Genomic DNA, 144,179 nt, shown 5'->3' with positions numbered 1-144,179 from the left:
CAACTGTACATTTTCAGATCTCCAGAGGAAGTTGGCTCTTCATGTGCGTGAAGTAGACAGAGGCAGCTGTTGAAATGGAAACCATTGCATCAAACAACTTAGGAACTGATTGAATTTCAAATTGGACTTTCTTATCCCTTGATTTTTTGCTTCAGAATACATTGAGGGGATGTGTGTGGCTGATAAACAGAAATGTATCACTCAGGCAAGAGGCTAAAAACCCCTTCCAAACAAGCAAGAAGTTTGTCTTTTGGAAGGGAAAAAAAAAGGTCAACAAATTCAACAATGAGATATAGAACTAGGCTCTTATTATGTGTAAATTAGTGAAGCTACTTTCATTTACACCATCATTAGTAAACTAAGCCTAGATTTCTCAGTTAAGCTAGTGTAAACTTAATAGAATAATATAATAACTTTGAATATAATTATATAAAAATCATATCCCAATATTATTTCAAGCCTAGGATTACATCTGGACTTGAAATATGTGCATATATGTCATATATATATATATATATGTAGCTGTGTGTATATTGCCTAATAGGAAGAATAAATAGTAATTTTTTAAACCTGCTCATAAACACGATAGAAAGCATGTTAACATTTCCAAGTCTGACACTGCCCGGGCAGAATCCATAGAATTAGAGCTATTCCCGTATTATGAAGAAAGTGCTGGGCCACACCCTATGTTTTCCCCCCCCACAGGATTTCAGATAATATTGATGTGGGGTCCTCAGGTGGCATGGTTTCTTTTAGCATCAGTGGGAACTGCATTCTATTTACACCAGTGAAGAATTTAGTTTAGCATGTTCATTCAACTGTGTGTAAGATATAAATGCACTGTCACCACTGCTGGTCTCAGTGCCTGCTCCTAGTTCCTATATAGGAAAGAGAAAACACATATTTTGTGTGACAATTTTTCAATTGAAACACATTCAAAAAAATACAGACAGACAGAATAAAGAAAATCTTTAATACTCAAAAAACAGGTAAACTCACATTGTAATAAAACTTACTATGACTTTTCCTTGTGTACTAGTCATTCATGGTAATGTACAAAGTTAATAGTTGCTCAGCCTTCATCTTAACTGGAAGTAGGATATTAGAGTGAGCTTACTCTCATATGGTGTCATCATCAACAGTTACAGTAAAAGCACACATAACATCATATAAAACTATGTATAGAAAATAAATCCTATTTCACTAATCTCAAGTCTACAGATACTATTTTCAAGTTTACAGATAAAGGTATGTTTCCCAAGAACCCTTTTCATAGTGAGACCTCATCTGAATTTGCCATCACTGATGGTGAAGTGCTGTAAACCAAACTGGTGATACAAGGTCTTTAATGATTTTTCACTGGTACCATAATAAAATACTACCTGATATAAACCACAAGCTGAAATCCACTTCCTTTTCTTTTTTCCTTGAAATGTCTTTTTCAGTGAGCTTTGAAACACAAATGGAGGGAACACACAGGTTAAAATCTAGCCTTTCTTTACAAAACCAAATATACTGTAGCTGCATAGCTCTAGCGACAGCAACTCAGCAGGACCATGCAACATATTCTCTTTTCCTGACCATTTACAAGATGGAGGTAGAAAAATAAAGAAAGAGTTCTTAGCCATCATGGCATTATTTTGTAAAGTATCACAGACTGTCTTTCTCTAAATCAAAGAGAAAAGGCTCAGGAAAATACGTTTGTCTTGGTACTCTTTGGCTCTGTGTTACCACATTACAATACCAGGAGTTTCACAGACATAAGCCGAAAAGGGAGGTAGAGAGGGAAGAAGAAAGGAATAGAATAAAAGCCACATTTTTCTTAAATGACTACATGCTTTTACAACTTGGATATATAAATTCTCTGGGACATCTGAGACATAGAAAGATGAGATACCTAAGCACTGCCTACTAACTAATGACTTGCTTAGAAGGCTCTGGTTTACATGCCAGCAGGGAGTCATTCCCCCAGTGCCCAAAGTAAGGATGAGACAAGGTTGGTGTTGGCAGCTGTGTTTCCTTCAGGAGAGACTGTTGTACAGGAGACAGACACTGAGAAGTGAGGAACCTCCTCCGTTCTTAGTGGGATTGGTCACAACTCAGTCAGGCTTCTCAGTGTCAAACACACACCAGATTTCTTTCGCAGGAAGTACATTTAGCCTGGAGATACACTGCTCTTTTAAGTAGGCTATACTTACTTATGTGAACATGTCTCATCCACTAAGGGTAGTATTATTATCACAGTAAGTGTGAGATTTTAACTTTTTTATTATGAGGGAAGTAAACAGCTGCATATTGATGAGTCCTTCCCCCAGCCTATAAGCTTTGCCATAGAATATCTAATACAAGTGGAAAATGTGATTATGGAGTGAAGCATAAAGAGTTCCTGACTTGCAAAAGATTAAAATAATAAGATTTAAAATATAAGAATTGTCATTTTAAAATACCAATGGCCTTTTCTCTTGTGCCAAGTGCATCTCATGTCTCTGTATTAATTGGGAGACAAAAATATCTGGTAAAGTGTTAATTTTATACATAATGACCTCACTGTTTAAAAAAGAAGTAAGTTTTATCAGGTCAGTCTCATTCATAATGTACCTGTCTTTCACAGTCCAGGTAGGTAAATTCAGCCTAAGCTAGATCAAAAATAATGGCACCAGTAAAGAAAAAAATAAATTAGAATAAGTGACCTTGTATAACTTAACGACCTGTTTGACTTTCAGGTAAAATCAAAAAACTTCTCCAGAGTGAGAACTCATTTTTATATTAAGCTTATTTTTAGCCTCAGTTGAACAGTGATATACTGTTCTCTGAGGAATAAGAAACAACCATCATGGTTAACTTAATAGGGAATTTGACTTTGAATTTATTTCCTATTTAAGCTTCAAGAATTTTTCACAAAGACTGGAGTGTTTTGGGCTATTTTTAAAGAACAAACATGTTCATACCCTGTCTACAAACCAAAAAGCACTCTGTGACAGTTGAATTAAATCCTCTTTGAGGTGGCAAAATGGAACCTCAAGTACAATACTGCCCTGGCATAATATCATTGAACAGTTCTAAGCCCTTTGTACTTTCTAAGCCTACTTCGAAAAAGGAAGAAAGAAAAGATGTGCATGTGATATAATGGGGATTTTTCTTTGGTTGTAGTTTTTCTTTCTTCCTTTCTTTGTGATTTATATGAGTGCATAGGAAAATATACAGTGGTCAGAGACCAGAAAGCTTCTCTACAGTAATTCTCTCTTTTTTTTTCCTTTCACTTTTTTCCCCTAACAGATATATCTTTTTTTTTCTTCTCCTGATGTCTTTCAAACCCCTATTGAAACTACTGTGTTTTGGGGTTTGTTGTTTGGGATTTTTTTTCAGTGCCTTCATAATACTTTAAACATTTCAGTCTCCATAGATGCAAAGAAATAACTTAAGAATGCAAGGTGACCTGTTTCATAATCAAAAGAAAACTCAGAAACTCATTGCTCTTGAAACAGAGATATGTAATTTCCAAACCTCAACAATACAGGTAGGTGATATTTCAAAAAGAAATACTTCACATGTGTCATCAAGACCACCTGACACACAATTATGACATTATCTAATTTGAAATGTATTTAATTTGCAGTTTACAACCTTTATCTCTCATTATAATAAAGTGGACACGTAATCAGCAAATCTTAAAAGGGCATACATAGTGCAGACTAATCTTACCTCTTTCAAGACAAATTCAATTAAATTTTGGTCCTAAGATGTCAACAGAAATGTTGGTACTTTGCAAAATAGGTCTAACCAGGATCATTTATAGTAAATATTCTTATTGCTGTATTCCTAAATGTCCTAGTTCATTACCTTACACAATAGTTTGGAGACATCTTGTATTTTAAAGTGGTGATTTTTTACCTTGTAATGTTACTGCTATTAATTTTATGCACCATTCCACATTGTAAGATAAAGTATTGTGGAAGCTTTTCTTAAGCTATGGTTTTATCAGAGGCCCATCATTTAGGATATAGTGCTGTAAATGAAAAAGATTAAATTGGTGTTTTACAGCTATAAGTTACTAGAGAACAATTTTCACTTTACAGTGATGTGTTTTCATTGGCATTTTAATAAAAGGTGATTATCTAAAGACAGAATACTAAATAGGGTTTACAGACTAGGTATTTTTTCTGCTCTTCACTCAATAATTTATCACAAGACATCACTTGTTGAAGTACAAGTAATATGTGCAACTTGGAAACTTAATCATTTGCATTGGATCTGAACTGAAGAGCACTAAACCCAGTGATTTATTTACCATACTGGTAATCATACAGCAAATAATAAAAATACCCTGAGTAAAATTTGAACTGTAATGGAAAGGTTTAAGTCTGAATTTGGTAGGTAGGTTTATCCAAAGTAAGATATATGCAAATAAACTAGCATACTGGCTTTCACAAAAGACTCTGTGATGGAATAAAATCAGGTCCTTGGAGTATTGGGCCAAACCTTTAATTCAAAAATCTCCTTTTTATTTTTCCTTAACAGTTATTTTAATAAAATCCACTACTCTTTGTTTGCATTTAAAAATTTTACTTGGTGTTTTCACTTGCTGTAGATGCCATCTCATACTAATTGAAATTCTAGCTTAGTGGGCAGTAGACATTGCAAAACCTACAAGAACAAAATGTCCCTTTGGGTCATGAGCAATTTATGGTAAAGTGACACAAAATGGTGAGTTTCTGAGAGAGAATTAGTTTGTACCCTACCAATAACTGTTTCAAACCAGATGCCTGTGCTGCAATAAATCATACTCAAAGTATCTATAGGAGGTACTATCTCTGAATTTCAAAATTTACTGCAGTTCTGTGGGGGATGGTTACTTATAGATTATCCCCTGTTACGTGACCCTTTTTCAGTACCATGGAGAGTAGGAGGTCCTGACTTCTCTGAGTGCCTTCCAGATCAGTTTCTTTTCATTCTGGTCCAAGCCATGATAGTATTTAAAATACATATGTAATAACTAGTAGCTATTAGATGTACTGAAGAGAATACAGGGAAAAGCAACAAGATTGATAGAATTTTAGAAGGCATAATCTACAAGGATGTTTTGAACCAACTGAATTTAAGGTTGAAAATGAAATACAACATGATTAGTCTTTGAAAAAAAACCAAATCTGTACAGAGGAGAGCTATATACAGTTTACCACGTCTATCAGGTGTAGGACAAGAAGAATCAGTTTAATTTCCAGTGTGTACAATTTAGATCAAATATTATCAGAAATAGTCTAACTACAAGAGAAGTTATATTGCTTGTCAGAGGTAGCAGAATGATAACTATTATGGGTTTTTAAGAAAGTGTTGGTCAGGAAATGCATATGGTCTGTTACATTTTACCTAATGGTAGGAAGGTAGGCGTCTCACATCCCTTTAATTCTAAACTGTTAACTGTGAAAGTCGACTTTTTTTGAAGCCCAGAATTACGCATTTCAAAATGCTTTGATTCCTAAAGTATGTTGAGCGCCTAGCCTATTATAATCATATTCACAGTTATTCAAGTCACCTATCCAAAATGGAAACACTCAGACTCATCTGTCACTGTCTTGACTTTATAATGAAGGAAAACAAAATCAGATAATAACAACTAAAAAAAAAAAAAAAAAAAAGATCACTGATACATGCAGATGAACCTTGCAAAAACCAGGAGGCCACAATGCCAGGATATGGCCACATTTAGGTTCTGAAACCTAGATGTTTACTGAAACTCATCCAAACACATGGAGATCGCATTTGTTAATATAAATTTCCAATGTTTCCCTTGAAGTTCTAAATAAAGGATATTTAACATAGAAGAAAACATTTATTAAACTTAAAATATACCATTTAACTGCAGGATCATACATCTTCAAGCAATTTCTACTACTTAGAATAACTTGTATACAGCACAACCTATCTGGAACTATGTAGAGGTGACCTAGTAAGAGTGAAAACCGGTAACTACAAACTCTAATCCCAGTGAGATAAGAGTTAAGGGTGAACTTAAATCAAAAGTTAAGAACCAAGATAGTTCTAATGAGTGATTTACATGTTAATTGACTAGCTTTATAGCAGTATCAAATGGAAAGAAGTATTACTGTTTCCAAATATTCCTAAAAAAATTAATGATCCAAAAAAGAAACATATAAAACACGTAATCACTTGTTAATTGATCTTTTACCAGTATTGTACGAAACATAGAGCAATACATCTGCTACAGAACCTTGAGAGTATATTTGTTGGTTAAGCTGTACCTTGGGACAAGCTGCAAAGATGAACATCCAAATATTTATTACAGGAATGGAAAGTGTTGACAGCTCATTAGTGAGATAAATATACATTCTATGTGAACTTGGAGATACCTGCACACACTTCAAGATCTGTGAACATGACTAAGACCCCACCAGATAATCCACCACAGTTTCTGCTCTGGAAAGCTTTGTTCTTCCTAAGAGAAAAACAGTACATAGCCTGAACTATAATTTCCTTCAACTGAAAAATAAAAAAAATAAAAAGCTTTGATGAGGACAGGCATGAATGTGCTCTGAGACTGTAAATCATCACTTTCAGAGGGTTCGCTGAGTAGATGTTTTTGCCCTTTGTTTTCCTGAACTCATTAAAAATCATTAAAATCCATTTTGCACACTGGCATGCATAAGCTTTACTTTTCACCTCTCAAGGCTCAGACCACCTTGATTTCTGTAAATGGTAGAAAAAGCGTAAAGGGTATCCTAGGAAGTAACATGCAAATGTTCATGCTGTATGTTTCAACATCAGTTTCTGGCATGCTTTTAAAGCTCAATGCTTCACAAATGTAACAGGATCTGAACATGGAGTGGTAAAAAGGGAAGAAAAGAGGAAAGAAATACTGAGTGGTTTGAGTGCACATCCAACGGGATATTTTTCCCATGTCTGGCAAACAGAAACTGCAGAAGGCTTTAATGACTTTTAGCGTCTGTATTACACCTTTATTGCATGACTGTGCAGAAGATGTTTTGTGCAGGGAATGGTTTTTGAACAAACAAAAGACATGCAGCTCTGGAATTTCAAAAAGGTTGAAGAAATTAAAAAGGCAAAGACCCTATATGATCAACCAACTCAGCCATTCTACCTCTCTTAAACATACCAAACTAGAGCACAGCAATCAACCAGAGAACAGGTGAAAATGATACCCTGGATAAATTTCTAGCCAGAATTGATGGCTGTGGAGGAATCTAGTTTTATGGCCTGTATTAGCAATAATAAATGATTTCAGCATTCAGGAAAACATGATAGAATTTAGTGATCTATCATTAACTTCATTTTCAATTAGATAAATTCTATCCCTGTTGAGTCTGATTTGGAATACAGAAAAAGGCTGCCGGATGCTGAACCTAGTTTAAAGTAGATACTTTACAGAAGCAGCATACACAGGGAAAATATTTTTCATATCAGTCTTCAGATGTAACTGATCAGAAGGAGAGGAAATGACACAGAAATTATTGTTTTCACCCAAAATACTGTGAGGAACAACAAACTATCTTGAGTTGCACTAGTGTAAATGGTGTGTGAAAAAAGAACCATATTGTCATTACATAGCTGATAACAGTTACCTGATCTTGGCATCACATATCACAGCAGAAATCAGCAAGAGCAGAAATCAGCAACATAAAAAGGGACATGGAAAAAAAAGGAGAAGTTCAGGTTAGATACAAGGAAGAAGTTCTTTACTGTGAGGGTGGTGAGGCACTGGAACAGGTTGCCCAAAGAAGTTGTGCATGCTCCATCCCCGGCAGTGTTCAAAGCCAGGCTGGACAATCTTGGGTGGCGACATGGTCTAGTGTGAGGTGTCCCCACCAGTGGCAGGGGGTTGGAAATGGATGATCTTGAGGTCCTTCCCAACTCAAACCATTCTATGATTCTATGATTTAAAAAAAAAAGTTAAGGTTTTCATAGCATATATATAAATATATTCTTCCTTTTACCTTTGTGAGGCCCAAGGACAGGAAACAAACATTCAGAGTGAAGAATATTAATTAAGAACGTAGTTTTTAAGTTCTCAGATTTGGACTAATCCATTGAAGCCCTTAGCCATTATCTAAAGGTACAGTAGGGAAGAAATCCATTTGATCTGAGGACATTCTTTGTAGTTTGCCTTTGCTTTTGGAAGCAGAAGTTACCAGACTCTTGGGGAGGCTTCAGTTCAAAACATGCGGCATAGCTGTAGTCTCAGTTACACAGGGAATGGGATGAGGAAAGGTGTCACAACAAGAGCCTGAAAATTATTTCAGTGAAACTTCAATGCATATTTAACTGCATTTCTATTAAAGAGCAATTTCAGAGATTGAGGCTAGATTTTTATCTCTTCATTGACAGAAACTTCTCCTTTCCCAGTTACCTCTGTATTAAAGTTTCACTTTTACTCCTACCTTCAATGACACTGGTGAATGTGAATGAGCTATATATACCCCTGATAGCCACAGCTATCTCTGCCATCAGCTGTAGGCTGTTTTTCAATTTTTTCTCTCCTGTTTTATATTCTTTTGGTCTTTTTTCATTAGGTTGAGTAATGCATAGGCCAGAAAGATGTGTGTGGTATGATGATACTTGTACCCTGTATTTGGTAGTTGTTTATTAATACTTTTAGGTTATTATATGATCTTCTTTTCTTCCTTTTCAGAGACACAAAGCCCCCAAAATTGCTTGTTGCTACTAAAGCTCAGCTTACTTTGGAAATAAGAGTAAAATCTATACAGCCTTTGACAAAACACATACTTTGCTGGCATGTGCTGACACACATATTTTTCACTCCACAATTTAGAGAAAATAAGTTATCCATAATCTTGCATACAATTAGCTGTTGTTTAGGATGTACCATAACTACACTGTAGAAAACAATGAGCTAAAGTTTTTTCTCACTACACCTTTCAGAGCCTTTAATTGATGAATGAAAAATGTTTCCAGTTCTTCTTTTATTTCCTTTATAACATTAATTGGGAAATGGCCAATTAAATCTGCCTCTCTAACTGTCTGTGGGAAAATATTTTCATCTTATCCACCTTGAGAGATGGAGTACACCAAATGAATACCTGAGTCTTTTCAAAACTCTACCAAAGGAAAATGTAAACTCCTTCTACCGTGAGAAACTGAAACCAGAAGAAAGCAAGCTGAAGATGGATCAGAACTTTTTATTTTTTACTATATTCTTTATTAATACTCCTTGAGGGGAAACATTTTACTAAAGATCGAGCCATATAGAAGACAGGATGATACAAAGAGATAGTAAGGAAATTATTTTGCTTCTGTGTGCTCAGAAGAGTTGAAGGCATCTGGATGAAAGTATTGCTGTATTAATGTAAGCATAAGGAATCAAAACCGAATGAATATATCAACTGCATTTTCTCTTAACTCAGTGAAATTACCAAAGATTCAATATGGCATGCCTTAAAAACTTTTTTGGTTTTATGTAATTCTTGATATTTTTTTAACCAATCACCACTTATGAGAAGGAAAATAAAGAAGCAAAATAAATTTGCATGAAGAAATCCTTTTCCTTTTCAGAAACTTTCTCTAACTGGTCTTACCATGTAATAGCTGCTTAATATCCGCACTGGGACAGGTCCATCTGTGCTCAAGGTCTCCAGAGTACCTGCCTACCCCTAACACTAGAGTACTTCCACAGTGACTTAAAGGCACAGATATTTGGTTGTACCAGCTCTCATTCCTATAAGTACTTTAAGCCAAATTATGCACAGAAAAAGCAATCAAACCACAACTAAAATGAACAGCAAATGCCTGCATAGTATATGACAAACTCATAAGCTGAAGTTTCTTCAAATATGATCTTTTATCATCACAACCAGCTATCACATCTGCAAAAATTAATGATTCCTGGAAATAAACCACTAACATTTAAAAGGTCAACATTCTTTAAATGCACAGTTCAACTTGTTATAACTATTACGTAAGCCACAGTGAAAATTAATTTTATGATAGAAGTGCTAGGAAAAGTAAGGAGTAGAGCAGTTCTTCATTTGCTATAAGATATTAGAGAACATGTCTGGCTTTTCTAGAAGCAACAGGCTTAGATTACCTCCAAATGTAGCATTGTGGACTAGGCAGTCTGTTTCAATTTGGTAATTTTCTATGATCTTTTGTTTAGAGTGGATAAGATGTCTGTTATTCTGTTAAGAATTAACTTTGTAATTGCTTAAAAAATTACTTAGCATACCAAGGCCACATGTGTGCCACAGGTGCATTTTAACTGCTTTTTGTAAATGCCTATGATTAATGACTAAGATTCTGGATGTTTAGCCTACTCTATTAAAAAGAAGAAGGGGTGGGGAATATTAACAACTATGTTTGCTAAAGTATCAGACCAATGCTTTATGCATTGTAACCTAAGATTTGTATACATATAAAAGTCTCATGCTTATTTAAGTGTGTGTAGTTTTTGTAGGAGGTGCTCACACTCACATGGCAGTGGTTTATACTTTTTTTTTTTAAATTAGAAAAATATCAAAACCAATAGTTAGAAAAAGGCAGGACAAGTATTAGAAAATTGACTCAACTTTCCAATTCAGATTGTTGTAGTCAACCCATGTAAAAAGATATACAAACCAACTGCTTACTGTAAACCAAAAATGATTCAATATTTCTTTCCCTTTCACATATTTTCTATAGATTTTCTCTGTTTAAATACACACAGGGGATGCATTAACAAGCATTTAAGCTCTGTCACACAACAGGTCTATGAGAGTATTCTACTGGATATAGACACTGAGAAAAGCTTCTCTGCTTCCAATGTGGAGTCTTACCTTTCCCCCCAAAACGGATCTAGGAGAAATAGCCTTGAACTGTCCAATAATGTATTGTAGGTATACATAAATATTATTCATTAAATGTCACAAAAGAGGTAATCTGCTTCTCTGGAAGAGTGAGGAAGGTGAAAATTCCTGTTGAAGGGCAGGCATGAAGAAGAAGAAAAATACTAAGCCGAACAGTCACTTCTCCATCAGACACAGTTCTCCAACAGCAGAGAACACCTTTAACTCTCCCATGTTTGTCCTACCTCATTTTTTTTTACCTGTAGTGCTGTTCACTTCTATATTCAGGGAAAAAGCTATAATTTGAGCTGACATAGGAAAAGATATTTAAGATTAGATGTTCCTTTTGATGCCCTGAGCTCAATTTTCATCTGATGGGCTTCCTTTACTGTCTTTTTGTCTGAAGGACTGAACCTAAAAAAAATAAATTCATACACAAAATTCAGAAACAAAATCTATTTTTTTTCCCAAATATATTATAAACTCTCTTCTTCCAGGCTTCAGTTTTTAATAACTTATCTTTACAAAACAAAGAAAAAAGCTTGCATATACAACCTAATTTGGGAGTTTCCCTGACTTCTGGATATTTTCCTTTGCTACTCACTCTAGTGTCTCCTAAATTACATCTAATATCCCCAAAGAGTGAAAATTTCTATTACCTGTTTAAACACATATTTGATCCTTTGGATCTACTGAACCTATCCTTTTTGGCCTTGAGAATGATGCATGTACAAGTGAATGACAACGCCAGTTTCACAGGAACAAAACCCAAAAGCCATCAGAATCTATGAAAAGGCTTTTATCAGCTTCAGAATACTAAATCAGATATCAGGCAAGGAACAAAACCAAGAATTACACAACTCAGGCAAAGAAAAAAAACAAGCAGAAATACAATCACAAACTGAGATTCAATTATGGTATTGCCTTAGATGGAGGAGTATGTATGAGGAAGAGTGACAATCTCCTATATCTCTCAACCTCATTAATCTTTTCTTTGCAAAGAGATAGGTAGGTTTATAATAAGATGAGTATAGAATACTGCTTTTCTGATTGAACAGTTGCTCTTTTATGCATGATTACCAAAGGTGGAAATGATTAAGAATCAGGCCATATTTCCTGGGGGACTTATTTTGGGATGGATTTTTTATTTAACATATTATTAATTGTAATATTACTTACCTTCAAATATTGTGTAATATAAAAATACATATTCTGATACCAGAAAACATTTTTGTGGTTTCAAGAAATTTACAGGTCATCATTCGGAAGAAGCTACGCATTGGTTCACCTTTCTGAGTTTCACTTTCATCTTAAACTGAAGATCAGAAATTCAAGGTATGTGGCCAGATATAATTATTGCCTTAAGGAGTTCATGTGGCTTATAAGGGTCAATGCAAGATTAAAAAATGACCAAGGGTACCACAACAGAATGCAGTACAGTTACATATATGTACGGCTCTTTTTCATTCTTAAAAACTTCTGGGGAAAATACAGAGTTATATGTAAGTTTGCTCAAATATATCTGATATATTGTTTGTCCTTCTTTCCAAATTCTGTAAGATCCCTTTCATCAGGTTCTGTATTAATTCTGTTTGTTATTACAATAGAAGTTACTTACTTAGCAAAACAATATATTATGACAACAGGAATATCACTGTAGCTCTGTGATTTGTTGCCCAGTGGTGGCTAAAACTTCCTTAACTGGCATATCTGTTTTGAGAAATAAATATACTATTGTGGTAGCAGAAGGAAACACAAGTTGAACAGCAGAAATACTGAACGACTCATTCTAAAAGTAAAGCTCTATCATGAATCAATACCTTTTAACTCATCAGCGATCTTATATCTTTAGTAAATTATTGTTTTTATATACTGACTGGCTTTTGTTGTTACAAGTTTTTAAATTTATGCTACTCAAAGCGTGTACTTATCACAATAGAATTAGGTTCATGCTTGACATTTTAAATGCCAGGCATGAAAACAGAAATAATATGGATTAATATGTACCTTACGATAATTTGAACTTCAAACACAGACAGTCCTGTCAAAAGCATATACCATGGAACTCCCTATCGGTCGCAACACAGTGTAATTTACTCTTCCAGTTCACTTTGAACATCATGAGCTTTTGTTTGTAAAATATGATCTCAAAACCACATTGCCACAAAAAGTGAACAGTAGTTTTGTATGAGTTCTTCAACACACAGTAGTATACACAAAGCAGTGATACTTTCTCATATTGAATATATACTTTGAGGGTTAAAGGAATAATAGGCAAGCTTTACCTTCTTGATAAATATGACAATCACATTTTACATCACTAATCCAGAATGAGGTATATGAACAGTAAGACCACTCTCTTCATCACTCCAAAATATTGAAATGAAACCAGACTGGAAAGAACTCTGTAAATCGATTCTTCCCCTTTCCCTCTCTTGGGATTACATCAAAATTAGAATAAACTTTTACCTCAAAATGAAAAGAGCAGAATGCTTTTTTCTAGTGCTGATGCTTTTCAGCAATCCCTAGGTTTTGATTCTCTGCCTAGAAAAACTTTTCCCTTCTGGTCTTAATGATGAAGAGGACTTCATGTTTCCAGTAAGTTGAATCTAAAACAGGGAATGGAAATGCCACATGGGCTCCTATCATTCTTCCTGAAAAATGTTTAACAAGTAGCCGACTGGAAATACCCTTGCTGCTTTATCTACTTTATATCTTATTTAGTTCCAAAACAGGAAACCATGTCTAATTTTTAGGAGGAAGATTACACTAGTTAATTCCATTGGTGGAGCTGTCTGAAGGTTTTTGGTTTTACAAATATAAATCTTTATGTTTTTCTGTACATACTAGATGAAGCATTGGCTTGCAGGTGGATTTTTAGGTTCTTACTTTAAACAAACATTTCTGCATAAACATGGCTTTTTTTTTTGCCCACTTGGACAACAGCTGAAGTCATTCACAAAAATGTCAGTTCTTTAAACTGTGAAGTGTATTAGAGTATCCAAACAACATTCAGACTATCTGTATATTAAGAAATCTTCTAAAAGTTTAAAACTATGTTGAGGGTTAAGTTAGATGCAGCAGAGAAAAGAAGCAGTTAAACTTATTAACTGTCTCAATTGTTTTTTCTGTTTGTCACCCCCTTAACTACTAGTGGAGCCTAATACACAGCGTACAAGACTGAGCAGGTAGCACTGGCTCATTCTTACCGCTGCTTTCAGCTGAAAAATCCTAACATTTTTTAGAGTTATCAGAAAATCTTAGAAAGAAAGCCTAGAGGAGCTGGAGGATCATGTCCTTGAATTAAGGGCTTTGATTTGCACAGATACTTGTGCCACCAGTACAAGAGCTTTCAGATTTTGAAACCTGTTAAACCCTTAATGATTAAAGATTACATGAGCTGCCAGTCCCACTTTGTCATTTTTCTGTTCTAGAAAACTCTACAAAAGGGGCTGGTTTGGCTTCTCCTTAGCTTATAGCATCTTTATAATTCTGTGCTCTTCCTTTCATCCTTATTACCTAAGCAAAATACTGCAAAAAAATAAAATACAAATCATTTTGATTTTCCATTCATCTGGATGCTCAAGTCTCATGTCTGTATCTTTCTAAATTCATAAAGGACCAGAAAGGGTGTCCGATAAAGCATTAAAATAGTCAGGGACTAAAGAAGGAAACCTACCTATACCATTTCCACCAAGCAGTCACTTTATTTCAGTATGAAAATAGGGCTGCTTGATACGTATTTTACAGAGGATAAAGCTAAAAATCTCACCAGGAAGAAATTGCTTCAAGTGTTTCTGAGTAGTAACATATTCAGAAATCAGGAACTATATGTGAAAAAGCAATACACACTTTCTGCAGGTCCCCTTTTCTGTGGTTACTGTTAGGAAGGGTCCTCTGAGAATAACTTTTTTTAATTAGAAGGATGAATGTTCACTTATTAGTAAAACTATGGATTTTTTTATAATTATCATTACCATTATTATCAATAGTAGTAGCAGTAGTATTAAGGCGATATGTCCGCCCTGCTACAGATATGCATACATGTGTCAGGGCTTTATTAGCCATTTTTTAAAGGATTTAAATTTAAGATGTGCGTGATTAAACTAAAGAAAAAGTGCTTTGTGACAGACTATGTTCTAAAAGCTTCTAGCAGAATACTCACTGTTTTGATTCCAATTGAGAAAAATAAGATATGTATTTATACTGAAGAATAAAGAAGAAGCCATAGCTGAGTGGTTTCTTTTTCCCTCTTTCTGCCATCTTCAGATTTTTACATATCTAAACAACATCACTATTAACCTGATAACTCCAGTATGAAAAAGGTTCAGAGTACTAAGCAAGTATGTTAAACACTAGTTTGCATGTACTGACTATAGCTGGCAAGACTGAACTATTAAAATTTATGAAGGAAGTGGCTATAATTTGTACACACACCTCTAAATCCCTAATAAGTGGTCATGAACAGGGATTTAGCTGTTTAAATTACTGCAAAGTGCAAATCAAATTTTAATCCATGATTAATTGCATCTTAAATATTACATCTGCAAGCCCATAGTTATAACTTAAATTGAAAATGAATGTTTTCAGCAGTTTGGACCACAGAGTAAGACTTGATACTCAGTGCTCTAAGCATTTAGTCTAGCCAGGTCCTGTAGAGAGTAACCATTTAAAATCACCTTAAATAATTAGGGAAGCAGTTGTATGCATGCCATACCATGGAAAGACTTCTAGTGAAAACAGTGGAGTTTTTAAGATGGTTAAAGCATTAATATGTACAGAAAAGTATACACTTAGATAATAGTTTATCCGTTCATCAGCCAAACAAAGGCAAAAGTACCTCATGATTTAATCTTAATTTTCAAAGGTTCAAACAATGACAAATGATCAGCTGAGCATCAGGTTTCCTAAAAATGGTAAGATTATAGTAGGATTATGCCATGAATTTGAACACCTCAGGTTCTGGGTTGCAGTGCAACACAGTCTCTGCTGATTTATACTCCACATAATTAAGACCAATAACGACTACAGGATTTTGGATGGAACTCAATCTTTTTACTTTCAGAACTATTTATAGTTCTTAAGAACTTCCATATGAAGAGCACAAGAAAGTTCTGAGGTTCACTGACTGGGCGAATCAGTAAGACACATGCCAGATATCTGGAGATCAATAACACTGTATTGGACAAGTAGCACTATATATCATTAATGAATCTCAGTATACACACTTGTACAGTGTATGTATATATCAATATACTATATGTGCTACAGATGTATATGCTAACATGTATTGTGTATACGTTGTGCCACTATATTTCATATACATATATACATAGACATTATACACATATGTGCACAGTGCCTCCCCTTGAACACTTTGTGCATTACATGTACACAGAACATATTGATTATCAGTTCAGCATGATTCAGTAACATCTACTTGAACAAGGAAATGCAGCAGACTGTGCTACAAACAAAGCCATGAAGCCATGACTTTCAAAGAAAAAGACTTTGACAACACACTCAGAAGGGTCCTAAGAGAGATAATTATAAGAAAGATCTTGCAAGTATAGCCTGGCAGACACAGGCTTGTAGTTCAAGAAAGGAATATGGATTAGAACATTCAGTAGATGCTCAGATTCAAGAGGAATAGAGAGCAGCTACAGAACTGGGAAGGAAATGCTCCTAGAGATTTTGTGTTGGATTAGCCCTGATACTGGAGTGGTAGGTCACCAAACAAGAAAGTTATGTGAGCATGGGAGAGCAAAACTAGCATTAAGTATGAAGATGCCCTAGGAGTCCATGTAGCCCAAGACTGGGAAGCCTATTTTTGTTTAGAAATTAGCTTTAGGACACGAATAATAAGGCAGCACCATTTTTAGAATAAGAAAATGCCTTTGGTCAGTTTAGACAGATAATCTGTCTATTTAATGCTTTATTAAAAGCTTTATCTTCTTAAAGTCTTTACTGCCAATTAGTGTCAATTAACATGAATTTAATCAGCCTTCTTCTGCTCGCAGTACGATGCCGTAAAAGCAATGTAATTCTAGTAATTTCAATGTGATTTATACTAGCATAAATGAAACAAGAATGAGCCTTAATAGGTGCACATTTAAATGTATGTTCTTAAACCAGAGTTTATAATGTGCCCCAACATAGGTAACAAAATTCCTGTGGGGCACATTTGTGATCATAAGCTAGTCTTTTACTCTAAGTTAGTCCAAATGATTAGCTTTTCCTGAAAAGCCTTGCAGGCAACTGTAAAAAGGATAATATTTTATCCTTTAATTATGAGCAGCTTTAATTATGAGTAAACTAAATATAGAACTGAATTAGTAATTCTGAAAATAATTTGGTTAAAGTATCCAATAATGTATCATAAAATAAAAGAAAATATAGATCAGTAGGCATATTATAATAGTGCTGGTAGCATGGCAAGGGTCACCCCTGAGACCCTCTCTCAAAATAAACTGCGCATTCTCTAGTGGGTAGTAACCTATGTTCATTAGTTCTGGAATATGTAGAAGATTTATTGGAATTATAATGTATATGTATGAGATGAATGCTTAAAGGCAAGAGACCTGTAAGAATCGGCATACATGTTAGGAGGAGCTATCCGCCGTGCATCTGGCACCGTAATAAATAATGCCTACTTTTTAATGCTACATTGGTGTTACGGAGTTTTATTCTCATGACTTCCAGTGGCAACCTGACTGGAGATTTTGCAAGATGAGGTGCTTACAAAGTAGATAACCTAGAAATCTAAAATTTTCATACTGGGGTGTTTAAACAAATAGATTAAAAAGTCATTAGAAAACCTCGGGAAATGTCAATAATCTGTTTTCAACACAAGTATGTTTACTTCAAAAGTTTAAAAGTGGGTATAAAGAGAAAAACTTTTTAATTAAAAAAAAATTAATTTAAAAAACTCTAATTAAATAATTCTTTTATCAAATCTTGGTTCAGCTCTAATTCTTCCTTTTATTTTTTATGTAGTCCTCAGCATATCACAATATCTGAGTAAATCTGGGGGTTCAGTCTATCAAAAAGAGAAAATGTGACACGAATGATAGAAACTATTGGAGAAAATAATAAATTTGGAACAGAGAAAGGTTATATAAAGAAATTAAAGGAAAGGGAAAAGTTATGACAAGAGAACAAACTCTGCAAATGTTGCAGTCCTGGATGAAATGTATTACAATTTCAGTTGTTTGGGGTTTATTTTTCCACAATGAGAACAATCAGCTGTTGGAATAATCTCCGCAGGGAAGTGATGGATTACCCAACATTGGACAATTTTAAGATGTGGCTGGCCAAGGTGCTGAGCCATCTTGTCTAGACCAGGCTTTTGCCAGGAAAGGTTGAATGGGAGGATGCTTGAGGTCCCTTCTAACCTGGTACTCTATGACTCTGAAATTACAAACTCTAGGTGCCCCATATAATTGGCAGCTCCTTAAATAGACTGTGCAACAGTTCCCTGTGTATCTCAAAGGTGCTAAGTGCAGGTGCAGTCATTAAAATATTTGAAGCAACTGTGTGTTTTATAAGACTTGTTAGAGAAGTGACACAAGAAAAATAAGATTATTTTATGTAGACTTCATACACAGGACTACATAGAATGAGACTGAATACTAAATGAAAATGGTATATGAAGAAGAGTGAATGTTACACCTCCTACTGTGTGCATATAACCAAAGCAAAGATGCAAGAATGTGTCATGCTTCTATCTTGAACTTGACATTCCAGCTTTGGCACTTCTTTATGTAATTATGAAATTATTAACCTCCTAATAAATTAGATCTGATTAAAACAGAGAAATTCTAAAAGGAAAAACTTATTGACTTCCTCTCTATTTTGTGTTAGCAATTTGAAGGCTCAGAGCCTTTCAACCAGGAGACTAGACTGTTATTACATTGGTAAATGGTAACAACAGTCAGGTACACACCAAGTGTTGGTAGAAAGGAGAGAGACACATTTTCCTACTGAAATTAAGGGTTATTTGTTGCTCAATAAAGAACAGTCAAGATTTACTAATTCTTGGATTAATCCTAGGCTACAAAGTGAGTTTTAAGTGAGCTTTAAGGCCCCCATCTTTATTTCCTCACAGGAAAGATAAATGGAGAGCTGGGAAAGTGAGAAGTCTTAGAAAAAAAACCAAACCCTGGTCTCTTTTCATCAGTCTCCCTTAATAAAATACATAATAAATTGAAGAAAATGTGATGGAAAGAATCTTGTTTCGACGGCACTACATTTCAGTGGAAAGCAGAAATACTTCAAACAGGGTTTCAGTGAAGTTGCAGATCAGGAACTTAACACTCCTATTCTTCTTCAGGGAACAGGCTGTCCCTGAAAGATTTCTCTCCAACAGTTAAAGCAGAAAAGTTCCAAAGATAAGTGTATCTTATCCACTGGTGGTACAAATAATCCTACCTATGATCACCAAATTTTACTAAGAGCTCAACTCCCATTTTACAAGCATAAATGAAATAACCAGATGCCCAGAATTACTTAGTATTCATGATCATTTTTTTGGCTGCCATACTCAAAAGTTTGACAGCATCTCAGGGTGATGAATTCTATTCTAGGCTGCATAAATGTATGAAGAAAGTAAATTCATTTAAATTTACACAGCTGTAACAGAGTAAACAGAAACAAGATTACAGCCTTTCAAAGAAACAATGAAATTAAATACAGTCTGAGACAGGCATCCGAAGAGTGCATCAAAGAAAAGGGTTGTTTAGCAACACTACTGGGGAATGTATTAGATGGTTAAAAAAAGACCAGACTCTCTAAAGAACTGGCAAAGTTACAAAAACAGTGCAGACATTCCAACGAATGTTCAGGGTCTAGCCTCTCATCGTTAGGTGTTGCTAAGTGATTTTCTTTTTGTTCAACTGTGAATTGAAAAGGACAAAATATTTAAAGTGCTCATTGATTTACTGATAGTTTAATATTAATGAAGCTGCCCCACATGCAATAAATGAAACGACCTCCCGCTGCTTCAGCAACAGAATAAATAAATAAATAAATATTAAAAATAGTGAAAGCTAGAGAAGGAATGTTCAAGTGGGGTTAACAGAAAGAAAGAAACATCAAAGTGCCACTCAGATCAACTCACTATATAAAACCTACCTGGTATTTACTCTGTTCAGAAAGTGACACAGTTCTCAGGGATGCTTCCTTGAAGATTACCAAATAACTTCTTGCTTCATTGTCACCATAACTGACATCAGTCCCCTAATTTTTTAAAAAATATAGTATTTGTACAGCCTGAAGCTTCAGTCTATTCTGCCATGTGCTGTTGCAATCTATCTCTTTTCCAGAGAAGTACTCTTTAATGGTACTTGACTTGTTGTTAAGGCCATTTTATTGAGATATTTGTTTTGTAATGGTCTCTAATACCTTAAGGGATCATAAAAACAACTACTTCAAGTCCTGCTGCTTTATTACTTTTCTTCATTTCTCTTTACTAAACTCATTACTAAATACAAAACTCCACTAAGTTTTAAGCTCATTAAAACATAATGGTCCTTTCGAAATATTTCTTGATCAATGCACTGTTAAAACTGGCCACCCCAGTGTTTTCAGTGCAGCAGTACAAGCATTCAATCCTTTAACCTCCGATTTAAAACATATACACAGAAATGTTAAATATAAGATCAAGTATCAGGGATTTTTGTTTCTTTTGTTCTAAGTCTGGACATCAAGCATTTTTTTTTTAGTAACTTATATAACTCACCCCCAAAATCCCACTGCATGCTTCAAAATAAATGTTTGGAATATCAGGAAAACACAAAAACCTGGCAGCCTTTGAATTTTGAACAGCCATCAGCTCAACAGTAAAATTTCCAAGCGGAAACTCTTATTTATTACTTTCATTCCGTTTGGCCTTGACCACTGCATAGCTTAGGAAGATTACATAAGGCAGAGCAATCAGAGTATTTTTGGAATACAGCTGATAGCGTTATTAGTAGGCTTGCAAGATCTGTTTTCTGTGCCCACTGCCAAATCAATTCGTAGTAGAGTCATGACTGTAACCAATTTCTTACAGTTAACAACTAATCCTGAATAAATCAGAACAACACAGCCCATTAAATTCCTAATTATAAATATGTACACATATTTAAATAGACCTAGATGTAGCCTGTATTTTGACTGCATTAAAGTGTGGGAAGACACTGAGTGCTGAATGATGCTAAGAGAGTATGCGAGCCCTGTTCCACAGGTTACTATGGTTGGTTTAGAAAGCCTGAAAGTGTTTCTTCTTTTATGGCCTCTGATTCTCATATCCTTTTTTTATTAGATATGCAGCTCTGTCAAGCTGGTGACAAGTAACTCAGGTAGACACATTATAGAAACCACAAGCTGAAATCAGGACTTCTTGGTTACCTGAATATAACAAAATGGGAATTGACTGTTCTAGCTGATGTACATGTTACTCTGCCTTAGAGAATGTAACTGAATTGGATAAACACCACCAATGCATGCCGTAGAATATCATGGTTTACTACCAAAGCAGAAAATAATTATGTTCCTAATGGAAAAAATACCCTAAGTTCTACCATTCTGACACAACAGCCTTACAAGCATGTCCTTTAGATTACAGCTATATTAAAAAAATGCAAAAGGAAGAAATCCAAGTTCACTCTCTTCCTGAACCCATCTTATGAAAGTGTTTACTTTTTTGTATTTACATATATCCCATTCTCCTTGTTTCTATGATAAAAAATTTATAGCCTATAAATTATAAATGGAATTTATGTATAATTTATAATTTTAAATACATATTTTATCTTTTAGCTTTTTAAACAGGAAACTATTTTACCTTTGTTCCTTTAAGGTCTCAGTAGTTTGAAAAATTCATGCATAAAGCATGCTTCAAGCGGCATTTACATTTTTGTAGTGTGTGCTGCAACAGTATAGATTTTACTTTCTAGATGTACACTTTCAGGTCAACAGGACTGTCTAAAGAATAAAACTTACAGAGATCTCCGGGATTTGATAGGCATACATTTTCATTATTCCCCAGCACCTTGGGCACCTCCAAACATACTTGCCCTCCTTTAGTCAGAAAATTATAATGCTTTCTTAATGCACATGCCCATCTATGCCCGTACCAGCTAAATAGCTCCTGTACTGATTTCCATATTAAAGACAGGTAGGATTTAACTATTTATGACACGGAAGTCTTAATTGTACTACAGAATAATTCAGAATGGATTAAGTTTATCAAGTAGGTTTATTTCATTCCTGCAGTTAAGAGGTCACATTACAAAATGAAAGCTACATCTATTTCAGAATTATCTGGACCTACACAGGTGAATTTTAGATTAGAATTTGATTATATTATCTTACGTTTTCCAAACATCTCTCAGAGCAAAATGCAAGTGGTCTATCGGAATTAATCTGCCCTGGGGGAAATAAAATATAACCTTTCTTCCAAAAAACGACAAAACCAAACAACAAAACCCTACAAGCCCTAGTTGGCTCCAAATTCCTTTCAACTTTCCTCAAAGCATAGTGTTGTCCAGGTTACCCTGGAAATCAGCTGTGGCTTTTTCTCAGGACTGATTTGAAAGTGTACACAGGATAGAAAATGTATTCTGCAGACAATTACAAGTTTATGGAAAACTCTGCAAGTAATGTGGAGAGACAGAAAAAAGATGAAAAAGATGAAGCAATAATTTACTACTAATTACAAGAAATAACCAGCCATTATAGTGATATGTTTGCCAATACTCTACAAAGAAGCAAGTACTCTATTGTCTGACAACAAATTGTACCTAAATAACAAATGCAAGAAGTTTTGAGGTAATAAAGAAGGCATGAAGAATGAACAGATCATATTGCAAGTATAGAATAATTTTTAGAGAAAGTGTCAAATATTTTTGCGCTTATCCCACATAATCAGGGATCTCTCTATTGACAAAATGTTTTACCCTGTCTTTGAAAAAGGAAAACAAAAACATATTTTAAGAACTTTTTTTTCCCCTACAGAAAAACTTACACATACTCATTTAACGGTTGTTAAAATAATGCACATTTTCTCCTGTTTGTTAGCTGAAGCATCAAATGACTAACACAACCATCCATTCTGATGAGTCACTGCACAATGCGTGAGCTGGCACATGTGAAAACTTTCCCAGATCTAAAATTACAATTTGCATTCTCAGGGCCAAGTGTTTTGCAGCTAATTAGTAATGTGGGTACTGAAAAAACCCCACACCAAACTCCTTATAGCTCACGCAAACTCTATTCACTCACACCTTTGAAACACTTTCCAATCAGCCAAAAGTATCTGGCACACATTTGCAGCCTGTATGCACAAAAAGGATTCAAAACAATCTCTGACTGAAATCCCACAGCTAAGTAACTGAGTTCATTTGTTGCAAGCTCTCTGAAAAGGGGGCAATGACTAATAGCAAAGCTGTGCTGGTGTGTCACTGCATGAAGCAAAGAGGCAAATATACTCGACCATTTCTATGATTCAGAGCTGGGCAAAAAAGGTTTTGGCACTAGGTTCTGTACCTAGCTCTAGCTCAGGAATCAACCACTTCAACCACTTTTGGAATTTACTGCAGTATTTATATATTTATACATATATATATATATCTCCTTCTCTTCCCTTTTATGGTAAGAGTATTGTGGACTGGGCACAGAACTCTCAGGGAGATCCTCTGTATTCTCCAACTCACTCTTCTTCACTGACTTTCCCATGCAGTCAGAACTGAGGTTTGTCTCTCCTTTTTTCTCCCTCCTTTTCTTTCCTTCTCAATTTGCTTCACAGCTAGTGAAAAGAAAGCAGAAAAATTCAGTGAGGATGCAGCTTTTGAAAAGGAAAGTAGGTTGGAGTAGGATTTGCCCGTTATTAAACTATCCAGAGGACCTAAATATTCCTAAACTCAAAAGGCCATTGCAGTTGTAGGGAAAAAACAAGAAAAAAGGTGCAGCTTGCACATCAAGCTATGAAAGCAACTGTTGAGGTTTTCTTTTCAATCTTGTCACCCAGAAGAGAAAATTATTCCCTTTATTTTGCCAAACAGACAGGAGGCAAACAGCACATGCTATTGCTGACTGAACTTCAAAATCAAAATTGACAAATCCTGGAGGAGGAAGCTACTATTATAAAGCCAAGCACGACTGATAATGCTACCTTGACTTCCTCAGCTTATGCCTGCTCTGCTGCTCAACAGCCCCTAAGGCCCAAATGACATTACTCCGGATTCTAAGACAAGCCAAGAAAGGGAATGATAATTTTGCCATAAAAAAAAAAAAGAAAAGAAGAAGGAAAAAGAGGCTGATACAGAAGACCAGCCACCATTATGGTTTTTGTGCTGTGATAAGCAGAGGAAGGGGACTGTGTTAAAACTCAGAATGCTTCTTGAAAATAGCAACAGTGCTATTCATGACATTTAAATGAAGGAAGAAAGATGACAGAGTGTTAAGGTCAGGGCTGAAAAAATCCAGAAGTTAATATAACTGTGGTCCCTGATATTTTTCCCTTTTAAATTTGTGATTAAAATAATGATGATTATTATTGAAAGAAGTTGTCTTGCTCTCTGCATAGAAATAAAAATGATGCCATTAATTGCAAAGGGCGCTTTGTGGGCTTATTCTCCCTCTCTTTCTCTGTACACATATGTACACATCCATATCCATCCACACATACATATATATGAGGGCATGGGGTGTAAAGTAAAATAAAAGAATCGATTGATTACATCAGTGACCGTTTTAGAATGGAAAGATTGCTTCAAGAAATCTGAACATCTCAAGAAAAAGAAAAAGAATTGGTATGTCATAATTCATGCCTTTAATATTTATCCTACATTATCATGGAATGGTTTGATTTGGGGAAAAGCAAACACTTCCCCAAAGTTTAAGAGTAAGCTTGTACGAGCATCTTAAATTTCTTGTGTTCTACATGGGTTGGTTTCAGATTAAAAATGCAAGCTGGCCTTCTAACTGCAACTTGTGATACATCACTGTGAAATAGAAGCATGAAAAGTACAGCCATGCAAGTTAAGATTCGCATGTTTAGACTTCCTTTTGCTCTCGAGGGTTTGAATAACAGACCTGAAGCATTAATATTCTGTCTGTGAATGTGCAAAGCTTATTTTTTTGCTGAATTCACAAAATTAACCCAGTAACTTTAAAGCAGACTCCAAGGCTGAAAGATTTCATATAGCTTCAAGTCCTTGTAGTGCTGTCAGTTTTCACTGGTAGAGGGAGTAATGCTCAGTTCACAGAAACTCAAATTGAACTTCTGGGTTTTTTTTTATTTGTAAATTGAAAAGAGAAGCTAAAGCTTTAAAAAATGTGTTATTCAAACTCTCCAAATACAGCACTTGGAAAAGAAATGCTAAAGTTGGCATAGAATCAAACTATTAGAGCAAAACAAAGCAGAAATCATCTGCCATTTCAAAGAAGGAGTTGACCCTAGGTGCAAAATTAAGTATCTACTTCAGGCCTATTGCCATCTCACTATTAATGCTGAGGTGAGTATTTCATATGCTTTGGCAAAAGAAAAATGTATTTCCTAAGTCTTGTGAGACATGTAACAAAGAGGACACCAAAGTGAAATCATACATTAACTGTATAACGGAGAAGAGGCCCATGGTACAGGCTGTAGCTAGGGAATGCAACTTTCATCGGTTTGTGTCTTTCCAGTGCAAAGCTCTTCAAACATCACCAAGCCGATTGATGTGGATTTGTATTTCACCTTCCAAATTCAAGAGAACTTAGTAAGCACACAGTAATTTTATTGTTTAAAGGAATGGCTCATGTGCCTGTGTCTTTTACATAAAATTTAACTGAGGTACATTTATTTATTCTCTTTCCTAGGCTTATCATAATGAAATAGAGAACTATTTTATAACTAGAATGTCCCTTTTAGACTGTCTCTGTCTATTGTCTATTTGGATAAATGAAGAAATTATGAACAACATCCAAAAAATCCCCTCTGCCTTTAAAATACTGCAAAAGAACTAGGACCTCATTTTTATGCAGATATTCCTGGCTTGCAAAAAGTAAAAAGATAAAGAAATGGATCTGTGACATGAAAATTGGTTGCTGTAAGTGAATGGTGAGAAAGCTATTTTGAGTTCTTAGTTATCTCCAATCTCTACACTTTAAGTACTAGAACTTCATTTGGTAACAGAAAGTGTATTTTTGGACTTTTTTGTTTGCTTTTCCTGTTTTGGTTGAAGCTGTACAGATGGGTAACTACAGGTCTCTCTGGACTTTCATTTTTTAGGTGTGCTTTGAAACAGGGAGCCAGAGGGTTTTTACGCTTTCTGGATTTGGGTAGCTTTAAGAGGAGGAAACTGGCTGCTTTCCAACGTCAGCCTGGCTCAGTATTACTACTATCAAATAGAAATTTGATGAATTCTAGAAATTGAAAGTATTAATAAGACAGCAGTTTGGATCTTGGAGGGTTGAACACATGTAGGGATGAAGAAGAAGAAAGTATACTGGAGTCCTTTCTATGATCCTTCTTTTGCTTGACTGTCAATTTTGGAACAGGAAAAAAAGACTGAAAGGTGAGAATGCAGATTTTTTTTATGCCTGGAAAACAGGATATGTAATTTTTATACATTTTTTTCTGTGATTAGCATATGTGGGGTTACAGCTGTTATTCCTATTACCAATTTATTCACCTAGAAGTTAGGATGGAAAATACTGCGTATCACTGTTTACCATAGTTCTCTAGTTCTCTAGTTCTCTTCATGATATTTTATATACATTACTTTTGGGTTTTTTAAATTAATATTCATTTTTGCCGTAATGATGTGTTACTATATTAAAAAGCAAAACCAGACTCGCAAAGGCAAATAAGAAGGCTCTCTTGATCATCATAATTAAACGAGTTAATTTCTTCCAGAATTCACTCAGACTGTCTCTGACGTTCACTAATACCTGATTGCCATCTTTATTTACTGCAAAAAAAAAAGTGCCCAATATTTCCTGTGAAGTAAACTTACTCATTCCCACTAGGAAAATTATTGCTTGGCTATACTCAAAGGAAATCATCTTTCCAACAGCCAGCCCCACAATCTACAGAAGCGTGTTAGTCCTCATAAAAAGTCATTAACATTTATAGATAAACTCTAAAGAGAGAAACTAACATGCACATATAGAACAAGAAAAAGAATGAATCCTTGTATCCTTACATAAAAATCCTTTTCATGCCAATGGGAGTTTGCAGAAGAGAAGAAGAATATCCAACAAATGAGTGACACAGACTAAACTGTTCAGAAAAGTACATGATTTCAGTAGGACTGAGAGATTAATTTCTGCCTTGGGTTATAACCGATTTTGTAAAACAGGAGGCATTATTTATTGCCAGATTCTCAAAGATATATACACACCAATTCCCAAATCAATATGCATGCTTCTAAATCAAAGACAAGCAGGCTCCACTGAACCAGGTACCACCTTGACCCCATCCCAGGGACTGCTTTCCCAGATGGCCAGGCTGTGGCTGACTGCAGCTGCTGCCCCCAGCCCAGCATGGCTCTCCTTGCCTGCGGCTTTGGGACAAGTCTGGTCGGGCAGGGAGGGCACTGTCCTACCCCATGGCCCTCGAGATCTCACCAGGCCAGCCCCAGACAGGTTGCTCCCTGGAAGGTGGGTCTGAAGGAGAGCTCTAATGTCAGGCCCTTCTCACACAGGTTCAGACCTGAACAAAAGCCAGTACTTAGACTATACTGAACAGGATTTGCCATTATCTGTGCTGACAGTCAGCTGTGGTCAGGGCCACAGTTCACAACACAACATGGCTAGCAACATTTTGATTTGGAAGGAAGCCCAGCAGAGCTAAGACCAATGTAATAGCAGTCAATAGCGCTAAGCATGGCAGAGAGGTCTATCTGAAGAATCATGCATGTGATTGACTCCCTTGTCTAAGAACAGAAGAAAGTAGTTCAGCAAAACAACAAGTTTTGCTTCAGTATTGTGCTCTAGCCTGCGAGGGCTGAAGGATACCAGTAAATGATGGCCAGTCCTGGTGGCTGCGTCAATAGCTTCTAACCATAAAATACAATGAGAAAACTAAGGCAGCAGTGAGGAAAAAAACCCCACACTGAGGCACTTGCCTTCCCAAGGAATCAATTGAAAATAAAGAAAGGAAAGAGTTATATTCCAGTTTATATTTTCAGTCAAGTGTTTTGTTTATCTTGAATAAACCCTTTTTCTGCTAGATTTGAGTGCCCAGGGAAGTGCAGTCATACAATGTAGGAAACTGAAGTCTTTTATATACGCACCCCGGGATACAAAATTATCACTGGGTGGGTGAAAGGCTGCAACACGAGCCCATTAAGGAGAAGATTATAAATCCAAAATCAAAGAGACTCTTTCATGGTCCTGTATGTGTTTCATATTACTTTTTCATAGTTATTAGTGCTTTAAAAAGATGAGAGCAAGTTTAATACCATTTTTTCCTGGCATATGGCTACCAGCAGAGCAGTTATTTTTAAATTAACCCTAATGTCTGTGCCAGCTTTTTTTCAGTGCTGGCATGCTATGATACCTATGCTATGTCACTACTGGGACTCTAAAAGAACTGTCATGGTTTAAGCCCACCTGGTAACTCAGAACCATGCAGCTGATCACTCGCTCCCTGCTTTCTTTACCTCCGACTCCTGGAGGAATGGGGAGGAGAATGGAAAGAATGTACCTCCCATAGGTTAAGATAAGAACAGTCCAGTAACTAAGGTATAACACAAAACCACTACTGCCACTGCCAATAATAATAATGATAGGGGGAAAAACAAGGGGAGAGAATACAATTGCTCGCCACCTGCAGACCGATACCCAGCCCGACCCTAGCAGCGATCTGGGCCTTCTGGGTAACTCCCCCCAGTTTCTGTCCTGGGCATGACGTTCTGTGGTATGGAACACCCCTTTGGCTAGTTTGGGTCAGGTGTCCTGTCTCCGCTTCCTTCCCATGCTCCTCTTCACCAGCAGAGCATGAGACTGAAAAGTCCTTGACTGGGGTAAACATTACTGAGCAACAACTAAAAACATCGGCATGCTATCAGCACTGTTCTCAGGCTAAAGTCAAAAACACAGCACTGCACCAGACACTAAGAAGGAGTAAAATGACTGCTACTGCTGAACCCAGGATGGGTGGTGAGGCTGCCAGCTACACCCAATTAATGTCTAATTCTGGACCAGGAGGGGGCTGCGCTCTGGATAAGAATGCATAGGGAATGGAGTCATGCCAACAAAATTCACTGTACCTGGAACATAAACAGATTCAAAACCAGCACTTTAAGTAATCTTCAGAGAATTGATTCCTTCCTGGTACAATTTAGATGCTATATAACAAATTGTATTCTTTTGTGGTTCAAGGCAGCTTGAAACTCTATGTTTTAGTTATATAACATATTTGAACTCTGCTATGCGTGGGATTAAATTTACTTGAAGCCTGTGGCTAATGTAAACCATCACCTTTTAGAAATGACAAGTGACATCCTAATCTATAGACAGTTAATCACCATTTTGCAAAATACAAATTGCCCTTCTCAAGTTGCTTTTATTTATTTCTTTTTCTCCTTTTCTACTCAGCATATCAATGCTTACTACAATAATTCATTTGTAGGAGCACTAGGTATTGCTTTAGGTGAACAACTCAATTCACCTAGGCTAGACTTAGAGTAGGCCATCCATGACAACACTAATAAATTATGCATGAAATTGATTTAATCTACCTTTGAGATATAATTTGTCCTGCAAAAAGTTGAGTGTGCAGTTCACTCATGTTTTTATTTCATTTTCTATTCTGTGGCCTGCTTTGCTTTATATTTATTACAATCATTTCAGTTTTCTAATCAGAAAAAAACTTCACCGCATTCTCTTCTGAGATTGTTTTTCTGTTCACTTTGATTTTTACTGAGGACAACACAAATATCTTAACTTAGATGTCCTTTATGATCCTTTCCACCTCAGCCACTCTCAGCCCTGAATCTATTTACAATATTGCTCCATTCATAGAATGTACCCAGTAAGGCACTCTGTTAGTCTCAAATAAAATTCATCATTGTTAACAAGATCCCTATCGACTTTAGTTGCCACTAGTTCTGGACTTCTCTGCCTTTGTAAATTTGGTAAAGAACTAAGTCCTCACCCAAATAACATGAGATTCTACATTATCATGTGGAAAGAACACCGCATTTTGAGGATTCATATGTTCCAATAACACGGACTGATAAAACATGAAACTTGTGTTTCCCTCCTTGACAATGGTTCTCGTGCTCCAACACAAACTAAATGCATTCTGTCCACTGTAATAATTCATATATTTAATTCTTAGATACGCGAATCACATATTTAAGAATTATCATCAAAATCCACATTCATCCCATGTATGTTATAAATTTTGCTCACATCAAAAAAAGCATTCTGCACACCAAAATCTAAACAACATCATGACACTGAACAAAAGTGGAGAATTTACACAGAATCCACCCCTTGTACCTTCATCACAATTATAACCATGTAAAATCCCCACAATCATTCCGCTCCTCGCTCTTTAGCTGTATTCAGTCTACAGTTTGCTTGCTACCTCTCCCAGTTACTATTCTTGAATTCCTCATGCCCCATGTTAGGTGCAAGGACTGTGGTAGGTTGACCTTGGCTGGATGCACTACTTGGCTGGTGCCTACCAAGCTGCTTTATTACTCCCTTCCTCATCAGGACAGAATAGGAGAAAATAAGATGGGGAAAATACCTCGTGGCTCAAGAAAAAGGCAGTTGAATAAAACAAAAGCAAAGGCCATGTGCAGAAACAGTAAAGGGAAACAGAATATTTATTCTCTACTTCGTAGGTGATGTCCAGCCACTTCTTAAGAAATGAGGTTTCAGTACATGTAGCAGTTGCTCCAGAAGACAAACATCATAATAATAAATGCCAATCAACCCCCCCTTCCTTTCCCTGAGCTTTTACTGCTGAACATGTCATGTTATGGAATATTCCTTTGGTCAGTTGGGATCAGCTATCCTTGCTAGGTCTCCTCCCAAGGTCTTTCCCACCTCCAGCCTACTGGTAAAGGACAAATGTTGGAGAGATGGCCTTCATGCAGTACGAGCACTGCTCAGCAGCAGCCAAACCACTGGTGTGTTATCTGCACCTTTGTAGGTACCAATGCAAAGCACAGCACTATGAGGACAGCTATAGCAAACTTATCTCTATCTCATCCAGACCCAATGCAACAAATGTGCTTTCTCCTCTGAAATATCTGGTTGACATGGTTGGCTTCAGTGCTTTCAGTGTGAGGCAGAAAGCTTCACTAAGCTTTCATAAAGCTGCTAGCAGAGCTGAGTTGGAAAATTCTGCTTGCTTACTTGTTTTGGCACCTGTCTGCAGCTGAAACATGGAACATGATAAATCCCTGAATCAGTAACAGAAAGAAAAAAAAAGAAAAGAAAAATAAAAAAATAGAAGGGGAAAGTGAGGAGGTAGAATGACTCCTAGAGCAAGGGACTTCAGAAAGCATGCATTGAATATTATCTGATCTATATTTGCAAATGATTCTCATAAGTTCATCCATGTGGCAAATTCTGATGTACTGACTTTAAAGTTCCCCATGAATGCATTTTTTAATCTAAAGTGAAATCTCACATGAAAAAAAGCTCTTTTATTTAGACTGAGAGAAAGTTTCTCTTTGTTCTAAAATAAAATTCTTAGCCTTTCCTTATTCTCTTTACCTCCCAACCTCAAGAAATATTAATTTCTAAAAGGCAGCTCAGGAGCCTCTACGAAGCTTTCTGGCAGTGTTTCGACAATGTGACAGTGTTCAGATGTTGCAACGGTCTGCACTGTATTTCAATAAATGAATATGTTACTTACTATACACGAAAGGGAGGGTTCTTATTCAAGCTGTAATGTCACCATCTTCTGCTGACATAACTAAATAAATCTTACAGTAGTTGTCTATTTTTTCTAGCTTACCTGCAGGCTATTCCTATTCAAAACAAAATGAGGCAGATTTCAAGCAATGGAGGTGATAGTGCTGTTTCAGGTCATGAGAAGCATATGTATCTCTCAGACCCACTGTCATTACAGTACATACTCCTTTGGATCCTGGTGCTTGATGCTCTTTTTTTCAGTGTTGAAATACCTACCTTCTGGTAAGCTTACAATTCTGAAAGTTTTTTCCTTTCATCTGAATTATTCTTCTGTCTTGACATTTATTTTTCAGCCCTTTCATCCACCATTAATAGTACCCATTCTGTTTTCCTCCATTTCCATGTCTGTATACTTTTTGTGCAGAACTTATTCTTCCCCTTCCATTCTTTCTAATTCAATGCGAGTGCTTCTCACTTCCCACTCACTCCCAATTTTTACTGATTTTGTTCTCCATTTGTCACCCACATTTACACTACCCAATAAATTTTTGCCCCTGTATTACTACTCGTCAATAAAGTAAAACCCACTAGCTTTCTGACCAAATTAATGAACACACTGACTATATGAATTTTTCTGCAAGCAGGGATAATTTCAATTCTAGGAAGGCTGAAACAACTAAAATTTCTATCTTCTTCCTCCGTAAAACAAACTGCCCCAGACATTCCACAGTTCATCAACATCTTCCTAGAAGGCATCTCTAAATACGGAAAGCTTTTCCCTAAATTTTCTGCTGAGCAGGTGGGCTGTAGGATGGTTTTTGGTTTGTAGATACATTTTGGGTTGTTTATGAAAGCTGTTTGTTATCATGCCATCTGATGGACAAGTTCTCAACGTGCCATCACGAGTAGAGCATTTGCTCTCACCACAATGTTTCTTCTAATGTGAATAGGCCTAGGAGAAATTAATTGCTGCAGTGTATTACTCATCTTGATAAAAAGTTTTGCAAAGTATTTCAAAAGGCAAAATGGTGATATTGCCTGCTTAAGGGCCCTTTTACATTTTTTGTATCAGTGTTTATCCCACTACAAATATATATATATATATGCAAACTGATATATTTGTTTCCTGATATATCCTTTCCTCTAGAGAAATTAGCATGTGCTGGTCTTCCAGACCTCAGATTAAAACACTGAAAAGAAATTATTTCTGTCCCCTATAACACCATGTTCTGATGAAGATTCTTTAAGACTTGTTCTCCTTCATTTGGTGTAGTAAGAGGGCTTAAGTATGGTAAGCTTGCCTGTTTAAAGCACAGAAATACTGCTATATTACCAGTCATTGCTAAAAACTGTACTGCATGTGCTTACTGCTGTTAAGAGCAAACAACACCATGCAAATACTGCATTTCTTAATTTCTCACTCCTGTTGCAATAATATCCTTTTTGGGTGGGTGGGTGGGGTCATTAGAGGAGTTTATTCACATAACTGATGTTATGTGAATAATTTAATATCTGCATAACTGATGTTATGCAGATAATTTAATATCTGCCATTCTTCTAAAATTTTACCTGGGACAGAGAGGAGTAATTTACAGAATTGCAAATTAGTTTAGGTCAGAAGGGACCTCTTGAGATCCTCTAGTATGCAACACTTTGCCCAAGCAGGGTCACCTAGATCAGGATGCTCAGGACAGCATGCAGCTGGGTTTTGAATATCTCCACAGATGGAGACTCTACAACCTCTCTAGGCAATCTGTTCCACTGTTTGACCAACTTCACAGTAAGAGTGTGCTTTCTTGTTTCTTTTCTATCTGAAATTTTCAGATAGAATTTCACCTGGTTTGGGTCCATTGCCTTTTGTCCTGTCACGGTATCTAACGAAAAAAGCTTAGCTTTCTCATGTGATTTCTCTCATATCAGGTATATAATCAGATCCCCCCCTGAACCTTCTCCAGATTAATGAGTCTCTTCTCTCTGCTTTTCCTTACACAAAAGACTCTCTACTCCTTTAGTCGTCTAGATAGCACTGTGTTGGAATTTCTCCAGTAAGTTCCATACTTAATTTCCCATAGCTGTAGATCACACTGGTCTGAAGCCAAACTATTGGTGTTTACAAAACCATTACATTAGGAACTTGATCATAGAATGATTAGGATTGGAAGGGACCTTAAAGATCATCTAGTTTCAAGCCACCTGCCATAGGCAGGGACATCTTCCACTAGAGCAGATTGCTCAAGCCCCATCCAGCCTGGCAGGGATGGGGCAGGCACAGCATCTCTGGGCGAAATGTTCCAGTGCCTCACCACCTTCATACTGAAGAATTCTTCCTAATATCTGACCTAAATCTACCCTCTTTCAGCTTAGAGCCATTAACCCTCTTGTCCTGGAAAACTGCCCCAACTGCTCTTTCCTCTGCTATTAAAAAACTTTGCAGTTCAATGATTTGAAAGCATTCAAACTCAAATCTTCTGACTGCATATACAAGCTTATAAAGATATTCAGTTAATAACATTTCTTTCAATACTATTAGATAAATAGCAAAGTACTGTTACTGAAAGTTATGGAAAATAAGTGAAAGGAATACTGAATGTTTTTTGTTGTTGTTCTTTGTCAATGAATTTTTATTTGGTATTCTTAATTTGACAGTGCTTTTACAATTAGCTTTGAATTCATTTTAGATCCTAAATTCTCTACTGACTTCCTGTAAGCAACTTTCTGTGCTCAGAAAGTGTTTATGCAGCCTTCTGAAGCTGCTTTTGAAACCAGATCCACTGTCCTTAAGAGACTGGTACCCATAAATGCAAGCTCAGGTGCAACCGGAGAGCGCTTTAGAAAGCATGTGGTGTCCTGTGCACCCTAACAGACCTTTGTGCCGCAAGGCAACTTAACATGTTGTGGGACACTCCCAGACAAACAATATGCATGCTGCCTCCAGGCTGTCTACAGGCTATAAGTGCAGAAGGCAGATGGGTCTTTGAGGTAGAGTGCCATACTCATATCTACTCTTTCAGAGTGAAACCACTTGTTGTATTCTGTACAGGTACAGAGTCTGCCAGAACCACAACTCATAGAAAGTTAAAAATATAAATAGCTACATTAGACATGATACAATAGGGATCTTTTCAGACTCCATAAGAGGAAAAGACTCAGTGTTCTCACACCTAAAGAAACAAAACACTCTTTTCAACTATCAAGATTTTATCATGAGTCACATGGTATCTGTAGATTTCCTTTGAAGCCTCAAGTCCCCAAGACAGATCTTTTATAAACTTAATGACAAATATTTAAAAGCCTCTTTTGAGGTTTCTTACTTAAGGGCAAAAGACAAAGATCTGCCATGGAAGAAATGGCAGAAATATACAGAAAACAATATGGCAACAAGCTAAAATGCATTCCTTTGTCAGCAAATACTGTTGGAAGATGCATAGAAAATGTTGCTGCGGATTTGAAGAAACAAGTATTAGAACAAATTACGCAGTGTGGGTGGCTTGCTATACAGTTGGCTGAAAGCGCGAATTTCTAACACGTTGCAGTTTATGGCATTTGCTAGATTCTGTTTCAGTAATGAAATACACTAGGAATCACCACTCTCTAAGCCATTAATGTAAAGATGTACTCTAGAAGATATATTGCCAACAGTAAATGACTTCTTTAATAAAAAAAGTGTTTTATGGAAAAACTGTGCAAGTGTAACCACTGATGGAGTTGCTGCTTTGACTGGAATAAAAAAAGGATTCTAGGGTAAGGTTACAGAGATAGTACCACACATTAAATTAATTCACTGCATCATTCATAGGCAAACTGTTGCAGCAAAGAAATATCAGCCAGAAGTGCACCGAGTTCTACAGGATGACATTGACGTGGTTAACTTTATAAAGACATTTAAATGGGAGAATCTTAACAGTACTCTGTAATGAAGTCAGGAGTGACTGTGAAAATCTTCTGTACCACAGAGTAGTTTTCTGGTTATCTCAGAGCAAAGTGCTTTAAAGAGTTTTCAAAATTAAAGATGAGTTACGTATTTTTCTTTTACAGAAAGTGTTTCATATTTTCTGACCTTTTCTGTGTTGACAAGTGACTATCAGCAGTATGCTATGTAATAGATATTAAAATAAAGAAATATTAACAAGACTTACTGTGTCTTTTCAAGGTAACATGATGTCTTAACAATGAGTGAGAAAATAACTGGTTTTCAAAAGGATTTAAAAGGTTTGGAGACCACTGCTGTAGTCCTACAGCAGTAAACCTCAACCCTGTGTTATCTTACTGTTGACTTAGCTTTTACTGTACATGGTGGTTGTTTTTTTCAGTTATTTTCTTCCTGGTAGTTCCTTGGAAATTGAACATTGCCAAAAAAAACCCACAACACCACTCCCCAAAAAAACCCAAACCAATCATCCTCCTCTCCCACAAAAATCCTTCGGAAGCTCTTGAGGAAATGTCTCAGTGATTTTCTGCTTTTGTATTTTCAGGTCATCGCTGGCACAGAGGCAGAGATTTCAATGCACCATAGGGAAAATTATTCTCTTGCGGTTTATAGTTCTACTCACCATTCAGATGTTTTCCTGTTTAATGTGAAATCCTCAGCAACAGATAACTTGAGTAGGTACCTGTGTTTAAGTTCTTCTTCCAACTGAAAAGATATTTCAGGGTTTCTGAAATACACCAACACCTCAACAGAAGATCCTTCTAAAACAATCTATTAAACTGGTGAGCATACTAAATAAGGAGCAACAAACCAAAACAGAGAATGAGGCTGTGAAATGTTTCTAGATAAGTAAAAATTATGATGGAATCATCTTGCTAAAAGAAGCAGTGGTGCAAAAAAAGACAAAATATAATGAGAAGCTGAGTTGTAAAAAGAAGAATTTATTAAGGGAATATTTTAAACTCAAAAACTCTGTATATTACTTAGTAAATAGGCCAAGTGCTTTTCAGAAATTCTGTGTTGCACAGTACTATCAGTTTACATATTTAAAAGATTTCTGCTGTAACTCACACATTTATAAGCTGCCACATAACAGAACAATTCAGGCAAAAACACAGAGATTCATTTGCCAGCCAAGAGATGATAAAAACAAACAAACCAACCAGATAAACAGAAAGAGAAAGGGGAAAAAAGAGAGTTGGGCATCTAATCACTGTTTTCTGTTCCTCAGGGTGCTCCCTATAAAAAAAGTAGTTTATTTTCTCTCTTAGGTAAGTTAGTATAAACTAGCCATGACCCTCTACCTCTTCTTTTTTTTTCCCTACTGCACTGTTTGTGTCAGAAGTGAAACCATTTCCACTTTTTACACTGCACTGTAAACCAGCCTGCATAGCATGAGTAAACGCAGGAGAGCAGTCAATGAAATCAGGCAAGTTAATCAGCTTTTTTTTCACTTGCTTACTTGCTTGTATGTGGTTTTAAACAAACATGCAATAATATTTTATTATAAAGCTAGGAAACTATTTAGGTAAACACTATTTGAAAAAAATGTATTCTTTTCTGTTTGTGTTGTAAGAGAAAAAGCCAATCTACTTTTCCATGTTTAAGAATCCACTTTGTCAAGTTCAGGGTGTAAAAGATGTTAAAAGGCCAATAAAAACCTCATTAGATGTTTTGGAGATAATTTTGGGGTGCAAACCCTGCTGGGCATTACCAAGAAAAGGAAATACTAGAACCAGGGAAACAATATGGAGCATAGCCCCAGACAGTAAAGTTACAGTTGGCCATCTGCTATTCAATCTGACTCCTGGGAAGAAATAATACCACTCCTGAGAAAGAATCCTTAATAAGAAACTGAAAAGCTTGCAGTTGGGAAGAGCAAGTCAGATATCTAATGGCCCAGAAGTATTCTTACAGAACATAGAATTGTCTCTGGGAGAAGACAATGGTTCCTCCTAACAAGTTTACATTTGGAAGGAAGAAAACCCCACTTTACACCACAAAACCCAAACTAGTAGATTCTTGTATTACTTCAGACTGCAGATGGATCATAAGCTAAAGATACATACTGTAAATAATATATAGATCTCCAAAAGAAAAGGGAAGTAGTATTACATGCAACATGTGTTATCCCTTGGAATATTTTCATTTCTGTTATAATCTCAAATTACATCTAGCATTATAAAGATAGATGAATGTCTACTGAAAGAAAAGCATAAAGCAGAATGAAATGGCACTAGTAAAAGAAAATGTGGTTGTGGTGATGAGAAAATGCAAACTACTATAAATGGGAACTCAACCATTTAAAAAACAGTTAGTACCTGAAATACACCCAATGCACAAGAGCATTAAGGTTCTCTGATTCACAGTATGAGTGTCTGATGGTAAATAGGAATGAGCTAGCAGTATGAAAGTAAGTATGCCTTTATTTCTAGTCTAGCTGGTTGCATCACCCTGCTTACAAAAGTGTCCCTGAACATTAACTGTGGTTTTGCCTACTATATAATTTGCTCTTCTTGGTTTTTCAATTGAAGAATTGCTATATTGGATCCCACCCATCACTGCCGTGTTTGTGCTACTATCTACAATTTAGCAGGGAAGCTCTGCAGCAACAGGAGGTTGTACTGCAGAATTCAAACATTTTGAATCAAAGGCCTTTTTGGCACTTGGTAATTGAATTACCATTCTTTCCTGCTTCCCAAAGGCTCTGTGACCAAGATCACATCACTCAGTCTTTGCACAGCTTCCCTACCTCCTTTTACCTTCCAGATCAGGATTGGCCCCTAGTTACCAAACTCTCAACAGATTGTACTGTTCATATACCATTCTTTCTTTTATTCCAGACTTCTGTCCTCCTTCTGTGCATTTTTACCACTATTGATTGTATTTTCTTCCCCAGCTTTGCTTGTTTCTAATAGTTCCCCCGCAATTCATCACACAAACCTTCTTTTAAGGTCTCATTTCTAGATTTATTTTTAAGTCAATATTTCAATTTGTTTGTTTGGACAATATTGGAATCAAACATGAAAAAAAATCAAATCTCTTTTTTGTATAAAATGAAAAAATGTTTCAAGAAATCTTTTCTTTTAATGAGATTAATATAAGTCTAGCCACACTAAAAGAAGTCCTTATGACCCATTCTGCTTTTTATTATTTTTAAGGTATTTGACAGGAAAAAAAATAACAATAACATTAGATCAGATGAGTACTTGCTTAACTCACAACATACACAGAAAACCAACTCAAGATAAAATATTTCTGCACCTTTTCTAATAACTTTTCTCAGTTTTCAAGAAAAGTCAGCCTAACAGTCTAGACTTAACTATGTGATTTTTGAAAATAAGCTTATAAAATTAAGTGTATTCTGCAAATACCAAAATTTGTACAGGGGATAGGAGATCTCTTAAGACACCAATGTCTTAGGTCAGTCTGAAAATCAGCTCACTAGAATATGAAATGCAACCTAAGCTCTAGGCTGTGACATTAGAAACTGACTTTGTTGTGCACAGTTATCAAAGGAGAAAAGAGAGACCTCACAATATAAATTATATTAATCCAGAGGCTTAAATACATCCCTTCCTACCCACTGCCTTTTTCTCTTAACTTCTTGAGCTCTAAACAGACAATAATACAAAGAATACTAGTTTTTACATTTTTGTCTATTTATCTTTTGGAGAAAGCTAACATATTTTTTCTTTTAAATAAAGAATTTGAATAAATAAAGTCAGAATTTTGTAACATGGTGTCCATTTCGAGAAATCAAATTCAGTGTATTTTAGATCGTAATTTGGCAGGTGATGAATACTTTGCTGCCACATCCAGTTTTGTCAGCTTCTCTCAAAAGCTCTCAAAAACCAGGAAATTATTGGCTTGGCGTTGCACTTAGTACTCCTTCCTCAGAGAGGTATACAATCTGAAGAAAATCCCAGAGGATTTTGGTTTATTTTTTAAAATTAAATAATGGGTTAATTTATGCCATCTAGTTCTGAATATCTGTGAGGGAACAGACAATATAAAAACAAGCTGAGCAAGTGTCAAGTAACATTGCAGGAAAAACTGCTGTGCTATCTAGATCACAGTACTTTACATGCAATCCATTAAGCCCAAATATAATTTCATGTCTAAGACCAAACTTGTAACCCATTAGAACCCCACTGTGAACTACAACATATTCAGCAGAAACTAATCTAAAAATGAGAAATGGAATACCACTTTGATAAAATAAAAGGAGAGAAGCGAATGGGGACTAGATTTGTACCATTACTCAGGATCAGCTGCAGCTGCTATAGAATTGAGGAATAAAATATAACAGAACTCATGTCCAGGTAGCAGAATAAGGCAGCATACACAATACTACTGCCCATCTGTCAACAAAACATGAAGCTGAAGGCTAAAAATCCTCAATGCAGACATCAGGCAGCAGCAGAACAATGCATACCTTCTATGAAATATCGGATAGTGCAATGTAGCACCTAAACCACAAGGATACTATTTACTCAATGTAAAATAAGCTGGCATATTTATGCTTCGAGGCTGAATTGGATAGGGCAAAGAGAAAAGGTGCTAGAAATGGACTAGATAAAGATAAAAGCTGGAACTTATATAACAACTACCAATTACACAGGTAGAAACATCAGAGCTTTAAGCAAGCACTAGAAAAATCCAGAAGACAGGAGCATCAATTATTCAGCCATTTGAAATACAAGTCACATCAATTCAAGGCTGCTATTTTATACATGTACACTTATACAAAAAGAAAGTTTGCATTTGTCTCATTCTTTGCATTTATATGAACTGTTTCACTATCTCCTGTGTGGTATATATTCTCAGTAGTGTTTTCAGCAACACTGTCACAGGGGCAACAGTGATTATTTTTTTTTTCCCCTCCCCCAAAGTATGCAGCAAGGATAGACTCATTAATTTAGAATGTTTTGCATTTACTGCTGTCGTGGAAAACTACAGAATACTTCTCTGGAGTACATGGGAAAAACAGTGAGCTTTTGAGGAATGAACTTCACTTGAGGCAAGATCATTTTATATAGATATTTGTGGATAAATAGGGCTGAAACAGCTTTAATTAGGCCTATCCCTCCCTTACAATAACTCATGAATAAAAATGAACATTTTTTTTTGTCTCCATGGTAACCTTCTCTTACGAGACTTTTCAAAGACTTTTTGTAGTAAGAATTCGTTACTCAAATATGTACAGAATGGAAATTCTCAACTTTCACGCTCAAAATCCAGTTCTCAGTGTCAAGCTCCATGATTCTCACAGACATGTTTGACAAATAACACAATAAATATTTTTAACATTAAACAAACAACATTCAAACTGTATTTTCCATGTCAGAAAATGTTCACTTCATGCCAGAAGTGAACATTAATTGGAGGTAATGGCTAAACCTTCCTATACCTGGAGAGTCACTTGTAGACTAGAGTGCTTTCTTATAGAAGAGTACCTGCTTCAAGCAGCCATCTAATTTTTAAGTCTCCTACTTACTGGGTTTCTAAGGTCATAACCCTGATTCTGTGACAAGTGCCTTTGCTGATGATAATTCTTAACTCAAGAGCAGAAAATATTGTTCAACTCACAATAATGTTTTCCAACTTCTCTTTTTCCAGACATTTAAGAAGAATAATTAAGCTTGAACTGCAGAGAAAGGATAGGCGAGGGAAACAGGAGACAATGTTTATACAGAATTCAGTTTTTCAGAACCTTGGTGTACAGCAGCCTCTCTATTTCCTTTAACAACTGGATTCCTCAGGCCTCCCTGCCTCATGCTCTAAGCCACTCTTCTTTCATGGACTCGAGCTATCCTTTTAATTAAATGGAAAAAAAATTAGTCTGTTACAAGGAGAAATGTAAAACAATGTCTAACAACTTGTTCCACATGTCAGTTGGTAATCCACCTATCTGACAGTAGCACAAAGATGGTGGGGAAGAGGAGGAAGGAAAATTAATATAGCATCATATATTCTCTCATGACAGAGTTGTAGAACATGCACACAAACATCTAACTCTACTAGGAAAGGGGAGACAGAAGGACAAACCCCCCCCGTCTTTCACATCAAATCCCTCAGTGTTTGAATATGCTGATATTTGCATACAGCTAAAAAGTAATGTGAAGCAAATACTATATAGTAGCTACAAAAGAGATCAAAGTGAACCACTTTGGAAATGCTACAATAAAAAGAGGCATCATTCCTTTCAACAGAGGGATTTTGAAGATGTCTCTGTTGTTTGATTCTGCCAAAAGCTAAAGAGATTCCAAAGGAACAGAGGAATGGATTTCAAGGGACTTTTTTCAGACAAAATCTACTCCAGCCCCAAAGCAGTTCTACCTGTAACATGCCAGGCAGGATTTTTACTCATGCTTCAATGTAATCTCATGTTGTTCAGGTGGACAGTCCAAATTTCAACAGTTGTTGCTTTAAAAGACCAAAGTTCATCTGAAGAGTGTTCATATGTGCTGTTACATACCTTAAGTTTTTCTCTGGAGCTCCTGCCATGTGAACCTTGTATGACAATGTGGATTTAGGGGTTTTCCTCTCGTTCCAGTTGATACTCTGGCCGTAAGTAATATCATCTCTGAACACTCCACCTTAAGTGACATGATGTTCTTTGGTTAGTGGAGGGACTATACCATTAGCTTTATTGTTATGCTCTTAAATATGACAATGATTGAACTATATATATAAAGTGATTGGTTTGCTGTACTGAGACATACAACACCTGTAATTCCCACTGAACTTCAACAGATGTGGCACTTCAACAATTCTGAAAGTAAGACTTTTATAATATTTTTTTTTCCACTGTTCCTATTGCCTCCTGAGAAGCTTGAAAGAGAAATCTGTTTGAGCTCTGGAGTGTTTTCTTTCATAACCTGCATGTTCCGTTTTGTTATTGTTAGTAGCCTCATGAGCCCTTCTGTGCTGATAATGGTTCATATAATGATCTGGGGAAAAATGAAGCATTTTTAATAAAGGATTACACTAGGGTTATATAGAGATATAAGAAAAAAAAGGAATTCAAATGGGACCCTAGCAAACTTGACAATGCCTCTTTAATTTACCCAGCTTTTAGAGATAAGCCAGTTGCTGGGTGCATTTATGGGAAAAGCAAAGGATGAAATACTTAAGCTGTATTACTTCTTCTCTGAAGACATTTTGTTTGACCTTGAATAAGTCACCTCAGTTCTCCATGCACTCGGTCTATTTTAGCAGTTCTGTCTATTTAGGCTATAAAATACTGAAAATTAATCTATTACTACACATTAAAAAAAAAAACCAAACACCAGCCTCCTTTTAACTGTGCACTTGATCACTGTTGTAACACACATGGTCTTATTCAGACACTGAATAAGGTAGAAACTAAGGATAGCATTCATCTGAGAAACCAGTATATTTATTGTCATTTTAATAGTGGCAGCACATCATCATGGCCTCTTTCTATCCTAGCACAGCTGCTACACTTATAAGGCAAGCAAGCTGTAATCAGTCACTTAAAATTGTTGGTACATCACAGTTGTGCTCAATTTGTCTATTTAAGTTCATTTCTAACTGTGCTGGCTTCTTTTTCTCTTCCCTAAAACATTAAGATGAGGGCTACAGACACATCAAACAGGCAACATTACACATAATGAATTCAGTGATGAGATCAATGTTTTCTATTTTGGTTTTCTTTTAAAAGGGAAAACTGGATGCTAAGAGATCTCCAATTACAGTTCCCAAGATCTTTCCCACTTTCCCTTCTCCGGCTCTTTCCTTCTCTCCCAGCTTTCCCAAGTTGAAACAGAACTGGCACATGTATCTGGCCCACTTTAAAATATTTTCCATTTTCTTTGCTTTCATAGTAGCTAGAAACTTACATGGTCACAGGTTCTCTTTCCCATCATACACCACTTGTGATTGCTAATAGTGTTTGCAGATATTGAGAGGTAAATGTCATTGCACTATTAATTCTTTGTATATGGGAACCTGGAGTTACAGTAAGCATGCAAAAGGAAACCTCAGTGTCAAGTGGTCAGGTCATGGCCTTGCAGGTTTTCCCCTACACAATACTAACAGTAGCAATCATACAGAAAATAAAGAATAAAAGAAGAAAAACAGAAGCCCACTTATCACACAAAGGCCAGTACCTCCCAGGATTTTTGTGCAGTAAAATAACTACTGTTACCAGTCCTTCCATGATAGATTTGAACAGTGTGCAGTCCTGAATAGAAAGTCTACAAATAATTAAGCATCTGTTACTTTTCAGCAAAAGGAGTTTTACACTATATCTGGCTCAAAGGTTAAGCATTTCAGTAAGTATTCCAGCAAGGTTTATTTACATCTACCAGGACTGGAGGAGGGTGGGTGTTTGGTTTTTAACTTCAGCCCTGATTCTGTGCAGGTACACACTTTAACTATTCTAGTGCTTCTATTCTAGAGGATTTTCTCTCCTGTAAACCATAGCAAGGACTAGTAAATCTTAATAAACATAGTAACACTAGGCAGGGGACCTAATCAAGAATTCATATTAAAAAAAAACAACTTAGATTGAAAAGTTTGACATATACAACCAATAAACTGATTTTAACATGAAAACAAACTATGTATCTGCTGAAATACACTTATTTACCTTTGGGACATTGAGCCTTTTCCATTATTAAGGATAATAAAAATCACAAGAAAAATAATAATATTGCCCACAGTTTGTGGGAAGCGGAATTCTTTTCAGGAAGGATAATCCAGGAGAGTTATTTCTGAATCTGGTAGGGCATTATCATTTTATTACCCATTTTTGACGCACATTTTATCCCCAGTCTAGTTATCAAGTCATGTTTTTCGTTTCCTAATATTTTTTCAGTAGTTTTGGGTTGGGTTTTTTAAGCCTACTTTGGTTGCTTTGGGAGCAGGTCAAAAATAAGAAAGAATGTGAATGAGAAAATAAATATTGTCCTGAAATATTATTGTTCAATTCTGTTTATTAATTTATCTTGGTGGTAGTTTGGTGGGTTTTTTTTGTTGCTTATGGTGTTGGTTTTGGTATGGGTTTTTTTTTGTTTCATTTTTGTTGTTTTGTTTTGTTTGGTTTGGTTTGAGGTATTTTTGTTAAATTTGGAAAATGTTGCCTTACTGGATCATTCCAAGGGTTCATGTTACCTGCTGTTCCATCTCCAAAGTTGTTGACTACTGACAATCAAGGAATGTGCAGCATTATCATCTTTCCCTTGAATATTCTTCCAGCCTCCAGTGGTTTGAGGCTTAGATTTTTGCTTGAAATATACTCTGAACATACTTCAAGTCTTCAAATTTGTAAGCAAATAAAAATGATATGAATGAGAGTTCTTTTAAATAGATGAATAGTAAGTTTAAGTCTCTATATTCTGTGCCCGTGACATGCTTTCTGATTATTGAGAATGAGCCAAAATATTCAAACAGAACATAACCACTTTTTTCATTCTCTAGACAAAATCCACAAGAAATAAAAGAAGCCTCTCAAGGCCCATATTTCTGTTTTTTTTTAGGCAGTCCTGGGCAACCAGGACCAGGTTGTATGAGATGCCCTTCAGACATCCTTCTAACCTGAACCAGACTGTGATTCTGTGAAAGTTTCTCAGCCAGAGGTCATAATCACACTTTGAAACTCCAGCTCTTCAGCAAAGTTCTTGTGCCTCCATAAGAACACAACCAGCCACACTGAGCAAAGATAATAACCCTGCTCAACTCTGACACCTCAACATTATGACAAACAAGCAGCAAATCTTATTTCACAGATAAATCCCATACAATTCCAGTTGTTGATTCAGTGACATTATGAAGGCGTATATGTTCACATCAAGCCAGTATCTAGAAATACTAAGCCTGTTGTAACTTTGTTCAGTATTCCTGGGACTGAGTACTGCATGCCAGATCTGTTAGGCTCATAACGAGCTAAATCTTAACAGTTCTGAAATATGCCAAAGTAAGCTAGTGAAGAAATTTCATTTTAGTGATACTAACCAAGTTTGCCTAGAAGTCTCTCAGATAATGCTGCTATCAGTCCGGGAAGCTGAGAGGAATAGCTCCCACTGAACCTTTTCCTGAATGAAACACAAAACCAAAACTGACCAAGAAGACTGGGAAAGAAAAAGCCAAAAAAATCACCCATAAACTATATGGAATATTGTGTGACAAAAATTGATACTTTTGGGTTGAGGGCAATCAGTTTCAGCTTTCCAACAACAAACCCAAAACTACATCTGTAGGATAAATTTATTCTGGTTTTGGTTTTGCTCAGAACAATTCATTTCCACATCATTATCTTCAACCTAGATAGGTGATCCATCACCCTCAGCACAGCTTCTCCTATGTTATGAAATAACTTCCTGGGTACAAGCATTTTTCATGCTTTTACGATAGCCAAATATTTCTGCAGATTAAAAATTGACACATTCTGTTTCTTCATTTATATTTTTGAATTCTATTTAAAGATATAGGGTTTTTTTGTTTGTTTTTTGTTTGTTTTTTTTTCCTGAGGATAGCAATAACAAAAAAGACAGAAATGGCAGAAGGGAAATATATGATTATTTATGTTCTGTCTATGACTGAAATTAGTGAACATGCCGGACAATAAAAAACAGCCAGTGAGGGAGAAGACATGTCTATTCACATGCAGTTTTGAGGGTAATGTACTAAAACAAGGAAAATAAAATAGGGAAAAAATTAATTAAAACCCTGCAAACTTTGTTTATTTTTGTTTGTTTTCTAGATCCTAATGCAGTAAATATTGGTAATGCATTTGAAAAGAAACAAAAAGGAATAGAAGGATAACCCCTAGAAAAGCTAGGCACAAGTGAATGATTGTCCAGCAAATGATCTAAATTTGAACAGTGTTATTCCAACACATGCCTGGGAGATCACTTTCAATCTATAAGAAGAGTTTATAGCTGGCCAAAAAAGTGAAGAATTTCCAGTGAATTTGACACTGTTGCATAATTCTTGGTGTTTTTTTATGCTATTTCTTTAAAAAGCAGGAGGTCAGAGATTCCAGTGAGAAACTAGCATTTCCAGACTGGTGAAGATGAGGGAGCATACTGAAATATGATAAACTGCAATAATATCAAATTAACATTATATCACTGAAATAAAAAAAAGTAGGAAATTGTTTTTTTTCTCATTTGTATATGAGACAGTGAGGGGCTACATATCTCTAGGCATGGCATTTAATAGATTTCAACAAATAGATCAGGCTTTGTTTTGTTTTGTCAATGTCAAATTCCTGCCCTACTTGCACATTAGAAAACGTGTGGGAAGGGAGCAGAGAAGATGTGTTAGTATAGTACTGACACACAGCATCTCCATTTGAGTGACTGCTTCAGGATATGCCTCCAGCAACTTTCATACATTAAATACTTGCATGAGGGAAAAAGTAAGTTTTCCAGCCTGAAAGCTTTATTGGATTCACAGCTATGGTTGCTCCAAAGACTGACTCAGCAAATTAATCTGTTTTCAGGAGCAGATTAATTATTTCTTAGTCTTAGGGAAAGCCGGGAAAGCCAGAAAAGCCAGGATGTCCTGGTTTACAGTATACAGACTGCCACACGCCAAAAGCGTGTGATTCCAGAAAACACATAATGCCTGAGTATGTAGCGACAGAGAAAGTGAACTTGATTTGTTTCCTGGATGTAGATAATTTCATAAAAAAAGCTTCTGAAAAGGCAGCAAATTTAGAATTTCCAGAAGCTAAAATATATGTTAAATTAGATACAAGAACATCATGTGAAATTTGATACCAAGTATGATAAATGTAACCAAAGGTTCCCTGAAGAAATGAAAGCAAATCATTTTTCTACAGAAAGAAGAAAGTTGTCCTGAAGGATAAAACCACATAAGAATGCTAATGGGTTATCAAATTAACACAGTCCAATCCTTTTAATTGGAGTAACTCCATAGGTACCTTATTGTCTCCATTGCCTTATTCTAGAAAAGCAATTTAAAAGAAAAAAAAAAGAAAAAAAAAAAGTGTTTATCAAAAGCTTAATTTCAGACTTCTACATTTCTACATCCTGTTCCTGAGAATTGCTGTGTCTTATTGTTTCAGCCCATGGTGAAATATACAGACCCTCTTTTCCTTTAAGATGCAGCTAATTACATTAACATACTGAAGAACATTTAGGTTATGCTGCTCAGAATGAAAAATAGAACCTTATGTTGCCATTTTCTTCAATTGAACTGGTTACTCTTACCTCAAACTTCATTTTACAGTATCTAAAAACAACTTAGCATGACTCAATAAAGCACCTATGTTGATTTAGCCGATTGAGTAAACCATGTGTACTCCAAGTTAAAACCTAACAAAAATATTTACTGCATATTTTCCTCTCAAAGAACTGCATAAATTTGCAAAGTCCTCTATGCACACAGATTATTTTAGCCCTCATTAAAATGCATCTTCTTTCAAGAATGAACAGTCATTGAACAGCATATGGTTAGATGGAGATTTACTGTATTTGTTATATTGGTAAATAAATGAAATACAATGAAATTACTTTATTATATAGTCTTCTGAGTAAGCATATTTAGCGTGAATCAGGTATCATACATATGCTTTCCATGCAGTCTTCAGAATAACCTGCAGATAAGTAAAAGTGCTGAACCTTCTGTTCTGACAGGGTTTTCTGGGCATACAAAGCATTACAGCAACGATAATATATATTCAAAAGGGAGTTAGGTAAGCAGATTGTAAATAAAAGATAACCCTACTACTCTGGGAAAAGAACCCAGAGTAATAATGAATACCACTATTTGCAACATGACTTCTAACCCTATCTGAAGGTCAAGGCTTTCAGAAGCATTCTACCCCACCAAATCCCACTGGAAAAGCAGTGGTTAGATAGAAACTCAAAATAAATATCAATCTGTACCAAACATCAGTGCCAAAGTTGTCTTTGCATGTTTCTCTCTCCCTTCCACACATTAATGTATGAAATCCTTGAGGAGTTTGCAAGATCTCACTTGATTATTTCCTTGAGCATTACAACTGTAGGGTATACAGCAATATGTACTTATGAATGACAATTATCAGAGAACATACTCCGCAGAAGGGACTACTCAATAAAAAAAAAAAGAAAAAGAAAAAAGAAAGGCAATGTAAGTGACACACCATATACACAAAGAAAAGATCGTTTTTTAATTATTTTCTTTTCAGTGTGTCTGGTTTATTTTGAAATGGTCCCAAAACACAGAAGATGGTTTTAATAAAACCCCAACTAAAAACAGCCAGGAGCACCTTGGGCTGCATTAGCAAAAGTCTATGAAAGTGATCCTTCCCTTCTCTTGAGCATTTGTGAGGCTACATCTGAAGTACTGTGACCAATGTACAGTAATGGCTGTCCAGTGCTGGAGTCCAGTGGTGGGCCACCAAGATGTCAGGGCCTGGAGAGCATTATACGTAAGGAGTGGTTGAGAAATCCAGGTTAGTTCAGCATAATGAAGAGAAGGCTCAGGAAAGATAATCTTCTCATCTCCCTCTTCTCTACACTGTCCCATGAGGTAGCTGAATCCAAAACTCTTATCAGGGATACATTGGAGCAGAATGAGAAATAATGAACCAGGTCACAAACTGGGTAAGTGTAATTGGCTACTTGGTAAATGCTTTTCCCAATAAAGGAGGTCAAATGCTGGAATAGGTACACAGAGAGCCTGGGGAATTACTACCTTTAGAAATATTCAGAATTTGACTAGATGAGGCCTGAGCACTGATCCTTTGATCAAATAATTTCTAGTGATTTTTATGTAACAGATTAATTCCCCTTTGATCCAGCCTTCATGAAGATACAGTCTGTAATAGGATCTGCATTTAAATAACATAATGAAAGCTCTACTCAAGGCAGAAAAAATTCTTAATTCCCCAAATGTTCTTTTACAATCAAATTTTTATTGTTTCAAATGACAAAGATAAAAAATGCTCATAGAAAATGTCTGATTTAACTATATTCTCCTTGTTAACACAGACTATATAGTACTTGTGTTTTGAAGGAGAACTGTGTTCTATTAGGTTTTGATGTGATTTAGAAATCCACATTACCTAAAAACCTGGGTGCCAGTGCAAGAGATAAGTAGTAAATATTAGTAAATGCTTGATTTCTGTTGCAGCTTCATGCAGTGAATTAATTTAGCAATCATAGTTCCTATTTAAAATCTACTCTATTGGGATGAAAAAATATTTTTAAGCCACCTGCTCTTTGGGTATCCTACAAATTAAATCCAGTAGATACACAATATTCATATGTCTGAGTGCACATCCAAGGTTTTCTATCAGAAAGAAAGAAAACATGAGCACATACAGGCAATGCAGGTGTTTTAGAAGACAGAAACTTTAGTATTTTACTAATACTAAAAAACAAATCTGTATGCAAACCATCTTTTAAAAGCAAACCGATAGGAACTTGTAGACTCAAATTTAGAGGTAGCTTAACTATTCTATTATTATAGAAAAAGACTACTTCTCCCTAAACTAAAATAGAAGATCACACCCTTAGCTAGTACCCTTTCAAGGTTAATTAACGTTCATTGGCATTATACTGCTCCATGAATGATCTCTATGTTTCCAAATGCATTAAAAGAAGCACTTGCTATCTCCCTCTCTCCACCCATACCTTATGTGAATAACAAGGGCTTGGATGCACTTTTGAGGTAGATGCAATAGGTGGCACCACCATGAGGCTCTCCTCAGGTGGTGGGGAATGGATGTACAACCAGGCACAACTAACTGAAGTATCATCTTGTGCTGGGTACACAATATATGTCAAAAGAGATAGCTGGCGAAACCGTAGTTATTTTGCTAATAAAACAAACCATCTTTCGGCACATTTTTCTTCCTGCTGCTGTTTCCTCCAGGAGGAATGACACCAGCTGTGTCTGCTCTGCAGGCAGCTCCTCTATACCTCTACATCACTTCCTGAGCTTCCAACCCAAGTGCTGGTTACCACAGCTGGGGCAACACATCCCTAGGAGTTATGTGATTTGGGTATCCTACCTTATCAGTAAATCTGCCTTTATAGTTTTGGCCAGATAGCTTACTTTTTGTAAGGGCAACTATAAACTTTACACACTCAATAACAAACTTTAAAATATTTCACATAGGCAGAATCAAAATCCCACAGGATATAGGACTTTCACTGATTTGATAATCCAAGGACATTGATTTAGATTTTTCTAACAGTGAATATTTTTCCCACAGTAGGTTTTACGTATTGCACAAGTGTTATGCAATCCCAGAAGTTTTAGCATGACACTTAGAGTAATTCATTTTGCATCTATATAGATTTCAGAATTGTATTAATATCTCAAAAAGAATAGGAAAGGATCTCACTTATTTCAACTACATATCATAGAATCATAGAATCATAGAATAGTTAGGGTTGGAAAGGACCTTAAGATCATCAAGTTCCAACCCCCCTGCCATGGGCAGGGACACTTCACACTAAACTATATCACCCAAGGCCTTGCGCAACCTAGTCTTGAACACTGCCAGGGATGGAGCATTGTCCTGGGTTCAGCAGTAGCAGTCATTTTTCTCCTTCTTGGTAGCTGGTGCAGTGCAGTGTTTTGACTTTCAGCTCGGGAACAGAGCTGATAACAGTGATGGTTTGGTCTGGCCAAGGACTTTGTGAGCCTCATGCTCTGCCAGGGAGGAGGGGAAGCCGAGAGGAAGCAGAGACAGGACACCTGACCCAAACTGACCAAAGAGCTATTCCATACCACAGCACGTCATGCCCAGGAGGTAACTGGGAGTTACCCAGAAGGGTTGGGAGACTGCGGGGCTGGGGGAGGTATAGGTCAGTACTTGGTCGGGCTGGGGGGAGGGGGGGAGTTATTGGTTGGCTGGTGGTGAGATATTCTCTTCCCTTGCTATTTCCTTTATCATTATTATCATTGGTGGTAGCAGCAGTGATTTGTGTTATACCTTAGTTACTAAACTGTTCTTATCTCAACCTGTGGGAGTTGCATTCTTTTCGATTCTCCTCTCTGTCCCTCTGGGAGTAGGGGGAGGGAAAGAAGCGGGGGAGTGAGTGAACGAGTTGCCTGACTGGGTTTAAACCACGACAAGCATTCACAGCATCCCTGGGCAACCTATTCCAGTGCCTCACCACCCTAACAGGAAAGAATTTCCTCCTTCTATCCAATCTAAACTTCCCCTGTTTAAGTTTTAACCTGTTACCCCTTCTACTATCACTACAGTCCCTAATGAAGAAACCCTCCCCACATCCTTATAGGCCCCCTTCTGATACTGGAAGGCTGCTATGAGGTCTCCACGCAGCCTTCTCTTCTCCAGGCTGAACAGCCCCAACTTTCTCAGCCTATATTCATTCTTCTGATCATCCTTGTGACCCTTCTCTGGACTTGTTCCAACAGTTCCATGACCTTGTTATGTTGAGGACACCAGAACTGCACACAATACTCCAGGTGAGGTCTCACAAGAGCAAAGGGGCAGGATCATCTCCTTCGACCTGCTGGTCACACTCCTTTTGATGCAGCCCAGGTTACGGTTGGCTTTCTGGGTTGCGAGGGCACACTGAAGCCTGCTCATGTTCATTTTCTCATCAACCAGCACCCCCAAGTCCTTCTCTGCAGGGCTGCTCTGAATCTCTTCTCTGCCCAACCTGTAGCTGTGCCTGGGGTTGCTCCAACCCAGGTGTAGGACCTTCCACTTGTTATGGTTAAACTTCATGAGGTTGGCATCACAAGTGTGTCAAGGTCCCTCTGGATGGCATTCCTTCCCTCCAGCGTATCAACCGAACCACACAGCTTGGTGTCATCGGCAAACTTGCTGAGGGCGCACTCAATCCCACTGTCCATGTCAGCGATGAAGTTCTGCTGACATGTTCTGCTCACAATACGGTTTTCATAGATGTGCCACTCCCTAATCATTAACATACCACGTTTGATACTTTTAAGTGTGAGATAGCACTATACTTATGCCGCATGTAGGAATAAAAAAATCAAATATCTATCTAGCAAATTATGCAAGAATTTGACGCATTGATACATAATTAAAGACTGAGGTAGTTTAACTATTGCATGAACAACTGAAACTTTCAGGTTTTGAAATTTTCTATTATTTGAACCAAGCTAAAAGGAAAACACCCTATAACGCACCTTTCCTTTGATCTGGAAAAAAACCCTACCCCAAACATGAAGCCAGTGGTGTATAGCAGCTCTACTGCCATATGAATATTCTTTCTGTAGCAATCCAACTGAGTTCTTTCGAATATTTAGGAAAAAAAACAAAAATGTTGAATATATGCTGTTACAAGTTATTAAAAGAAATCCCTATAGAAGCAATATTTTTCCTAAAGAAAAAGTTAAACTATACCAAAAATACAGTTTAAACATAAAAATGTTTTTGAGAGACGAAATCAATTTAAACAAGTCAGTTCACAAATAAGTTTTTGTTGAACATTATACCTTGTTTATTAGATTGTTTGGCATCTTATGTATTTTGATCAGAGAGAAAGACATCCTTATTGCAAGATGAAGAATCTATATATTGTGTAATTGAGCATGTGTAAATTGTTATCACTTTGAATGATGTGTTGCACCTTCCTTGCATCCAAAGAGTTACAGACTATCGGCATACCACCTTTGAATTTTCTCATTACCAACGGCATACCCATTTCTTCTCACATTTCATTGTAGCCTGCAAGTCTAGTAAATATAATATTATTACTGTCAGCAATGGGATTCAGGGACTGAATTAACTTTGTAAGGTCTCAGAACTTGTCAGGCTTCACTTGGCTTGACTTGCTGGTGGCTTTTGTTTTAAGTTGTTTAGCTGTGATGGCAATTGCTTAATGACCAGGTGAATGTTACCTAATTAGTTTCAGGTCTTATTTTAGCTTTCAGCAATTGTGATGTATAAAGCCTATGGTTATAGTAATTTTGATACTTATATGTAATTAAGAAATGGTAACAGTAAGTAGCCTTCTTGTGCAGAGTGAACTATGACCCTAGAATGAAAATGAAGGACAGAGAAGTCCATTATTAGATAATTGTAAAGGCCCTGAAAGTACCTGAAAGAAACCCTCAGCTAGATAGGTTCTTCGTTGGTCAGCTATTGGCCATTAAAATAAAGCTGCCTTGGGAGCTGAGATATTAAAGAAGATACATCCAACATGTGTAAAATATATCAGGTAGGGCAAATTTTGTGTATTTGTGGAATTGCAGACCAACAAAGAAAAAGCAAAGTATACAGCTCTGGATAAAATATGAAATAGCTCCCAGCAGACCCTAGAATGAGTAATAAGTAGTTTTCATCCTCAACATCATAATCCTCCTGGTGAAAGACTCAGGATGGTGATGATTTGCCATAATCCTCTCAACATATTTTGAGGGATACTAACAGCAATGATCTTAAGATACAAAAGGAGCATAGCGTGGGTAAGTACATGGAAAAACAGTTCATTCCCAATAATGCTACAGGTATTAAAAGTGTATCATTGTAATTGGCCTAATAATAGCCATTTGATGAGTTTACAAAGCTTTTCAATTAGACTAACTATATATATATACACATTTGATGCATATTTTATGCTGTCTTTTTTTTTTCACAGAAATTTCACAGTTAGGTAGACGTTTGCTACCACCCCTCTTGAAGCTTTATTGTGAAAAACCAAACCTTTATCCAGAATTACTGCAAACCTTCTGCCACCGACTTCTTCAGTATACTCTGAAATACACCAATTTCTTCAGTATACTCTGTAATTCAGATCTATGGATATTTCTGATTTAGTCCTCCTCACTGGACATACTTAAACTCATTAATAATTTGAACCCAATTGTTTGAATAAGACTAGATTTATCTCATGTACCATAATAAACCAGGCAATAAATATGCAAAAAGGCCTTTTCCAAGGCATGACTGAGGAAAAATAAACCAAAAAAACTTAATGAGAATGTCACACAAGAGCCACCAAAGCAGATTCCAGTCTTTCATTTCACATTACCAGCTATTCAAAGCGATAACAATAAAATCTATGTTCTTCCTTCCAATTTCCCACTGTGAAGCAAAATGTAAATAGTTTTTGCATAACCGTTAAAGAAAATGCATTGAGGCATACAAAAAGTCTGCAAAATAATGATGACAAAGAAACATTAAGTCAAGTGTCATGAACTCATAGGAGTAAACATTCATTTCAACTACTAAATGTAAATGTATTGCAGTAAGAGAAGTTCCCTCCCAGAGGGCCCCCACCTGAAGGAAAAAGAAGACCTGGTCACCTAGGACATGGAGAAATCCAAGGTAGTCAACAATGTTTTCCATTCATTGCATCAGCTAGAGCTCCAGCCACACTGCCCAAGTCACAGAAAGCAAAGGCAGGGACAGAGAGAATGAAGAACTGTGCTGTAGGAGATCAGGTTCAAGATCATCTAAGGAACCTGAAGGTGCGCAAGTCCATAGGACCTGATGGGATGCATCTGAGGGTCCTGAGGGAACATTAAGCTGCTGAGCCATTACCTACCGTGTTTGAGAAGCCATGGCACCAGTGAAGTTCCTGTTGACTGGAAAAGGGGAAATATAACCCCATTTTTGAAAAGGAAGACTGAAGGAACCATAGGCCACTCAGTCTCACCTCAGTGCCTGGCAAGATTATGAAAACTATGCTAAGACATATAGACAATAAGGGGGTGATTGCTTATAGCCAACATGATTTCACTAATGGTAAATCATTCTTGACAAATACGGTGTCTTTCTATGATGGGACCATGGTAAGGGAAGAACGACTGACATCATCTACCTGGACTTGTGCAAGGCATTTGAAACTGTTCCGCACAGCATCCTTGTCTCTAAATTGAAAAGGCATGGATTTGAAAGATGAACCACTCAGTGGATAAGGTTGGACTAGGCTTTGAGCAACCTGGTCTGGTGGAAGGTGTCTCTGTCCATGGCAGGGAGTTGGAACTGAATGAGCTTTAAAGTTCCCTCTAACCCAAACCATTTTATGATTATATGATAAAAACTTTACTAAACAGGGAGGGGATTATCTATTTCAATGTATTTACATACAACTATAATCAAACCATGTTGCATCCAAAGAATCCTTAACTTCTGTTAAGAATTTTTAAACTTATTCTTGAAACCAGAAACTGAGAAGAGCAATCTGAAAATTATTATTGCATGTTACATTTGTGCCTAATACACTGCAGATACTTTAATGAGCTAATTTCCTGATATATGCAGCTCAACTGTAATCATGAGATACATTTAAAAGCTCCTCCCTGATTTTAGATTTTTAGAATAAAAGTAAAATTCTCAATGCTCAAAAAGTCCAGCAGAAAAGAAAACCACATTTATTTCAATAGCAACAAATAACTACTAAGTAGATTCATTAAGACAAAGGGAACTCCAAAAATCTGCTTATACTTTATAAAGTATGTAATATAATTTGGTTTATAATTTTGGAGACAAAATTTAAAAATTGGAAATAATTTTGAGTTATTTATATAACCCCTATGCTGAGAGAATTCATTGCGTTTTTCTTTTTTCTGTTATTACTCTTTATCACAGAGCTCTATATTTAAGAAACGGGTAAAGCCAAGAGGGTACATGCACCCTGTTATCACCTTCCAGCAACAAATACTGTTTATAATTTACAATCCTGCTAGCAGTGTGATGGATCCATGACATATTTTTTCAGATAAAATGTGAAAGTTCTTATACCTCTGCATGCCAGGCAATACATTTTTGCCTTCATGGCCTTCCTCTATGGATGAACTCTGTCTCCTGCTTCAAAGATGCCTTTCTCTCTAACATTTATCAGTAAGAAAGGAGCATATGGTGTCAGTCCAACAGGTGCTGAGCTTTTCTCTGATATCTGAATCAATTTATCATCAGTTAGAAAAAGAGATACCTACACCAGATACAATTTGAAGTTAAGGCAGTGGTAGAGAATATGTATAAAACAAGCGTAGGTGAAAACAAAGCCAGTTTGTTGCTGCTTTCTTCTGGTCTGAATTTATTACTGAATTTATTTACTTTTTTTTTCCTTTAATGATAAAAAATTTCACCTTTCTCCTACTTGGAAGAAAACACAGAAGGCCCAAAACAAAGAGAGGTTAGGAATCTCCTTGAACACTGATGACAGTTTCCTATAAAGGCTGTAACATTTCAATGTAGAAATAGGGTAAGCATAGCCTGCAAACAGTTTGAGAGCTACCTCAGTAATGCTGGTTCCGACACATTTTAGAAACACAAGTGAAAGAGGCCAAGACCACTGAAGCAGAACCTGTGCTTGCTAAAAACAGAGACAAGAAAATATCTGAACAATACACTGCCATGCTAGATGTGAATTTGAACACTCCAGTAGGAGAAAGGTACAGAAAGTTTATAAGGTCATTGCTACACGATTGCTGTAAACTACAAGAGGCTGAATACCACTGATGCAAGACAGAAAGGTTACAAACAGCTGGCCCAAGGCTAAAAATGAAAAAGTAATAGCTCAAAGGCTAACCTGGCGCAGGACAGAGGTTACTACAGTAAATCAAAAGCAGGTCTCTATAGAAAAGGAAAGGGGAGTGCTAATGAAAGAAACGTGAAGCCTGAGCACTAAGTATGAAATACAGACTGATTCAGATTTTTTTAAGGTATTGGTGGAATAACATCATTTTGCTGAACATGCTTCTGTTTAAAACTGATGTAAATGATTCCAGAATAAAGCCCTGAGGGCAATCGGATATCACATTTTGAAAGAGCTGGTGGGCTACAAAATATGCAAGTCTTGTCTCAAAAAGGATGGGTAAAAATAAGCTTTTTGCCCCAAGGGGGAGTTTCATATTTTTTTCCAGCAACCTCACATATCGATAACAATAAGTTGAACAGTACCAGAGAAATGGTGAAGTTATTCTTTACAATGTTTTATCTTCATTAAAATGATGACTTGGTTAACTTTAGAAATTAAAATGATGTCTTAAGAATTCTCCATCCTGGAAAGCTCCTTTGGAAGCAGAGGTCAAAGAGCTGGTCAAGAGGCACATACAGGATGAAGTTGTCTTAACTGGAAGCATCAACAAGCATTATCTGGGGAGGTGGGGGGCCCTATCAAGGCTGTTCTGGGTTTAGCCTCCCAAATCAAATCATATATTGTGGTCACATAGATTTTGAGAATAAAAATTTGAACAAGGAGAATAGATGATGAATTACTTTCTACACATAATTTGTTACATTGTTGTGGTTTAAGCCTAGCTGGCAACCCAGAACCATGCCGCTGCTCGCTCACTCCCCCCACTTTGTCCCCCGCTCTCAGAAGGATAGGGAGGAGAATTGAAAGAATGTAACTCCCACGGGTTGAGATAAGATCAGTCCAGTAACTAAGGTATAACACAAATCACTGCTGCTACCACCAATAATAATAATGATAAGGGGAATAACAAGGAAAGAGAATACAACCGCTCACCACCCTCTGACCAATATCCAGGCCAACCTGAGCAGCGATCTGGCCCTTCCGGGTAACTGCCCCCAGTTTATACACTGGGCATGAAGTGCTGTGGTATGCAATACCTCTTTGGTTAGTTTGGGTCAGGTGTCCTGTGTCTGCTCCCTCCTGGCTTCCCCTCCTCCCTGGCAGAGCATGAGACTGAGAAAGTCCTTGGTCAAAGTAAACATTACTGAGCAGCAACTAAAAACATTGGTGTTATCAGTGCTGTTCCCAGGCTGAAAGTCAAAAACACAGCACTGCAGCAGCTACTAAGAAGGAGAAAAATGACTGCTACTGCTGAACCCAGGATATACATATAACACAGTTTGAGGTATTTTATGAGCTTGTCCTAAGTAAAATTATAATTCTCTTCTACAGTAGGGCCTACAATAAAATATATAGGAAACATCCATTGCTGAAAGAGACTGCATGACTACATTTGACATATGCATTCTTTTTGTGCACTTAAATTAAGCTCTTTTCCAAGTCACTGGGTGTGTTACAATATTCTCAGCAGCCTTAGATCATCATGTAAATGAGATTCTGAATGTATACAAATGTTTAGATACAAAATGACTTTATCACTAACTCTAGAAGTCATTGTTTTTTAGAGGCTTTGATATATCTCATGGCATGGCAGATTGCAGGGAACCTTGACATCAGCTGAACTGTAGAAGCTGCACATGATGTCTTAGACTCAGGCAAGCACAAGGTATTGCATATTAGCTAATCTTCTTTCATCAAAAGCTGTACCAAGTCATGCAGAAATATCTATAAGATTATCAACAGTTATTCATTAAATATAACAGTCCATTGTGGGAAAACATGCAAAAGAACAGTGTGTGTCAACCACATTAGGCTACTGCATACTGAAGATCTTTAGGTTGGCAAAAGTAAAACCATGTTGTTGTGTAGTCTATATGCCATCAGACAGCCTGTCAAAACCAGGAAAATGAAGCTGTAACCTTATGCTCATAGCAGGGTGATGCTACGAGTCTACAGCTGTTGGCTGTTCCAACCACATCTTGACCAAGTTTTTTCAGTTCTGCCTCCTTTGACTGTCCTTGACAGTCCACCCAGTATAACATTTTTCATGTCAACTCCTTTCACATCTTTGCAGACATTAGTGAGCAGAGGGGGCAGTGGCTGTGGTGACAAAGTCTTAGGCACCAGAATGGGTGGCAGTGGAGCTGGTGGGGCAGCATGGTGCCCTCACTCCCTGACCAGACCTCATACTGCAGTTCCCGAGGAAGGCAAACCCGGCTGAACTCCGGTTGGTAACTAGGGCTGGCCGCAACCCACCATTGCCATTCCTGGCCCCTTGCCTACCCCAGAAGTCAAATCAGCAAGGGACAATGAAAACCAGGAAAAATGGATACAGGCATAACTGCAGCATAGCTCAGGCTCTTGCCTGTGGTCCATAAATGTAGTTCTCAAGACAATACATGAAGGCCCCAAGACAAGGCTTCTCACAGTTTAGCTGTTTTTCACAAAAGTTTGATCCAAGGTTACACACCATCACAAGAGAGCTGACCTTGAACATAGCCAGCTTAATCCATAGGAACAGTGAGAAGCAGCAGAATCAAGTACTGACTCAAGACCTTGATGCAAACTATCGCCATTAGACTGCCTGCTACTTGTTAGCTGGGCAGCTGGCATGGAGCTCCTGACCAATGGTACATCACAGCTTGGAAGGCTTGTATCTTAAACACCCTGATTCTTATGCAAATTTACATTGCTGTAGGTGATATCCTCCACCTCTACATAATCTCTACATCAGTTTTTAACATGGAAGGTTTGGAAAGGAATCCAAAAGAAATTTCTGCCTCCCAGGGAAAAATAATGTGCCATCTGTAAAGATTTCTTCTACCATTCTTTATTGTTGGTTCACATGGACAGCTGGGATTTCTTTCCTTATTTTGAAAACGTAACTGAATTTTGGGATTGCAGAAAAATGGACTGCAAAACCAGACTATTTTTGGTCTTGGAACAGAATTGCAAGTGCCAGAGACATGCATAGTATGATATGAAAACTGCATAAATAGTTCAAGAAATTTTCACGTGTCAGCTGTGAACTAGTAACTCAGCTTGTAAATTCTGAGTCAGTTTCAAAACACAAAACAGATCAGAAGTCAGCACTGAAAAAAACGAACAAAACTTCCCAGTTCCTAGAATGCAGTGCAGTTGTGTATCTTCATGTTGGAACTTGACCGTTATCTTAACTACATTATTCATATGCATTTCCCCAGGACACACACCTTTTCTATGCGGAAAGTTGTAAATGTATTAGACGCTCAATACCATGAAGCTTCTCCTTTTTATTCTTCCACCTAACATCTGTGTAATTATAGGTTCTCAGCTCACAAACGTATCCTAGCAGTATGCAATTGGAAAGTACTGAAGCATCCTAGCTAGCCTATTAGTATTGTTATACAACATGGGTTGTGGCGTCAAGTTGCAGAATCGTCCAGATTCATGAGCCCCCTCCAGTTGCTTTCCATTGCTTTGGTAATGTAAAGCAGACGTAAACCCACTTTAACTGAACATTTAATCTAGGTCTATGGTTATTTTGCACTGACAGAGAAGCACAAAGCAGCTGGAGTCTACTAACAAATCTGGCTTTCTATTTATGTAGGCTGGTAGTGAGGGATTACTTTTCAGACCATATGTAATTGCTTACTGGTGAGAAAGGTTTTTATACTTTCCACATAGATATTATGCAATATAACATTTTAAGAGGGCATATTAGTACAAGCTGAGAGCAATTCAAATCAGACACATGCAGTGTTATAAAGTCAAACACTTTCCATTTCTAATTTTAAATTGTATTCTCATAGAATAAATAATATTTTACCCTTGAATGGTTTTCTTCCTATGATTTGTGGAAAGACCAGATGGGTCTCACAGGTCATTCACAGTTATGAGAGAAACAAAAACAAAACAAATCTCTTTTCAGAGGTGAGATCTTGTATTCTTTACTGGAAAAGAAATTATTTACTTGGATAAAAACCTTCTGTATTCCAGTGTAATTTCTAATATCTGTGGGGTGTCCTGGAAAATGAGATGCTTTGCATCAAAGAGTTGTAACTTATCCCTGTGCATAAAATCTAAATAAATAAATTGGAGCAGACCTTAAGTATCATGCAGGAAGGCTATACAGGAATACAGCTGTGAAAACAGTGGAAAACCTCAAGTGATAACAAGTGGACAAGATAAAATTAGCTCACAGTGGGACTGATGTGGCTAGATTTTGGGGTTTTGTTATTGCTAAAAGACACAAGGGGAGAGAGGTTGTCTCTGGACATTATATTTTATAAAGAATCTTAAACTACTTCCTGCTGTCACAGTATAAAAAGCTGCTATTGGAAGAGTTAATCAGTGATGGGTTATTTGTATCAGGCTTTAAAGATTCTCTTGATTAGTTTTCTGAAATTAAAAATTTTGTTATTTTACATACATCAGAAGACTGTATGACCAAAAATATTAATCTCATCAAGAACATTAAATGTTTCATTTAGGATGAAGGGGTGAATTCTTCCTCCCACCTGCAAAAGTCTCAGTAAGCCACTTATGGCCATAGTGAAAACATGACTGAAAGAAGTACATTTACACGTACATATTAACAAAACTCAGCAAGACTTGTCTGAGTACTAGCTTACACTTTCTTCCAACAGAATATGTAATACATGTGATTGATCAAGCTACCGGAATTCACAAATATTACTGAAAAATAGGTTTGGAGGATGGACCTCTGCTGTCACTGACTTTGGTGCTTTCACCTATGCAAAACTCATTTTCTTCAGAGAATGAAGGTGCATAGGAACATTGTCACTAGCATAAGACATGGGAACCACTGCTAGTGTTACAAGACTGATTTCATCAGCCTTGGCATGGGCTTGCGCAATACAAACTTCTGCAGATCAGAGAACAAGAACTCAGAGCAAGCAAAACCTTATGCTCAGGATCACACTTCCCAAACCGTGCATCTACTTTGGAACTACATGAATAATGCCACAGAAGTATTTACTTCAGCCTATCACCTGCTATAAATTAAATCTACCTTCTTACATGTGTCTACATTCCAGATAATGCATTGATCAGATGAAACCCACACATGGTGGGATTCTCAGAGATGCAGAGTAAGAAAATGTAAGAAAGAAGGGTAAAAAAATTACTTTCTCAAAAAATGATCAGTGAATAAAAGGAGACATGAGGACATAGGCTGAGCTTCGAGACCATCACCTACTGCAAAAATAGATGAAAATTTTAATGCGACAGATGTAGGACAGATGAGCAAGAAGCAAGAAATTATCTTTTGAATGTAGAAAAGAGAAACAAATCCCGCAGGAATTTTGACCCAACTTTTGACAAAATTGAGAAGGCAGAAAAAAGAGGTGATTTAGCTTCAAATACGTACATAGAGCAATGCATACGATTCTTCAGGGATTCAAAAGTTCATGGTGTTCTGCAGGGATTTTGTCTTTTATTTCCACTTACTTTCACATAGTTACTAGTGATTAGTACAAGTTAAGCTCAGGCTAGTGATGCCGAACAGGAATTACTATCTCCTCATTTCAGTAAGTTTATTGAAATTCACTACTATTCTTACCAGAGCCACAAAATTTCAATTTTTGGCTTGGGAGGTAAAAACTTATATTTGGTAATACTGTGGTCAGGAACTTCACAGCACTTTACAAAGTGCTTTTCACACTTGATGCCACTGTACACATTTCAAAATAGTCTAGATGTTCACATGACTGATACTTAACATTTTCTTTTCCTTTTTTTTCCTGCATAAGTATCTTCTATTTTTTTCAAGCCTGTAAAATAAGTCCTAACTTGGATATAACAGTTATGTTGACCTTCACTGATAGAGTTCATCAGTTAGATATTCAAAATAGCCAATGTGACTGGGTAAAGCAAACACTGTGGTGAATCCAGTGAAGGTCCAGTAGTCAGGAGGCAAACATGTATTTGTTACTCTGCAGCATATTAAAGAGATGACTTTTAATATTTAGAAACATGAACTACCCTTCATGCTGCATCTGAGAGATTACAGGATAGGATAAAGACGATTTTATTCATTTCCTCCAATACACATTTTGTTCCTTTAATTCTCTCATTTTCAAAATGCCACTGCTATAAATATACTTTGGTTGCTGCAATAATACTTGTATAAAACTTTTCACTTACAGTTCACCTAAAGTTTTCCAAAAGAAGCTAACTGTCTATGGATTAGATCCGAAGCCCATTGATGTCAAAGTCTTCTGTGGGTTTTGCCTCAGGACTTAAGTGCATGGAAAAGCTCATGACAGTATCTGTCAAGAATAATTTGAAAGAAAGATTAATATTTGTAGGCTAGAAGCAACAACTGAGAACCAGTAGTTTGACCTCCTTCTATTGAACCTCACTCAGACATTGCCTGCATCAAACCCATAACCTTGTGGGTAAAATTATAAAATATCTTTTGGAAGCTATCCAATCATCATGTAAAGTTTGTACAGTATGAAAAGTGCATGACCTCACTTGATATATTACTTTAATCATCAATTGTCCTTGGTGTTAATTGCTTCAAATTAAAAAAAAAAAGGTACAAGTTGCCCCTTATTTTCCATTTCTATTTGTCTAGCTGCAGTACAGAAAAGTAATCTAGCAGAAAAAAGTATTTAGTAAAGAGCCCTCTACTGTCAAAACCATCCTTCCCCTGTAGGTATTTGGAGGACATGATTGAATTACCTTTTACCTTTCTCTACAATAGGTTAAATGGATTGCAGAGCTAAGAGGATGTCCTTGTTAGAGAAGGAGGAGTGAAAGCATTTTGCACAAATAATTTGCACCAGAACACTCAGGAGGCTTATCAGCTTACCCTTACCTCTCAAGACAGCACACAAGCTCCTCTGAAACAACCCAGGATCACATGCAGCCACACAAAAGGGAATACTAGGAGCAATTGTGATAAATTTTTTTCAAGTGGCTACAAACCACAAGGAGTAAAGGAGTAAACCCACAGAAACTAAACGTATTGAGGCCTTCCACTTCGACAACATTTGAGATGGAAAATAGCAATAAAATATCCATTTACACATATATATGTATACATGCCTAGATATGTATGTGTATCCTCAGATATATAAAAATCAGTTTTCATTAAAAAGTAGAGCAGGTAGTTTTCATTAACTGAGTAGAGCAGGTGGAAAAATTCTCTGTGTGAACATTTCAACACTAAAGTTATTTTTAAACATGAAGGAAAGCAAAAGTTAGTTTTGATATAATAACCTGCATCACAAATATCTTTCTTGGTTCTATAATAATACTAACACACATTGAAGTAACAATTGCAATATAATATGTCATAGTGTTTATCATCTTATAAACAGATTATTTTTTTAAAGAAGCTAGATATTTTTAGAGACATAGCATCACCGAGGACATTTTTATCTCTTAACATTAGAACTATATTTAAAGTAGTGCATACGTTGTATGTCAAAGAATAAAAATATTCTTGGACCAAGAACATGACTGTAATTAGATTTTATTCCTAAGGACAAAAGGAGTTTTTGTAAGAAGGAAACATTCACTTTTGTTTTACCAGTGCAACATTACTTCCAATATATTTATATTCCAAGAATAAGCAGAATAGAATAATTTAGCTAAAAGTATTATCTTTATCTTGGTGTTAAGAAAAAAAAAGCTAATTGCTTTTTTAACACCAATGGTAACAGCAGCTATGGTGATAATATTTTAACAGAATTCTTATGTTTTATTTTAATATCAACATACCATAATAAACACTTAGAAAATAAATATTTATCACCCAAGCATCTTTGCTTGGATCATCAAACACTAATTTCTATTAATTTACAAGTCACAAAAAAAAAATAAAAATATTTGTATGTTGAAAGAAAAGCAGCCATTTAATCATAAAACAGCTAACATGGTGTTATTGGAGTAATTTACCTAATTGATTTATGAAAGTATTGAAGAGTGTTTATTGTTTAACTAAAAAATATAAGAGAAATTACAGTTAAAATTTAGGTCATGAATGCTCTTTTCCATCTCTTCTATAAATTTTGATAAATGGATAGTTAGATTTGCCACTAAAACATGTCTGCTATGAGGTTTTTGTTTGGTTGACAGTTGTGGGGATGGGGGGAGGAGAGGAGGTGGTGTACATCTTTATTTTGTGTTAAATAAACCTGAAGGAATATTAAAGAAGTTTGCTAAAGTACTCCAGATTAGCCTTTTTCCTTTCTGATAAATGGAAAAGCCTCTAGAAGAAAGAATAAGTAATTCATGTCAATGGACATTGAGCACTAGGAATTTAGCTCAATCAGTTATCCATGAGGCTTTAAGAATGGACTCTAACAAATGTACGTTTGCTGTACCAGCAAAATAGAGATGTGTTTTCTATGTAAACTGAATTTTTCCTCACTGTTTCTATGGGACATTGTCGCCAGTATAGAAACAGAAGGGTATCTATTAGTGTTAGGGAAGACATCTAAAGCAAGAGGAACCCTTCCTCCAGCTCTTTCTTTAATTGCTTGTACCCAGATTTTAAACATCTTGATCAAATCAGATGTAAAAATGTGTATCATAACCTCATGTTGACTATGAATTTAACTGCTAAGATTGATTGAAATGGCATTTCCATGTGAGCTATATATTAAAGTGTTGAATCTACTTATAATGCAAGTATCAAATTAACTGTATGTCAATTGTTTTAAATAAATATTTTTGAGATAATTTAAAAATAATCTAATTGCTTGCTACTTTATTATTTTCACATTGCATAGACCCAAAGAAACTAAGTGTTCAATGTTATGCTTTACTAGACCATTACAAGTCCTGGTAAATACAAAAACTATTTAAAAATGAGTTTGATGTGAAAGAGTTTTTAGAACACAGTAGCAGCACAGACTTGCAGTTCTTTAGTCCAGAAACAAGGAATATATGACAAATTTAAAGCCACTGCTGAAATTTTTCTCTAAAGATGAATAGATGTGGTATAGATTTTTTATTTTATTTATGTTTCTTATGGTTTGACTGAGAAAGGCAAAAGTTCATCTTAATATTTGGGGTATGAATGATTGTTTTCATTGCTTATGATTCCCCCAAACCCCCATCACCTCTTCTTACAAATTAGTTTTGTACACCTCCATTCTAGAAACAGGTAATTATTTTGGTTTTACAGTCTGAATATAATACTGGTATGTAAGAAGGTCACTGTCACCTTAGCTCTCAGTTTGCTCAGGGTGAAATACAGCTTTGGTCAAAATTCATGAAGTAAGCCAAAGCATCAGCTAGCATCTATCTAAAACTACTATTGTGAACATAATTGATGGCTTGGCTTCGCGAGCAAAGTTCTGCACAAGCTGTGGACATAATTATGCATCAACTTCATGCAGGCATGAAACAGAGAGGCACACTTCATTTACAGCTCTTCAAGAGATGCATAACGTAGTTATACTGCTGTGATCATCTTAGAATCATAGAATCATAGAATAGTTAGGGTTGGAAAGGACCTTAAGATCATCTAGTTCCAATCCCCCTGCCATGGGCAGGGACACCTCACACTAAACCATGTCACCCAAGGCTTTGTCCAACCTGGCCTCGAACACTCCCAGGGATGGAGCATTCACAACCTCCCTGGGCAACCCATTCCAGTGCCTCACCACCCTAACAGGAAAGAATTTCCTCCTTATAGCCAACCTAAACTTCCCCTGTTTAAGTTTTAACCCGCTACCCCTTGTCCTATCACTACAGCCCCTAATGAAGAGTCCCTCCCCAGCCATCCCTATAGGTCCCCTTCAGATACTGGAAGGCTGCTATGAGGTCTCCACGCAGACTTCTCTTCTCCAGGCTGAACAGCCCCAACTTTCTCAGCCTATCTTTATACAGGAGGTGTGCTCCAGTCCCCTGATCATCCTCATGGCCCTTCTCTGGACTTGTTCCAACAGTTCTATGTCCTTTTTTTGTTGAGGACACCAGAACTGCACACAATACTCCAGGTGAGGTCTCACAAGAGCGGAGTAACATTTAACATGTTTTGTTACACCACAAAGCATGGCCAAAGGTAAAATAGTCAAATTGTGAGTTTCTGGTCTTCCTTTGTACTGATTCTATACATCTTTCAGGAGTAAACACTAAAAATTTGGCTAACTACCTGAATAGAAGAAATAGAGGGTGTGAGAAGAACTGGCAGATTGACTGTCAGCTGCTTGGAAAAGTCCTTCCCAATATGTGTTACTTAATATCATTTAGTACAAGAATTTCTTTACCACCTCCTTTCCTCTTTTCAGAGGAGTGAATTTAAGAGAAAGATTACCCCTGTAGCAAGTTACATTTCAGCATAAAGTTTACTTTATTATACCCCCAAATTGTCCTGCTTTGAGATATTGCTTCTTAGACCACTTGTTGGTATAAGAACTCACAGATGGTCAACAAAACTTTACTACACTAAAAGTTGAAAAGAATAGTTTGTATCTAGTTGGATACTAACAGATGCGCCTGTGAAGCATCATCAAACGGAACTTCCACATACCACTGAAATTAGTTATGCATTATATGGGGGACATGATCTCTTCAAAAAACGCACCCATAGGTTCAAAAGTATTATTTAGAGAAAAATACCCATTGACTCAAAGTATTTTTTGAGACATGGTCTGTATCCCTGCCAGAGACATTGTCATCATGAGGCTACCACACAGTGTAAGAAAGTTATCGGAGAGGAAAGCATTAAAATCCTGAACATCTTCCTAGAGCAGAGTTTTGAACTCTCAACAGATGTCACTAATGTACCTGATTTACAGTAACATGCACTTTTACATTTTGTCATTTATATTGACTTTCCATTTGACACTCTCTAATGGATAATCAAGGTCAACTAAAGCACAATCAATTAGTCTGCATTAATTGGTGGCCAGAACTACGTTTTTCTTGTGATTTCCGATGTACCCATGTACTGTACATCTTCCAACTTTCCCTGGGGCCCCTCTCAAGCATGTTGCTTTCAGAGTAATTAGAATGAGTTAGAACGCCTTTTTTCAATGATATTCCAGCAGATTATTCTCCAGGAGCACCAAACAGAATGCAATATTTCCTTAATATATTCCACATTTCTTTCAAAAATATAATTTGCTCTTCTAGTGGCATTTTGACAGTAATGCCATAAAAGATACCTTTACAATCAGAGTGGCAGGTGGAAGACAGGCAGAAAACTCCCATCTCAGGAAATGCTACTAAATTGGGTACAGGAGGCAAAAAAAAAACCAAGAGGAAATATTTCTGCTGCAGCCTTAGGGGGTTCTCCCCTCACATACACCTGGGAAGGGCAGACTATCTGTAACTGTATCAGGACATGAATAACAAAAATTTGCTCAATCCTGCCTTACAAAGGAGTGCAAAAAGGAAAACCATTTATACTTAAAAGATATAGGATGGTCTTTAGTCAGAGTAAATCTCTCTTGGATAAGCCTGTTTACAATTCACATCTTTGGCTCGTCCATGCTGTTTCCTCTCTTCCCTTACCTACCTTCACCCATTAACCTACTCTTATCTGTAGTTAGCCTTAGCATTCCTATTAACTTCAGAAGCATAGTGAATTTCTCTTTGAACATTGTGAGAATCACAACTAAATTTGATTTGATCCTGAAAAAATATATATTCCTATTTTGGACTCTTTACAGACAAGAAAACCTTGTAGTCTTCATTCTGAGTCCTCTGAAAATACAAGAGAAAGCCATCTACATGTCTAGCTTGTCACTGCCTTATTTTTTCATGGACAGGCAGACTAGGATACACTGTCCTGCTGCTACATTCTGTGTATTCTGATCCTGCTCTCATAACAGAAAAAGATATAACCAGAAACTTAATTCTATTATGAAGAGGTAGCCTTGTCCTCCAGTATACTGAATGATCATCTCATTTTGGTATTATCCACAGAGTCTGAGCAGGCATTTTGTGTCATTGTCAAAATCATTAATGAAAATGCTAACTGGGATTTACCCATTTAGCAGTCATTAGAATGCATCTGAGAGATACCAGTAGAAACTAACTGCCAGCTGGAGTTTGCCCCATTGACTATAACTCCTTGAGCCCAGTGGTCCACCCAATTTTCCAGCCACCTATTCATCCATATAAATAGTCTATACCTCATCAATCTGGCTCTAAGGATGTAATGACAAAGTCTGTCAAGAGCTATGCTGAAGTCAAGGTAAACAATATACACTTCTTTCCTTGCCTACACAACACAGATCTTCTCATCATAAAAAGCAACTGGCACAGTTGGCTACAATTTGCCTTTATTAGTAGATTTGTGCTGACTGTCCCCAGTCATCTTGTTGTTCGTGTGCCTGGACACAGCTCTTGTCAGATGCTTTTTGGAAGATGAATGTGAGGTTTACCTAATTCTAGCAACAGGGAATCTCTCCCCTAATATCACTTTTGAAAAGTGACAGGGACCAGCCTTTGATGACATTATCCATCGTCTCAGTGCCCTTGAAGGAATCCCAACGGTCTGCAGGCTAGGCTCAGAGACTTGTAAGCCATGGGCATTATATTACCAGTAGAATCCATGGCAGTGACATTTAGTACCACGGGCTTTGCAGTGTTGTCACTATGTCTACTGTCCCATTGACTAGTAAGACCACAGGTTCCTAAGTCTTTCCTTTGCTGTCAGTTCTCAGGAATGTCTTCATTTTAATGGTGTTCCCTTTTAACTCAGTAAAGCACTATTGACTTGTGTAGATAGCAGTAACAACTTGGGAACAACCAGCAGTCACTTTCCTAGAAATCTCACTCTACAAGAGCAGAAATAGCATGCTGACTTGAGACCTCTCAAAGAAAGCATGCAACTAATGGCCTCTGCAACCTTGTCACTCAAAGGTAGTCTAAGAATCTAATTTAAGGGCTTCATACAAACAGAACAATTATTTATGTTGCTGCCATGGCAACATATACTGATGAATGACTGATGGCAGACATCATGAAGCTAATGAAAGTTTTCCATGAAAAGATATTAATTTGATTATTTTGATGACATGGGTCAGAGCACTTTTGATTTTTGCCACCCATGGATATTCACACCGGGTGTTCCAACCTATGCCACAAATGGCTTTTTAGTAGGCTGTAGACCCTAATGCAGTGACATTTGGCAACAATTATCTCTGCAGATTAATCCCCTTCCTTCTACTTCCACCAACAATATATTCCATACTTATGTTCCCTGTATTGAAATGTGTTCACATACAAAACCACTTAATGTCAGCATGTTTAAATATAGAGCACAGTAGGAACAAGGCAATATGGAAGTTACTTTGTTTGAAGCATTGTGTTTTGTTTACTACTTGTTATTTTGCCATCAACGCTGCACTCCAGCAGTACTCTGTGAGGCCAGCAGTACTCTGTGAGGGTAGAGGATGACAGTCTTTGCAGATCTTGTCCACTCCTCCTCTGTCAATTTGAACAAATGCTTTCTCTGCTTCTTAGCTATTTCAAAGTAATATCTTCCAACTGAAAGACTGAGGAAGTTCATTACCATTTATTTAACTGTCCCCTAAAGCAGACACATAAACAGCTTAAAATGCCAGACTTTACTGAACATACAGTCCCATCTGAGACATCCATCACCTTAACATCTCAAAATTAAGAACAGGTGTCCTATTCACAGAAAGATAACGTGTGAAATCATGAGATATTTCCAAGCCTCATTAAGAACAAGAGACTATGGGGTTCATCTTTCCAGACTGAGGAAAAGAAGGATTTTAATTTGCTTGATTTGATCACCATAGCAACAATGACTGTCATGGTTTTCTGCTGCTCTGAGTCTCTTATTCTGACATACAATACTGTGGTAGGTTGACCTCGACTGGATGCAAAGTGCCCACCATGCTGCTCTATCTCTCCCCTCCTTAGCAGGACAGGTCAGGAATAAAATAAGATGGGGAAAAAGTCCTCCTGGGTCCAGTAAACAAACACCAGCTGAATAAAACAAAAGAAAGGCCATACACAGAAGGTAAGGGAAACAAAATACCTAATCTCTACTTCCCATAAGCAAACAATGTCCAATCACTTCCCAGGAAGTAGAGCATTAGTACATGGAATAATTGCTTTAGAAGTCAAACATCACAATAATAAATGCCAGCTGTCCCACTTTCCCCCTTCCTTTCTCTGAGCTTTTACTGCTGAGTATATGTCAAGTTATGGAATATCTCTTTTCATCAGTTCAAGTGAGCTTGCTATGTCTCCTCCCAAGGTCTTGACCAGCCCCAGCCTTCCCTCTGCACACAGCTACTCCACTGTAAAACCCAGATGAAAACTTCTTCAAATAGCATTCTACACCAGAAGGAAAAGTTACTGCATGGGCCACCCAGACAAAATGCTGAGAAAGAGAAGTTTTGTCATCACAGGACAGGGAGAAAACAATGACAACACATCTGGCCCTCGACTGTGACTATACAGTAACCTTTACTGCTCTCGCTAAGGCCTAGGAGAGAGAGCTTTTAAATCTTTCACAGATTAAACTGTCATTATCTTCTTACTCATAGTTAAAGTACCTGTCTAGCTACAACTTTTTCCCTGGCAGCAGGAAGGAAGGGGAACTGCAGGGCTTGGGAGCTCAGTATTAATGTTCAGAATCACCTGGGCAGAAAGGTGCTGTGTGAAGCTGCTCTACCAATAATTTCTCTTTAGACAATTTTTCAAGTGTCTGCTGTGAAAAAAATGCCAGCTTTGCTAGTTTACAAGTTAGGCCTAAAAGCATTTACATAGATCTGTGACTTGTTCAGTACCTGCCTATATACTTCTCACAACAATGTTCAAGTTCACACTGTTCTGGTGTGCAATATAGAGCTGAAAGCACTTAGGCAAAGCTTTCTTCAGATCACTTGAATAGAAAAAGGGAACAAGTCTCCCTCTGTCTTTGCAGCAGTAAAACTGTTTTTACACCAGAGTTGTTATTTGGTATTTGCACTTAAAGACGATGAAACGAAACAATTCCACAACAAATAGAAATATCGCAAGAAGGCAAGGAAGTGTTGGACCTGATCTGTACTGTTTTTATGAAACACTAAAAAATCATTATATGACAAACAAAATTCCATCAATAAGTTCACTGCTGATTACCTTAGGGACAACTAGAACTGCTGCTTAATGGTTCATTTTTTAAGAAACTGGGGGAGGAAACTGCTGTGTATGCTAGCTGTATTAAGGTTCCCAAAACCAATAAAAGAAGCCATATAGTGAGGTGTTCAAGACTGCATGCTAAAAGTTTTGGGCATCTTACTCCTGAGGAATAAAGCTACATTTAATAAAATCAGTTTATTTGTGGCATTAGGTCACACTGTGTAGAAGACCTTTGCAACCAAGTTGAAAAGAATACAGGAAAATATGCTACATTTCCATAGTGCTGAATAAGAGAATGAATACCAGATCTGAGCTCCTTATTTTAAATGGAGCATAACTAAGGAGTTCATAACGTCAATGGAGCTACTTGCCCACTGTCCTGGGTTCAGCTGAACCCAGGACACCCACATATTGAAAAAACCCAATATTTTGTACTCCATCTGCCAAATAATAGATTAAAACAGCAAGAAAAACTTCCTGCAAAGTACGTTTCCTATGACAACAAGCTAAAAGAACCACCAAAGAACTAGAATATTGTTGGGGTATATTCATCTGCATTATTTAAATACAAAGATCTTTCTTCACCCATCCTTAAAATGGATCACATCATGAGCAGTTCATTGAAATGCATTTAAATTCTGCAGCAGTGAGTTAAGAACCACTTTTTGGCCTCTCCAGAAGATTGTGAAATTTTGTTTGAAGATGTCAGACCAAAAAGCATTTAATTGATAGGCAGAGCAGAAATGCCAACCAAAAGGAGAAGGATTGCTACATCAAGTTAATTTGTTCATTTAAAAGTTGAAGGCTTAATTCAGCAACAAGCAAAATAGTACTGAGCTTGTACTGGCTCCATGTTCTTTTATACTATCAGTTTACCCAATGCGTGTGTGCACTGGTGTAAGAAAGCAGAAGGATGCACAAAAAAAGGTGAAACTCATTCCCCTACGACTGAAAGATTGGATTGGGATTTAGAATTACAGAGGGGGATCTTTTTGGGGGGATGTTCTTTATTTTTAATCACTAAAGTTTCAGTATGATATTTTTCCTTAGAGAAATCTGTAAACTTCCAACAGCTTTATATCAACAAAGCAACTGTCTGAAATGCAACTGTTAATTTTCAAAATAGTGTTCTTGCACAGTTCTTCTATTTCCTTTCTGTTACAACAACCAAATTCTATGGCAAAACTTTATTTTGAGTGATGGCTTCAGGCTGAAACTCCACATGTGGAGACAGCATACTTTGATGCATCACAGAAGAGAGACTGAAGACAGAACATGTTAGAAGCAAACTGAATTATTAGAGTGCCACTTTGAATTACAGCATCCCTATTTTGAGGCAATCTGGCTTTTGAACAGAATGTTGGAGAGATTTTCTAGGATGCTGGTTTTGTGAGAAATGTATCACTTCTTTGGGGTGTGGTTGCTGTGGAAATTATTATTTCTTGGTCCTACCTAAAAGTTACATCTACCTACATCACTGCAACTGAAGAATAAGTAGATATATTGTACACAGTAGTACTGGTTACAGAAATTAAGATGTGACAAGACTGCTCAAGCTATTACAAACAGGCATCTAGCAAACTGCTAAAGCTATTATCTGTACTGGCTAGCTTGCAATAGCAAAGGCATGGCTTTTCATTCTGCTGTCGTAACACACAGTTAAACATGTGGACAATGGATTTAACCTGAGGAATTTTGCAACCCCACCTCCAGTAAAAAGGACAATGTCTTTGTTCTCAGACCTATGCAAAGAAAACATCATTATGCTGGAGCACGCACAAACAAAAAAGTGAGTTACTCACCTTGAGACCAGTTGGGAATCAGAGGACAAAAGATGAAGCTCAGTATTTGCCAAATGGTGAAAGATAAAATGCTGATCTTACCCTTTAAAATAGACTGTGCCTGAAAATAGGACAGAAAAAAAGCTTTTAAAACTCTGTCTCCCAAGAAAGCATCTATCATTCTTTCCTTTCCAAAGGGATTACCTTCAAAATGTAAGACATCGTTGATAGAGCTTGTTCTCATTTACTGAAAACAAATGAAAAAGGAAGCAACAAGGGAGAGGAACACAGATGTCCTACATTACATACAACTGATATTCTTTCCTAGCATAAGTTTAACTGAAAAATACTTTCTTTTCATGCTTTTTTCCCCAAGAGAATGTTCCTGATATGGAAAGGGTAGCAACTGAAGATGTGTCAGATACCAACCACCTGCAACTTGAAGTTCTTTAGAGAATAGTGGCAATGAACAGATAATTACCTACTTCTGTGTGTCTGTGAATGCATATGCCTGTGCTTATATTCCCTCCCGCCCTTAGTCTGTATACCTCTCATGAAGTTCAGATCTACCCAGACAATCCACTGTTTTTGTCATTTTTAGTGTGACACTGCACTATTACCAAGCAAATGTCCATCCAGACTGGTTTCCTAACTGTATATCATACAATCTTTCTGAAAGTGGCACATTTCAAGTTTATGGTATAGTTTTATTCCTATGGTTGCAATTTGTTTTCATTCCCATGAAAAGGAAAAAAGGTCATGCTGAAGTTGACTTAGCACTAGTCACCTCACTCAGGTTTATTTCTATTACTGCAGCTAATAAGGTAATTCTTCCCTTTAAGAGAAGTCTAGGATGCAGTTAAATCTTGTTCTATATTTTCCTACACAGCTTTTGAAAACCTGATGAAGACAAAAATTCAGATAATTGAATTAAGGTTTAGAAAAATCTCAAGGCAAAGACTTGGGAACAGAAGAGTACAGCTACATGTACATATACATTTGTGTGCATTATCCTTTTGTCTTACAACAATGAAAATGTCAGACAGAAAACAACAGAAAGACCAGCTACTCTGGAAGAAGATAAGCAAGTCAGGGCAGTTTATGTGACCCAGGGGAGAAATTAGGGATAAGCACCCCTCATCTCTTGCATCAGAGCAGACTCTCCTCTCTTGTCTTCTAATATAAGAAAAGCTATCATATTTCTGAGAAATGAAGAAGGGGGAGTTCCACCCTTTTATAAACATCTACATTTAAGAAAACAGTAAAAGTAAAACCTAGCCTTACTTCAAGTATTTAAAATTGATGAGTGTGAAAACCAAAGACAGCAAGTATTTGCCAGATCATCTCAGTTTGCACATGATAAGGATTTGTGATTTTGCTGACTTGGCAACAAAATTTAACTGTTCCAGAGTAAATAGGTGCTTGGTTTACTTGCATCTATATGCTAATAGCCATAACATGAGATCTCCCTAACCCCACAAGTTCTTCCTTCTAACTTTCATTAATTTGTAAATTCTACCAGAAATGTGTCATTAACTACATTTAGAAACTACACAGGTCAGGATTAGGAACAGAGTAAGTCATCTTCAAGCACAAAATGCAGTAACAAAGGAAAAATAAAAGGGAAACAAGCGAAGCGCAACTGAGAATTTCAATATACCTGAAACATTCTAAAACTGCAGAACTGGAAGCCATTCAAGTCACAATTCAGCCTTTTCATAAGCCAAAGTTTTAATAATGTCATTACAATCAAATCACCAGATAATCACAGAAGTGTTTCCAAGCAAGCTTCCCACATGTGGTTCCCAGAAGACCCGTCCCAAACATGCAGGAATAAGAGCAAGGTGGAGGAAATGTTTTAATTAGGCTGCTACTCTATTAACATAACCAATTTGGGAAATACGAGCTTGTCCTGGGTTCAGCAGTAGCAGTCATTTTTCTCCTTCTTGGTAGCTGGTGCAGTGCAGTGTTTTGACTTTCAGCTCGGGAACAGAGCGGATAACAAGGATGTTTTGGTTTGGCCAAGGACTTTGTGAGCCTCATGCTCTGCCAGGGAGGAGGGGAAGCCAGGAGGAAGCAGAGACAGGACACCTGACCCAAACTGACCAAAGAGCTATTCCATACCACAGCACGTCATGCCCAGGATGTAACTGGGAGTTAGCCGGAAGGGCTGGGAGACTGCAGGGTTGGAGGAGGTATCGGTCGGTGCTTGGTCGGGCTGAGGGGGGGCAAGTTATCAGTCGGCTGGTGCTGAGGTGTTGTATTCTCTTCCCTTGTTATTTCCTTTATCATTATTATCACTGGTGGTAGCAGTAGTGATTTGTGTTATACCTTAGTTACTAAACTGTTTTTATCTCAACCCATGGGAGTTGCATTCTTTTCGATTCTCCTCTCCGTCCCTCCAGGAGCAGGGGGAGGGCAAGAAAGGCGGGGGGGAAGTGAGCGAACGAGTTACCTGACTGGGTTTAAACCACGACAGAGCTGTAACTTATTCAGTGTAAATTGTCATTCTTTAATTGTTTTAGCTAGTAAAGGACTGTCATCAACCCCCAGCCTTTCACAGTTCCCTACAAACCTGTGGGGCCCCAACCTGTCCCTCCTTCCAAGTATGTTAAAGGGCTGTGGAAGAGGAGTTGTCTCCTCAAAGCTCCAGCTCTGTTGCTCACTTGCTTAGGGCATTCCTAATCACTCGTTCGTCTGTCACAGATATGACCTAACTTCCCACCATCATATTGAATCTCTGAGATGCTAGTGAGGAAAGACTATAAGGACTGGATTAAGGGCAGGAGAAGGAAGAAAGAATATTTATCCAAGTCCACTACAAAGGAAAGTGTTGTGCCATCTTTCATCAAAAAGATGATCATCAGAATGAGCAGAAAAGATAAAAATTACCTGACACTCAAGCCATTAAAATCTCACTGGCCAGAGTGGCAAGGATCCCTGAATACACCAATGCAGCGTTACTATGAAACAGTTAAATACTAAACACTCATCATTCACCAGTTCAAGCATTTATAAAACACTATCAGTCTATAGAAGAGCTTTGCTTCCCCTCCTTGTCAATATGCACACAGATAGGTTAATAGAAACAAAACGAGACAAACACCAAACAAGCTTCTGGATATGTGTGTTTGTTTGTACAACAAGAACATATACTTATTATGGAGAGGTTTAAAGAAGAAATCAAACATATCGGCACAAAAGCCAGGAATCTTCAATGTCCTCCCAACAGCAGCAACACACTGCAGGGTAGGAGCCTGAATTCCCTCAAGCAGTTGACAGCACAGTAGCACATATTCAAAGTCTTAAGAGGCATAAGCCTTGTTTTAAAGTTAAGAGCATAACATTACAGCTTAAGAAACTATACCCAGTTTGTTGGAAATTATCATTGTATTAATGTTAAAAGTCTGTACGGGTACCTGCCTGTCTCCCAGAAAGTTGAATAGCATCAAGTTAGCAAACTTTAGCAGACCTCTTCCAACATCCATTATATGTGAAAATGCAGCAGTATTAAGGTAACTTTTAAATCAGTAAGTGCTGTGGCTCAGTATGGAAGAAGTGCAGTGAAGGTATCTGTTGTTTTGTAATCAACTACCTGTGATCTCTAAGATCTAAGGAGAATTGGACTGCAGGAATTAAAGGCTTAATCCAACAGTGAGGCTTTGATCTGCTAAAAAGACATTTTAGACCTGAATCTGAAAAGAATCAGGGTTTCAGTCTGCTTTACTTTGTTCGTCCTTGTTCTGTTACCTAATAAAATGCGCACGTTGTAGCCTTGTGATAGATTTGACTGAAAAGCCTTTCTTTTACCAAACTTTTCTAACCTATTACCTTGGATGGAAACATTTTTATATAACAAATCCTGACATCTTCAGCACTCTAAGTTTTCTTTCTTAATATTATTATATACTTGCAGAACAAGGAAGATGACATATAAAAGAAGGAATTAGCAGGAATATTTCAGTTAGCTGGTTTATTTCTCTCTTCCCTCTTTGGCTGCACTACAGTCTGAGGTGGTTTGCTGCTTTAGTCACCAATAGATTGCAAATAAAATTGCTAAAGAGTCCTGTGTGTTACAATTACTTTCAATCTGCTACTTTTTTCCTTTACCTCCCCCCAGAATGGAGCTTCTTTAATAGACACAGAGTACAGACTCTCAAATGATCTAGGAATACTTAATATCCTTATATTCAAGCGACACTGAAGATACTATAAACCTCTTGATTTGCCTATTTGAAATATCCTTTTAAAACAAACAAGCAAGCAAGCAAACCAGGGTTATCACATGCTTGTGACATTATGCTGCTTCTGGAGGTGAAGTGGTAATTAAAAGGTCATCTAGCTTGCTAACATGCTCTGACCCTTAAAATACTGTGTTTAAATAGATGTAGAGAAATAGCAAGCGTTCTACTGCTACTAGAAGGCTTCAAATCACTGCCCACTATCAACATTAATTCCCTGAAAAACTGAACCAGAAGGATTTCTTGACATTTAAAAAGACTTCATAGCCTAGACAGTTTAGTGGTCAAGATACAAAGCTGACAGATTTCCAAATAGCAAAAGAGAGGCTCAGAAGAGTTTTATTTCATGGAGGTAAACCTATGAGAGCAAGGCTTATGCAGGATGGTAGGGCAATACAGAATTAAAATAGGAGGAGGGAAATCCTGAATCTACAAGTTCCAAAACGAGGCAGATCACTGAGGTGGAAGTGCATCACAAAACAGGAATAGAACAATGCAAGGACTGAACCCTATTGTTAAAAGGTAGTGAATTTGTAAGTTTTTTATAATATCCTTTAGAAACATGCCTTTGGTTTTGTTCTAAAGTGTGACACCCTACAATGGGAAATGAACTAATCTGAAGGCACGTTCCATCAGACAAATGCCTACTACAACAGGCATAACTATCTGGCCATGTAAAGCACAGATTTCCTTTCCTTGGTGGACAATCTAATTGTTAGTTTCAAGTTTCCTCTAACTGCTGCAAAGCTGTCCCTGCCTCTCTTCCCTCCTAAACTGTAACCAACCCATGTCATTAGCTGCTTAGTACTATATACCTTTGTAGTTGCTGTCATTCCATAGCTTTCCTTGCATCTGTATAATCCACTCCCATTTTCATCTCTTTCTTCTCCTGCCAAGTTCTCAGACTAATACTATTCTTATAACTAAGGGATCTTCCCAGACATCTAACATTAGTTAACATTAGCAACAAATTCTCAGGTTCTATTTGCATTTTAGCATTCTCTTTTTTTTAAAATATGTGTCTCAATGAAAATAATTAAAATTAACAAAACCCAGAAGTTAAAGGGCAATAACGAGCTAGGAAAGGATCATCATTAGCTTTATACTTAAAGAGAAGCCAGAGAAGAAGGAGGAGCAGGTAAAATTTGAAGTGAATAAACATTATTTCAATGAATGAATAAGGACAATAAGAAGCTGCTCTTAAAATAGTACAGAAGTGCCTGGAAACCTTTCAGCAGTCTTTTTCAGCTTCAAGGAATGGTAAAGATCAGAGAATACAGGCTGAGACAGTCCTACAGTAAGCACAGAAGCAAACACAGACTTAAAAGTCTTGGGTCTGTTACTATTCTACTAACTGAATTCTGTAACCTGTTCACACTTACCAGGGACAGCAGATAACTGCAGAAAAGGATTAAAATCCTCAGATTACCTTTCCATATTCCTGCTGCCTTTCTAAACTCTCTCCCTAATCAAATATATAGAGATGAATAATTATCTCAGCATCCCAACTAGATACCATGCACTGCAGCTTAAATTATTGAAGGACTATGAAGCCTTTCTTGCTTGATTAAAATGAATGTCAATTGCAACAAATGTAACTCCAAGATTACAGGCTTTGAGGAAGAGAGCAAACAAGACAATGAAAGAGGAAAAGAAAAATCTGTTGATTGACATTCCTCAGGAAAAGCTCAGACCTTCCTACAGGAAGTTGATACCGTAGGAAATCACTGTAGAAATCACTCGGCCTTGTGGGAGAAGTCATGCTGTCAGATGGACAGCAGGGGGCAAGTTGCAATCATCTTCCTCCCCTGGACCCTCCATTGGAGGCTGAATGGAACTGGAGGGTTAAGATACAAAACTTTGCTGATGCTTTGCACAGATAAAGCATGTCTAGATTTTCACACACTAGTTCACTGACAGGAGGAAAGGTATAGAGAAATTATGTAATTGTTTTGGGGCGATCCTATGTTGAGGAATCCAACTTGAGACAACCTTGGTATTGAGCCTATAGAAGTTCATTACAACCCAGAATCCCTGCAGCTCCAGCACTGATAAAAAAGAACTGCCAAGTACCAGCAGGTGCTTTTTTTTTGGGGTTTGTTGGTTTGTTTGTTTAGGGGTTTTTGTCTGATTGCACATTCAACTGAATGAAAAAAAATATGAGAAGTACTGTAAGAAATACAATTCCAACTTGGTAAGGCTACAGTGCACCTTAGTGTCTTCATTATATAAAAGTGTACAGGCTCCGGTCAGAAAGTTGATTTTCCTATACACTTACTATACAATGCAGGCACACACATCATAATTTCAGCTGGAAGAGGGGAATTTTCCAACAATATTTGCTTAGAATTTATCTTAAATGTATGAATTATTCAAAGTGTTATGGAGCCAAATAAAAAGGCATCTGTTGAAAGAGAAATGTGTGTCAATCATTTGGGTAATCTCCTAAAACATTGGGGCTTCTCTAGAAGAATAACATAAACGAAACCCAGTGCCATCAAAAACTTGCCCAAATTCAATGCATATTATCTCATACAAACTGCTCTAGAGGAAAAGTATATTTACGTATATGATTTTAAGGTCTCATACGATGCCTTGTATACCATCTCATAATGCATTAAAGGGAAAGGTTTTTTATAAAGATCAATAAAAATCAGGAATTTCTATTGTGAACAGCTGTGCTTTAAAATCTTTTTAAGAAGTCTTATAGCTATCTGAATGCGTGAAGTTCAAGTGTGACTTATTTTATTCCCTCTACAGTTTAGCCACAACACAACTAGTTGTGGTGGGCAACAAATACTTAATATGCTGCTTTATCAGAGCCTTGTCATGGGAAATAAAGTAATTTATTTAATAAGATTGCCATGATAGCCAATAACATTTCAACAGGAAGGTTGCTCTTTGGACTAATTAAAACTAAAGCTTTTGAGACCTTTGCGCTCTTCCCCCCTCCCCTTCTGATGCGCCTTCAAAGTGTGAGACATGAAGAATCTTTCTGAGGTTGTTTACTAAAGGTAATTTGATAGAGTTTTGAGCTCTACTAATGAGCTCATGTGTCTTGCATATTAAAATGATATGACAGAATAGCTCTGGGAATACAGAGTCCTTGGTTATTGGACCACATAAAGAACTGATTTCATAAAGGTCCCAACACTCCATTTATGCATTGTGACTTTGTTTATATTCCTACTATTTTTTCGTAACCACACGTTTGACCACTCTAGATGCAGCAGCAAGATTTACTTTCAAATATGCAAAGTGTTTTCCCTTTAATAAGTGTGTTTTACTATAGCTCTAGTACAGAACATTTGCCTTAAGATGCAAGTATGGCCTTTACTTTTGTTTCTACTTGTGCTTAAAAATTAGCAGTTTGCTACAGTCATCAACAACTGTCAGGCCAAAAAGATCTGGTTCCAAAATGCTCTTATGGTAGTTTTCCTAACTTGAGTGAACACAAAACACATTCTGCCCCTCTACTCTGCTCTTGTGAGAACCCACCTGCAGTACTGTTTTCAGCTCTGGGGCCCCCAGCACAAGAAGGAGATGGACTCGTTAGAGCAAGTCCAGAGGAGGACCAAAAACATGTTGTGAGGGCTGGAGCGCTTTTATGAAGACAGGATGAGAGAGCTAGACTTGTTCAGCCTGGAGAAGAGAAGGTTCCTTAAGGGGAGACCTTAGAGCAGCTCCCAGAACCTAAAGGGGCTACAAGAAACATGGAGAGAGGTTTTTGAAAGGGCCTGTAGGGACAGGACAAGGAGGGGTGGCTTTAACCTGACAGAGGGGAGATTTACATTATATACTAGAAAAAAATCCTTCCCTGTGAGGGTGCTGAGGCACTGGCACAGGGCGCCCAGAGAAGCTGTGACTGCCCCATCCCTGGCAGTGTTCCAGGCCAGGTTGGATGGGCTTTTGAGCAACCTGCTCTAGGGGAAGATGTCCCTGCCCATGGCAGGGGATTGGAGCTGGATGAGCTTTAAGGTGCCTTCCAACCCAAACTATTCTATGATGTCTCAAAACTGTAATGTGTTTAAACAGGGAATTAGAGAAATATATTTGCCTTGTCACTCAGAAAAATGTTCTGTTATAAAAATTATATGAAGGGAAAAGGCAGCACAACTTAAAAAAAAAGTAAAAAATAAAACCAAAATACAAGCAAACAAAAAACCCAAAACCAAAACTTACTCCAGGGAAAATTCATAAATTGGTATATTTATGCTTGATTCCTTTTATGCACATTCGGTATATTTTCTACATTCATATTTTGAAACAAGGTAATGAAGAAAAGGTAAGAACTTTTAACTAAAGGCTTGACTCGTTATATCAGAAGGTACGCAGCAGGCAGCATTGTAATATACATTCTAGAATGAAATATATACTGCATGGAAATTTTCCAGAGGAAAAATACACCTTGTTATGATTAGTTATGATTCCTAAAGTTCTGAAATAATTTATGTGTCATGTGGGACATAAACTACCTCTGATTTTACACTTTACTTGTAAGAACTACTCTGGGATACCAAATCATAAAGCAGAATGTGGCTTGTAAACACCAGCATTTTAGAAATTCACAACATTTAAATTGCCCCAAACCATCCTTCGGCAAATGCTTGGTTGAAACTCTAAGTGCCTATAACATCTGAGCAATGAAGGGGGATGGGAGGGAATGAGTATTTCGATAAAGAATATTAGAAAACTTCCACATTGTACCTACCGCAAATCTCACGTTCCTATTTGGGCAGACAAATCCTCCCAGTTTACCTTCTAGCTAAGAACTCTCCTTTCACACCTCCTGCTCCTGCCCCCTCCCACCTCAACCCCCCCTTAAAAACAACAACCTATTCCCCCCCAAAAAAAATCCCCATCAAAACCCATACATAAAACAAACACACAAGCAAAGCAACAACAAAAAAAAAAAAACAACACAGAACTTCATTTTCAACCAAATGTCTGAGGCTTCCCGTGCATGATTAGCACAAGCTAAGAGTAGCACAAAGCATGTTATTCATTGCACACCTGACAAAGCATGAGCAACAGACATTCATAAATGACCAAAATCAGTTCTTGGATAACATTCAGTTGAGTGCATTATGGACACAATAAAAGTTCAGCATCTGACGCAGGCAAACACATGGTCCAGCTGCATGTGGCAGTTAGCTCTCATAATCCTGTTTCAGAAATCTTTATTGCCTCAAGCATTACTATCTGTTCAGTCTCAACCAGAAAGTCTAGTTTCTACAGTATGTTTTGTAGTAGGAGCGAGGAACTCATGCTCCCCTTTGGACAACATGGAAGGTCATTCACCAAAAAGAGAAATAAATCAAGGAAACTTGACTTTTCCTGAAGTCTAAATTCTATCTTAATAAAGTCCTGCTTCTTTCTGCCACGCATCTAGAGTAGAATCTAAATAAGCTGTGTCTGCTCATAGTGTAAGAGGTAAACAATTGAGGAGTTATTTTCTCCATTCACAGGGAAAGCTAACTTGTCCACTCCTATAGTATAGAGGGTGCATCATCTATGCCATTTCCTATTTTAGTGGGCTTCAGTAGGAATGTCTGTGCTGAACTGATAAATAGCTGATAAGTTTATCCAGACAACTGCAGCTGAATTTCTACATTCTTCTGTGTCTGCTACATAAAAATAAGGGACTTGGTGTAGCATTTATTAGTAATGATATATCCTTCAAGTTACATGGGATATTAGCTTGCTTGAATGCTTCTAGTTTAATCAAAAGAAGAAAGCCATAGGAAACAAAAAAGCAAGAAGAATGTGATCTTGATAAACTGGGAATTTATTAATTTAGAAGTTTCAGGTTATTTTCTTACAGCTTTCGCTGTTATCTTTTCTCAAGCCACTCTAACCATGACAAGAATGTTGATATATTAATGTGTGTATATGTATATTCATTAACATTCTAGCAAATAAAATATAAAAATAACTGATGTATTCTACAAAACAAAGTTTTGTCCGAATATTGAGAAAAGGAAAATTTACGCAGCATGCATTTCAAATGACAGATTATGAGTATACTCACAGGAGACCTGATTTTAGACAATATGATGCAATCAGACAGCAGATAGTTGTTGTATGCTCATTTATAGCATATGTAAAGCAAATTACAAGAACCAGATTAAGAATCAATCACAGAAACTGAAGTATATTCACAAAGCATTTATCAAATCACTCTGGGTAAACACAATTAAAAATAAAGAAACTATTATAAAAGAGGAAGCTGTTTGCGTGTGTAGGAACAAAGGTCATCCAAGGAATTATTTGTCAGCTTTAGCTGGAAATTCTATCCTTGCTTACAATGCAGTAAAATTGATCCAAATTTGTGTATTTTGAAGACTATTTCTGTAACTATTGCATTATGCAGTTAAAGTGAGTAAATACTGAATGAATACAGCAGATAAAAGAATGCTTTTTCAGAAGGCGATTAACAGTTGAGCTTCTGTATCATGGATGTAATGGACATGAGACATTGTATAAGGTGGTTTGACCAATCACTTCATATGAAGTTTATCACAATAAACTTTATTGGTTTGTCCAACATCACATTGTCATGCAGAAGCTTACTAAAGAAAGAGAAGCAAAATGTCTCTCCATAAGTCAGTTACCTTGCTTTCACAGACTTCTAAGAAGGAAGGTCAAGGAAAACAAACAAAAACACCCCAAAACCCCCACCAACATAACAGTAAGCATTCCCTTATTTCTTATAAGTTCTACAGAGGGAACACCGCTAGGAAACTCCACCTATGTCTTTCCGTATCTACAGCCCTAAGTGCCTCAGCCAGCTGACACATTAATAGGTCAGAATCACCAGTTGTGTTTTCACCTTGTTGACATACAGATATTTGTAGCTTCTGATTTAAGACAAACAAAATGTTTCAAATCAGTTTACCAGCAAGGCAGTGGTCTTCTAAGAAAGAATTTTTCACTTGAAGATCATTCCAAGACATTTGTCTATATTAAAAAGTAAAAATTCCTTTTCGAGTGCTGCACTGAGCTCTTGCAATTTGGAATATGCGTTGAATTTTTGCATCTCACTGAAATATATTGGGTATTTGAGGTAATGTGCTTAATCATGGGGGGTTTATGCTTTATATCACAGTACAAATTATAGAATCATAGAATGGTTTGGGTTATAAGGGACCTCAAAGATCATATAGTCCAGACCCCCAGCAACAGGCAGGCACAACTTCAACTAGATCGTTGCTAAAAACCCCATCAAACCTAGCCTGGGGGCATCTACACCTTCTCTGGGCAACCTATTCCAGTGTCTCACCACCCTCACAGTAAAGAATGTTTTAAGGCTATCAGGTATTACTTGAAGCTGAGAGGAGACTCAGAATCAAGTGACAGCATAAATACAGGCTAAAGCTCACTCTAAGCAAGGGCTACCATAACCCAGAATGACTGGACACCAAGGATCAAATCCTGGTTCATGTTTATTGAACAAAACAGATACAGAATAGTGTTTTTCACATCCCAAACCAGGAAAAAACCAACCAAAACTACAAGCCAAAAAAACAACAGCAAGAAAAGGCCCTACCTCAAAACCCAAACAAAACCCATCACCACCAGCATAAAACCCCAAAACAACCCACTCAAGAGCCATCGTCTTACTCTTCTGAACAACTGCATTGACTAGTCTGCTCAGAGCACCTCTTCCCCCATTACCAGGATATACAAGTAATAAAATAATTACTTTTTTCTCCTCCCTTTTTTATTTGTGTGTGATGGCAGATAAGCCTTACCTATTTACCTCATGTTAATGCATGTTTCAGGGAAGTATGGCGCCTAGTTTCAGTTTTACCCCCCTCAGACTGATAAGATTCAAACCAATTTCTCTATTTTATTCTCTATTACCTTATTAATAAGCTTTGAAATATCACTTTCCAGAATACACTTCTGATCCAGACCTACAGCAACTCTTTTGCATATATGCCCCACACTCCAAAGACACATGTGGTATCCAGCTTTTCATTTTGAAATGTATTCAGGAGAAGAACATACATGTACTTTCAGCAACTTACTCAGGTTTCTCTTCTGCCTGCTTATTGTTTTCAATTTCTGACTTTCCAGTTAATTTCAGAAAGAATAACACTTTTCCCAGCTTTTACTAGCCGAACGTGGCTGCATTACCACAATGTTAAACTGTGTGAGTAAAACTTTTAGACCTTCTTTGTGAAACATGTTATGCTTTAGCACTATAGTGGATAAAAGCACGGAGCACTGCAGAAAATTCTCAGGTGGCAGGGAAGAACTAGGGATCAGTAGGAGGACATAACACACAAAGTCATTGCCCAATTGAAAGACTGGTGATACTCAGCTGCTGCTTTCTACAGCATCAGAGAAAGCCAGATTCTTTCACTTTATGTACATAATTGACACTGAATGTCAGTTAAAGTTATGGTGGATATAGAAAAATTAAAAAAAAAAAAAAGCCAACAAAACCTGAAAGCATTTATACGTTCAGGTTTTTTTTTTTTCTGTCTGTTTTTCTGAGTGTGCAGAGGGACACATGTATCTTCGCACAAGTGAAAGGCTAGAATGATTCTGAATGATGAGTTAGCCTAGAGGTCTACCCTAAGAATTTCCTAAGTATCCCTAAGTTGCTCACAGTTTTATCTTGTGTTTAATACACAGTCCATATTTGCATTGCTGATTTATTTCACTATTAGAATTTACTAAGTAGGGATGCTAGACTGTCTAACTTTTACTGTGTACTTCAAGATATGGTTGTATGCAATTGAACCCTGTGAAGCTGTCAAAAGAAGGAAAACCTTACAAGCTTATTTTCTGTTTAGTGAACTGTAAGCAACAGAAATATTAAAACAGACTGTGCACCTTAAGTATATTATGAACAAAAAGATTCAAAACACTGAAAAGGAAGTCAGACAATCAGCACAATGGCTTTAAATATAATAGGACTTGTTTGTTTTCTGCAAATAAATTCTTTTCTTTAAATCAGACTAAGAAAAGTAAGACATAAAATTCTTAAAAAAATGAAACTCAGTTTAAAAGATCTTTTGTTGGGATTTCATGTTACGTTCAAAGAATAACTTATAGGTATTTTTATAGGTCATCATGTGAGCAGACAAACCATGAGACATTTGCAAATCACCAACAGCAGAACAAAGAATGCTTGACAATAAAATGCTAAACCCAATTAGAAAATATCAATCTCTCAGAGAAGAACTCAGAAGAGGAAAAAAAAAAAAAATCAACTTTCACTAGAAATCTTTGAAATCATCTACTTAAGTCGCCGAAATTCCAGGTGGTGACATATTCTGTAGAGATTTACTGTGGCATTTATTTATATAAAAATGAAGTTAAATAATTTTAAAAAGTCAAATTGGGATTCCAGATGCAAGTCTCCAACAGAGGGAGAGCTTTTTGTGTGTTAAGTAAGTAGCAATAGCTTTTAAGCTCCTCTGACCCTTTTAGATTTGAAGTTTCTTTTACTGCCAGCTATTACATAATCCAGGTTGGAAAATGTTCCTGTATAGGCAGTGGTCAGAATGCCGATGATGTAATTTATGGTTATGTAAATGGAGGTTATACTTGCTGACTTTTAAAAATAACACTAGCTAATTCCCCCATGACCTTTGCAAGCCAGTGGAAGCTGCTGAAGGAGATATCTTCACAGTTAGAATAATTAGGAGGCTTGGGAATATTAATTTCTCTGTAGGGTTATCTTCATTTTATATTGTGCTATTTATACTGCAAGTCTTAATGCAACTAATAATTCGTTTTTTACACATCATGATGTATCAGCTATTAGATTGCCTTGAGGAGAGAGAAAGAGAGGGGGAAAAAAAAACCAAGCGGACTAGAAAGCGTGGACCACCAGGACATAGTGAGACTAAATCTTCCCCTATTATGATCTAGGAAGAGAGTTTTTAGCAAGTTACAACTCCCAGCATGGCACCAAACCAAGTCAATAAAAAAACCTCATTAATAAAATACTGTATTTTTTAGTGTTCTGTATAAGCTACAAGGTAAGAGTGTACTGTAATGGGGAAAGCAAAGGGTCACTGGTAAAAGTGTAATAGCAGTGAAATGAATAAAAGCCCCTATGGACTTTTCAAGAGACTTTTTCAACAATGATTGACCTTCAGTCGTGTTGCTACCTCCATAATATTATCATCAGTTCATATTCCTTTGTGGAGTAGCCGGTAGTGGCTGAACCAAAGTGAGTTAACAGAAATGTGAGCCTTCCTCAGCTGATATTAGGATGATACAATCCTAATTATTAATTAAACCTATGCTGAAGTAACCTGCAGCAGTGAAATAAATATAGGTGGACTGAGACCTGATTTATCCCATGCTCTTTCAAAATACCTTTTCCATTCCACAAGAAACACCCTTCTAAAGGATAGCTTCATGATCTTTTTCTAAAAACAGTGTATGAGGTCATTTAAGGCTTGGAGCAAAGTGATTTTTTGGGTCATCAAGTCAAGCCCCTTCTTATGATGACCACCAAATCATAAAACTCCTTCATTAAAAGCACTGTGGCTCAGCAAATGTGACTAGCTAGGATTTTTGAGCATGTGTGTTTTTTTGTCTGTTTCTTTGGGGATTTTTAGGGCTTCTCTATTCCTTTTTCAAAAATTCTTTCAGCAAGTCATTTGTGATTGTTTGAAAATAAGCAGTTTCCCAGCTTGAATCTGGGTTTGGTATCAAATTACTCCTACCTGCGCTAATGCAAACATGTTCCTTAATTTCTCTCCTAGATTCTCATACAGCTGCTAACTCATGTAGGCAGGCAGGGACAATCTTAAGAAGAAGGATGCCAGAGTATGTAGAAAACTCTTAATTTTCTTACAACCACCTTAGTTCTTAAATGAGATAAAAGCTCTAATAAGTCAGCATGGGGGTCTCTGCCATTAACTATGGAAGCTCAGGAAGAGTAAAGTATCTCAGAACCTAACAGGTATTAGAGACCACGTAGTTCAGATAGTGCAAGTTTCAAATTCCAGATCTTTCTCCCATCTGTGTGGTAGTCAAAGCAAGCCAGCCCTGAGGTGCTAACGCAGGCTTTCTATTCTCACAGAATAGCTCCCCAGATTATTTTCTCAAGATACCATATGATAAGAGATAAGTCTGCCTTTCTGTTACAGAGGTCTTAAGAAGCAATCTATCTTTCCTTTCCTCCTTACCCCATGCTGTTTTTAAAAGAAATCTATTTTTGAAAGCATTCTATTTAGAAGTTTGGTGTTTTGAAATTAAAGGGAGAACTCTGGGAGAGCAGTGAGGAGTTCACAAGGCAAACACCAGACTTTCAGAGTATTTATAACAAACTCCTTAGAAAACTCCTTAGAAGGCTTTTTTTTCTTCTCCTTAGATATCCCTGAGTTTGATATCACAGTAATCATCAGAGGACAATGTTTCCAGAAGTTAAAAACTGCAAATAATCACTTGAAATATGGAAGACAGAGCAAATGCAAACTAGGCTAGCAGAAAACTTGGTTTTCTGGACCTGCCCACATCTGGACAGTGAATAACAAATACACAGTTGGTTCCACACAGCCACTTGTGTGCACAGTCAGGCAGCACGTAGGTGGAAAACATTCTGCTGAAAAACCAACCAACCACTGTCTTAACCGCATTGGTAAGCTGTTCTCAAAGGGAAACAGCCACAGGAATAAGGGATAACCTAAAGTTAGGGATCAGTAAAAAACAGTCATATAAAAACCATCATCTCAAGAATTACGTGGAGCTTCCTATCAGCATCCCTTTGAAAAATTTATTTTTATCCTCATGGCACAAACAGGATTCCAGACATGCTTGTGAGCTAACTCTAAGGCACAAGCTATAGGGCCTGAATGCCTTTAGTTTGATGCTTCCAGTACATACATGCTATTCTGAGGATCAAGAGAAGGCCTTTAGCTAGTGTAACATAGCTGTAGTTTTCTACACTCACTGAAGAGTTTGCCTTCTCTATATAATAGCTTGAAATGCAAGTTCAGTTAAACATCTACAGCCCATACCCCACACAAACAATTTGACAATAAATACCGGGCTACATCAGTAACACCTAAACAGCAGGCTATTGGCACTGCTCTTGGCTACAATAAAGTAAACAGCTGAGATGCAAATGGAAGTACTTTCAGTGTACTGGAGAACCCAAGTACCACACTTATTTTTACATTTGGTCTGATACATTAGAGAATATTAACATATCAAATGACAAGATGATAATCTGTATCCACAGCTGCTGAGAGAAAATTCAGATTGGGGGATGAGGGAAAGGAAACCCTGCAATAGCAATAGCAATAGCTAGAAGTTCAGAAGTTTCATAAAAGGTTCCAAAACCCAAACTACATCAAAGAAAACAAACCCTAATGCACACAGAAGGAGAGGTTTGTGACACTAACCTGTTTCTTATAGGGACCTAAACAAACAAGTTAAGGTTACTTATTGTCACCAGAGAAGTGTGCTAACTTAAGCTTCAGTGATGACAAATGCAAAATATACTGCTCGTGTTTTTAATTTACCATAATACAGCTGTCTAGAATTACGTTAGAAATTACAGTGCAAATAAGTCTGGCCATCATATTATTTGTTGCACTCTTATCCCTGGCAATACCTCAAGGTCTTCCTTCAGAGTGCAGTGAAAAACAGAGTTGAGGATTTTGCTAATAACCTCCAACTTTTTTACTAGTGTCTTCTCTATACTTTCACACCATCAGTAAGAAACTTTCTTTCCCCAAGAAACAAATGAAAAAGAACAGAATCACCTAGTCCATTAAACTTTTACTAGAACAGCTTAATTTAAAGAGGGAAGGCATACTCTTGCATATATCTACTATCAATCAACACTCATGTTCATCTACTGTAATCCAATTATAATTTTTTTAGTTGAGATACCTATAAGAATTAAAATTAACCAGTGATTTTCCATCTTTATCTGCTTGTATACACTGTACATAGCCACAAAAAAAGTGTAAGTGAAGCAGAACATTTGTTACAGAACAGGTTTGTAGTAAAATGAATATTTAACTTGTCAAAGCATCCACTACTCTCCCCTCACCTACACAGCCCATGATCTCATCACATAAGGTAAATACATTGGACAGTCACAATTTGCCCAGGGTGAATCCATAAAATCTCACTGTACCTGAGCACATCCAAGTTGGTAGCAGTGGCAAGTTCTGCCAACAGACTCAAGAAAATGAAGGTAACAAGTCACATCCAGGGACCATCCTGGACACCAACTCAGGAATAGCAGGAAATGAGTCAGGAGCAGCCTCTAATATGTCCATGAACCAGTCAAGAGACAGGGCCAGAACCAGGAAAAAACTACTCACAGCATAGGTCTGAGATCTGTACAGTCAGCAACTCAAGACAGCAGAGAACAGGACTGAAGACAGACATCTACGTGTGACACGGCTCAGAGCAAGACTGGTCTCCTGAGCCCGTGAGCAGTGTAGGTGGGGTGTCACAAGTGAGGCTAGTCAGAGCTCATTGGTGCACTCAAGGCCCTGAGAATTGATCAATTGCCTCATTAAGCTGTGCTTTTCTTACCGTTTTTGCTTCTAGAAGCACTTCTTGCTTGCTATTTACAGAAGTACTCCTATTACCCATCATGTCCCTCTGTTTCAACTTCACCTGAGCTCTGTTTTTTGTAATCTTGTCCATGCACATTGAAACAATGTGCCTATAATTCTCCTGGGTAGCCTCTCCCTTCTTGCACCTTCTATGTACTTCCTTTCTGTATAGGAATTCAATCAGGAGGTGCCTATTCTTCAATGCAGGTTGCCTTCTACACATGCACTAAGGAATCAACCATGCTTGTGGTTTGTGGAGGTTGTCCTAGAAGATTAGCCAGGTCTTCTCTGCACCTTGGCTTTCCAGAACCCTGTCAGAGTCCTCACATTCTTAAGACATGCAAAAGATTTTCCTGCTCTCAACCCACCTAACTCTATAAACTTTTTATTATTGGAACTCCTTGGGTGATAATATTGGCCTCTTAACAACAATATGTATCTTCTAGAGAAAATCTTTGCCCTTTTCAGGCTGGCTTCAGACTTTTGTCTGATACTGTTATGGTTTGGTAGCTTGACTCTGTCCATCATCTGGAGCAGACTGGCTACCAGTGTGACCTTGGAGCAAAAAACCAGACATCCATGTGGGATATTGCTGAACTTGGCATACATAATATTTTCTGGCTGATGTTGAGCTTGCCATCAATCATTCCTTTCAAAATAGTCCTAAAAATTAATGATAGTCAACTTTTGTACCCTAAGCACGTCATTCCAAAAACAAACGCGGTCTTTCAGGGTTCAGTGCTATCACAACTCTTAGTTCAGAAAATGCACATGTAAAGTTTTGAAACTAAGTTATGTGGTTTGCAGTATAGCTCCTTATAAATTTCTGGCCACTGAGAATACCAGTGAGCATATCAGAGAGATGGGGTTGGATGAAAACTGGGAGATGCATAGTAAAATCCAGGAAGCACAGGAGAAATGCAAGATATAATACTGTTTGCTTGTTAGCTGAGAGTATTTATAAATCTCAAAACATTTCCATTTTTAAATTCTGTTTTAACTCTTCAGAAGAAGCAGCAAGCAAGTACATTATACCGGACTTCTACCACTACACAAGTTCTTAATATCTATAAAATCCATTTTAAGGATTTTCATTATGATGCATGGACTTGATTATATAGATTCCAATAACTTTGTTTTGTCATCTGGCTTTGTTGAGATGGTAAACTGATGCTCTGTGTTGTCAGAATGTTCCTGGTTTAGAAATAAGTTGTATTTCAATTCTTGAACAGTACATAGATGCTATAATGACACATGCAATATAAATATTGCATACAGAAATGACAGATGCCAAAGCTTGATGTGTATTTTCTATGAAAGACATGTTATGGTGTTCCTTTCCAGTTAAAATATCACTACAGCCAGTGAGTCCTTGTCAAATATATTTTTTTTACAGCAATACCAGAAAAGTCTTAAATAATGCAATAATCTTCTTCAAACATGGTAGATCTTCTTAGCCTTGTTTCTCATCTGCCCCACAGAAAACTTAAGTCTTTAAATCCCCCATCAATAGCTAATTTGCTGCCACCTGCCAAGCCACCACAAATAATCTAACACACTACTCCATTTAGAGAATCTTTTGATTTTTTAATTCTTACAAACTCTAGCAGTTTGTAGTTTAAAGAGTCTGATGGAGAGTGACAATACAGGGTCCAGATCATGAAAACACTGTTGCTGTAACTAATGGACACAAAATAAGAGTCTAAAAGATAACTGAACACCCTTTTAAATATCACCACCAGCTAAAGTATTTCAACTGTTTCCCAGAACTTTCCAATTGTGGGCGGTCTTTTTCTGTTGTTTAAAGTCTCACATTTTGGTGGGTTTTTTTTATCCCTTGGCACCATACCATGATATTGAAAACTGCAGACAAAGTGAGATGAATGTCCTAAAAGCTTACATACCAAGTGAATAGTTTATCAAGAAGCTATGGCCATGCGCAGCTCTCAGGTCTTTCTCCCTCCTCTGTTTTAGGAGATTTAATAATAATTTGCATAGTAAGTAGAGAAAATGAGATACAAACTACTACATCAATCTGGACTCATTTGAGAAAAACACTAAGACATAAATCCAAAGCAATACCAGTGAATCTGCAGGTCCAGTACTTACCATGAGCTAACAAAATTTTCCAGAGTGCAATATCCTTCAGTACTGCCCTAAGATGAAAAATAAGGAATAAGATATTATAAATGATAAAGAAGGACATCTGCTCCTGCCTTATTTTCCTTGATCAGATATCAAGCCTTCTTCATATTTTTTTCTTTTTTCATTTTATGAGCAGGAGGTTGGTTTTTCTTTCTTTCAACAGAAAATGTCAGAACTTATGAATAAAGTAATTTTTTTGTTAAACAGACCTTTCTTTTACACCTTATTTACATTCAAAAAGCTTTTCTATGCTTTTTTGTATACCTGGCAAGTTTGAGCATATTGCTTATAACTTAATCTAATATGTGGTTATTATCCATATGGTAATGAATGAGGAAGAGAATATTACTTTGTTCTTAACCATTGCCAAGTCCAGATGATATAGAATCATAGAATAGTTAGGGCTGGAAAGGACTGTAAGATCATCTAGTTCCAACCCTCCTGCCATGGGCAGGGACACCTCACACTAGACCATGTCACCCAAGGCTCTGTCCAAACTGGCCTTCAACACCACCAGGGATGGAGCATTCACAATTTCCTTGGGCAACCCATTCCAATGCCTCACCACCTTCACCATAAAGAACTTCTTCCTTATATCCAATCTAAACTGTTTAAGTTTGAACCCGCTACCCCTTGTCCTATCACTACAGTCCCTCCCCAGTGTCTTTATAGCACCCCTTCAGATAAAGGAAGGCTGCTATAAGGTCTCCAAGCAGCATTCTCTTCTCCAGGCTGAACAGCCCCAACTTTCTCAGCCTGTCTTCATACGGGAGGTCCTCCAGTCCCCTGAGCATCCTCAGGGCCCTCCTCTGGACTTATTCCAACAGTTCTATGTCCTTTTTATGTTGAGGACACCAGAACTGCACACAATACTCCAGGTGAGGTCTCACGAGAGCAGAGTAGAGGGGCAGGATCACCTCCTTCGACCTGCTGGTCACGCTCCTTTTCATGCAGCCCAGGATACGGTTGGCTTTCTGGGCTGCAAGTGCACACCGAAGCCGTCTCATGTTCATTTTCTCATTGACCAGCACCCCCAAGTCCTTCTCTGCAGGGCTGCTCTGAATCTCTTCTCTGCCCAACCTGTAGCTGTGCCTGGGATTGCTCCGACCCAGGTGTAGGACCTTGCACTTGGCATGGTTAAACTTCATGAGGTTGGCATCAGCCCACCTCACAAGCATGTCGAGGTCCCTCTGGATGGCATTCCTTCCCTCCAGCGTATCAACCGAACCACACAGCTTGGTGTCATCAGCAAAGTTGTGGAGGGTGCACTCAATCCCACTGTCCATGTCACTGACAAAGATGTTGAACAAGACTGGTCCCAACACCGATCCCTGGGGGACACCACTCGTTACTGATCTCCAGCTGGACATTGAGCCATTGACCACAACTTTTTGCATGTGGCCATCCAGCCAGTTCTTTATCCACCGAGTGGTCCATCTATCAAATTTACAGACAAGGATGTCATGCAGGACGGTGTTGAATGCTTCACACAAGTCCAGGTAGATGACATCAACTGCTCTACCCCTGTCCATCAGTTCTGTAGCCCCATCATAGAAGGCCACCAAATTGGTCAGGCAGGATTTCCCCTTAGTGAAGCCATGCTGGCTGTCACCAAGCATCTTGTTGATTTTCATGTGCTTTAGCATGCCTTCCAGGAGAATCTGCTCCAAGATTTTGCCAGACACTGAGGTGAGACTGACTGGTCTGTAGTTCTTTGGGTCATCCATTTTCCCCTTCTTGAAAATGGGGGTTATATTACACTTTTTTTCAGCCACTGGGAACATCAGCTGACTCCCATGATTTTTCAAATATGATGGAGAGTGGCTTTGGTTAATATCATTAAGCAGAGGAGCCTAGGATTAGTAGTTCTGTAATAACATGTGAACCCTAGCATCTATTTGTAATGTGTAATCTACCACTTCCCTCACTGTGATTTATACAGGTAAGAAGAAATTAGTTTCTTTTAGAGAAGTTTTGAATATCAAAATTATAAGTTTAAAAAAACTTTTCTTTCCTGTATTACAGACCTAAAATAAAATCTGATAGAAGAGGAGTAGCAAGTTTGTGCCAACATGTGCGCATTGACTTTATCTCATTAAGATGGAGAACTGCTGTTTTGTACTATTGAATTTTAGGTTTTCTTTTATAATTTTATTGGCCTGATACCATCTTATCCTTCATATTATTTGTTTTTTTAAAAAAAGCTTGTATTCTGGGCTCTGGTACAAGCCAACCTGCCTACTAATTGTCATTCATCTTGTGCTACTGTTAGTGAGATTAAAATACAGCTTTTAAAAGGAGAAATTTTATATCTGACCCAATACATGCAACTCAGAGAATTCTTCATATTTTTCAGAGCTTAGAAGACATCTCAGAACAGTTGTCTCCTCAACTAGTTTTCTTTCCATGCCTTATAATTCCCTCCCACCCATTGCAAAATATCCCTGAGGCAACTAACAAGGCTACTGTTAATGAGTTGTTACCATTGTCAACATTGTCATCAAGTGTTCAACGTATTTTAAGTTAAGGTAAGGTATAGAATCATGATGTCATTCAGTCAACAGCTATCTCTCTATCACTTATGTGATATCACTATGCTACCCAATTTTATTCAATTCAAGAATCAAACCTATGATTGGAAGTATAAGCAACCAAAAATATTCCCTAAAAATAGTTATTTAAATTTATCCTTAATGCCAAGAGAAGATCCAAGATGTCAAGATGTGGGCTGCGAAAGTAAGATTTCTGCACCAGTTTAAATATGGTCTTGACTTGAAAGTAGCCTGTTAAGAGTTTTTTAACTAGCTATGTATGAATCTGTAAGACACAAGGAATAGAGCAATTTAGTATAGGTCAATCACCTTAGATATTTTGGTTAATCTTTTAAATGTGAAGTACACAAAACAGCAGGTGAGCAGTGGGGTGATGGGACTGGCCTTGTGAGAGAAAACTGGAAACATAGGAAGGGGATGGGGAAGAAGGCTGAGAAACAGGAAAGGAATGATATCTGATATGATATATGGAAGACAAAGGACAAAAATGTGCTGGTAAGGACAAAAATGTGCTGATAGAAACTAAGGAGAAGGTGGCAAGGCTCAATGAGACAATACCTTCAGCCAGAAAATACATAGCTTGGTATTTCAAAACATCCTCCAAAGTTTTTTGAATTCACATCCACTGGTGCCAGCTTGGAATTCCTCTAAATAGAAAAAGATTCTCCCACTCTTTGTCTTCAGGCAATTCTTTGCCTTTTTTATGCTGCTGGAAGCTTGACAGGATGCATAAAGTTATTGTTAATTTTTCAATTATGCATTAATATCACTGACTTCACATGTTTTATTTGTAGAGTTTTTTAGTGCTTCTTTGTGCTGCATCTGTAGGTTATGTTGTGGGTTGTCACTACAGCACACATACGTTCTGCACAGCATCCTGCCTCCCTTACCTCACTGCTATCATCTGGCTGACAACTTTATTGTAAGACATCAACAGAAAAGATGTAATTGCATATTTTTGGCTCCCCAAACAGGCCACATTATGTTAGGCTGTAAAATAAATACATGACATTCGTTGCTTTCCAAATTCAGGATTATCTGGCCTGTGCCTATGGCACTAACACTACATCTGCTGGTGTTATGCATGACAGCAAGAACAGAGGCTGAGAAGCAGTCTCAGAAGCTATCAAAGCTAGCAGCACTGAAAACACAATAATTATATCAATTGGGCAATGCCTCTACAGAGCAAGCTTTAGCTTTGCCTTAGCATTTAATAACTTATATTTGCTATGTCAAATACTAAGAAAAGTCTGAAAGTACTCCTTAATGTCTTGGCTTCACAGTAGGTACACTGTGAAGCAAGCCAAGCTGGTCAAAAGGAATATTTTCTTGTCAGAAGACATCATTTCACCAAAATAAAAACATTCTATAAAAATGTGCTGATTTTGACAACTCTAATTCAGTAAAAACATATTTGTCTTTTGACATCATTAGGAGGCATTAAGACTTTTGTTTTAACATAATTTTAATTCAATAGCATCTCCTTTACAAAGAATGTACATGAAAAATAATAGTAAAAAATTACCAGTATTATTGAAATAGAATATTTCGATTGAATTAGCATTACCTTTTTGAAAAATCATAATGAAATGAGTTCAGAAACCAGACTTTTCTATTCCATAGACCTGAAATTTCTGGCATATTCCTCCAAATATGAAGTTGAAAATCTTACCTCACTCCACTATTCAGAAATAGATAAATAATTTTGTGAAGTACTTTCACAATGCTTTTCTCCAGAAAAAATGATGTTCATAAGCTGATGCTAAACACTTTCTAGAACTCAGAGCAGGTCCTAAAGTGATATAAATCAGAGAACTCCACTGTGACCACAGCAGGCAGGGTTTAATGCAATCAATCATCATGAATGCTCAGGCTTTTCAGGTGCACTTGATGATGGACACTTACAGCATGTTTTATAAAGTTAGCACTTATAGAACTTACCATTGCAGTTCAGTTTGCTGTTCTGTAGTGTGAATTTTTGGCAAGTCACTTAATCATCCTTTGTGTGGTCTCCTTCTGTAAAATTGAAATAATATAATATCATTCAGTCTGGAACTAGACCATATACTTGCGATATACAGATGTTTGCAGACTATGTAGAGCAAATTTGAAATGGCAGCATTAACATATACTACACAGTTAAGGGGAGCATTCTTCAGAAAATATCTTCTAGTATGTGTTTATGGAGAACCTATTAGAAATAATTTCTTTGTCACTCCTACAGAATATATTAAGGTATAAAGGAAAATAACAACTTCCTGCTTTTAGTATTGGGCAACTCTACTGTAGTTCTTTTACACTGATATCTCGAGTTGCTAATTAGTAACCCCTTTGTAATTTAGAATGCCTACTAAATACATACTTCATTATCTCCATTATTTGAACTTCTGGAGAGTGGGAAAGCTCATATCTACACCCCTTTGCAGCAAGCTGGAGGGGGGGAGGATTAAGTCTGCAAAGTGAACTAGTCAGTGATGGTACAGATGCTGTATTGTAAAGCCAAGCCTCATGCACACAGGCTTATTTTTTAAAATTGCATTTCATGTATCCATGAGAGCTAGTTCATGAACCCTTGAAGACTGCCGAGTGAAAGTTATTGACAGAGAAGATAGATTTTGACTAAAACCTGTGAGGAAAAACACCTTTACAAACTCAATAGTTAACAAATTCCTCTATATTGAAGGATTTCTTTATATAGAGCAAGGTGGGCAAACCCTTCAATGGCACACCAGAGAAGTGTTAGAAAGGGACAGTTACTGATTTGCAATTACTCTGTAGACAAGGTGCCCAAACAATATTGATTATTTTTATCAAATTATTATTCTTGACAAATTAATTGAGTCAAACATATTAGGAAATGGTACATAGAGTAGAATTTGATGCCCTCCCCGTTAGCTATATTTCTGATTAAATGCAGTGTGTGGTTCACACCTATGCATGAATGTAAGAAAAAAGTATTAAGTATAGCTTAGAATATAACACTGTTAGTTGACAAGGGAGATAAATGCATGCCAGTTGTTGGAATTCTCTACATGTGGTCTAAAATGCTCAGCAGCAGAGCATCTACAATTCTGACATTCATTAACACAAATTACCTTGTGATGTATCTGAGGAGCCTGTAGCAGCATGCCATATAATAATTGTCTGGTACATAGTGCTATGGATTCTGCAGTGCCTCCCCAGAGTCTGCCAACTGCACAGCAGAAAACCAACAGCTTCTGTGCAACAGCTACGCATGTGGCTTGTTAGTGAACAAGACTCCTTAAACAGTCAGAAGTAAAATGACAGTCTCCATTAGACCATTAAACAGACATTGAGTATTTTCCTTGCTCTCCAGAGCAATAGGAGCTTCTCAGTAACTCCAGTTACATGACCAAAGAGATATAATTGGCCCACAAAGACAAGCCAGGGTCTCCAACATGTTCTTTTCATAACATTTCTTAAGGATGAAATAAAATATTTTGCTGGTAGGAAGCTTCAAAATTGTGGCAAGAAATTCAAAATTGAAAAAAAAAAAAATCTATGCAATAGTCTTCAATATAAAATCTCACAGCCTGAATCTCTTTTCTCATGGGCATACCTATACCACTCAAACTCATGCTACCCTAAACTGTTGTAATAGCTGCATGGACTCTAAGTAAATTCTTTTTAGTTTCATAACTAAATTTCCTTCTATACAAGTATGTTGAACTTGGTAGAATGCCAGCTTCATGTTAGAGTTTGATAATATATTCTATTACAGGTATTAAACAGAAAACAACCTGATCCAGTGATAATTCATGAGAAAAAAAGTAACACAATTAAGTATAATATATACATTATATTGTATATATGCATTGCAATTAGTGATGAAAACAGACTGGCCCACTGGTAATTTAAGAGAAGTGGCTTTAATTATGCTTGTTATTATTTTGTCAGTCAAAATATTTATGCCATAAAACCAAAATAAAAATTTTGGGGGTTTGTTGGGTTTTTTTCTTCCTCAGGTATATATGTGTCGGTATAATATATATACGAAAATTGTTGTCATGCTGTAGTATCACATAGGTCAGTATCAGTACCAGTTACATCACATGTATTTTTCCCTGCACGATTTAAAAATGAGAAAAACCTGGTAGCTAATTTCAGTCTGGACATATCAGAAGCATCAGGTTCAGGATTTGATTTTCTGGAATCATAAAGATTGATCCATGTTATTCCATTTCTTGACAGAATAAACCCTGAGGATTCAGTGGATTTCACTGAAGACTGTTACCTTTCTAATTAGGATACTCACTAAACCTTTAGTGAGTAGTTGTTGGCATAGAATGAAAGATGTTTGTCTACACAGTCTTAAATAGTAATGTTTTCAACCAGCGCATTACTTCCCTTCCTAAACTGTGCTCCAAAGATTGAAATGTATCTTTACCCCCTACAGTAAAAGGAAGCTAGGTCTGGTGTTCAATTTATTAGTACCTAACAGATATATGCAGCTTGCAGTAAATTAATGAACAGGATGTTCAGCTGGGTTAGCCCTGTATAATATAGCTATATTCTGCTTCCTATACCCACTAATTCATTAAATGCCATTGTTAGCTGTGCCGCTACATCCCTCAAGATGTAACTTTGGTGCAGCGAGTTCCCAGAAAGCCTTTGAATACACAAAGATTTTAGTTACAAGTGTTTTTTCTTTTGTTCACATGATAAGAAATGTGCAACCAACCACTATCACTGGGAATTCAAAGAATAATAGAGTGGCTTGGGTTGGAAAGGACCTTAAGATCATCCAGTTCCAACCCCCCCTGCCATGGGCAGGGATGCCTCACACTAGACCGTGTCGCCAAAGTCTCTGTCCAGCCGGCCTTGAATTCATAAACTCAAACTTTTGTTTGGAAGTCAGTGCTGCAAATGCTATCGAAACATAACAGAAAAACATTGAAATTGTCAGAGAAATGTTATTTCACGTCCTTCTTAACCATGCCATTATATGTAAAGAGTAATTGGAGTTATTTTTTATTTGGTACAACAAATATTCTTATATAACAGTGAAATGTTATATATTAGAAACTTTTTTGGGCAAAAGGAAATGCTCGCAATGAGCTAAGTCCAGAATTTATTGCTAGTGTAATTAATATCCTAACCGTCTAACCAAAGGATTCAAATCTAGTCATTACAGGCAAAAGAAAACCAAATACCATTAGAGAAAAACATCTTAATAGAGTTAAAACTGTGGTACAGACAATTCCTAGTATCTAGCCATTCCTCACTGTTAAGGCTTACCCTTCCACTACCCTTCCGGGTTCTAAGGTTTTTATGTTATATTCAACTGTGGGCGCAGAAGGAGCCTGACAGCAAGCTCTCAGCATCCCATGTCCTTCGGAGGGGAAGATTTGATGTTGATGACAGGGGTTTCTTTCTCCTCTTTGGTGGCATGAGGATGATTTCTTCTTCCTACTTCTAGGATCCATCTGGAGCTATTTTAAATGTTTATATCTTACCATTTTTTACAATTTGCATTTTCTTGATTGCTGCAATTCCACTTCACACCTAAATAAACCGTATCTGGAATGTCTTACATGGATGGATACTTCTTTGACACCCTACAATCTCTATTGTTCAGCTCCCATCCCTACTTCTCTTTAATTGGCAGTAAATTATCATAGATGAGCTGCGCATAGTCCTGGGGTTTTCAGTGTCACCATGTGCTAGTTTTCTTACCATGCCATGCACTCATTCCCCTGCACTGCACTCCATTTCCACTTTCAAGCTTCTGTTATCATACTGTGGTGATACTCCTCTACCCACTTTATTAAGAAAAGACCATAAAAGTTTGTTATATGCAGAAAAGAACCTCGCTCGTTATTGGCATATATGCAAAACCAAAAAGAACTTTAGGTAGATCAAAACAAGTCCAGACAAAGCCTAACAAGATTCATTCCAGAGGCCTGAACCGTCCATGTCAGTAGTGTAGTATTTGGGCTACAGTTGCAGAAAGCATTAGTAAGGTATGCAAGAAAAAGAAAAAAAAAAAAAAAAAAAAAGAATGGTGAAATGGTGACAAGCTGGAATTAGCTGCTAAACCAGGCAATAACACCACTATCCTAGTAGTATCAGAAGCATTAAAGAAGGTATGAGCTGCCCTTCCTCTACACAAGAGGATGCAATCACATACCAAAACACAGCTAGGCATCCCCTGAAAACAATATAGTATTTCCTTTAATTTCTACTATAAAGTAAAACCACATACATTATGAAATTGTGGAATTGCCAAAGTGGTTTGAGATACACATGCTCCAAATGGATATCTTCAGGAAATGGTTTAATATTTGACTCACCAAGATCAATGTGACATGTAATTACCAAGAATATGTTTACACAGCTTAGATATTTGTCTAGAGTTCAGAGTAAAACCAATTTTGTAATGAAATACAGTGCATGACAAAGGTGGAGTTCTGCCTTGTGAAAGTTATATATTAACATTCATAATAACCTCATAGGATGGAGCTGCTACCAAAGTGGAGAATAGAAAACAGTTCAAACAAATCACACTTTTTGGCTTAGAGTAAAATGCTGATAACCTATCTTGACTGTGATTGTATGACTCACTTTAATACTGACACATATAGATCCCACAAACCACAGAAACATTTGGACTGTTATTTTTAATGGCCTTTTAAAGACACTAACAATAAATGCAAATAATAAAACATCTTTATTACATTGCAATACTTGGCAAAGAAATTAGAGTTGTTTTGGGTGACAGATGTACTGGTTCTGGCTGGAATGGAGTTAACTTTCCTTATAACAGCTTTTATAGTTCTGTGCTTTACATTTGTGGCTTGAAAAGTATTGATAAAGTGCTGATGTTTTTGCTAGTGAGTATTCTTTGCACAAAATCATGGCTTTCTCTCAAACCACCCTCCATCTCACTGTTCTCCACCCCACAAAGGCCAGTAAGCTGAAGGTGGGCAAGAGGTTGGAGGCAGCTGAGACAGTTGACTTCAACTCACCACAAGGGTATTCCATACCGTAAGACTCCATGCTCAGTAGCAAAGACTGAGGGAAAGGTGGGGGAAGACTTCCATTATAAAGGCATTTGTCTTCCAAAGCAACCAGTATCTGTACTGAGGCCCTACTTCCCAGTGGCTGGACACTGCCTGCTGATAGAACATAAATCTCCTGATTTTATTTTGCTGCCGTATGTGGCCATTGCCCTTTTCATTAAATTGCTTTCATCTCAACCCATGAGCTTGCCCATCTTATTTTCTTTCCCTGTTGTGTCAAGGAAGGTGGAGTGAGACAGCTTCATGGTGGAAGCGTGGCAGCCAGTCAAGGTCAACCCACTGCAAGATATGCATTTAAAAATAGTGTGGTAGTTGTCACTGAGTTCATGTATTTAAAAATAGTGTGGCAATTGCCACTGCATTCATGTGCCATAGAGACAAAAAGAATAAAATTGCAGATCTGAGATAGACTCTCCAAACAGTAGGCATTAATATAAAATGCATATTTGTGATACCATAATATAGAAATAGCAAGAAAGTGAGAAGAAAGAAAGAAACAAGAAAGCAAGAAAGGTAGGAAGCATTCTTCTAGGGCTTCTTTAGCAGAGGGATCAACTGGAAGTTATTTATAATTTCATTAAAATAAATGAAATAAACAACAAAAACTTAGCCAGGTCAAATCCCAAGGTCAATTACAAAGCTCCTGTTTAGTTCAGGTTCTAAATACAAGTATCTAGAAGCCGACAATCAGAAATGAAGTAAAACAAAGTTTAGGAGAGAAATTACCCACCTAATAGAAACTTTCTCAAAACACTGTATGTAATTTTTCTCACTCTCAGGTCAGCTGGGAACTGTTAGGGATCATCCATATAATAAACTCATAATAATTTTCTAGGTTATGATTGTACTACAGTTCACGGGAACACACCATCACACTCAAAGAAGATCAGTTAAATGTATATTTCTCTAAGTTAGTCCAATGTTAATTAAAAGTGAAGTGTAAAATTTATAGCTTGAAGAAAATTAAGAGCTTGTTTTTATACAATCCAAGTTTCTGCAAGCTCAGAAGAACTCTGTCTTTTCCTTTTTTCACACATCCGGCAAACTTCAAAATTCTTGAGTATTTGATAGGATACTATAGCAAAAACCAGGAAGCTACAAAAAGTAATAAACAGTATTATTATCTGATTCTTGTTTCTTTATAATTAATGTTTCGATTACTTTAACAATAATTTAGCAGCCTTTCTATTTTACAGATGGGAAATTGTGTCAGAAGAAAGTCATTTAGTCACAATTTGCTAACCTAAGAGAAGACAGGATGCAATTTGAGTCAGGGATGGAAAACAAGAAAGGTATCCTGGATATCAAACCCATTTTTTCATTTACATTTCCATAGTATGTGGGTATGCACACATGCTACACAGATCTAATTGCTGGTCTTTCTTTTGTTTTAAGTAAATGTTTTATCTTTCCAGGATAATGTTTTTTTAAGCTTAGGTAGTTTTTCATGCTCTTTTTTGTTCTCTGGTCTTATTTTATGTGTTGAAACATAAGTAATCAGATATGTTTTCAAACCATGTATATATGCATATATGTATATACACCAAAAAAATAGTGAAAAGCAAAAGTGGGATACTGAAGGCCATATCCCAATTGCCACTTGTGATAAATTTTTCAATCTGAATAAATAAAAGTTCACTAATCATGCTCAGCGTATTTTATGTTGACACTAGCTAGGTTTTTACCCCTATATTACAGGGGCTACCCTTAAGCTAGGCAAAATTTTCAAGTCACAGAATCTTTTAAGGGGCCTGCCACTGGTGTGACTTCAATATAATAAGGCCCTTCTGATTTGAGATTGGTAGGGGTTGGAGCTCACAACTCACAGTAACTACTAAGCATACAGAAAAAATAACCAAAACCCAACCAACCAAACAAAAATCCTCTAAACCACTCACTTGTCAGAAAACAATTCTGTAATTAGACATAGAAAAGATAATGCTTCAAAAACAGTCAGTAAAACAAAAACCAAAAACCAAAACCTACCAACCAACCAAAGCCATTCATATGCCAGACATATAACCACTTACAAGATTATTCTGGCAAATAAAATCCTACAGAATTGCCCCTCATAAAAATTTCTAGCAACCCCAAAGTCATGTAGCAAGAATTAGATTGGAGAGAACTGTATCTGTGGGTCTAATTTACCACATCCTCACATTCTTATAGTAATTTATGCATAATAAGGTTCAAAATATTTGTAAAAGATAATTCTCCATTCAGCTACAAACCTAGAAGCACTGACATTTTTACATACTTTACAGTAATATACATGAATACATAAGGTATATTATTATATTAAAAAGTACAGAAGTGAGTTAAACTTCTGAGTGCTGTTTCACTAAAAGTTCCAAAATATTGCAAAGTTTTTCTTCTACTTCATCCTCTGTTACACAGTAATGGTCTGAAATTTCTGATTCCCTTTCCATATACCATTCTTGAATGCACATATGAATTAAACAAAATAAAACCGAGTATTTCATGTGCACAGATTGAAAAGAGACTAAAGGATGGGTCAGAGGTATTGCAATATAAGGGATGTCTTGTAAGAGCTTCCAGGTCTTTTCTTTTTTGAACTGGTTAAGTGCATGACAAAGAAACACCCTTTCCCAAAACAAATACTCTTGACGTTAATACTAAATCCTGCAGGGAAAAAAAAGACCTATACAGAGTCACTTTGAGTGCAGGAGTACTGATTAGCCAGTTGAGCACAGGACAATACTATTTTCTCTAAAGATGTAAAAAAAAAGTAAAAATAAATGCACAGTTAATACAAGCACAACAAAGGAAGCAGTCAAGTAGAACAGTCTGTGTTACAGAACATTGAGATAGCAGTAATCATAACAAAGAAAGTTAAAAAATGGGAAAGGAACTTTCTTCTTTTCCATAAAATATGATACACTGCAAGGGCTTATGAAGGAGAAGCTTTTTAAAAGCAAACAAGAGCTCTATATAAACTTTTCTACTCAGCTTTTTAACATATTATATTGTTTCCAACTTAAAGATTTTCTCCACTGTTAGGACTGTATTAGACATGAATAATGACTTATAGCATAGACTAGCCAGTAGCTAGAATTAGATTGAGACCATAAAACTCAAATCTGTGATGAACCACAGGAATTAAAAGAAGTCGTGCTTCTTAGCGTGATGCCCAATAATGAAAACAACTGGTAAACCAGCATGTTTCTTATTTGAATGACTGAAAATGTCCAGGATGGTAAAAAAGGTGATTTAAGTTAATGTCTTCCCAGGTCCTGATGATCATTCACTGTAAATATTAACAATGGTAGCTAAATAAAAAGTATGCAAATAGACATGAATAAAAAGCCACTTACCTGGTCTAAAGAAATGCTCTATCAAATACTGAAGATCAGGTTCCTATATATGTACTCAAACAGAAGGCAGTGAGGGAACAAGACATGTGCTGGATTTTACTTTAGAATCACTGCAGCAGTGAGGGAGCCTTTAGTCACGACCCAGAGCAACCAGCTTTTCTTCTGCCTTCCTCAGGAAAAGGTGCATAGCTACACACCTTTTGCATTAGAGCTTTTTTCAGTTTGCAGCAGATAATATAGGACTCTGTTTTTTAGTTGCTCCTGAATCTAGCACAGAGTTTCCACTTCTTTGTACCTCTAGAATTGAAACTTGATTTCTGTTATAGAGGACCTCAATCTGAGGATGTAAAATTTAAGCTCACTTCTACTGCCAGGTTTCTTCACTACCGCTCATTTTTAACCAGACCAAATATTTAACTGAATTTAACATGGATTTCTGCTACCCAGGAACTTACTGATATTGCTTTTTTTCCATAAGATCCAAGAGATGGGATTAGATATAATATTTGAATGATTATATTCAAATGTACTTAAATGATTCTGCAGAGCTTTCCTTACCAGGAGAGCTGTGCATGTTCACAATAAGGAACTTGTCTAGCATACTCTTCAGTTTCTTTTAAAACACAGGAAATTGGATAAAGCAATAATGTTTGAACTTCAAAAGGAGACAGGTTACAAAACAAACCCTAGGAAAACATATTTTCCTTCCTCCATGCTTTATTATCACAGTTCGATGTCATAATAGATTTTACAACTATCTATGCAAGAAAAACATGGAAATTCATGAATTCTTATATTATTGAGGTATGAAACCTATGCAACTCTACAATTAGCAATCATTTCTCATTTTATCCAGGAGTTTTTGTTCTCTCTTCTTTACCATATAATCAGACCCAAGTATTTCCATTATAAAATACATACATAAGTACAAAACCAAAGAATTGCTTTCAAACAGAAAAAGAGTACTCAAATGAGTGCTATTTAATATCCTGACTAGAATACCATGAACTAGATAAATTTGAAAGCCTTAATGAAGCAAAACTTCCAAAATAACTGGCATACCCACTTATATATGTAGTGATAGGATGAGTGGTGATGGTTTTAAACTGAAAGGGGGTAGATTTAGGTTAGATATAAGAAAGAAATTTTTTACTTTGAGAGTAGCGAAACAGTAGAACAGGTTGCCCAGGGAAGTTTTGGATGCCCCATCCCTGGAAGTGTTTAAGGTTAGTTTTGATGGGGCTTGAAGCAACCTGGTTTATTGTGAGGTGTCCCTGCCCATGGCAGGGGGCTTGGAACTGGATGAGCTTTAAGGTCCCTTCCAACCCAAACCATTCTGTGATCTCTATGTAAAGCCATAGAATTTACACTGTATAATGAAGAAATTCTACACCCCATCCTGTCAGCTTAAATCAAGCCATGAAGCCTTGTTTCCTGAGGAGAACACAGCAGACCTAAGCCTCTCACTTTCATAGCATAAGGCCCAACGTCGACACTGGCTGATATCAAAATGAAATCTTACACCTAGTCCCCTTCATTGCTTTTGCTGCCACTACATAAATTTGTTATAAGCATCACAGAGAACTTATTTTTCCCTGATAGTATCTTGAATAAGATACTGCTTGAAGTATTTCACCAGGATGCTGAGCCATCAACAATATTCTGTTTCTCAAAGATCCTAAACATATGTTAGCCTTCATAACAATACAAAAATAGCTTAGTTATGTTAATAAATAAGGATCACTTAAGCACATACTTCTATATATTTCTTAATTTAGAAACAGATCAAGAATTTTACAGATCAAGATCATATATCTGTGAATAAAATATCAAGGATTTGGCCTGAGATCAGTTTATTGTTCTATGAATGAGTATTTCTTAAAAGATTGTAGTCTTTAGGTTAAATAAAATAACACTTATTTTGTTAATTATAAAAAAAAAAATGATTCTGGCATTACTGTATTAATTATCTGCATTGTTACCATATCTGTAAATAAACACAAGCACTGTTCTGTGCTAGATGCTCAGAGAACTTCGAGTTATTATTTCTTGTGGAGATGAATGAAATGTAGCTATTTTATAGCCAGCAATATCAACCTGACACAAACAACTTCTATAAGAAAAAGGAAATTAAATTTGATGTTTCATATATTGTTACCATGTATAAATCACCTTCCAAAACCCTCCAGGAAACCCAAACCCAACCAACTTCATATTCCAATTCATGAAACAGAAGGAGCTCTACAACTCCTCCCTTTTTTTGTTTTCAATTGCATAGCATACATTTCCTACAGGTAGGAGTCATTTCTATCTCTGGCACTGTGGCAAAAGGCTATTTTTAGATATTGGTGTATCATTTTTCCACAGCATTACCACTATTTCTACCCTTCATAGAGTTCTGCTAATCCTTCCCATCCATTTACCCAAGCTGCTGCTTCTGGCAGATCTAATGAATAGCATCTTCTACAGCATGTTGACTGGTAAAATATTTAAAAAACAAGACAAGATCAACTGAGGTCAGTAAAAATAAATAGCTTATCTCTGTGATACATATCATTTTACCTCATATATTTTACTTGTCAAAGACATCAGTAATACTTCATTTTCAGACTCACCACTTAGGAAGTCTGAGGATTTAAATGTCACCCTTCATTATTGTTTGATGTGACAAAGTTTTCATACCACAGACCACCTCAGTAAGCATAACTGTTTATCAAATTCTTTTTAGGAAAAGTATCAATTTTGTTTCTTAAACTATTTTTTCATCAGAAGCTATTTTGTTCTTGGTTACATATGCTATCAAATAGATCTTAATAGACTTAAAGTTCATCCAGAAAAGTATTTTATGTGTTTTTTGAAATGTCCTTTACATGATTCACATTTAAATTCTGCCAGGTAAATCCTTGATAGCTTTTCCCAATAGAAGCGGTGGAGGCTAGGTGACACAGGAATTAACTTTAAGACATTCAGAACCATATGCTCCCACAGTCTGCATGCCTGAAGGAGTAGTAAATCATTGCACAGCCAACCCTTCCTACCACCCCCCCCGAAAAAAAAAGTGCGAGCTGCTGAATCTTCTTCCAAATTCAATGTGCGAGCTAAAAAAAAACCCCAAAACTCCAAACACCTTAATCAGCATCTTACAAGGTATATCAGATTTTGCATACTGATTTTGAGTACCAAACCACAAGCTCCTTAAACATGTGAGTTTCTGGGAGAGGGTGGGGTTGTCAGACCTTTTTCTCTGCTGATCTGTGCTCACCAGTCACCCCAAAACCCCAGACTGTGGCTGGGGAGGGGGCCTGGTGGCACCCAGGGCCGTGCCTATGGGACCAGAGCTTGCTGACATCCCAACCAGGACCTTAGTGGCCTTATAACCTGATGGGCCCAATACAAAAAAAAAGCAGTGGAGGGGGGGCAAAGCCTATTTAGAAATGAAAAATGATACATTCTCCAGTAGCACCCCTCTTCTTCATTGTCTCACATTCCTGTGCACCTCTGGGTCCCACTGCCCAGAAGCTATTTTAATAGCTGTTTTCTGTTCACACTTTGTAGCCTTCACAAGGGTGAGGTAAGCAGTTTATTGTATCAATCTAGCTTCCCCAGAAAAAACAAGCAAGTCAAAATTCAGACATGTCTTCTCCCAGACCACATCCGAGGACTGTTCCTGCCCCAGATAGCCTGCAAGACAATCTGTCATTCACCACCTCGCTTGTGCCAATCTCCCCTAGGCTACCTTCCTTCACTGGTATCCCAACACCCTTCCAGGGCCCCAGTACAGATCTTTCAATAAAACCCCTAATGGGCCTAGGATCATGAGGTAAGACACTTCTTCACCATGTTCCGCTCAATCCTTCATAGCTTAATTCATGTTATATCCACTGGTCAGCATTCTTGGTACTCTTCCTCTCTTTCAGTACTCCTAAATCCTGAGGTGTGCATTTCTCCTCAGGATCCCACAGTTTCAATGCCAAAACCTTTTGGATCATACAGATGGATTAAACCCAAAACCTTTCTTAATACTTAAGATTACGATTAAAGCTGAGGGAGGATCTTATGTTATGTAGTATGGTATTGTTGACATTTGTTGCTACTTTGTTCCTCATAAATATTAATATTTTGTATACAAACACTTTTAAATATCTGCAATTAAAGAAAGTTATATTGTGTTTGATTCCATTATAGGTAAAGACATTTACTTTTTACTAAAACCCTGCTTGTAGTCTGTGGTTTGTTTCAATTTCTCTTACTATATTGCTTCTTTTTCCATAATTAATAGAAGATTAAAGAAGTATTACATCAAGGATTCTCCCAAGCTCTCAGCCTTGTTTGTGGTATTCTATAACCAGCATTATTAGCATTAGGAAGCTTCCCTTTTCCATACTTCTGTTCTGGGGTGGTGGGGTGGGGGTGGTGGATTTTTTGCTTTGGTTGTTTTTTTGGTTGTGGGTTTGTTGGTTTTTTTAATAAAAAATCCTCCTGTCCCAGTAAAACTGACAGATAAATGCCTTGAGACTTTGTAATGTCTTAATTGTTCCCCAAGCGTTAGATTACAGACTTAGGACCTGATTCATGAACAGTTTATGCACCATTTCCTTGACTTCTTTCACTTAACATTTCGCTGAGAAACTTAATATTGCTGAGAAAAGCGCCAATATTTCTTATTTACATAAATCCCTTGAGAACAGTTGCCATGTCTTCCCTCTGCACCTCATTATCCACTACATGCGCTCCAAAGTAAAGAAAGAATCAGCTAATAATAGGGTGTGCAATAGTCCAAACTAACCAAATATGTACAGCCTTTTGTTGCTATTTCAACCTTTCAGAGTAAGCTTGCCATGGGCTTCAGCAGTACACACCTGATGCATCTCAGAGAAGTCACTCTGAATTCACATCAGTGTAAATAAAACCTGATTTTGAATACCTATGCCATCAAAACAATGATCAAGAAAATGTGAGCACACATGGCAGTCTGTTTTTCAGACTTCATACATATTTCATCACAAACCCTAGTTACTGTTATTCAGGGGTGAGCTGCTGAAAGAAGAGTCAAATAATTGGCTTAAAAGGAAGACAGAGAGTTTGTAGAAGAGGTATTGCTTCTTTTCTCCATGGAAATGGGGCTTTGAGACAGCAGTGGGACAAAGAGCTTCCCTCACAGCACGCATAGTGCAGCTCTCAGCAGAAAGGATGCAGATGGAAGGAGCAGTCTGCAGAAGTTAGCTCTGACTGGAATGAACCACACTCTTTCCAGCCCTACCATTGTGTATGGCAGCATTAAATTAACTATAGTGCAACACAGTTGGAAAAAGAACCCCAAACAGTCATAGCATTGTAAGACACCTTTTCATTCAGCATAAAAATGGCAAATTTACTTCCTCCATCTTTTCTGATAACTTGCCAACCACTTCAGTGTCCAAAAAACCTGTTGTCTGCTAGCCTACAGGGCACTGAACATGGCAGGAAACAGAGCTGCTAGCTGTACTCCTCTGCCTTGAGATCCATTCTAGTTAGTCTCCTTTCCCACTCTTACTAGCTGGATTCTTGTCAAAGAAGAAAATTGTTCTACAGAATTACTTTTTGTTGCCCTCTCAAACCCTTAATATTCTTTCTTTGTCAAAAGTATCAGGCAAAGATGTTGGTGACTGTTATGCTGCTCCTGAGACTGAAGTTCTTAAAAGATTCTATGTTCTCAGAACAAATTCTCAGTGAAATCAGTTCATTATATTTGGCTGCTGGAATACAGTTAGGTCACACAAGGGTTTTTTTATACGAATACTAGTTCCTTGCTGCAAAAAAATAGCAGTAGAGTGGAATTTAATGAGTTTTTCTTGGGTGGGCCATGAGTTAAAAAATCCAATAGAAAATAAAATGATTTTTCAGCTGCACAACATGATATGACCAAAATAAAGGGAAAACATATACAAAAAAATTTTTTTTTTCACATTAGAAAAGAAAAAATACTGTTTCTTCTTTATGTCAGTGTTTTTCAGATTCCTTTCCTTTTCTTTCCCTTTGCACAAAGTAAGGACAGCTCAAAAGAGATTGTAACCCTGATGTCTGGGATACAGAAAAAGAACCAGTAAATCATTATGAGATTTTTTTCAGATGTTCAGGGTAATATTTATATGCAATTAACAAAACAAAACAAACCCAAAATACACCCCCCCCAATCTACATGGTTTCTATCCCCTCCCATTCCCTTTCATCCCCCACAAACAAAAAATTTACTTTTTGTTTTTCTCTTTTTTTTTCCCCTTTTCCTGTGTTCTTGTATAAAGTTAAAAACCCATCGGCTTAGTAAAGCTCATATGTGTGATATGTAACATTACAATATGTTTCTGTTACATATATATGGACTTTTTTAGGGTCATGTTGCTTTAATATGTCTTCAGAGTTCTTCCAGCAGCTTTAAAGAGAATGAATTCCTTATGATCTGCTTATCTAAGGACCATTCCAGAAGCTCTCAGCTGAGCTTCTCACTGAACTAAAGCTGTAGAGAAAGTGTTTTGTTGAAGAACCTATAAAGTACTCTTTACCTGGCCTTTTAGATACAATCTGTAGGATTTTATCTTGTTTTGCAGGGCAACATCTAGCAAATGCATGTTCAATATTAAGTGCTTGTGCATATATATTTGTCCATGAACACAGATATTGGATGCTTAAAATTACCAGGTTTTCATTGTCTACTACCATTGCTCCTGAAGCTTTTAATTCATGAGCAAAAGAGGGGAAATCAGTATTTCCTGAGGATACATAAAGTGCCTATAACTGTGAGTAAAACAGTTACCAAAGAATCTGCAATGATTAACCTACATCTTAAGTGCAAGTCATTATAACCCCTTCCCCAGGCTCTTCCAAGACGTACACATTCATACACAGTTCTTGCTGAGTTTAAGCTACTCCTATCAAAACAATAACTTACAGAAGTCACCAATATCACTTATGCAGAAACATATAAAAAAAAGTGACAGATTTCCCATGTTCCTTCACAAAGAAATACCAAAAAAAAAACTTCAAAAGGAAAGAAAAAGGAGCTTGCCCTCAATTCTAGCAGGTACATAAATTGAAGGATTACCAAATCTTGTAAGATGTTCTCACTGTAGTACTGTTCTGTATGAAAAAACCTCTGAACCATGCAGCTTTACAGAATATGCTAAAGCTTACACAGATGATGCCTTCAAGAACAGATATATTTGTTTAAATAATATACTGCAGTTACAGTCATTCCTATGGCTACCCAAGAACTGCTGTACTCTGGTGAACCATGATGACCCAAAGATACTTGATTAAGGCGATTCGCCTAAGCTACTTACCTAGTCAAGACCTATGTCATCTTTTTCTATTACCCTTCTTTTTCACTTTGACTCTCTAGTACAATGGTTTCTCAATGAGGAGAAAGAAAAACAAGGATCAAAAAAACCCCAAACATTTAGCCTAATTCACCTCCTCTTGCAAGCAGATCTGCTGAAGTAACCGGTTTGACTGTGTACAAAAGTCAATGTTATGTCTCACTGATGTCCTTAGGAAGGACAGCCTATTGCCGTATCTTCTAATGAGTGTGTGTGCACAGTCTCTGGAATAAAAATACTTTCTTCTTGGAACAGACAAATTTTCATCTTAGTGTTTATTTTTTGATAGAAACCCCATTATTTGTATCCTAACAGAATCTGTAACTGAAAGAGATTATTTCAGCAGTTAATAATTCATTCAGAATAACATAAAGCTGGAAGGGATTTTTTTCTAAATGTTAACTGCTCATCTGATGCTTCAGAAAATAGCTTTTTGCAGTAAGATTCTCAACAATGTTAAAGACACCTCAAAATGCACTGCTTAGAAGAATAGTCGGGTCACAGATGTTTCAGAAATTAAAATCAATAGTATTGTAGTAGTGTCTAAATGACCTCAAAGTGGAAACTGGATTTCTAGTGTTCACATGGTATTTTATTTATTTTACATTATCTAGATAGTTGTGGGTTGTTTTTGGTTTTTTTTTTGGGGGGGGGGAGGGTGGGTGGGCGGTGGGGTGGGAACAAAGCCATTAGGCTACTTGTAATGATTCCAAGTCAATGAGTTTAAAGTGAAGCGATAGGAAAATATAAATATTGTATTCTACTTTAAATAGTTTATATTTACACAATATAAATATACTGCTATATTTACACAAAAATTGAGTTCTAACTTATTGGGGTTTTAGTACATCTCCCATTTAATTAACCTTCTCTTTGATGTCTACAAAGAGAATTGAGATAAATCTGCTCCTTATTTAGCTAATGAGGTTTGGTAAATACTGCAATAACTTTACTTTTTTCTCAATACCATGAACCAAAATTTCTCTCTTTTCAAATAGCTTGCCATAGATTGATAGGTTCAAAAGAACATTGTCCTGGGTTCAGCAGTAGCAGCCATTTTCCTCCTTCTTAGTAGCTGGTGCATTGTTGTGTTTTTGACTTTCAGCCTGGGAACCGTGCTGATAACACCGATGTTTTTAGTTGTTGCTCAGTTTACTTTGACTAAGGACTTTGTGAATCTCATGCTCTGCCAGAGAGGAGGGTAATCTGAGACAGGACACCTGACCCAAATTAGCCAAAGAGGTATTCCATACCACAGCACGTCATGCCCAGTATATAAACTGGGAGGAGTTACCTGAGAGGGCTAGATCACTGCTCGGGTTGGGCTGGGTATTGGTCGGTGGGTTGTGAGCAATTGTATTCTCTTCCCTTGTTATTTCCCTTATCATTATTATTATTGGTGGTAGCAGTAGTGGTTTTGTGTTATACCTTAGTTACTGGACAGTTCTTATCTCAACCTGTGGGAGTTACATTCATTCGATTCTCCTCCCCATCCCTCCAGGAGTGGGGGAGGAAGACAGGAGGGAGTGAGCAAGCAGATGAGTGGTTCTGAGTTACCGGCTGGGCTTAAACCATGACAACCTCTCATAGGTTTATATTTAACCTCTTATTTATATGTGAACCTATAAATCTTGATTGATAAAATGTGCTAATACACATTCCACTTGTTTCCATCAGACATCAGTCAGTGACAAAAGAAGGACAAGCAACTTCAGGCTATGGCCAAGAGCAGAGTACATATGTTTCACACTAGACAGTCTGATGTGACTGTGTCAGAGTGTGTAGGAGATCCTAGAAACTGTGCTTTTCATAAATGCATATGCCTTCAGTTTACATCTGAGAAAACAAGTATAGTTCATGGACCTCAACTGGAGATTCATATGATCTTGATAAGGAATAAAACCTTTGATTTGATAAGAAAACATCAATTTATTCAAATAAATCATTCAGAAGGGAAAAAAAGTCACTCTGACAAGTCTTTCAATTCACAACCATTTACAAGTTTTGTAAATGCCCAGCTCATTTGAAAGAGTAATTATTTTTTCTTTTTGTAAGATGCTAAGACTTTAATTACTCCATAGCTTAAATGAAATATGTGTGGCCCTTATTTCAAGTCATTTACTTAGGAAGAATTGAAATGTTTTGCCTCACAAATATTTACTGCTATTTGACTGAAAGAAAAATTTTGAAGCTAAACTTCTACATAAATAATGAAAAAAAAATTCCATTGGCTCATACTCCATTGTCCCATTTACAGTAATGTAATGCAGTTTCCATCATACTACTCGCTGAGATCACACTTATTACAGTAAGTGGCCTCAGATTCAAGTTTTCAGATCTCATGCTAACAATACATTACATTTACTGTTCTTAAAATGGTACTGACAATTCACTTCCAGTTAGGAATCAAGAGTATCCTAAATTTTCTGATGTGTGTCCATACACACAGAAGTTACATCTGACATCAGTCTGAGTGCCTCAGTAAACTCTTGAGCCCGCTCAGCTTAAATGAGTAGCAAAACTGCTAAATTATTCTTCAGAATGATGTGCAGCTGCTGGGTTTGGAAATTGGCTCCTTTCCCTCCAGGGCCTGCAAAGCCCAGCTGTGCTAGCCTAGGCACAGCTAAGTACTCCTCTGCTCTCATAAGGGAAAAACAGTGTTCACCAAGGATGCAGGAATGGGAGTAGTGCTAATTACTTTATGGTGCAAAGTTGTCTCCCGCTTCTCATTTATGATGTGCTATGTCTTCATTTAAAGAGGGATACATGATCTGGTGTGGCACTGCCACAGAGATCACAAGGATAACCAAAACATGAGAAAGATGTTTTTTATAATATCTTTGTTTAAAAAAAAACAGAAAAGGAAAAAAAAAGAAAACACTCCCTCCACCCCCCACTCCCCCCCCCCCAAAAAAAACAAACAAAAAACAACATCAAACCCTAAACCACAAACAAACCCAAACTGTGCTGTGTAACACTTTTTAAGGTTTGAATATCCACTGCTACATTTTTGGTACATTTTTCTTTTCAATAAAGAATGACAGCCGGCCTATGGCTCCAGAGATAACTCACTCTAGGTAAAATTCACACTGGGCTTTTTTTTTCCCACTGTTTTTTCACTTAACAGCAATAGCGGACTTCAGTTTGTCAGTAATTCTCTAAATACTAGCTCAACATTAAAGGTATTTCTAATGAATCTTCAGATATCTCGTTCTGAAGATATTTTTTCTGCTGCTTCTGTAAACCTCTAGCTAACTATCCCCATTTTACATTAAATCTTTCGTTCCACTGTCCTGGGTTCAGCAGTAGCAGTCATGTTTCTCCTCCTTGGTAGCTGGTGCAGTGCAGTGTTTTGACTTTCGGCTCAGGAACAGAGCTGATAGAGATGTTTTGGTTTGGCCAAGGACTTTGTGAGCCTCATGCTCTGCCAGGGAGGAGGGGAAGCTGGGAGGAAGCAGAGACAGGACACCTGACCCAAACTGACCAAAGAGGTATTCCATACCACAGCACGTCATGCCCAGGATGTAACTGGGAGTTAGCCGGAAGGGCTGGGAGACTGCAGGGCTGGAGGAGGTATCGGTCGGCGCTTGGTCGGGCTGGGGGGGGCGAGTTATCGGTCGGCTAGTGGTGAGGTGTTGTATTCTCTTCCCTTGTTATTTCCTTTATCATTATTATCACTGGTGGTAGCAGCAGTGATTTGTGTTATACCTTAGTTACTAAACTGTTCTTATCTCAACCCGTGGGAGTTGCATTCTTTTCGATTCTCCTCTCTGTCCCTCCGAGAGCAGGGGGAGGGAAAGAAGGGGGGGAAGTGAGCGAACGAATTACCTGACTGGGTTTAAACCACGACATCCACCCAGCTCCATCTGGGATATTTGGTGAGATATTAGCACTGAGTTAAGTTTTGCACACATAGACCATTGAGATAGAAGACATAATTGATCAGATTTCCATTTTTTCATCGGTCCAAAAAAGAACAAAGATTTCAACTATAACGACATTAACTACAGGGAAAAATACATTGAAAACCTCTCCTGCAACAAATTAAACTAAACAAAAAGATTATACTTTCCTCTTTGAACATCTGAACTTTTGCTCATAAGAGTTTACTATGCCCTAAAAGTAAAGGGAGCCAAGACAAAAATGTAGCATACAGCCAATTCTTGTAATCAAAGGGAAGTGGGCAGAATCAAGGAAACAGAAAGTCTCAACAAGGCAAGACTACAGTTTTGAATGTGAACCTATGCAAAAAAAAAGTTGAGGTTTTGTTTATTTGCTTGTTTTGTGTGTTTTGTGCTTTTTTTCTTCTTGCTGGTGTTTATCAGTGAAAGTACAGAAGGTGCAAGTACCAGTATACAGCCAGATGGAATCATCTCTGAGTACACAAAGCACTAAGATGCTATTAATCATAGGAGATAGGCATATATTTATTTAAGGTTCACAAAACAAGACTGGGTCAACTTTTCCCATTGCTGCCCTTTCAAATGCATGATCTATTTTGCATGTGTCTTCACTAATGAGGTTTTATTTATTCTTTTCCTAAATCAAAATAGCACATTCACATCAAATGAATTTCTTGAATCTTATGCTTGTTGGGCTACAGCATATGGGTGTTCAGATCATGGAACTCAGCAAAGCTGAGGCGTAATTCTTTGAGGTATAATTCACATATACATACAAAAATTTTCATTTGTAGATATCCAAGACATTTTCATGTGCTTAAAGTAAATGATCTCCATGCCTGCAAGTAGTTCAGATACCATAGGAAAAGAAACATGGTTATTTTCTGGCTGTTGTTATCATGTCTGTAGCCCTCGTTCAGTATATTGATGAGTATCGTCTCTACCATATACAAAAGTCTCCCATTATATTTTATCTCCATTCTGGTACTTGAAAGATCGTATGTTTTCTCCCTCAGATTCAGGTTTCCAGATCATAAACATTCAAAACATCATCAGTGTTCCATAGAATTTTACATGCCTGTGTAGGTCAACTCCACATCAACTCTGAACTACCAGAAAATTAATCAGTCCATATATTACAAGCATTGTTGCAGGCAAGTCACTGTCTCATGTTCCCCCGAAATGATAAGCAGATATGTTTCATTTTGATATCCTAATGAATGTATCATTACTGCTTGTAAACATTTGAAAGGTACTAGTAATAAGCAGTTGGAAGAAAAAATAATTTAAAAAGTTATGTTTCTGTGCAAATGAAACATTAACAAATAGAGCTGTTTATACATTCTAGTATTTTTCTTTTGGTGAATTCAGACTTTCAAAATCACTTCTGAACATACCAGATGCCTTGGACATTACAAACCTGAATGTAAAGCAGCATGAAATAACTGAGACTAAAATCTGGGCTGAACTATTCCCACTTTTTATGTGAGACTCATCTCTTACCACCATGCTCTGACAGTACAAGAAAGTGGCAACTATTACTGAAAGTTATGCTATCTGTGCAACTGTTTTAACTGCTAAAAAGCACAGCAGATGTAGCCATAAAGGTAACGGATCTAGATGCTGGAGAAAAACACTATAAACAAAAACCCTTTCCGTGATGCTAGAAGTATATGCAGTTTAAGAACATTCCACATAGATCAATATTAGAGCCACATTATTCATCAAATCAGGATGAACAGCCATTCCTGAAACTGTCAGTAGATGCTAGAAACTAAGAGAAAGATAACTGCGGATAGAAAAATTCATGCAAAGTGAAATGGACTCATCTGTGAACTAGCCCATCCAAACAAAGATTAGGAGTCTAGAAATAAGGTTTTGAGATGAGGAGGCAATTCCTAACAATGAGTAACATCAGAAGCTGAGCTCTTTTTCAGCTTCAAAAGAAAGATAGGTGACTTGTGTACTGCATGCAATTATCCTTAGAAGACAGGACAGAAAGCAAAAACAGTGAGGAAAGATATAGCAAGAATAAGACCTTGGAAACAGACAATTCAACTGAGAAATTCAGTTTTGGTTGGTTGGTTTGTTTGTGGGTTTTTTTTTGTTTTTTTTTTTCTTTTTTTAATTAGACCTGTAATAAATATCTTATCAGAAAAAGCTGCTTAAGAAAGCAAAGGACCCTTATGGTTCTGGATGTCTTCAGTTCATAACTGCTCATTTTTCTGGAACATCCAGACAAGTTGCTTTTATCAATGGGAATGCTCTATGTAATGTTGTAAGTGATATATGGAGATGAGACTGGATGATGTAGCTGTGCCTTCTAGCTTGAAGATGTATCACTATCTATTTTGAGATTTGCTTGGGGAGGGGAAAGGAGGTTGATTTTGTGGGGTTTCATTTATTTTGTCTATTTACAGCTAAAATGTCTATACTGCAGATTCTTTAAAGTAGCTTATGCAAAGATTAATTATATAAAGCATACTTTAGACAAATTAAAATTACCTCTTTTTCATAAGGAGAACAAATTAAAGAAAGAAAGCCTCTACTTCAATATTGCTGTTCCTTTAGGACATTAGTTCCTGGCTAAGTGCCACATCTGTCTTGCATGGTTTAATTTACTGATGATTTTACCTTTTTCTCAGGAAAACATAGTATTTGTTCATGTAATATGAATGTCACAATATTACAACGATTATCCCGTAGCTTTATGTATGGTCATAATACCATCTGGTATACAGCTAAACTTTTTTTTGCATCCATTTTTTTGTACCATCTGGAACATCTATCTATATTCTAATTATTGTACAGATGAGATTTTTGTTTTTACAGAAACACCATATTGGCTGTATCCTTCATTGATTTCTTAATTTTTAAAAATACAATGTAAAATAATGTAAAACAAACAAAAACTTGGCATCTTAAATTTGTTTTAGCTGTCACATTTGCCTATGCATTTCTCCTAAGGAATTAAACAGAAATCTAAATGTATTTACAACTACTTTGCTATTTATTTTAGTGGAAACAGGATCTGGTTATTTAGGCAAAATGAGATAACACTTTTAGTGTAAAGTAGTTTTGAAGCTATATATACATGCCAAAGTTTCACGTGCTGAACTGAATTCAGGGACTGGTGTTTTGCACTAGGATGGAGAAGAAAGGGGAGAAAAAAAGAGGTGGAGTGGGGTTCTTTCTGGAACTCAAAAAGAAAGGCCTGACAAATGTAATAATAAAATACCTGTTTGAATAAGCTAGAATAAAAAAGAAGAATGTAGATAGGAAGTACGTGTTATGTCCCTTTAGATGCTGGGAACCCCACTTTTGTGCAGCATTGGGCAGGAACTGGGTGGATTATCCCATATCATGCTACACTGATTCTGTTCATGAAGAGCTTCCTTTCTCCTCCTATGCTGTGGTCCTTTTTATTTTGTAACAAGCAAAACCATAGATCTTCTGACAAGCTGGAATGCCATCTCTCTCATAACATCCCAACACAAGTAGGTTGTGTTAAATTATTAATCTTTCATTCTAATCTCCACCCTACCTTAAGTAACTTTAGGAAGCCTCATTTGTGATACTTAATAACTTTCCTTTTATGTTGGAAAGTGGAGCTCATGATTAATAACTGATATCAAATGCACAGAAATGTTAAAAACACTTAATAGGTTTATGACATGCAGTACATAAGTTTCACATCCAAAACTTAATTTACTTCCCCAAAACTTTGATGTATTTTGTAGGACATATACTTTTTACATTTGCCATAATTGCAGCTAGAAAGCCTATGACTATCTTATGCATTAATGTTTGTTCAGATGCCTAAATTAGCACCCTCTCAGAAATATCCTTGAAAGATTTATTTGACAAATTACCTGTGTCTGGCCTGTAAAAGTTCCACTGTAAGACTAGGGAGTCAAGCCTGCATTTGGTCATGCGGCATATTTTCAAAGTGTGTGTAAATACATTATAAAGGATGTTTCACTACTATTGTCTATACAGTGTATTACTATATGTCACCAATTATGCAGCTCTAGCAGAGGCTTCTTTTCTGCTAGCACACAGTAATTACAAGAAAGAAGAGAGCAAGAGAAGCCTTAAAGAAAAGAACAATTTAAACGACATTTACAATCCTTTTCATTATAATCAACATTTTAATCTAAAGGTACTTGCAGCTTGAGATAATCTGTGACCTTTAAGAATATCTTCATGAGTATGTGTTTAAAATATGTATTACATTGAGCAGGATCTCTAGTTTATTTTTTCCGTTTTGTAAATTTGCACAAGAATTTTCCTTTCTTTTTGCAACCTGTGTTTTATTCCTTTCACTTTCCAATTTAGATATAATTAGATCTTAAATAAAACCTTAAGTATATAATGCATTAGGTAAGATCTTATAAAACTCTTAAATGCTGGACTTAAATGCACTATCAAATATGCTAGAGGCTATTGCTTTCCCTAGTGTAATCTTGCTTGCTTTTAAATTGTTCTCTTCTGGCAAGAAATCAAAAAAATACAGAATTCCTTTAATTAGTTGGAATTTCAAACTAAGCATCTTATCCTTTTAGATTAAAAATCATTACTAAAGTAGGAAAAAGCCTACAGAAATTAATGCAGTAAAGAAATTACATACAAATGGCAAGATATTATTTAATTCTCAGTTAATTGGATACAATATTCTTTAATTTTTTTCCTAGACTGAATTGTGCAAAGTGATTCTAAAAATCCACATCTTGAATACTTCTTGAGTACGAGTCCAGCTGGTGCTTCTGTGTAGACAGAGGCAAGCTAAGTTGGCAAAACTAAATCTGTCACTGAACATAGAATAACTATAAAATAACTTAAGGACCAATATACAACTTTTAATGAAGATTTAGACTGATGATACTTATTTTTTATAAAGCTAACTTTTTGCATATGACCTTGGTTTATAAGTCTTTTATGACTTAGGATTCAATTAGCTAGCAACTCCTTAAATTCTAAATTATTTCCTCCCTACACTTTTTAAATACTCAGTCTCCATTTCCTCAATAATATATTCCTGGCATTCATACTATTGAAAATAGAAGTTAAATGGTCATTTCTAGCCAGAGCTTAGCAATATTTGTATAAGATGGAAGTGTCGAAGTAACCAGTGTTACTTCTTCAAGAATTTCAAGTAGTAGTAAAAGCAATCTCCAAGACATTAATGATTATTTCCCATGACTTGGAGTGTAGATGATGTCTCACAAGCCAGTAGAAGATAAAACTTAGTCTTTAACTTTTAAAGGAGGAAAATTATAGACCTGTCTGCATCATTTCAGAATTCAGAAAGATACATTTTCTTTAGAAAGATTAAACAATCTATTTACAAAGACTTGAAATGATAAAGTGACAAGAAACAAACTACATTAAGCCAATTGAATTTCCCTCTTTGACAGGGTAAGTGAATAAGGAGGAAGAAGTCAAACTGCTCTGCATGACATTCTCAAAGAAACTAGGAAAACATCATGAAGATGAAATTATTATCCACCATGTGTACAGGTGCAAAAAAAAGAAAAATAGAAAAGAAAAAAATACTAATCAAAACATTGTGTGCAGGCAATCCCTTGCTAAGTATTCTCAGTTTGAAATCAAACGCTTCTGCAAAGATCTACTCTGGGTTCAGTCCTTATTGGTAATTTATAAGATGTAGCTCCAAGTAGAGAGCAAACATTTCAGATGTACGGATAATGCTATTTGTGTGGCATGACAATTTGGAAATAAGTGAGAAAATCTCATTCTGTGACCTATTAAGTGTTCATCTCATAAAGTGCACAAGCTTGCTACTCTACTCTTCATTTCCTATGACACTTCCTCATGTCTATATTTTGGACAGCAAACTTTAAAAATGTAGACAAACAGCAAGTAGCATAGACAAAGGCAACAGAAAGATTTAAAAGATGATATATTAGATAAGGTTCAAAAATAGATGCTTTTACTCTTGAATAACATACAACTACTGTCCCTGTGGACTGCAGGGACAGACATGGCAGGGAAGAGGTGATTAATGATAGTGCCTGTCCTAGTGGGTGAAAAGCTTTTAGGGAGAGTGTGAAAAGTTTTTTCCTCTAGTTTCAGGAAAGTTTTGTCTGTCTAGCAATCTGTATTCTCTTGGACCCAGTATTTCATGCATATGAGAATAGTAGCTACTTATCCAGAATGGCTGAAAAATCCCTGCCAATAAACAGCTCTTCAAAGCGGTTTAACTTATACCTGAGGCTGTGACAAAACTGGGAGAAGTAAACACCAAATAAGTGACATTAAAATTTAACTAGAAAAGCATATTTGAAGCTGATTTTACTGTTGGGAAGCAATAAACAAAGACATTTTTGCTTGAGTCTCATTGGTATCACACACAACTAAGAAAAGCAACCTATTAAATGCAATGCAATTATACAAAGAGGGAAACATTGGTTTCTTCTCAAGATATTTTATCATTTCATAGAAAGGGATAAAATTGTATATATAATTACACACATAGTTGCTTGAGAAATTCCTGTTCGTCACCATGAGAAGGTTATAAATATCCCAGCTAAAAAAAAAGCAAGTGGATTAAGAATGCTAAAAATTGTATCAATGGTGGGAAGCTTATCACCTTCCTTTCTATCTTGAGTTAGTCACCTTTCTGAAATTGTTTCAGCAAATAAAGCAAAGGTAGCACTGAGTCCCAGACATGCCTATCACACTCATTGTCCATGAAGCACACAAACTAGAAGTGAATCAAATACACCTTTGTGACACTTTTTCTGAATCGATCTAAAAATCAAGCAGACTTATACCAATGTCCCAAAATTTTACTAGTGAAGATAGTCTTCTGAATAAATAAACACCAAAAGAGAAATGAAACTTGGCCACCTAAATATTTCAAAAAAGAACAACAACAAATGTATATGCAAGTCCAGAGTAGATAACTGATATCAGGAGCAAATTTTGTGCTTAACTAGATTTTGCTTTGACTTAAATGTCTTCCACTGTTGCAGTGAAATACAGTGACATTCTTCTCTTTTAGTTCTGAAACAATTAAAAAAACCACAAAGATCCAATTGTAAGAGAAGAAACATTCAAACAGGAAATACACCACTTGTAAAAAGCCATGAATGCAGAATAATTAACTTAATTCTATATTAATGGAAATCAAATGAAGACCAGCATTCTGCTTAAGGACATAGCAAATATTCAACCACAATAGTGAACAATCTCAAAGTAAAAGTTTCTGACAATATCACAGCTAGGGGCCAAATCAACTCTTTCCACATCAGCACCTCTAGCTGGTTGAGATACCATCAGTTATCCCATCTTGCCTCCAGCAACTACTATGAAAAGGCATAGATCATCTGTAAGCCCAATGCCACATCTGAGACAACTGCATGGGTCAAGCAGTAACTAAGACCTCCCTGTCAGGAAGCAGCAACAGCAGGACTGCTCCATGACAGAAGAACAGGCCAGGAGCCAAGAGTGACCCCAGCACAGGGGTACCTCTCCAAAGGGGCACAATACCTAACCAAGATGGGCAGAGCCATGTGCTGACAGTAACATGCACCACCAACAGCTCAGTGAGCACCATTCCAAGACAAAAGTCAGAGCCAGTACTCAGCCAGGAGGGAACATGAACAAGAACAGCATCAGTAGAGCAAGATTAGAGCCCTGGCCTGAGCTGAAATGCGCCCATGTGTAGGGATGTGTGTGGTAGTCCCAGGTGAGGCTTGTCTTAGCCATTAAAGCCTATTACTTGGGCATTTACAATCTCAAATGGCACTAGATAGCTTAACCTGGGTGAACTGGGCCCCTAACGTTTTACTATTAGTTAGATAATTTTGTCATAATTGCAATCAAATATTTTTATATTTTATTTATTATCTATAATAAAAAGTATTAATATTTTTATTCTTACAGATAACTTTTCTAATTTTTCCCTTCTTTCCTTGTGACTCTAAAGATGCCATTGGGTATTTTCATTTTCTCCAGCTCTCCCACATCCTTAGATAAAAGTTGCTTTATTTTTGATTTGCTCTTCCCTCCCATGTCTTAAATAATTATTTCATGTGTCCCTCTAAAATCGAGTTTCCAGAATATTTACTGACCTTTAATCCATTTTGTTTCCACATTTTACTTTCCTTTTTAATATAAGAACCTGTTTATAAGCAGAGAAATACATCACTGTACCTGAAAATGATTAGTTTCTATTTTAAAAAAGGGATACACACAACAGTTGGCAAGCATTGTGTTCTGTGTATGCTACAATTCTCAGTAAGGATGATAGTTATTCACCACCAGCTGTTTATAGTGCAGTGATAACTGTGGACCAATTGACCAGGGATTATTGCTTCCTCCCTACTTAAGGTGAAGTGTTTACATATTCTGTGAATATTGCTGATGAGGAGCCCTATGGGAAAAGGCTGAAACTGTGCTGGAATCAGACTGTTTCTGAAGTTTTTGCAAACATTTGTGATTTTGTTTTTTAATTTTGGTCTATGTATTGTACTACTCTAAATCATTGAAAAATAGGTATCACATGATATTGCTTATATATTTAAGAGAGAAGAAGCTAAAATAAAAGGAAACCAATATATATCTGTCAAAAAAGTCCAAAGAAAATTGTCATCAAGTTAAAATCAGTTTGAACAGCCTCCCTCTTGTAAAAGATGTTGGAACACATCTTCTGGTGGCAACAGAACTGTATTTTCTTAACTGTGAAATTTACCTTTCCCCTCCACGTAATAAGCTACTGACCTCAGTGTAATTATTTTTAATATACATTGTATATTCAATGACAGAATTTATTCATACATCTTTAGAAAATCAAGAAAATTAACCCCACCTAAAAAAATCCCAAAACAAAATCACTGGAAAACAATTCATTAATAAGAAAATTTCCAACCAGTAGTAATAAAAAGATACTGAAAAGATTAATTCAAACAATCGAACTTGATCACAAGCAAATTAAATACAAGCAGTCATGTTATTAAAATGTAATAAACATAACACCAAGTCACTACAGGCTGAAAATTGATTCAATCTCTGGTGAAAATACCCCATATACTTTATGTGATACATTGTATACAGAAATAGTTTACTAGAAACTCCAGACTGAGATCATAGAATCATAGAATGGTTTGGGTTAGAAAGGACCTTAAGACCACCTAGCTCCAACCCCCCTGCTATGGGCAGGGACACCTCACACTAGACCATGTCACCCAAGGCTCTGTCGAAACTGGCCTTGAACACTGCCAGTGATGGGGCATTTACCACTTCTTTGGGCAACCTCTTCCAGTGTCTCACAGCTCTCACAGTGAGATACCTAGAATAAAACCCTCCTGAACAGACACTATTATGGATGTGATTGGAACTGTTCAGAAAGTCAAAATGATTCAGATAAGAAAAGCATGTTTTAAGACATAATCAATCTGCAGTAAGCTAACACTGCTTACAAGTACCAGATTGAAGAACTATTCAAAACCACTGAAACAACAAGCAGCTAACGATAATTTCCAAGCAAGCTTTTGCCATCTTTAGCTAGTTATATGTGCACTGCCTCTTGTGCTGTCTACAGTGCTGGTGGGAAGTCCTTCAAATGTATGCCTCCAAAGTTTCCCCATTGTTTTCCATGAAATCCTGCCTCATTCTGTGAAGATTTTACAGGGATTTGCCATACTACATTGCATTCATTGTCAGTCGTGCTGACCATACTGTCTTACCATTTCCAGGTCTCATCTTGCATATTCACTGGAGTTTAGGACTGTCTACAGCTCCATATTTGCACATCCTTATGTGACCATGGATGCTTACAGGTTGGTGTGTACAAAGAAATGATCCATGTGGCACAATCAACAGCCACTTTACCCGGGGCGGGGTGGGGGGGTGGGGGGTGAAATCATAAAAAAAGGCCAAGAACTGCTTAGGTCTCCTTGAGTATACCTAAAACATGTTATTTAAGGATACCTAAACCATGTTATTGAGCTACTCAAAGTAGTAAACTTCAGCATGTCTCTCTCAAATAGTTGTCTGCAAACCAGTAGTTGATTATGAAGACCTGAGGTTACATGGTCTGTAAGTGTTCTATTCTTACAGAGAACAGATAAATTCTAACCCTGATTTTTAATGAAATTATTGGTTGCAGTCCCAGGGATGTTATGAGATTATTAATAAAAGGTGTGCTCCATGCAAAGCAAAAAATTAAGAACACGTTTCCTTGTGAATAAGGTGCTGAACAAGACATGTGGGTTATATATCTAAGACTCCAAAGAAAATTTTGGCCTCCATGAAGGCAATGGAATTTTGTCATTTTATAAAATTACATTTATAATAAAATATCATTGTCATTTTAACAATATTTTATGTCCCATCACTGACTTTCTTGAAAAAGTCCCGTTACCTTTCTAAACATCCCATTCTTTGGCTATAAAATAAAGATAATAATGAATGACTGCCCTTTGTGAGGTATTTTAAATAAAAATCATCATAAGGCAGCATTCTCGGGAATAAAGATTCTACTTCTACCTGTCAAATATATAGCACCCAATAGCCAACACAGTCTTCTTCAATAGAAGATTGGTTCTATACTAATGGTAAATTAAGAAATAAATTATCACACTGAAATTTTATAGTTCTGCATTCATTTGCAGTAGTTAATGCTCAGCCATTTATCCTGGTGTCGAAACAGATATTTAAAAGTTCTATTACGATGAGAACAGAATCTGGCTCACACAAATGAGTGATCTTAAAATTACATTAATTTCTATCAAGGAGTGATATTTTCATGGTCCATTTTCCCACTGACATTTTGGCAGGTGTCAGAATGATAGCACTAAGCATTGAGGAATTCCCATAGACTGGATTCTCAGCAGATGTAAATCAGCAGAACTAAAATGCATTAAAGCCACAAGAAATTATACAACCTAAGAATGTTCCTTCAGGTATCTGCTATCCCTACAGAAATATCTTTCAAGTCAGCAATGTGCACTGTTATTGCATGCTGTATTGAGACCTAAAAATTGTATGCCAAGCCTGTGAATCAATGTAAAATCCAGCAGACTAGAATTGATGAAATTATTGATGGGCCTGCAAACTGCCCATAATGTTTTGTATTTTATATATTTTATATATCCAGCTTTTTCACAGTCTGATATTTTCTCTGTGGCCTTGTCGTGGTTTAAACTCAGACAGACAGCTCGTTCACTAACTCCCCACCTTTTCCTCCGTCTTTCTTTCTTTCCCCCCTCCCCCCTTCCCCACTCCCAGAGGGATGGGGAGGAGAATTGAAAGAGTGCAACTCCCACGGGTTGAGACAAGAACAGTCCAGCAACCAATGTACGACACAAATCACCACCATTACCACCAACGACAACAATGATAAGAGAAAATAACAAGGGAATAGAATACGATACCAGCCGCTGAAAAACTAGTCTGACCCAGAAGACCCCATGTCCTTCCGGGTAACCCCCAGTTACACCCCCCCCCCCCGGGCATGACGTGCTGTGGTATGCAATACCTCTTTGGCTAGCTTGGGTCAGGTGTCCTGTCTCTGCTTCCTCCCGGCTTCCCCTCCTCCCTGGCAGAGCATGAGACTCACAAAGTCCTTGGTCCTGGTAAGCATTACTTAACAACAACTGAAAACATCGGTGTTATCAGCACTGTTCCCAGGCTGAAAGTCAAAACACAACACTGCACCAGCTCCCAGGAAGGAGAAAAATGACTGCTACTGCTAAAACCAGGACAGACTTATTTTGCTTTTGCATAAGAGTACATCTGTTGAGGGTTGGAGGGTGATAATTTTTTTTTCCTCATGACAATGCACTCTCTTTTTGTCACGCTTTGTTCTTGTCATTTTTAAAGTACGGCAGTTTTGTTTTGAATAAGCTGTTCTGGGTCACTGTATTCATAAGGTGGCCATAATTCCTAAGGAACAGATTTTGCTTGCTGAGCAGCCATTGGTGGTTTGCAGGATGTCCATGAATCCAGGATAAGTGGATATATCACAGGGTACTGAGACTGATAAAAACTAGGGGGATAGCACAGGGGGTGAGTTCTCAGAGTTCAGCTAACCTAGAACTGTGTCCTCTGTCTTTGCTGGAGTTCCCCAACCAAGGAGTCTTCATTTGTCCAAAAATAGATTTGGACTTTTTCACTGTTAAATGAAAGCAAGAAATTGTTTTTCTAGTTCACATAAACAGATTATAATCTTATATGTTAATTCCAGATGGGAAATAAAATCAGTGCAGTAAGAGCAACATGTCACATGTCTGAGTACTTTTTAAACAACTCTGCACTGGTGGGCACAGACTTTTCCACCCATGTCTTGAAGCTCTGATGAACCTCCTGATGACCATACCTGGACAAGCTGGCCCAGGAGCTGTGCTGCTGCCTGCAGGAGAAACCTGCCTCAACCACCTCTTCTTCAGCAAGAAGAGTGTATCTGAGGACATGGTCTTGTCTCTGGCCTTCTGCATAGCCAGCCTGATCAGTCTCTCCCAGTGCCTAATATTGGAGCCAAGTGCCCATGCTCAAGCACTGCACAAGTTCAAGGATCTGTGAGATTGGCCCATAAGAGCGCTGATTAGATATTGAAAGAGGTCTTCGTGCACAGAGCCGTTTGTGGGGTTCACAGCTGACAGCAGAAGATGAGCTCATGCCCCAGTGTAGAAACACAAGGGAGAACCACCATGGATGCTGAGAAGTGCTCTGGCTGCTTGGGCACAAGTGAATGCAGAGCCATGGCTCTGAAGGCAAGAGGTGCATCTTACACAGATCACCAAGGGAAAATGGAAGACTCCATGAGTATTTGGTAGTAGTCAGAACACAGAACTATTTTTCCATGTCGTATTTATTTAATCTATTGCCCTAGTATTATCCTCCCTAATTAGCATTGCTTTTGTGTAATTAAACTTTTGGTTTCTATAGTGAGACACTGCAGCTATGAAATTTATAATTTAAAATGCCGCCAAATCATAGATTTAGCTAAATCCATGCAATTTTAGTGAATCCCATAGCTTTGGCAGTGTGTAATATGAACAGATTTTAGATGGAGAATGCCACAGAAGGTGGGAGAATAGAAAATTGCTTTGGTGTGTTAGATACGGCTGCAAAACAAAGCCCACCACTGCACAAAACACCAGCTAAATACGACAAACCATGCATTTCAGTTTTTCTGTTGATATTCTGAAAATAATGATGATTGTGAGCTGTCAGAAAGATTCACTGCACCAATTATGTTCATCACCAACTGACAACCTACCTAGGCAAACCCTTTAAAATCTGAGCCTCCTACAACACTAATGAGCATTAAAGAACACAATATATAGCTCCCATGAGTCAGAGGCACAGCATCATAGCTTACCACTGCTATAAACAGTAAATCTTTACATATGCCTATTGGCAGTGATGTTCCACAAATGTCAGCATAGACTCTTGTTTTCCAACTTCATCAGCAATGCTTCTCTTCATTACATTTATAATATGTGACCCAAAAATCAACTGTACCAATATAAAGAAGTATGTTTTATGCGGAAAATTAGATTTGCTTTTGGGGTGGGAAGAAGTAGGGTGATGTGAAAAGGGTTTCATATGACTTCCAAGAACTGCAAGCCTCCCGGAAGATTTCTAAGTCTCTCTATAAAGACTATACTACTATTTGTTTCAAGTGAAAGTTTTTGTGCTTTGTTTTATTTTTAAGCAGTCAGCCATGCAACAGTGTCACAGTCCCTGTCATATTCTATGCTGCAATGTAGCCTTTTGTCAGGACACATATGCACTACAGGATCTCATTGAGGTGTCACGCCCTCAAAACCCATTCCTGCTTCCAAGAATGAGACACAATAAACCAGGAGTATGTGCTACTAAAGAAAGAAATTGCTTTGTTTGTCAGGAGTGTTGAGAGCAGTAACTTCACTCAAAGGAGCACTCTTAGATTATTTTAGCACAGTTGTCACATGCACAGATAAACCCAGTGAAGTATTGTTTTCAGGATCATTATTTGTATACTATTTCAAAACAATTTGCCTTGACCTAATGCTTTCATACATACATGGTACTTGGAACTTCAGGGTGCACCTACAAGCCACTCCAAATCTGAAGCCTAGATAAAAGTAGCAATCAACTGTGCACATGTAGAATACCATATCATTAAAATAAGACAAAGCAGCAAACAGCACATCACTAACTAGGGATTTCAAATAACATACCAGAGAAAGAACAGACAAAATGTTTAAAAGGTAAGAAACAATTCACTAAAAAGCTGAGTTCCATTATACAGTCGGGTACAAAAATACAGGGTGAAAGACACTTAAGCCGTGTACTCTGAAGCAAATTTTATTGCAGCATCCCTGCCAGTGCTTTTCAGGACACTTCCATGGGAGTCTGCACTGTCCAAAAAGACATAGAGCTGGAACGCAGGCAGGGAAAACTTCAAGTGCAACCTCAAAGTGGAAAACCTTGAATCATATAACAGAACACACTCATATGTGCCTTGGACCACATTGAATTTATAAATATATATCACTTGGTGATCAGTGGGCATGGTCCACCCACATACACTGTCTTAACCGAAAGTCAAATTCTTACACCCTTGGCTATCTGCACATAGCTCTGAAGAAGGAATCAAATGATAAAAGTGACCAGTGAACAAGAAATATACTGGGGAAGAGCTCCTGCCTCTGGAATTGGCCTTTTGGAAAGGCTCTTGGCAGGACCTTCCTTCCAAAATCACGCTTCTGATCATTGGGTAAAGGAGAAAGGTAAGAGAAAGAAAAATCAGTAACTACCAGAAAATAGGAGCGAATTCAAGCCGCCAGTTCAAGAGTTCCATAGTGAGAAAAAGACAATAAAACATCCAGCATATTCACAGAGCTGTGGGCTTCCTATCACCATGGGCACATCATCTGCTAAAAAAAAGGGATCTTGAATAGCACTATTCTTGTCAGCAGTGAGATAACAGCCTTCAGCACACAACTGGGCCTTTTTCACTGACAACCCTTGGTAGCCAAAAGGTGAATTCTATTTGTCCTTCCAATGGCCCATCTGGCAGCCAGGTTTACCCTGCCTGGCAATAAATCACAACTAGTGATATCAACGCTGCTAATCCTGCTCTTCTGATTGGAAGGGATGGTGCTTATAACAGCTTGCAATCAAAAGGAATGGAGCAGAGTAGTGTCACAGACCTCCCACGTTCCTCCACAATAATGGCTGCAATGGACTTGCCAATGTTTAATTTCAGTGATACAAGTTGTAGGAATTTGAAAAGTTTGACAAGGTAATCTTTGAGTGAGGAGTTCACAAGCACTTGAGAGTTACTGCAGCTAGCAGTGACTGCAAAACAAAAATGTCTGTTTATTAGTCTGGTACACTTGATCATAGACTATCTGAAATTCACCCAAGAAGCAACGAAAGCAAATTGCATGGAGCCTACAAAAAGTATTTCTTTCATGGGTTTAACATTTTCTGAGCTTTAATTTAATTAAATGCCTTCCTGCACTTCACCTGTTCAAAAAGCTCATATTTTCTGCTGTTGACTGCATTCATTCAAGTGGATCAGAAGAAGAAAAGAAAGTCCAAATTTTGCTTCCAGGCAGGCTGAAGTCCAGTGCAGCTCTGTATTCATCTTGCTCAAAAAAATGCATGTCATATATCTCTGCCTAATAAATACTGGATAACATTTTTCATTTCAGACCATTGTAATTATACAGTCCACCTCCTACATAATCTGCCTTTTCACAGATAAGCTACTAACGTGATGCTTGTAATAAGTTTTACCTACCATTCACCCTGCTGAAATCTGTTAATTAAGACTTTCAGACACACACAATAATCCTACCTTTTCTGTTCCTGTAGGACTATGCATATACATGAGTGATCTCTGCAGCTGGAATATTAACACTGCTGAGGGTAATATTCTATATATGGAACAGTAGCCATATGCCACACATTGCCCCTTTTAAATAAATGTAATCCAAATCTACATTCTGGGATAAGCAGTCTTTCAGAAAAGACAGCTTCAGGAAGGAAGGGTCACTGGGCAACAATATTTCTTCAAGCCCAGGGAAAAAAGATAAATTGAAATAATACTTCTGATGCCTTCCAAAACTAAACCTCTGCTGTCAGAACTCCCTGCATATTTGACACCCCCTCTCCTATGCAGTAGTAAACACATCTAAGGAGGCTTCTATTTTGATAGCCCCCTCTGAAAAAAACCTCCACTGTCTTCAATACAAGATTTTAAGGTCATTGAAATTATTCAATCTTCTTTACTTCATAACACACAAAAATGCATTTTCTGGATGAGAAACAGTAAACATTTTCAAACACTATCCAAGCATTGTAATATTATAGGATATAGGCTTCTTATGCAGTCCATCAGGAAAAACAAATACCTGAGGAAAAAACTTATGAAGGAGATACACATATGTTGACAGGAAACAAAGTATGTCTTGACATTTCATCTAGTAAAGCATTTACCATACAAGTTGAAGACTGTAGTCTGATGCCCTGATTGCCATGGGGATACTGACCCCTATCACTCACCTCCCAGCAATGGCCTCTAAACAGCTGGTTATTTCAAGGCACAGGACACCCCCAGTCTGCTTTGGATTTCCTTCTACATGGATAGGATAGGTGTTCAGTCAGAAAGACAAAATCCAAAAGTGATTATTACTGCCCTTCCATTTCCTCTGTCATAACTGCAGATTAGGACTCAGGTCTTCCCTTTCAAAACCAAGTCTCTGAGGTGCTCCAAAATTGCTAAACTGGAGTTCAATTCTCATTCTCCCTTTCTGTGAGAAAGATGCTGCCCACAATGGCTTAATAACATTGTAGAATTCTAGCAATGCATAGGGATGTGTCCCTCAGTCTTTTCCATGCTTATAGAAACACTACTTTGTAAACAAGACATTTACCATGAGTCTTGCACACAGAATCACAATTAATGTTAGCGTAGCTGCAGTAAATTGTGAACTTAAACATCATCTTTCATTTTTTAATGAACAGAAACCATCCATTCATGGTGGACTTGGCTGGCTTAAGCAGATGCAGTCTAGTTCTTCTCTTCTAGATCAATTCACATGATCTGCTCAGTACACTAGCTTGACTAGATAACTATCCGTACTCACACCAGAGGACAGTGACTGATATTTCTAAGGCAGGGAGGATATTTTTTTTCCTAATATTTGAATTTCAGTAAATAATTTTCTCAGTAAGAAAAGAAGAAGACAAGGCAAAAATGTCGCAGTTGTGGTAGGTCTTTATGCAAGTCAATTAAATGAAAACATTTTAATATAAAAAATCAAAATATTCAGGTTTATCACTGTGCTTTCTTGATATAAAATAAAACCAGAGCTATCCACAGACTGTCAATATTAGAAAAAAAAATAAAAATCCCAAAACTCCAGACTTGAAAATACTCATTTTTCTGCTACAAATTTGGAGAGAATATTTTCAACCAACTGTAATAACTTTGCTGTAAATTATGCACATCACCCACAGATCCTACTCTTTCAATAAAGGTAATATTTTTTCCTTGTTATACTGGAGCAATAAAAATTTTTGTGTCAACCCACATTTAGGTGATAATAAATTAATACAGCATTTGACCACAGATTATCCAATAGAGGAAGTACATAAAGTGGTTAAATTCTATCTTTTATTCCCTAGAGATTCTGAGAGATTTTTCCTTAAAAGAAAAAGGGGAAAGGAAACCAGCAAAAATAACAGATCTTACCTTCTATCTTCATTGTATTTCTCATGTATGCAGGTCTGTGAAAAACAGGAGCCCCAGATACGTATTTAAATGAAGATGACAATTTTTTCACTAAGGTATCTAAATTAACTCAATATGCTAGACTTCTTATACTGAGGTGCTATTTGTGGAAATAACCCAGTTTAACATCTGAAGCCATACATCTCTGGCAGCTATTGACAAGTGCTTCTTGTCAGAATATACCACTTGTGAAAACAGAATAGTTCCCATCCTCAAGTGCTTTTAAAAGGTTGCTTAATTACTTAAAATATTTTTATTTCTAATTGGTACTTTCATGGAATGGTTATGGTACCTAATTGATTGAACATTAGTTCCATTTTACATTACGTCTGATGAGTTATTGATTGTCCTTTGCTTTCAGGACACTTAGGGCTTTCCTGTTGAAGCACTTACAAGAATATATACTCCAGCCCTGTGGCATCAGTAACTTGTCCTAGCAGGGCTGTTGCAGGCTTCTCTATAAAAGATTTCGACCATTACAGTCAATTGATCTAACAGTGCGGGATGCATTTCAATGTTGTAAACAGCTCCTGTGGTTTGTGGGGTGGTTTTTGTTGTTTGGTTTGGGTTTTTTTAGTTCCTCTCATGGCTTCAGTCTTTGAAAGAAGCAAGCTCAAAATTCGAAGAATTGACCTGTTCTCCTTTTGGGGCATTTAGAGCTAGAAACTTGCTACCATTTTAGCTATGGTTATGGATCTCAGGGAAGTGTACAAATCACACCTAAGCTTTTCAAGAGCTTAAGAATTTTCCAAAAGATTACATGGTAGCCTCTAAATCTTAGTGAGATATTGTGCTTCAGCTCAATGGACAGTTTAAAGGCTTTACAAACCACTTTTTTATTTCACTAATTTATTTTCCTTGCTGTCATTTTAGTTCTGTCAAATGAAGGTCAGCACACACTGCAGAGACCACTATAAAAAAATAAAATTAAGATGTTTGTATTGTTTAAACAAGTGAAAGACGGCTCTCTGCAATGGTTCTGTTCTGAGGGTACTTAATCAAGCAGAACAGATGTTTATTATATAATTAGGGAGCGCTTTGCCATCAGTATGAGCAAATCATGAAATCAAATTGCTCCATAATACTTTCCATTATTTCACAGACACTTGCTGTGAGGAATTGAGGGTGAGCAAAACTGCCAGACACTGTGTTATTCTCCAGCCCTAGGCATTATTTGATTACCCAGCAGGGGGAACAATGCTGCCTGTTAGCATAAAGCCAGAAGAACTAGAACCTGCTTCATCTGCCAGTCTAGTATAGAGGACTTGCAGAGGAGGCAGAGTTGTGCATGAGGTGTGGCACAACTCTGCTGTACTGTGCTCATTCTTCACTCATAAAAGGTATGAAGGTCAGAGGCCATAAGCAGTAGAGAGCCCAGGCAGCTTTTAGAGCAGGTTTGGGCAGATGATTCTTCTGTTCACTTAGCAGCAATGAACTAGATTTCTACACTGAGCTTCGTATAGAGGCATGATGCCCTACAGTAGATGTCAAGGAGCCTTAATTAACTGAAAGAGTTTTGAAAGCCGAGCCTATGCTATGAGCGCCTCTAGGCAGGAAAGCTGTATTTATGATAGTAAGTTGAACATAGCCACGGCAGGAACCTCAACCTCAGCAGGCAATTGCCCATACTGCTAAGTTATTGGCACCTTTTGGCCCAGGCCAGCAAGCGTTCTCCTGGACAGAGCTCAAGTATAGTTCAGGTGCCAGCGTGGAGCAGTGACCCATCTTTCAGCAGCTCAGAAGTGGCCTCTCTGTTTTGAAGAATAGAGAATTTAACTTTCTAGACATAGCGGCTGTTGGCGTACTCAGCCTAAGGCTAGAAAAATTGTTTCTGGCTCTTTTCACATGCTAGGAAAGACCATGGCCAGCAAGTCCCTAACCTATATTCTTTCTGAGGCCTAGGAAGGTATTTTGGTGCTCCACTCTGTGGTTGTACCAGATCAGGTAGTGCTTCCTCAGGAAAAAGACAACATAGTAGTGAAGTGGTGAGTGACTAGGGCCTGAAGCAGAGAGATAGCAGAAATCAGCTCCAGGCCAGTCATCTACCAACCTTGCAGTTCTATCATCAGGAGCAAACAATGTAAGAATAAGCCAGCCCCAAAGTTGAAAGCGGTATCTTGGCTGGAAGCACTGAGTGAGGTTACTTAACCTCATTACCAAGACCAGAGTTGAGAGACTTTCTTGACTGCATGCTTCTTTGAGGGAAGGTCTCCCTTGCAGAGTGAGTTGTGGGTATCCCACAGTCGCTGCTAACACATGGATACCCCAGCTCGCTGACTTGCCCTTTGGCTGTATCTGTCCATATGCAAACCAATTCAAACTCCAGATATGTCCATTGACATTCCCAAATCATTCCATATAACAAGTGTTACAGAAGTGCCCCGTATTTATACAGATAGAGTTATGTAGCAGATAAAATGCCAATAGATTATGGTTATGAATACATATCTTTACTGCTGAGGTTCACAAAACTGACTTACCTTTCCACATGCACTGCACAGGGCATCTTATGATGTGCTGTTATAAAGGTAGACCAAACTTAAAGCTTAATCTTATCTTTTTTACTTCATGTGCAGAAATGTCCTCAACAGCACTACAATATTTTTTTTTTATATAAAATAATGATTTACAACATGCAGATATTATTATTTTTTCAAGTCTAGAGTCAAAGTCTAATTTCTAGAGTTGCTCAGTACCATCTGTTTCTGTGATATTGCCGTTGCTATCGCTTTTTCATCTGCCCACCCATCTCTAGGTTGCAGCCTACAAAAATGAACAGAACAAATTAATTCCTGTCATCTTTTTCTGATGATAGTCATTTACTCTATTGTTGGTGTCTCTGAACTTTGCTGAGATACAGGTATATCTTAGTTTTCAGATACATATTTCTGCTTCCAAAGTTCTAAAATACTTATTCCAACCCAGAAAACTTTGAGAGGCTGCAACATGAAAAGTTTAAGACAGAGAGAAGACAGTATGATTTCTAGCTGATCTCTAGCCTGTAGATACCGATGGTAATTTTGAGCTGGAATAGCTTTGTAAATAATAAAGTCCTCACTGCTTATGTATATGATTCATACTACATTCATGATGAACCTCATAAATATGACATGAAAATGTCACTGGTCTTTTCCTCTTTTTCCTTATGTTCATACGCACAAGAGATCACTAACACAGGGTGACAGCCAACAACTGAAGCACTGCAATAGTAGAGTGAAAAACACAACTAAAAATCTACTCAAATAAAGTTCTAACTTTAAATAGGCTTACTCCAGCCAATAACATCGTAGTATTATTTAGCATTTAAAATATGCAATATTCAACTAAGAGTTTTCAGCATGTTAGCTTCTATCAAAAACTCCTAATACAAGGACAAATCATATGATGACTATAAACTGTCACTATCAATGGCCTATCAATATGTGACTAAAATGAATATAAGATTAATTTTCAATTCATTGTATTTTTTTTTTCCTTGAACATGCTATTTTTTTCATTCAATGTGGATCAAAGTCCAATGGCTGTGCCATCAGAAAACGATCCTGATCTTGAGAAGGAAAAAACAATAAAGGATAAGTAGCCAAATATAACTCTAGCTTTGGTGTAGTCAGACCTCTAGTCTTTGAAAACATTTATTCTTCTACTTGGCATTTGAATGAATTTCTCTGATATCCTTTTATATTCCAATGAAATTAAAGATTTTTTCCTCTCAAACTTTTCTTTCTGTGTAGCCAACTGTAGCACACACACATTTCAGATGTCATTTCTTTTATTTTACCTTTTATTTATACTTGACCTAGTCTATTTTATTTCTCTGGGATCTAAGTGAAGAGGCATCCCTGTGTACCACCGTCTGGTCTGTCCATAAAGAAAAGAAAGGAAAAAATTATTTTACTACATGTGGCAGCAAGTGTAATGAACTAACGCTGAGAAGGGAATGATCAGGGCTCTACATTTTAAAGGGAATTCAAGGAGCGTATATGCCGCTTTGAGAAACATTGGCCTTGTGGGAAAGGAACTGATACTGAATCACCATGAAAGGAATTGGAATTGCACCAGAGCTCTTCTGCAGACATGCTTTCTGAGACAGATCAAGAAGAAATGCTTATGAAAAAAAGGTTCCCTTACTTGCAAGTTCTGGGGTCTACAATCAAACCTCCTAGGGGACTTTAGATGTGACATTTATTGATCAGCTTTCTTGAGTGAACTCTGAGGAGAAAAATGTTAAAAATAACAAACAAACCCCTTTGTGTTAGTAACCATACCCTTACCTACTTTGCCTTCCATTAAGCAAGTCTCTCAACAATGAAAGTTTCCTCTGGTTCTGTGTTCAACTTAGTTCAACCTATTTTCCCTGTCTTTTAGTCATCTCACTATATAAAATTCCTTTGAACACAGTTCAGTCTTGAACAGACCTAAGTGTCTTCAGTTAAATGCCAGATGGTAAGGGAGGATATCTGGCTTTATAAATAAATAATGTCCATTGGATCTCTGAGATTATGGCAAGTCCCTTTCTGCAATTACTGCCTTTGAAACTGAGATGAAGAATAGAAGTTAATAAGATCATATTAATCACATAATATTTAGCACAAAGCTATCTGACTACACAAAGTTGGACATGTTTCAACAGCTACTTAGGCCAAGACAAAAATTGTCAAACTAAAATGTTTTTAAACATTTTTCCCTGACCCCAACCCTATTATCATCATTAAAATCTTCTGCGTAAAATAGGTCATGACAAATGTAAATCACCAAGAAGACAGACTTAACAAAACACAGTAACAGATTTTTCATTAATACCATCAGTTCCTCTAAGTCTGTAAAATTTCTGTAGATAATTTAACTGATAGTGGAAATAACTTGGCATGTCCCAGGGAATGAAAGGATTACTTTACAAAAATATTGCTCAACAGTGACCATTTCTACTTTGTTAATTACTGTTGAATGAAACAGCTTTCTCTCCAGAAGCGAGATAGACTTCAATGCCTATCACTACAATACTGGGCAAAATCTATAACTACTTCCCAAATATTTTCTATAAAATTTGATATTACAAATGTTGGAAGATTCATATATAACCCAGTTGTATTAATATTCAGTACCTGTAATAGATGGGACTGGCTAGTCGACTAATTAAGACTCTTTCTTGATAACACCATCTTAATTCACAGTATCTTTTTACATTAAAGATCTTCACTCTACATGCTCATGAAATGTAAGCTGGTACATGCCAGCTTCTGCAGCCATAGGCACACAATAGGGAGCAATTCAAGTTCAGCAGTTTTAAACAGAATTGTATACACTGTTGAAGCTATAACTGTAAAAACACTTGTGCTAGAGGAAGGCACAGTTTTGGAGTGGGGAAACTGAACTTGAACATTTGAGTTTTAAGAGAAATATCTTACTGCTTTTTCTCTAAAATGCTGCCATATATGACTAGCTGTTAATGAATGTATTAATAGAGTTTCTTCTCCTGGGAGGTAGGCGTCTGTCCCCATAGCTTTGCTGCACAACCTTTACTATCCTTACATTCCTTTGGTAGTGGATCTTCAGAAAATGTGCAGTTCAGCCAAAGCTGAAGGCAGTTTATTAGTCACCAAGACTACACAGAAAACAGACTACCAACACTGTGGGTTCTGCCTTCCATTCTGGGGAAGGTTTCTATGAAGTCAGAGCTCTGCAGTTACAGAACAAGGGAAAAAGGAAAGTTACACCACACTGACTGCCCTGCATTCAAACAGCTCTAATACTGTGGAAGAAAGCATTCTGATCTTCAGCTGTAGAGTCCTTGCCATTTCCTAAGCTAAAATACTTTTCTATGGAGGTATTACATTTGAGGACTAGAACTTACCATTTTTTGTTGCAATGTGGTAAATAAAATCTGTAGAGGACTGCCATCTCCATTACAATGGATGACAGGCACCAAAAACCAGTGAGAGACTAGGAAGTATTACAAGATAAAACAGAAAAATAGTTACGCATCCCACGTACAATGGCACATGACTGGGCAACTCGGGAACATAATTCAGGTCACCTGAATGACCGGTGCTATGCCCAAAGAACTGGACAAAGCTTCCTGCCTTAAGCTTTTAATTGCCTTATTGAAGAAAAAACTTAGTGAGGATTTTTGGTTTCATCTGAGTTGATATAACAGCAACAAGAACTCAGCAGTAATTCCACAAAGTTCTTTATATTCTGTGTGTGCATTGTGCATGGATTTTTTTTTTTTTACTTTATTTCATATTTAATTTATGACCTGCTGCAGAGACTCGACTGAGTTAATGCATATGTTTAACACAAATAAAAGAAGTAGCTTTAGTTAAAAGGAAAGCCATTTCCCCTTCAGTCGAAAAGATGATGTCCAGTGGATGGCTGGTCACTTTTTCTAGGAAGTTAACATTTGCTTGCCTACTATAAATCTCATCCACAGTGAGGGGAAACCAAAGTGTACTATTTACATATATATATATGTATATATATTCCTTTTATTTTCTTTTTTTTTCTTTGATTTTGTGATTCAAAACCTACGCTATCAGGACTCTGAAAATATATTAGAAGTAGATTTTTTTGTTTCACTGTACTACTATTTATTGCATCTCTGGCAATAAATAAATACATTACCACAAACTGGAAAAAACAAAACAAAACTAGAATTAAAGATTTATGCACAGGTCACCTTTTCCAATGTATGTTAGATTTGATTGCCATTATGGTTATTTCATAAAGCTACTCCTGCAGCTGGTGGCTGTTGCGCTGATTTGCAGTAAATAAATGAATTTAGGGGTGTACTATTTTAAGCTATTTATACTTCTACATAGAAGTACCACAGCACCTTTGAGTTACTAACAAATTTCATCCAACCTGTTGCGGGTTGCTGAGATCCTGCCACAGAGTGGTGACTGTCAGTGTTTATATATCAGTAGACTGCATCTTGCTCATGGAGAAACTGAACCCAGGGAGCTGCAGGCTGGGCCTCAAGACACTGTCTTTTGTATACAAACTGGGAACTTTTTATGCTCCAGAATGTGAAACAACCAGACTGGTGCTTGCTGGCAACTTGACAGGTTGCAACACGTAGGTCCCATTAAGATTTGGTCTAGCTAGGGCATCTTTACAGACCCTAGAAGAGGGCAGTCAAAGAGTATGACAAAAACTTTGGGATTTGATTGAAAAATAGCAGTCAGATGAATATGTGCTGCCAGGACACAGTATGTAGTTAGAAAATATATTTGTAAACCTATTTATTTCTTGGTTTCTCTCTTTGGAAAATTTGGCCTTTATAGACTTTTATTTTTTGTAATGTCTGGGTTTATGCTTATATAGAGTTTGTGGGCACATCAAACCTTGTTCAGAATTGAAAAACCTTTATTTTTAAACTCTTGAATCCAATATTCCCACTTTCTTGCCCATCATTTACCCCTAGATGGATTTCTTTTGAATATATTTAATACAGAACAGGGCCTAGATTCAAGAGAATTTAAAAAGAGTTCTACTGGTACTTCACAATCAACTCGGTATTGAACTATTGGTAAGTGTTACTGGGTATATTTAAACTTCAGAACAGATACCTGTCACAGTCCTGGCATCCCACTTTGTTTAGCCTAAGCAACATGCTGAAACACGACAAATTTTACCTACTCCTCACTGGAAACTTGTGCCTGGGGGAGGATCAGGATACATAGAACAAATCTAAGTGCACATAATCCTGGGAGTCTTGGTTTACCTCTATCTAATATTAATGCTGTTAAAGGCAACAATGATCATATCAAAGTGCAAAGATTATCCTGTCTGTGGAGAGGCAGTGTGTACAAAATGTTTTCCGTTGGACGCTCTTATCAAAGCACCCAATATGCAGACCTATTAAAACATAAAAAATTTCATACCACCTTGGTGCACACTTGTGTTTTCTTTAAGGAGACAAACCTAGTGCTCTTTGGTTCCTCAGGAATTTATCAGCATCCATTACTGTGTATCTCGAGTAGATAATCTGCCTCCAATAAACAACATAATCATGAATTCAACAAAAAAACACCAAACTTAGAAAATCAAATCCTTTCCACATCTATATTTTTCATGTGAAAAATACAGGCATCTGAAAATATAATCAGCTGTACACACACACAAAAATGACCACAGAAAGAGCCAGCTGGATGCAGTTTCAGATACACGCTACCCTTAATGAATAACACAGAAACTGGGTTCAGAAAAACAAGGGCATAAGAAATTGGTTATGATACTGTCCTGGGTTCAGCAATAGCAGGCATTTTTCTCCTTCTTAGTAGCTGCTGCAGTGCTGTGTTTTTGACTTTCAGCCTGGGAACAGCAATGATAACACCGATGTTTTTAGCTGTTGCGCAGTAATGTT

General features: G+C 37.1%; 1 long non-coding RNA gene across 1 annotated transcript; it reads right to left on the bottom strand.

Moving 5' to 3' along the window:
- Positions 1-26,641: 26,641 nt before the first annotated feature.
- On the bottom strand, positions 26,642-98,466 carry LOC133269176 (uncharacterized). Its single transcript, XR_009743355.1, has 3 exons — positions 98,363-98,466; positions 96,980-97,130; positions 26,642-26,749 (listed from the first exon to the last, which is right to left on the bottom strand). It is a non-coding gene; the product is annotated as an uncharacterized LOC133269176 (long non-coding RNA).
- Positions 98,467-144,179: the final 45,713 nt, after the last annotated feature.

Source organism: Pezoporus flaviventris, unplaced genomic scaffold (genome assembly GCF_033815535.1).
Source record: "Pezoporus flaviventris isolate CSIRO_AGI_PZ_B2104156 unplaced genomic scaffold, CSIRO_AGI_Pfla_v1 ptg000015l, whole genome shotgun sequence".
NCBI lineage: Eukaryota > Metazoa > Chordata > Aves > Psittaciformes > Psittacidae > Pezoporus > Pezoporus flaviventris.
This window is presented reverse-complemented; position numbering and strand designations above follow the sequence as displayed.